At 40.8% G+C, this 144,179-nt stretch overlaps 2 protein-coding genes across 5 annotated transcripts; one reads left to right on the top strand and one right to left on the bottom strand.

Annotated features, from left to right (window-relative positions):
• Positions 1-38,512: 38,512 nt before the first annotated feature.
• NDRG1 (N-myc downstream regulated 1) lies at positions 38,513-97,513 on the top strand. Of its 3 annotated transcripts, XM_089517992.1 has the most exons (16): positions 38,513-38,669; positions 65,460-65,538; positions 66,614-66,649; positions 79,232-79,337; positions 79,783-79,903; positions 81,395-81,457; positions 82,301-82,361; positions 83,044-83,130; positions 83,844-83,900; positions 84,561-84,664; positions 85,270-85,326; positions 89,032-89,083; positions 90,196-90,243; positions 93,579-93,614; positions 94,877-94,928; positions 95,820-97,513. In XM_089517992.1, exons 2-16 carry the CDS (start codon positions 65,476-65,478, stop codon positions 96,050-96,052), a joined length of 1,176 nt encoding a protein of 391 aa, XP_089374118.1. In that variant the 5' UTR covers positions 38,513-38,669; positions 65,460-65,475; the 3' UTR covers positions 96,053-97,513. The 3 variants fall into 3 exon arrangements, with proteins under 3 accessions (XP_089374118.1, XP_089374116.1, XP_089374119.1); XM_089517990.1 differs by lacking the exons at positions 38,513-38,669; positions 65,460-65,538; positions 66,614-66,649 and adding an exon at positions 77,305-77,447; XM_089517993.1 differs by lacking the exons at positions 38,513-38,669; positions 65,460-65,538; positions 66,614-66,649 and adding an exon at positions 77,401-77,488.
• Positions 97,514-104,588: 7,075 nt separating this feature from the next.
• CCN4 (cellular communication network factor 4) lies at positions 104,589-143,870 on the bottom strand. Of its 2 annotated transcripts, XM_089518957.1 has the most exons (5): positions 143,704-143,870; positions 115,690-115,987; positions 111,137-111,394; positions 108,870-109,063; positions 104,589-105,325 (listed from the first exon to the last, which is right to left on the bottom strand). In XM_089518957.1, exons 1-5 carry the CDS (start codon positions 143,749-143,751, stop codon positions 105,026-105,028), a joined length of 1,098 nt encoding a protein of 365 aa, XP_089375083.1. In that variant the 5' UTR covers positions 143,752-143,870; the 3' UTR covers positions 104,589-105,025. The 2 variants fall into 2 exon arrangements, with proteins under 2 accessions (XP_089375083.1, XP_089375084.1); XM_089518958.1 differs by lacking the exon at positions 143,704-143,870 and having other exon boundaries at positions 115,713-115,921.
• Positions 143,871-144,179: the final 309 nt, after the last annotated feature.

Here is a 144,179-nt window from a genome sequence, read left to right as displayed (position 1 = left end):
AAACTATTAGTGGAGATCTAGAATTGCATAAATAACTAGATCAAAGGAATCTCCAGTCCCAGGCTTGGCAATCATTTCTAATTAACCGCTAATTAGTCCATTAATTAGCTCCTTCTACAGCATGCTAAGCAGGAGCTGTCTAGACTGAATTTATTCTGCTCTGTTTGCATATCTTATCTGCTGCTCAGCTTTAAAGAACACTTTGGAGCACCATCTTTTTCTAGTACATTTTTCAAAACATCAGATCTTTGTGACAGCCGGGCATTCAGGAGGCAAAACGTTCCTTTGAAAGAAGCCCTAGCTTATTGAATTTATTCCTCTCTCAGGCAGTGACTGAAAAGCATAGGAGTTGTAACAAGAAAACAAGAGCATTGGAGTTGTAACAAGAAAAATAAAGAGGCAATCATGGATGCGGCAAAATGAAACTTTAGAAATGATTTTGCTTTTCCTGCCAATTTGGAATTGCCACTTCCTACCTCTCCAAAAAGATGTCCCTGTGTTTGTAATGCATAAGTGAGAAGCAGACATGCAGCTGAAGAGGTTTCCTCAACTAATATCCAAAGCAGAAAGAAGAAGAGCTTCATCTGTTGGTTTTCTGCCTGTTGGATTGCTTAAAAGGCAGCAATAAAAGAAGGGAGAAGCTCTTCTGTTACATTTATAGTGTATCTGTCAGTCTGCCATCCTACCAAAGGAAACATCGGCAATTGTGTAATTATGCTTAATGGTGGTTTGATCAATAGGAAAGTTGAAGGTTTTAGGTAAAAAAAAAGCTAATCATTTCCTCGGCTGATGCCTGTGGATTGAATCACCCCAGGATGCAAAACGAAAGGAATCAGTCAAAAGACTACTCAGTCTAGCAAAACATTGTGCTGAAGTGAAGTTTTTTTCCTAACAAATTTGAGTGAAGAAAAGGTTGAGAGGACATTTGGAGAATCATTGGGGGTGAGAAAGAGAGATTCTTGAAAGGGAGAACAGAAGGACGTTTGTGAGTATCACAAGTCACTGCTTCCTTTAAAATGTTTTCTTTTAATTTTTAAGTTTCGTTTCAACATGTTTAGTTTATGCTTGCATTTGTCCCACCACTGTAACAGTTCTGCAGGCATTTTTTTGTTTGGCACAGTATCTACTGGTCCAAAGTCTCCTGTGAGACTGTGAATAAAGTATATTGTACACTGGAGCCTTGGAGCAAATTGCAAGCCTTTAAGATTGCACAGTATCGGCGCTTTATAAATAAAGGTTAATAATAATAATAATAATAATTCTGCCACTTTTGATGCCCTGGCTTCAGGGCCAGTCCTCTCATTAACTGAAGTCAGGTGCCCAGCTCAGGTGGCAGAATATGGTGCCAATCCAGGATCATCCCAAGGCCTTAGGGCAGGGCAGGGCAGGGCAGAGCAGAGCAGAGCAGAGGGTGAGTCCTGATGCCACAATGGCTGGCAGGGAAAAGGCTTACTAAGGGCCCGAAGAGACATGCCAAAATAAAGTTGCTTCGAAGGTATGCTGTTTAAATGATGCATGTGTCCTAAGAGGCCGGAAGCCTCTAAGGACAAGCACAGCTTTGGCACAGCTTCTGGCCTCTTAAGATGTGTGTGTCATTTAAACAGCATACCTCCAAAGTGACCTGAAACAGCTTTATTTTGGCCAGTCTGTTTGGGCCCTATGTAAATACAGTGGGTCCTCCACATTCACTGAGGTTAGGGATGCAGGACCCCTGTGAAAGTGGGAAAAACTGCCAATAAAAAAGTCACTTTTTTTTTCTACTTGAGAGAACACGTCTCTAGAAATCTCTAGATCCTCCAGTGCACCTCTGTGACCAATATTCACTGGAAGCTGACCATAGAATTGTGCTGGAAGACCTACAAATGCCTTGAGAAGTGCTCTTTTTAGTAATTTCTAGGTCATCCAGTGCAACCTTTGGAGAAAGTTAGCCTTGCCTTGCTACTAGGAATCCTATCCCATTGTGACATCACCCCAGATATGAGCAGCAAGACAAGAACAATGTCTCATGGCACCAAGACACTAGAATGCTGTCTTGAGAGTTGCCCATCTAGCTCCTTCTCCCCCTAGTTGTTAAGTGTATTGTGAAGGCAGACCTATTTCTATTGCCTTTAGTAATTCTTACTGAATATGTTTAACTGTCCTGATTTTGATTTATTGGTTTTTATTGCTTGAATTGTGTGTTTTCAAAGTGTGAAAGCTAGTGAGCGTCTTAAGGTAGAAAAGTATGGTCAGAATACTTAGGAATTAATAAAGAATACTAGAGAAACTATTCCTAGAACAGGGATTATGAAACTTGGGTACTCCAGATGTTTTGAATTTCACCTCCCAGAATTGCTGACTGTTGGCCAGGTCTGGGAGTTGAAGTCCAAAACACCTGGAGGACCAATATTTGAGAATCACTGTCCTGGAGTCTGACATAAACAGTGGAGGCTGGTAGACTTATATTTACATCTGTGTAACTTCAAACTTTTGCTCATTGGCAAAAGATGGGATGGATGGAGGTGTATTTGTTTTAAACTGCTAGCTTATTCTTCCAGTTCTGACAGACAAAAGAATGCTAGTTGTCAGAAGAAAGTCCCAGTGAGTTCTATGGGGCTTTCATCCCATCTGCAGAAGGGAAGCCAAATGCCTTCCTTTCCAAACTGATGTTTGTATTAGCCATTGGCAACACTGGCTGGAGGGTTGTGGTGTGGGGATATTGTGGCCTGCAAAAGCAATTTTGCCAAGCTCTGCTTCTAGCTGTAGGTCATGTTAATCAATGACTGTGCAGAACTTCAATAGGGAATGTCTTTTATGTGTTTTCGAACAAGCATGATATTTGAACCGCATAATTAATCCTTGGCAACTACAGTACATAAACAGAAGTGTAGTGTTTAGTTTGATACAGTGATCTGTGCTATGTAACCGGAGCAGCAGAGTGCCTTGACCTTTTTATACAAACACCTTTATTGTGGCAGAATAGAACTTCTTACTTAAGAAACAAAGGAGAGAAAAAGAGAGTTGAAGGAGAGAGGAATTCGCCCCTTCTTTTTGTCTGTCCCGTGTCCTCATTTCCAGGTCATGTTCTCCTTTGCCAGATCCAGTTAATGATTTTGTTTGAATCATGTCATAGACAATTTGGAGGGTTAGCCAAGACTCAGTGTCGAGGGAAGGGGTGGGCAAAGTGTAGCCTTTCAGAGGTTTCAAGCTGCATTTCTTAGCATTCCTCACCATCCTGGTTAAGGCTGCTGGGCAATGCAATACTGTGAGTGCGATAAAGTTCAGTAACATCTGGAGGACCACATTCTGCCCAGTTTGCATGCATGAAGAACAAGTGGCCCCTTAGCTGTTGGATTACAATGCTCATGAGCCCTGACTAGCACAGCAAATAGTAGGGGGAAACTTCTGGTTGGCTACAAGTTGCCTGACCTTGTTGAGGGCCAAGTTATGTCTAGGAGCTCAGCCAACTGTCTGCTCCATTGCTGAAATCTTTGCATGTCACCACATAAAGGGAGCAAAATTACATTTTGGAAAGCTACAATTTAAATTCTTTCCCCCCTCACCTTCATCTCTTTTGCAGTGTTGTGAGACGTAAGCAGAAGGTAACCCCAAGTGGAAGTTGAGTGTCACGTTGGGAAGCAAAGACTGTAAAGGATAAAAGTATGCAAAGGGATCTTGTGGGATCTTTGAAACTAACTTTGAGACTGTGAAAGAAGTTGTAGCATAAGCTTTTGTAAACTTGGTCTACTTCTTTATATGCACAGAGTCAACAGAGTCAATTGGTGCCCAGGAAGGACTTTTATAATCAGACTGTATGAATAGCCATAGAAATGCAAAACATGTGGGTATGGTGATGAGGTGACAAGTTCAGAACTTCAGAATGAGTGAATACAGAGGTGTCAAAACACAGCAAAACTCAAAGAGCCATGTGAAGTCAAAGGCTTCAAGGAGCTATGTTGGAACATATCTTATTTGGAACAATTTGAAAGATCCTTACATCTTAAGGACCTAAATACACTGAAGGCACCAGAACCCATCTAATCTTGGAAACTAAGCATGGTCAGCCCTGGTTAGTACTTGAATGTGAGATCAGAAAGTGGTACCAGGTGCTGTAAGCTATATTTCAGAGGAAGGAATTGGCAAAACCATCTTTGAGTATTCCTTGCCTAAGAAAACCCTAGGAAATTCATGGGGTCACCATTAGTCAACAGGTGACTGAAGGCACATGCACATATCTATCAGATCTGGACAAAATTAGTTTATAAATATGCATTCTAGACCCCACAGCTGCAAAGAATATGAAGTGCGTGTTTGGAGGGAGTTGGGAGTAATTGGTGGATTAGGTCAAAAACCTTATTATGGTCTCCAGTTTTGTCTCATTAGATAAAAGTCAAAATATGGTGAAACTGGGATCAAGCATAGAATCATAACATTGGAAGGGGCCATCTTGCCCATGCCATTCTGTAACATATAACTACAGCACTCCTGGAAGAAGCCTATGTAGCCTCTATTTAAAGATCTCTAAAGAAAGAAATTGTGGTAGTGGTTTGAGTGTTTGACTATGACTTGGTAGATCAGGGTTTCAGCCACAGAAACTCACTGGGTGAATTCGGGCAAGTCACACACTCTCAGTCCCAGAAAACCCCACAATAAGTTCACCTTAAGGTCGCAATGAGTTGGAAATTACATAAAGGCACATGACAACAAGAAAAAGGAAGAGTTCATCACCCTTGGAGGCCATCTGTTCCTGAGATATGTATGTTTGTTTACTCTAAACAGAAACCATTTTAGATTATAATATAGATGTGTTTTGGGGATCTATGATCAAAGTTTAAGGTAAGACATAACCAAAGGCCATGCAGCCCTCCATGTAGTTCAGCTCCTTGTATATCTCTCCTGTGGCTCTGCTGGTTAAAGCTCCTTGGTCTTACAGTCCAAGAAATTTCAAGGGTCATGAAATTCCCTTGCTTTAACTCTTCAGTTCTTTTAGACTTAAGCCTTCAGTAGCCCCAGCCAGCATAACCATACTTCTGCAGGGCTAAGCAATCCATCTAACACTGGGCTATAAGAACACCTTATACAATTATCACAGTGCAAACACAACCCACGCCTTATCCTCGCCACTGGTTGTCTGCTACTAGAGCCTGGCCTTTCTGCAGTGGTGGATAGGATTGCAAGGTTAGGACTAACCCAGTTCCTGAGATTTTAGGATCAAAACTTGAAATCTACCGATGGTCCCTTGTAATTGTCACAACTAGTGGGCCTTGGCTATGCTACAAGTGTGGTGGTACGAGAGGCAGCCCCTGATCATTAAGCAACAATCACAGTTGCTATACCTTCCAAATGTTCCAGCAAGAGAGGAACAGCCATGACTAATCCTGCCATTCCACTTTTTCAGATGCTTTAAAAAATGTCCCAGTTTCTCTTTTCTCCTCCTGCTTCCCATCCCCTTTGTCCTCAGTTACTTCAATTGGTGCAAATGGAGTTCAAAGCATAAAAGTAGTTTGTATTAAATTAATTCAGCAGACAGGAAGGGAAAGGATGGATTTTTTCCCTTATCAATAGACTTGGGCAAAATCCAGGGGCTGCTGCCTCTCCTAACTTATATGTTCTTGCTCATTAATAACTTCTGACATTGTGGCTACACCCTGACGTTGTTTGAATGCATGTGTCCCAATTTTCATCTGTCAAATATTGGAGTGTATGAGTTGGGGAATGCACCATTCTGATTTTAAAAATTCTTTTAAATTGACCAAAATATATGCATACACAGTGTTCAAGACTGTACTCTCGCCCTGAGATTCCTCCCCATCCTCCTGAAGACTGGAGAAGAAAAGACCTGGGAAACCTGGGTTGTGGACACTGATGGTCTCTGTATGGCCATTTATGGAATAGGGCTCTCCCAAGCTTGCAGCATCTGGTTTGGAGCTCTTCCAACTATTCCAAGCAGTACCAGCAACTCTTACTAGTTCTTGCAGTTGTGTGGAAAGAGGTTACAGTGCCCCTCTTGGGTTTGACTAGGGAATTTATCACACAGGGAAATCAGGGGGAAATTGGGGGTTTAAACAGTGATTTTCCCATGGAAATCATGCAATCGCAATTAACATTTTCACATGACATCATGATTAAAGCATCATCATCCTGGGAATAACCAGAGAATAAGCAGAAACATATCATTCACATGGAAATCCCGTGAATGATGTGTTGCTGGTTATTCCATGATTATTCCCTGAATAATGATGCTTTAATCATGACATATGTGAAAATCTTAATAGTGATTACATGATTTTCACAGGGTAATTACTGTTTTAAACCTCCATTTTTCCTCAGATTTCCCCCCATGTAATAAAGTTCAAAGCTTGTCTATCTATGTTGATATGGTAGATACCATATGGTCTCCTTGTTGGCATATCTGCATTGGAGAGATCACAAAAGCATACTCCCAAGGTTTGCAGATCCTGTACTGTTAATTGATTAATTGTATGGGCTGTCTCATTAAAGCTTCAGTAAGAGTCAGAGTGGTGTAGTGATTTGAGCATTGGACAATGACTCTGGAGACCCTGGTTCTAATCCTTGCTCAGCTTTGGAAACCCATTAGGTGACATTGGGCAAATTACACTCTCAGCCTCAGAGGAAGGCAAAGGCAAGCCCTCTCTGAACAAATCTTGCCAAGAAAACCCCGTGATAGGTTTGCCTATGGGTCAAATCGGAAATGACTGGAAGGCACACAACAACATTTGCAGCTGACTCTTTCACTTATGCAAGCTTGCAAAAAATGGGGTGAATGCTTGACCCACTGCAATCAATAACTCTCATGGACCTCACCGGGGTTGGAATGCCACCTCGGCCATGAAAGTAGTTGAAATCTGTACCAGATAAGCCTGAGACAAAGTAAACATGGCCTAGAAATGATTAGCTAGCTTAATCCCATTTTTCAACCACAACAATGTCTTTTATTTGGAAATTGTTCCAACACCCCTAGACCTTCAAGTGTGTGACTGCAATTAACTTTTATTGTATGACACTTTGATCCCTGCTTCCCTCTCCTATGCACCTTTTCTAAAGGCATCTAAAGGAAAAGGCTCACTATAAAATGTGGTTACTCTTTAAGCTTTGTGACTCAATTACCAAATGAAGGCTTGTTGCAACCCAACCAATGAGAAAAGATTGCTTGCAATTCTTTCCCTTCTTTACCCAGCCATAAGTCTCATTACATTCATAGAATCAAAGAATTGGAAAAGTCCACAAGGGCCATCCAATCCAGCCCCCTGCCATGCAGGAAGACACAATCAAAGCTTCCCTGACAGATGGCCATCCAGCCTCTGTTTAAAAAACTCCAAAGAAGGAGACTCCACCACACTCCAAGACAGCATAGTCCTCTGTCAAACAGCTCTTACCATCAAGAAGTTCTTCCTAATATTTAAGTGGGATCTCTTTTCCTGTCCTTTGCATCCATTGCTCCAGATCCTAATCTCTGGAGCAGCAGAGAACAAGCTTGCTCCATCTTCAATATGACATCCCTTCAAATATTTAAACAGGGCTATCATGTCACCTCTTAACTATCTGTTCAATGGAATTTAACTCAGCATTTGATTCTCCAGGGTTTGACTGAGAATGGAACAAGTTTATTTTTTTTGTGCTCCAAGAACCAGTGTGGTATAGTGGTTTAACTATTGGGCCACAACTCTGAAACCAAGGTTCAATTCCCACTGAGCCATGAAACCCGTTGGGTGATCTTGGGCAAGTTACAGTCTCTCAGTCTCAGGAGAATGCAATGACAAACCTCTTCTGAACAAATTTTGTGAAGAAGACTTCATGATAGGTTCATCTTAGGGTTACCATAAATCAGAAATGACTTGAAGGCAACAACAAGCAGCCTAAATACCCTGAAGGCAGCAGATCCCAAGTGATCTTGGAAACTAAGCAGGGTCAGATTTAGTTAGATTTTGGATAGGAGACTGCAAAGAAACACCCGGTGCTGTAGGCTATAATTTAGAGGAAAGAAATGGCAAATCACCACAGCAAACTATACTATGCCACTCCCAGGATTCCACAGGTGACAGCCATAACAGTCAACATAGAATAATAGTGCTATAACAATGTAGAGCGGTATTGTATTCCTTGCTTAAGAAAGCCATATGGAATTCAAGAGGCAGCCATGAGTTCACAGGCAACTTGAAGACATGCACACTCACCCACAGAAGTTATAGGTTGCTGTTGTTAAAGGTTCCATTGATTTGAATGAGAGGGAGTTATGCATGTAGTTGCAATGAGGTTACTTGAGTTTTGACTAGATTATGGCCCCTAACATCATAAAATAAGTTTGTTCAGAATTAGGTTCTACTGAGTTCAATAGTAAGGCCGATTGTTGTCGGTAGGCCTCAGGATTGATCTGTAACTGCCAAAAAAATGTACTATGAATAAAGCCTGATTCAAACCACACATTGAGAAATCAATGAATTCATCCCTTAAGCATACAGAGAGACATTAAAGGCCTTTTGGAATCCAATGGGGTTGGTCCTACCTTTAGGCAGAGTAGGGCAGCAACCTCAGGTGGCAGCTATGAAGGACTGGAAGTGATATCTAGGTGTTGGGGAACAACATTATATGGGGCCCATGACTTGTTTTCTGTCCTCTGAATGAATCAGCTAAACTTAAAAGGAGGATCCTTTATGGCAAAAAAAGAAAGAAATTCAACTGCCAGCCTAGTCTGTACACGGAATTTTGGAGAAGCATCTTATATTCAGGCAGCAAAGCATCTTGGGCCAGCTTGAAAATCAGGCTGTTAAAGAGACCATTCTTCTTCCCAGACCAGTTCAATTTTTTTCACCCCCCAAAATAATATTTATGATCCTAATTTTGTGTCTTCTTGCAGGATCTGGGTTTCATAACACAGAACAGCATGAACCTCCCCCCGTCCATGGTTTGAGGGCAATATCAGGGCAGAGGTGGCTATAGTCTTATAAACATTTAGGCGCGTTACAGACCGCCTAAAAGCGGCGATCTGCCGGCGCTGCTGGTTGCTCCGTGAGGGAGCTGCAGCAGCCAAACCATGTGGCTCCCACGCGAAGCAAAAAAGAAGCCCCAAAATGGCGCTTCTTCCTGCAGTGCGGTTATGCCACTGCAAGGCGCCAATGGCGCACTCGCAACATCATAAGCGCCACGCGACATGCGGATGCTATGCGTCCGGAATGTAATAATGGTGGTGCCTGTGTGTATAGGGCGCTGCCATTATTACACCCCCGTCACGTGCTAGGGGTGAGGCCAGTGTGGACGCTAGGTCCCCGGCCAACCCCTAGCATGTGATGGGAGCACCACAAGAGCCCGTCTGTAACGGGCCTTACTTATAACCGAATTGAAGGCTTGTGTCAATATTTCATGTTTTTGTGTTTTGTGGAAATTCTGTCAGAAATCCTGAGTGCTTGCAAGAGTCTCTTCTCCCCATTTGATCACTGGTATGCATGCATGGGTAAATAAGTGTTGCTTTTGCTTAGGCTTCTGTCTTTCTGAAATGCCTTTGGATGTTTGCATTTCTGAAGTAACCTTACTGTCTAACAGAGGTTTGGTAAAACTACTTTTCCCTTCCATTTTTGCTCAGCCATTCTGGGAATCTTGAGCCTTGTTTACATGCTGGCGGGTTCTTGTAAAGCTGAGTAAAGAACTAAAGGGAAAAGTTTTGCATTTGTCCTTGTCAGCTGAATGCAAAATATTTAACTAAATGGTCTCTCTTCACTATAGTAGTATTCATATTTCAGAATGCTCTCTTCATACATTCATATTAGGGTATTCTTTCTGGGATTTCAGCTTTACAAAAGCTTGCACCAGAAGAAATTAATTATCCTTTATTATTATTACTATTATTTATCATAATTTATTTTAAACCTTCCAACATTCTTGATTTTTTAAGAAGAGTGCTGATTAATTCTTGGTAGTCCCACTTATTAAGCTGCTTTTGAAATGTATAAGTTTTTCTCTCCTCCCTGCTCTTTTCCCCTTTTCCCTCAGTTTACTTCAGTTACTGCAAACTGCATTCATACTGCAAGGCTGCATCTGCACTGCAGAAATAATCCATTTTGACATGGCTCAATGCTATGGAATTCTGGGAACTGTAGTTTTGACAGGCTTTGACAGGATCACTGCCAAGGGAATAGAAAACCTGGACAAAATTGAAAAATTCAGGGAAAACAAACATTATTTTACTATTTTCTCCCCATATCCTATTAAAAATGTTTATAAATGATTATAGAATATTTCATTTCAGAATGATGAATAAAGTGTTTAAAATGTATTCACACATTTTCTGCACTAAACAATGTTGTTTTCTGTGCAAAACAACCACATGACAATTTTGTACAGAATAAGACCCAAATGTTGAAGATTCTCATCAGTTTGTGATTTTTTCTTGTCAGGGTTTCTCAAAGCTTGACCAACCTGTTTTCTATTTTATTTCCAATATTTTCACATATTCTTCCTGTCCTGAGTCTCCTTTTCTTTCAGTTTTGAGTCAATGTATTGTTTGATCTGGATTGAAAAATGTCAGGAAATTCCTGGCTTTACAAAATGATCATATTCTTTGAAGCATTGCAGTGCCGGGGAGTTTGTTCTTGCCAGTTCTGGGCTTTTGAGTGGACTTTGGCTCACAGTGTATTTTGCACCTAACCATCCTCTTTCAGTCTAACTCCTTGTGCACACAATAGTCTTGATTTGACTTTGAAGGAAAGAAAATAGCCCTTTACCAATGGTAAATGTGGACAATGTCACTTGCTTTAGGGTCTAACAGGTGTGGAGCTTTGCTCAGGTTTGTTTCCTTCTTGTTTGAAAAGCTGACCCAGCAAACCTGAAACTGGATAGTGATGTTTCAGTTCCTCTGAAAGAGAGGAGTCTTGTGATAGATGATAAATGGAAACATTATTGCAGGGAAAATAAACAGTGCTTCCTTTGGAAATGCTAGTGAGACAGTCAAGCTCTACAGTTGCTGTTTAGGGATAATTTGAGACAAGGAGCCTTATCCCATGAGAAAACAAAGTGGAAACAGAGCTGGAGAGTAGCAGCTTTCTCTGTGTATGACGTCGTAGTGCTTCACTTGTCTTCCTGCAGGAGATAGTTTTATAAGTGTTGGCCTTATCAGATGAGTGGTTTTGCAGCTCAGATCTGAAGTCACTGCAGGTCTAGCCATGCGTATTCACATTATAACATGATGTATCATCAGACATGATTACTTTCTATGGGGGGTCATTCCAAGGCGGATCCACAGTCCATTCGGAGTGACTCCTCATTTTTGTGAATTCGGTAACAAGTGAATTCACAATAATTGTTTCCAAGCTCACTTCGATTTCACTTTGAATTGGTCTGGTGTAGAAGATCACCCCGATCTCGCCGCCAGTGACCCCCTGCGACCTGTCCCATCATCCCCTGCCTGCTCCTTCACCCCGATCTCTGCCCGTGACCCCCTGCCACCTGTCCCATCATCCCCTGCCTCCTCTTTCACCCCAATCTCACCCTCAGTGCCCACTTCCACCTGTCCCATCAGCCCCTGCCTGCTCATTCACCCCATCTCGGCCCCAGTGACCCTCTGCCACCTGTCCCATCATCCCCTGCCTGCTCATTCACCCCAATCTTGCCCCCAGTGACCCCCCTGCCACCTGTTCCATCATCCCCTGCCTGCTCCTTCACCGTGATCTCACCCCCAGTGACCCCCTGCCACCTGTCCCATCATCCCCTGCCTGCTCTTTCACCCCAATGAAGGATGACAGCTAAGGAGGGAGCAGGGAAGGATGACAGCATCCAGAGCCCCACTGAGCATGTGCAAGGGTGCCAATTCGAATCGTTGAATCCCTCTGGTGTGGTAATACAATGTGTATTCACTCCGCTTTGCCCAAGTTCCTCAGGTATGATAATACATCACATGAATTACCTTGGATCCGTACCCCCTCACTTCGAACTGGAGCTCCTGTTTCACATGTGATATGGCCCACTGTCTTTCTTCTAGTTGGACAAATCTGTTCTATGAAAGGCACTGCTTGTCATGCTGGCTGGTGCTAAGAGTAATTATAGACCATCAATATTCTCCAGCCCTGCTCTTCTGGATCACATCAAGGCTTTTTTCAGGGCAGACAATGCAGATGTTATTGAATGATAAATTCTAGCACTTCCAGCCATCATAGCTAATGATGAAGTATGCTGGGAGTTGCAATCCAATATCATTTGTAAAGCCACATGATAGGGATGGCCACAAAATTCTCAAGATAGAGTTTGATGACAGGCCCCCTCTTCTATGGTTGCTCTTCAGCAGGCCTGTGGCTATAGGGAGGGGATGAATGACGGTTTTACTCTCCCCCTCCAATAAATACCCCACTGTGAACATTTCCTTTAGTCCCCAAATTTCTATCATTGCAGTAACTTAAAATTTCAGATGAGCTCTTAAGGCATCCAAAGAAAAGAGGCAGACAAAGTGACCAAGAGAATGTGAACAGAACAAATACAAGAGTACGGTCAACCTTCCGTGTCCATGGATTCTGCATCCACTGATTAAACCATCCAGGGCTTGACAATTTTCCAAAACATTCTAACTCCAAAAAAGCAAGACTTCATTTTGCCATTTTATGTAAGGGACACCATTTTTTTCCTGCTGCTCCAGAGAACAGGACCAGGAACAATGGATCCAAGCTGCAGGAAAAGATATTCCACCTCAACATTAGGAGGAACTTCCTGATAGTAAGAGATGTTCGACAGTGGAACAAACTCCCTCAGAGTGTAGTGGAGTCTCCTTCTTTGGAGGTGTTTAAGCAGAGGCTGGATGGCCATCTGTCGGGGATGCTTTGATTTGGATTTCCTGTATGGCAGGGGGTTGGACTGGATGGCCCTTGTGGTCTCTTCCAACTCTATGATTCTATGATTTCACTACACCATTGTATATAATGGGACTTGAACATCCACGAATTTTGATTTTCACAGTGGTTCTGGAACCAAACTCCAGGGATACCAAGGGCTCGCTAGGTGAGAGTAATCTTCAGTGTCTCACTCTCTGCAATGCTAGAAATTTGGGGACTGAAGGAAAATTTCACAGGGCTGCAGACTTGATCATTTCAGAGCAATTCTTTCATTTTGCTCCCTCTGTACCTACTGCCCTGTAAATCACAGCATTTGCATGATGCTTTTCTCTATAACTGAAAAAGGAAATCACTGGTCTATGTCCCATTTTTCCCCTCAGTATTGGGAACCAAGGTTGTTAAAACAGGATGTAAATACAGTACAACTAAAAGCACAGATTATTATCCTAGTAATTATATAATTAAATATAATTCAATAGATTGTCATATTTTAAAATCTTTTTCAAAAAAAATTATAACCCATCAGGGTACAAAAATATAGAGCAGCCAACCATTAAAAGCCCTTTTCTCATCAGCCAGTCAGTTGCTAAACCATTTGGATAAAAAGATATTTGGCTGCTAGGGGAAAGATAAGAGGGAGGAGGCCATCTTGGCCTAACATAACCTGGGAGCAGTCATCAAGAAAACCTTGTCTCATGTCCTTAACAAATGACCTATGGTAGGACCAACAGAAGGGCCTCTTGTTATGGATTTAAAACCCAGCCAGGCCCATATTTTCTCCTTCAGATAGCCCAGACCAAAGTTGTATTGAGTTTTATAGGTCATAACCAGCATATTGAATTGTGCCTGCAAACAAACCAGTACGTAGTGAAGAATTCAAAGATATAGCCACTTTAATCTATAAAATTAGTATGGAAAGAGATCTTGCAGCACTGCTGAGACTAACTAAAAGAAAGAAGTTGGTAGCATAAGCTTTCGTAGACTTACGCCTACAAAAGTCTGAGGTCTACGAAAGCTCATGCTGCCAACTTCTTTTTTTCAGTTAGTCTCAGAGGTGCTACAATTTCTCTTTGCAGTAGATAGTGAAGCTGCTGTAACTAGAAACTTGGATGATCTCCTAGGAATGCTGGACAAGGTTACTTGCTTATGTTGTTGGGGAGAAAGAAATGGAACATTCCACCTTTTCAGAACCATATTATGTCCATTGGACTTTTAAAAAATAGGGCTCTTGAGAGTTTGATCTTGAAATCTTTTATGCGTATCAGCTGGGGTGGCTGACTACTCCTGGCCAAAACCAACAGGAATTGCATGACCACCGAAAAAAGAGGTCCAAAGAGTACACAGCTTCACATGCTATTTTATAGACAGGCAGTGACTTGAAAGCACATACATGCAGACACAGACAGGTAAGAGATACAGGCATACCTCAATTAATGTAGTAAATGTGTTCCTGGACATTATTATCCAACATAAAATCTGGTACCCAAAGCAGAAATAACATGGAAAAATATTTTTCTACAAAGAAAAAGAAGAACAGTTCAAGCAGTTTCCCCTCCCCCCCCCCCAAAAAAAAATGTCAATACACACATCTGAAATGAAGGAACCAGGCCAAGTAAGCCTTGCATAAGGGAACAAAAACATTTTGAGCATTCCTAGGGACCACTTAAAAGTTTCTTCCAAAATTCATCATAATGATATTTTTCCCCTTTCATTAGCCTCCAGTTTTCTTACAATTTCCATTTTGGAGGCCAAATTTAAAGAACTACGCCTTTTAACATGGTGGGGGAAGTGGATCTGGCAGGCATATATGCTGTCCTCTTTTCTCTGTTTTGCTGTTCACACATGCTCAGTAAGGGACTTTGGAGGCAACTGCTGTTTGATTGTGTATTCCTGCATGGCAGCAAGTTGGACTGGATGTGCCTTAGGGTCTCTTTAAACTCTATGGTTATATGATTCTTCCTTGCCTGTTGTAGGCGGGCACATTGTGGTAATGGTTGTATTTGCTAGAGCAGAATCCCATTGTTTCTCTGTTCAAGCTTTATTGCATTGTTTACAGCAGACATGCTGCTGCAACCTGGCAGTAAAAATATGTATTTCTCCAGCCTGCCCCCCTGAGCTGGTGCTGCTAAAAACAACAAAAACACTTCCAGCTAGACAGAGGACAAGGAGAAGTGGGGCTAGGCAGGCATATAAAGACTTCATAAAAAGGATCTTCTTTGTCAGAGGCTTTGTTACTTGATATTTTCCTGTAACTTCTCCAAGGGCCAGAACAGACCGGCTGAAAGGAGTGGCTGAAGCCACCCCTGCTGAAAACGGATTTGAGCTGCAGCAAACACATGCAGTGGCCCCAGTCAGCCTTGGATCCAGCCCAAATAGGAGCAGAAAAGATCCGCTCTTATTTGGGCTGGGGAAGAGCTGGCTTTCTTTGCCCACCTGCAGCCCCAGCCCCAGGGTGGCTTCAAGATGCTTCAGTGATGTGCACCATCTAAATGCCATGCCACCAGAGTGTCTTGAAGCTGCCCATGTCTGGGCAGCCTCCCAGCTATCAAGCAGCTTCCAGGTGTCATTAGACTAGAGTGTGTGGTGTGTAAACTCCACGCTCCAATGATGCCTGGATGTGGGCTTTTTTCGGCTGTCTGTTTCAGCCCTATGTTAAATAGAAATACAGCATATTTTATCGTAGGGAAGACTGTGGCTGTGTGATCTATGGTCATATTCATTTGCTAACTTGATGGGCAAATGGAAGGCCCTTCCTTCCCATCTTATGTTTTTTCATTGAAAAACCCTTGACTTAATTTAAACTAGAGAAACCTTAACTTTGAGGCAATGGTGAATGGTGGATTCCATGTTTGTAAGGTAGTAAATCCACCCTGAAGTTTAGTTCAAACTTTAAAGTATGCTAAATCCTACCTCCAGATTAGGTTGAGCAGTTTAAGTAGTTTCGTTCTTGTTGTTGTTGTTGTTGTTGTTGTTGTGTGCCTTCAAGTCATGTCCAATTTATGGTGACCCTAAGGAGAATCTATCACAAGGTTTTTTGTAGCATAAACCTGTTTGAACATTTTGTTGTAGTTGTTCATTTAATGTTCTTTATGGAATTTAAATACATAAGTTTATAATTTAAAAAAAAAACCAGATTAAACCCTGAATCTGTTTCAGCACCCCACTCACATGGAATCCACCATCCACTACTGAACAGAGAGGGTGCCTTCAGATTTAGGGCTGCCCTCTCACAGCCATTCACATAGAGAACCATCCTATGTAAAGTAGGACACATGGTCACCTGTTCTTCCTAGGGGTTGGTTTTTTGTTTGTTTGTTTTTGAGAAACATGAAAAATTATCAGATTTATTTCTGTTTTACCTACCAACTTTCTCTTAAAAAGATGTTTTTTTCTTCCCTAGTGTGTGGTCCTGATATTTGAGAAGGAATTTCTATAAAAGTCCTATTAAGGTGTTTTGGGTCAGAAATCATGAACTGTTTATTTCCTGCAAATTCTCTCCCAGGCCCTGTTTTTGGATCAGATATGCACTGCAAATTACTCACAGTAACTTGGCTTCTAGTGCAACAAGGATGAGTCAGTCCCTCATTACAGATATCCCCATGAAGTGTCTATTGTCCGTGTACTGCTTCCAGACTTTTTAGAGCCCTTTTATGGTACTCATTAAAAACCCTACAAGTGCACCTGAAATAATACCTCTTATTTGAAAAAAAAATAATGAAAGACTTTTTTGAGACTGGCAACACTGTTAAAATAGTTGAAAAAAGAATAATAACTTTAAGATTTTTCATCAATCTAACTGATTTACCAGGGAGATTGGGTGGTCTTAATAGTAGTCATCCTTCTGGAAGCAAATACAAGTGTCCATTGCCAACAGAAATGGACACAAGTGGAATCTCTCACCAACAAGAAGGAAATACAATTGACCCTCCATATTTGCAGCTTTGACTTTTGCATATTTGATTATTCATGGGTTTGATTAATATGTCATTTCTAGGACATTCTGGGTCCTCCAGTGGGACTCAGTGGTTAACTTTTGCCAGAGGTTGCACTGGTGGACCTAAATATTCCTAGACACTCTTCTAGGCACAATTCTATGGTCAAAATTTGGCTTTTGTTTACCACACAGTTGTGCTGGAGGACGTAGAGATATAGACTTTGTGCATACTAGCCTAAAAGGCTGAGTTGGAGGCGAAGCTGGGGTGTAGTATCCATATGACACATGCCCGGACTCCACAGTGCTCCTCTGGTGCTGCGTCCACACAATGCAGCGCCAAAGGAGTGCCATAAAGCCACGGTGCTGTGGCTATCATGTCCTTTCCAGGGCACAAAAAGGAGCCACATTTTGCAGCTCCTTTTCATGCCCTGGAAAGGCCAGATCAGGGCCATGACTTGCGGTTGTTGCAGCTTTGATATAACTGTAAAAGGGGCGGCTGGAGGCCACCCATTCAGGGCTATCTGCACAGCCCCATATAGAGTGCCTATAGAGTGCCTATATTGGGGAAAAGGTGGGATATAAGATGATGATGATGATGATGATGATGATGATGATGATGATGATGATAGAGATTCCTAGATAGGTGCTCTCTCAGGTTAAAAAAAAGAGTAGTGTTTTGTTTGTTTGTTTGTTTTGTGGTCTTTTTGCGGGTTTTCCACTATCATGGAAAGCCCCAGTGAATATGAATGTGGAGAGCCCACTCTACTATAGAAGAATTCAGAAGATCTGTAGTGATGACAAATTGGGGGGGGGGGGGGGATAAATAAAAAAATAGCTAATAAGCATTCTGTGTTGAGAATCTTGAGAATGAGCTCAGAAAAAATATATAGACAACCGAGAGGAAGCGAGGATAACTCTGCAGTTAGTCCTTTAGGGGTGCATCTACAATGTATAACTGCCATAGCTTCATCTTACAGAATCCTGGTATCTGTAGGTTTGTAAGGCACCCAGACTCTGTGGTACCCATACTCTTTGGCAGAGAAGTCTGAAGACCTTATAAAACTACAAACTCTATGATACCATAGGATGCAGCTACTGTACATCACTTAAAGTGGTGGCAAAATGTAGTACAGTGCGCCCATGTTATACACGGTCTTGAGTTTATGTGGTCAAGCTGCATGGGAGCGCGCAGGGCATAATGGGCAGCATGTGTGTGCTGCCGCACTGCCACACGCACAAGCCCCATTTGCTTGAATGGGCTCCAGCATAGGCGGAATTCGCCTAATGCGGGGGGTCCGGAGCGGATCCCCTCTGTAAGGCAAGGTTCAACTGTATTTCTACAATGTAGTTGCAACCTAAGAGAAGAATGTTCCGCAATCAGCTCAGTGTGGGAGAATATGGGAGAGGGTCTGCCATATCTTCCATACCCTCCAATCCAAGTCTCAATCTGGCAGGGTCAGTCTTGATGAATCCTCTGTTATCCCACTTTTTTGGCTGCTTTTATAACATCCGTTTCTCTCTCTTCCTCCCACCTTCCCCCTTTGTTCTTGGCTTACTTCACTGAATGCAAAGTAAGTTCAAAGAGCAAAAGTAGTTTGCACTTAACCCAGTAAAAGGGAAAAGAGGTGAGGTTATCTTGTCCTTCCCAAGAGACTTGGGCAAAAGGCAACTCCTGCAGTATCCCCTAGCTTGTATGACAGGAAGGATGCACAGTGGAAAAAGTGTTACATCCAGTAGACTGCATCTTGGCTTCAGGATGGTCAAGGATGACTGGGGATTACTTTCCCCCAAGGGAAGTAATAATACCAATCTATTCTACTTTGGTCAGTCCTCATCTGGAATATTGTGTCCAGTTCTGGGTGCCACAATTCATGAAGAATGTTAACAAGCTAGAGCCTGTCCAGAGGAGGGCCACCAAAATGGCAAAAGGTCTGGAAACTATGCCCTATGAGAGACGGCTTAGGGAGCTGGGTATATTTAGCCTGGAGAAGAGGAGTTTAAGTTCAACCTGTAGTAGTGTGGTAGAATTTAGAGATATAGCTGTGTTAGTCTGAAATATCCATATGCAAAGGGAATACTGTGTCCAGTTCTGGGCACCACAATTCAAAAAGGACATTGAGAAACTAGAGTGTGTCCAAAGGAGGGTGACTAAAATGGTGAAGGGTCTGGATACCATTCCTTATCAGAAAAGACTTAAGGAGTTGGGTATATTTAGCCTGGAGAAGAGGAGTTTAAGGGGTGACATGATAGCCATGTCTAAATATTTGAAGGGATGTCATATTGAGGATGGAGCAAGCTTGTTTTCTGCTGCTCCAGAGACTAGGACATGGAGGAATGGTTTTAAACTACAGGAAAAGAGATTCCACCTCAACATTCAGAAGAATTTCCTAATGATAAGAGCTGTTCAGTGGCATACGCTGTCTTAGAATACGATAGACTCTCCTTCTTTATAGGTTTTTAAACAGAGGTGGATGGCCATTTGTTGGTGTGTTTTGACTGGATATTCCTGCATGGCAGGGGGTTGGACTGGATAACTCTTGAGGTATCTTTGAACTCTATGATTCCATGATTCTAACAGGTGCAGGGAGGCACCAGACTAATGAAACCTGAATTATGGTGTCTCAATTAGGGATATAATTCTTCACAAATTTAAATGAAGAAAATGTTATTTCAGCCATTTCCATCTCTAAGAAAGTTTTCAAAAACTTTGCTATTTTCAGACTATTTGCAGTTCAATTCTGCAAAAAATTCACATGTGATTGTTCTGGGCAGAAAACAACCATTTTCAGGGTAGAAGTATTATTTTTCTGTGCAGGAATTGCTGCTTTCTGTGCACAATAACCATGTAGGAACTTTGCATAGGACAAGTCCCAAACTGTGAAAATTCTTGCCTGTTCAGAAGTCTGCTCAATCAGGATTCTCATCTCTTGAGAAACACTGTTAAAAAGAAATATTGATTATTTTTGGAATATCCTTCCATTCCTAGTCTGAACAGGGTGCAGTTTCCAATTAGCTGTTTACCAACCTTGGCCTAGGTTTTCTTTCCTTCTCTTTCTCCTTTCTCTCTTTCTGCCTTACCAGCATGTTATGAAGATAAAATAGAGGGAGAAAGCCATGCCCACACTGAGTTCCTTGAGAGAATAGTTGCAATCTATCATAAGATAATGGATCATATGCTTGTGAGAGTCCAGTGCCAAAGGTTGCATATTTTCCCCACCCTTTTTGTTTTTCATCTGTTAGATTATAGAATGGAGGGAGAGGGCTTGAATAACTGAATTTGGTCCAGAAGACCTGTACAAAGTGAAAAACACATGTTCTGGGCTAGAGTTCCCAAAAGCTTATTTTTGAAAAGATGAGTTAGACAAAATACCCAGGAACTTTGAAAAGACCATGCTGCAGTGTACAGGTGTGGGCTTTCAGGATGGTTTTGCTTCCTGAAATAAAACCCAGCCCTTGGGAAGTGAATTCTCACAACCCTACACAACTGTTCAGTAGCTGAAATAATGACGAGGCTTTTACAATGCTGGATTTTACAGCTCACTAGCTTCCTTGTTTGTACACAGCTGGAGTAATGTATTGATCTCCTTTTCCTTATATTTAACTGCGAGTAGGCATTAAATTAGATGGCAAACATAACTGAGAAAGCCAAGGCCCCAATGAGTCTTTGAGACACAAATAAAGAGGCCATTATCTAAAAGCATATAATAAAATGATTGAAAATAGGTATTTCTATGAATAAAGCATAATCCTTTGGTGATGGTGGTTAGAAAGGGAGTGATAAACAACATCCAGTGGCATTTACACAGTTCCCAGGGTCAAAGCATGGAATACAGGGGATGGTGCTGGAAATGTTTTTCCCCTTTCTGTATTGCCTATGCAGCAGTCAGTGTCAAGGTACTGTGTTCTCCCCTTTTTTCAAGCATTATTGGATTATACAGTTTCTTCATAGGAAACCATAAACGTTGTTAGATGAGTTGAAGCAGTCGAAGAGAATCAGTATAGTATAGTGTTTTGAGTGCTGGACTATGACTCTGGTGATCAGGGTTCGATTCCCTGCTTGACCATAAAAATCCACTGGGTGTCCTTGGGCAAGTCATGCTCTCTCAGCCTCAGAGGATCACAATGGCAAACCCTCTCTGAAGAAACTTGTCAAGAAAGCCCCTACTTAGGGTCACCATAAGTAAAAAATGACTTTGAGGCTCACAACAACAACAGCAGGAGTTGAAACAGTTGTCATTCTACTTTTTCAACTGATTTTAAAAAATCTTAGGCGCGTTACACACCGCCATTTACTACGTGCTCCATGCGTCCTAGGGTTAGGAAGGGGCGTGCTAGGGTTAGGAAGGGTCTCATCTTCCTAACCGGCCCTGTTCCTAGGACGCGCGGAGCACATAGTAAATGGTGGCGCCCATCCACACGGGCACCACCATATTTATGTCTCGGATGCATAGCATCTGGACGTGGCGCGGTGGAAGTGACGCTGCAAGTGCACGCCTTGCGCCTCGTGGCGCCACTTCAGGGGGCCAAAAAGGAGCGCCATTTTGGCGCTCCTTTTTGGTTGTGCCGGGAAGCCTCATGGTCTGGCTGCCGGGGCTTCTTGGCGTAGCTAATGACAGCGGCAGCAGACCGTCCACTTTAGGGCGGTCTGTAACGTGCCTCAGTTTCTCTCTCCTCCTCCCATTTTCCCCTTTGGCTTTAGCTTATATCAGTTGCTCCAAACTGGGTTCTAACTACAAAAGTAGCTTGCACTCAGTTGGGTCAGTGTGGAGAGAGGATTGTTGGGAGCAGTGCCTTACTCTTCACAGTAGACTCAGGCAAAACCAGAGTGCTGCATCCTCTCCTAGCTTGCTTGTTCTTCCTCATTTACAACTTTTGCCATCTTGATTTTATTCTGATGTTGCTGGTTTTCCTCTGTGAAATGTTGGAGGGTATGTAAAGCACTGCTGCTGAGAAATGTACTAAAAATACAGCAATTTCCATACAGATTGAGGTGCAAGGGGCCACCATTAGCAGCTTTGCTAAGGCAAAATTCAGAGAACTCTTCCCCTGCCATTAAAGGCAAACAGGAAAGTGCGAGTTACACAAAAGGCCATGGCCTGTAGCTGTACTGCGGAGTTGTAGCAGTTTGATAATACTTTAATGATCATGACTCCATGCTACTGAATCCTGGGATTTGTAGTTTGGGAAGAAAGCTCTAGTCCACTCCCTTGAAGTAAACCAAACAACAAAATTCAGGATTCCACAGGGTAGCGCTATGACAGTTAAAATGCCCTGAAATTGCTATACCGATTTCATGTGAATACCTCTGAGTTTTTTGTGCAAAAACTTGATCTTTGTTCCCTACAAACACATTTACAGATGTTTTCTCCACAAAAAACACTCCCCTGCTCAGGAAAAGTTTCTTTTCTCTGCAGAAAATAGTTTTTGCACAAAAGTCACCCTTGTTTTTCTGCACTGAGCAATCCCTTCAAAGTACTTTGGAACATATTAAAACAGCAAGAATGTTTTTTCTCCTCCACTGGGTGCGGGGAGGGAAGACTACTTTAATTATTAATTTGTGCATGTTGATGATTTATATTCCTATTATAGACTAGAGATGGGAAACTCCAGGGGATCCATAGGTTAATTCCCTACCCTTGGGACCTTCTGGGAGCTTCATGGACTGGCAAGAATGCCACCATCACCACCCCAATGAAAATGACTAGATGTCCAGTCCTGGTTTGGGAGGGGGGGAGAATGTTAACTGGTGGAAAATGTGCAGGGGGTTTCATACTATTTTAAAAATAATATGCAATTTTTAGGAGCTTCCTGAAGAAATTTTTTACCTCCCCCACTTTTTTTGCCCCCAGAAAAGGGGCAGACGGGGAATCTACAAAAGTCAAGGGCCACAAAAACAGGAGATTCTCCATATTTGGCAGGCACCAATTCATATTATACCTCTACTATCCTAATTTTTCAGCTGCATTTTAAAATATCCCAGTTTCTCTCCCCATTTCCCACATTCTCTCTTTGTCCTGAGCTCACTTCAATTGCTGTAAAATGATTTAAAACTGAAAGAAAAAATAGTTTGTACTCTGTTAACTGAGCACAGGAGAAATGAGAGGAGTGGGCAGAATCTTGCCCTCTCCAGTAGGCAAAAGCAAACTTGCTGCAGCCTCTCCTGGTTTGTGTGTTCTTTTTCATTATTAAATTTTGTCACACACTGATGTTATTTGGACATACATATCCCAATTTTCACCTGTGAAATGTTGGAGAGTGCGAAATAGCTCTGGGGGCTGGAACTATGCACACATCCATCATAAACCAAACTAATGACATCAAATAAAAAATTCCCAAGGGGCAAGTGATTTGATTTCTTTAAAGTGTTGAACTTCATTGCTTATTCCTTTTCATTGGGGACTTTTCTAGTTATGAAGATATAAAGAAAAGAGCCTCTCCATTGTTGACTAGAAAGAAACACTACTTCTGGCTAGCTTTGCATACCTTTGCTCAACATTGCTTAGAATAAGAATGAATCATGAAAATTTGCAAGTCTTAACATTGTGTTTGTAAGGCAGGAACTCCTTGAAAGATGAGGCAGTCCTGCGAAATGTAATGACTTGACTCAACACCCCATGATTGCCTTTGACATCACAAAAAAAGGGTGTTACCTATGCTGAACTTAAGAGTACAGGTCACAAGAATCCAAGTCACATCTACAAACATCAGGCCTCAAACTGTGTCTAGACTTCTGATCACGATAGGCCAGACTAGCCTAACCTTGTATACTCCAAATATGTTAAAGTACAGTTCCCCTCATGTCAAGTCAACATCCATCAATGACCGGAGTTGTAGTTCAGTATAGCTGAAGAGCAACCAGCTGGGGGAAGCCTGTATGCAATCATTATTGTCTTCTACACTAAGCACACTTTTGTGTGTATGTGTGGAGAGGGGATATTTTTAGACTACAAAATCCCCAGCCAACATGTTGGCCAGGGATTCTGAGAGTTGTTCTGAAACTGGCAACTTTCCTAAGCAGTAATGGCCCATTACAGACGGGCTAAAAAGTACGCGTGGAGCGCGTACTAGGGTTAAGATGGGGTGGTGCTTCTGTACCGCCCTAACCCTAGTGCGAGCTCTGCGCACACAAAATGGTGGCGGCCGTTCCACACGGCCGCCGCCATCGATACGTGATGACCGCGCCGCCTCCAAACGAGACGGCATGGTTGTGACGTATTGGGGTCGCGGCAGGGCGCCTAGGGCGCCCTTTCTGCGACCCCAGAAGGAGCTCCCTTTCAGAGCTCCTTCCTGGTTTGGTCCGCTGGGCGCAGCCTTCAAACGGCTGCACCCAGCGGACCAAAGGAGAAAGGGGCCAAACGGCCCCTTTCTCCTTCTCCCCGCCGCCACGGGGTGTCCTTGGGGCTTGAAGCCCCAAGGACACCCCTTTCCAGGCTGCAGGGAAGGGGTCTTTTTCTGCTTCCCCGCAGCCTGGAAAGCGGCGGATCAGGGCTTCAGCGGCTGCCGCTCTGGCCGCTGAGGCCCCGATCCGTCAGGGAAAGGTGCGCCTACAGGCCGCCCCAAAGGGGTGGTCTGTAACGCGCCAATGTTTCCCTTGCAAGCACTTCCCAGCCCTCTCCAGAGATGCTGGTGCCTCCAACCTTCTGCATGCAAAGCATATAACCTTTCCCAAAGCAGTGCAGCCCTTTCTAATACCACATGATATGCCTTTTTCATTCATGATGATTCTCCTTCATATTAGGGCTTTTATGGCTGTTTTTCGATAAGGGAATCTTAATTTTAGGATTCATATATACACCTAAGTAATATCTAGTTCAATCTATGCTCACAAGGATGCAATTATTTTTGGAGCAAACATGAGACTGTAACAAATTTCTGTAACTATGATTTTTATAAAATTTATTTACTCATTCCTTTATATTTTGCCTTTTGCCCAAAAGTGGTACTTGTGAAGACACACCCAACTAAAGGTGGTGGCAGGTTTGGGTGTGCAACGCCGGTACCCTGGTGAGATCAAACTCTTTACCCCAAAAGGCTCTGAAGCTGAATGTAAAGTTCAAAAGGGGGGAAATTTAATTTAAAGGACAAAAATAAAGAGTTTTCTCCTCCCCAACTCTAAACAAAAGATACTTTACAGTTTCAGCAATCTTCTGGATGTCATCTTTCTGGGTCTGATGTTGGTTTGCTCTGATGTTGGTTTGCTCTCCTCACTCAATGGAGCTGGTGCAGGGTCTTTCAGCTCCTGAATTCCTTTACTCACTTGCTGATGGTAACTAATTTGGCAAAATTGGTAACTAAAATGGCTAAATTGGTAACTAAAATGGCTAAACTGGTAACTAAAATGGCTAAAGTGTAAGAAATGCCCTTTCCAACTGTCTGGGCCTGTTTGCCACCAAAAGACAGCTCTCCGCCTGCTCACAGCAAAGACTGCTCCAAAACTAAAAACCTCTAGCTACAACAGAGCATGCTGGGAAAGGGCAAACCAAACCTGGAAATAATGCAAGGGAATCCTACAGCTCCTCCCACAACTAATACAAAGAACTTTTCTACACTAAACATACTATGGCCTGAACCAATGTGAGAGAAAATGCAGCGGGAGATTCAAACAGTCCTGGCAGGACATCACAGTACTAATAATCACATTTCCCCTCCATATTAGTGAAAGGAAGAAAGTTAAATATTGCAATATTGTTACATGTTGAGCAATGTTCCTTTATTATTATAAAATCAACACCCACAAATCTTTGTGTTTCCTGGGAAGAGTTAATTTTTTGTTCAGTTCATGAGCCACTAATGCTGCAAGTAGAAAATAATATGTATACATATGTGTTAGTTTTCAAAGAGATAGCCATGTTAGTCCCTTGCAGCATAAAAGAGAGGGAGAAAAAGAGATGTGGCTACATCTTTTACTAGCTTTTATTTTTACATGAGCTTTTATGGATATAAACCCACTTCTTCAGATGTAGTACTGAGTGCATTTCTTCTACCACCATTTCTCTTACCAGAAAAATGAGTTAAGAATGAAAAGACGGAAAAGGTCCAGAGTGTGTTTTGCTTTGTTAGGCTCCTTTGAGGAAAACTCTAAGAACACTTGAAACCAGATAGAAGGCAAAATGACTAAAAGCATAATTAATCAGTATTAAATGCAGTGGTATCAGTCAGAATCAGAATCATAGAATTGTAGAGTTGGAGGAGACCGCCAGGGCCATCCAGTCCAATGCCATTCTGCCATGCAGGAACTCTCAATCAAAGCATCCCCGACAGATGGCCATCAAGCCTCTGTTTAAAGACCTCCAGGGAAGCAGACTCCACTACACTCTGAGGGAGTTTTGTTCCACTGTCAAACAGCCCTTACTCTCATAAAGTGCAGGCGCCCATGCCTACATCCTAAAGGTAAATCCAAAAATCCAGCTGTGTTGAACCATATTCATAAACCCATTTTAGCAGTGCTTATTCCCATCAGAAGTAGATCTTTTGTAAAGCTAATGAGTCTTGAATGCCTATTCAAGATGAAGGATGCATCTGCACTCCAGAAATAATGCCGTTCAACACAGCTTGAGTTGTCATGGCTAAATGCTATGGAATCCTGGGATCTGTAGTTTGTTGTGGCACCAGAGCTCTCTGAGAAGGATAAGTAACTCACAAAATTACAAATCCCTGAATTCCATAGTATTGAGCCATGGCAGTTGAAGCAATGTCAAATTACACTATTTCTGCAGTGCAGATAGGCCAAGTCATGCCAAAATGCATTGCATTACAACAGAGATGCCTCACAACAATATCTTCCTCAAGGGGAAATCCTCCACATACACCCCCCTGCATACACATTACTATAAACTCTGCAGTTAAGCTTAGAGGAAACAGGGGAGCCTGAACAAAGTGGAAGACGATATAAACATCCCTGCCAATCAAATTAATAAAATGACTTCTTTGTTCCCCCATAATGAAAAGAGAAGTCTCCATTCATCTAGCCACACATCCCTCTTTCTAAATGCAGATCATATAAGCACATTAACTACATTGAAGCAGTATGTCTTCATCACTGTGTATGGGTTGTTTATATTTTGACCCAAGTAAAAAGGCATGGATTCTGAATCCAGGGCATGTGATTGTAGCCCTTGTTTAGGAGGATCCAGGGGATGGGCAATACAGTTATCTGTTTTGTGTTTATGTGTATGCAGCTACTAAAACAGCATGCTCAGCACTGATGCAATGCAACCTGGTCATCAGGATTGCATTTCATTTGGAAGCAGAGTTTTCTCCCTCATCCGTGCACCTAAAGAATCAAAGAGGCAGAGTTAGAAGCCCTGTCCAAAAATTGACTAAACGCCTTGGTCCCGTTCTTTGCCATCCCGTATGCCACCTCGGTATGGAAGCAGGAAAGTCCAGGATGCCTCCCTGCTGTAAATTCTTTCTGAGACGAAGCTGGAAAACTTGGCAGAAGCGCTTGGGTTTCCAGTCCTTCCCCAGAGACGTGAGTAACTGCAGGTGAGCAAAAGCAAGGTTTCTGAGTCCAACTAGTCAGCAGCAGCTTGCCCAGCAGTTTTGATTCAGTGATGAAATATAGCTTTGATTCTAGGAATTGAGGTCAGCCTCTTTCCTGCAGATCTGCCATGGATGTTTGCTAGAAGGACAATTGATCCCATAAGTACATGTTAGTTTCCCTAGAGGGCAAAACAAGAGGTGGTGCATGTACAGCATATGCCAAAGTGCACATTGCCTAGGATTAGGGTTGCCAGATCTCAGGGCCTAATCCCAAGTCTACACATGTCATAGATCATCTCCAGGTATGAGATGAAGGTGTAAATTCTCCAGGTTTTTTTTTTTTTTGGGGGGGGGGGAAGGGGGCAGTTAGATCCAGAAAAGAGGAAAAGGCTGTGTGCAAATCTCCAACTCAGTAGAGTAGCAGCATGCAACAATCGACAACAAGGATTTACCATAGGTAGCTGGACAGGTTTAGCCTTGAGGTGACATGATAGATATGTTTAAATATTTGAAAGGGTGTCCTATTGAAGATGGAGCAAACTTGCTTTCTGTTGCTTCAGACAATAGGACCTGGAGCAATGGATTCAAGCTACAGGAAAAGAGATTCCACCAAAACATCAGGAAGAACCTCCTGACAGTAAAAGCTGTTTGACAGTGGAACACACTCCCTCAGAGAGTGGTGGAATCTCCTTCTTTGGAGGTTTTTAAAAGGAGTCTGGATGGCCATCTGTTTGGGGTGCTTTCATTGTGAGTTCCTGCATGGCAGTGGGTTGGACTGGATGGCCCTTGCTGTCTTTATGCATGCAACTACAGTGTAGAAATATTGCAGCATGCATTTTAACTCCCATGGTGAAATCTTATAGAATCCTGGGATTTGAAGTTTTGTGAGTCATCTTCACTCTTTGGCAGAGATGGCTAAAGAACATAGAATCATAGAATTGGAAGAGACCACAAGGACCATGCAGTCCAACCCCCTGCCATGCAGGAACCCAAAATTGCAAATCTCAGGATTCCATAGAGCTACGGCACTTAAGTGGTATCAAACTGCATTATTTCTACAGTGCAGATATGGAGGATGTTCCATAATCAGGACACTGTGAGATGACATGGATGAGAGTCTTCTTTGCAGAAAAGAAAGGCATGGATAGAGAAGGCTAAAGACCTTCTGAAACTACAAATCCCGGGATTCCATAGGACAGAACTACAGCACTTAAAGTGATGTCAAACTGCATTATTTCTACCGTGTAGATGCACTCTCTGTTTCTGTGTTGTTGCAACTTGCAAAAACTCTCAGAGACCGAGAGTCTATATATTTACTGAATTAGCTTCCTCCTTCCCTTCCAATTACTGGGGGTCCAGGACTCACCATCTGATCTGCATCTGCTTTCTCACTTACAGCATGTAGACTAGACTAAGGAGCGTATTGCACACACATTTGCCCCTGGTCTGAGCACGGGCAGGGAACGCACATGGATGAATAAAAATGCATTTTATCGCACACTGCACTGTCTTCAAGGCGGCTCCATACCATTGCCTGGCGCCAAGTCACCTCCAATCAGGCCTCAGCCACATGATTTTGCTCTGCCAGAAAGCTTCTGCCTATCAAAATTCACATGCCTGAGCCCTGATTGGAGATGGCTTGGTGCTGGACGATGGCATGGGGCCACCTTGAGGACAGTGTGGCATGCGATAAAATGCGTTTTCACTCAGCCATAGAATCATAGAATCATAGAATCATAGAGTTGGAAGAGACCACTAGGGCCATCCAGTCCAACCCCCTGCCATGCAGGAAATCCAATTCAAAGCATCCCTGACAGATGGCCATCCAGCCTCTGTTTAAAGACCTCCAAGGAAGGAGACTCTATCACCCTCCGAGGGAGTGCATTCCACTGTCGAACAGCCCTTACTGTCAGGAAGTTCCTCCTAATGTTCAGGTGGAATCTCTTTTCCTGTAGCTTGCATCCATTGTTCCGGGTCCTGTTCTCTGGAGCAGCAGAGAACAAGCTTGCTCCCTCTTCAATATGACATCCTTTCAAATATTTAAACAGGGCTATCATATCACCTCTTAACCTTCTTTTCTCCATGCTAAACATCCCCAGCTCCCTAAGTCGTTCCTCATAGGGCATGGTTTCCAGACCCTTCACCATTTTAGTCGCCCTCCTTTGGACACACTCCAGTTTCTCAATGTCCTTTCTGAATTGTGGTGCCCAGAACTGGACACAATATTCTAGGTGGGGCCTGACCAGAGCAGAATACAGTGGCACTATTACTTCTCTTGATCTAGACACTATACTTCTATTGATGCAGCCTAAAATAGCATTGGCCTTTTTAGCTGCCGCATCACACTGTTCACTCATGTTCAACTTGTGGTCTACTTGGACTCCTAGATCCCTTTCACACGTAGTTTCATTCAGCCAGGTGTCACCCATCCTATATCTGTGCATTTTATTTTTCCGCCCTAAGTGCAATACCTTACATTTCTCTGTGTTGAATTTCATTTTGTTAGCTTTGGCCCAGCTTTCTAGTCTATTCAGGTCATTTTGAATCTTGATCCTGTCCTCTGGGGTATTAGCTATTCCTCCTAATTTGGTGTCATCTGCAAATTTGATAAGTATGCTCCCAATTCTGTCATCCAGGTCATTGATAAAGATGTTGAATAGCACTGGGCCCAGGACAGAGCCCTGTGGGACCCCACTGGTCACTTCTCTCCAGGATGAAAAGGAGCCATTGTTGAGCACCCTTTGGGTTCGGCCGGTCAACCAATTACAGATCCACTTAACAGTTCCTTTGTCTAGCCCACATTTTACAAGCTTGTTTGCAAGAATGTCATGGGAAACCTTGTCAAAGGCCTTACTGAAATCAAGATATACTATATCCACAGCATTCCCTTCATCTACCAAGCTGGTAATTTTATCAAAGAAAGAGATTAGGTTTGTCTGGCATGACTTGTTTCTCTGAAACCCATGTTGAGTTTTTGTGACTATGGCATTGCCTTCTAGATGTTCACAGACTCTCTGTTTAATGATCTGCTTTCCTGGTATTGATGTCAGACTAACTGGACGATAATTGTTGGGATCCTCTTTTTTCCCCTTTTTGAAGATGGGGACAACGTTTGCCCTTCGCCAGTCTGCTGGGATCTCTCCTGTTCTCCAGGAGTTTTCCAATATGATTGCCAATGGCTCCGATATTACTTTTTCCAGTTCTTTTAATACCCTTGGATGGAGTTCATCTGGTCCCGGAGACTTAAATTCATTTAGATTAATAAGGTGTTCCTCTACTATCTCTTTACTTATTCTGTGCTGAAATTCCCCTATTCTGTCCTCTGCTCCATTATCCTCAGGTTGAGCACCCTTTGCCTTTTCTGAGAAGACTGAGGCAAAGAAGGTGTTGAGTAATTCTGCCTTTTCTCTGTCTTCTGTTAGCATTTTGCCATCTTCTCCACGCAGTGACCCTACCGTTTCCTTCTTCTTCCTTTTGCTGCGGACATATCCAAAAAAGCCCTTTTTATTGTTCTTAACCTCTCTAGCAAGCCTGAGTTCATTCTGCGCTTTAGCTTTTCTGACTTTACCCCTACACATGCCTGCTATTTCTTTGAATTCCTTTTTTGTGATTTCCCCCTTTTTCCATTTCTTATACATGTTCCGTTTCAAACTTAGCTCAGTTGAAAGTTCCTTAGTCATCCATCCTGGTTTCTTGAGACACCTCCCGTTTTTCTTTCTCACTGGAACTGTTTGAAATTGTGCCTTCAGTATCTCTCTTTTGAGAAACTCCCATCCATCCTGAACTCCATGCACGTTCCCACAACCGTGCTCAGATTGAGGGCAAAAGTGTGTACAATAAACTCCTAAATGTTCCTTCTCCTTTCTCCGTAAGTGGGAAGGAATTATCCCCTCATTTCCCCTTGATCTGAGAACATCCCCATTAGTTAAGATTTTTGCCTTAATTTCTAAACAGGGGGATAGATTTGTTTTCTCTCCCTCTCTCCATGTATATATGTTTGAATGAGAAGCTGTGAAAAACAATGATAGGTGCTTAATGCATAACACTTTGCCATGCATCCTTCTATATTGATACTTGGCCTGGAAAGCTACAGGGCTTGGGGATAATCCTGAACCTGACAACAGATGGCCTCCTGGCACCTGATTTGGGCTTCAGTTCCCAGGATCCCTCACCCTTGTCCATGTTAGCTGGAGCTTAATGGAGCTGTAGTCCAAAAAGCACCAGGTTGGGGAGAGGCAATGGCTGATACAGGACAGCTACAGTGTTTTGTTTTTAAATGGCCATAATGGGAAAGACTGGGATTTGGATCAGGATCAAATCTGATTGGGATGCTTAATGCTGTTGAATGATATATTACAGTTATGTTGGCCATGTAACAAAGCACAGCATTTCTTTGCCTGATAAAGAAGCCTGTGGAGCTTTGAAGGCTTGCAACAAGTATTTTTTGCATTTGAGTTGGCCCCCCAAAAGTGTCACTGGTTTGTGGATTTTGGATGTGATTGTACTTTGCTGTTAAGTGATGGAACTCATCATTTTCCTGTTAAAGTCCCACGGATCCGAAGATTCCATTCCCCTTTTTCTCCCCAGCTGAGTCAACTGGCTGCAAACTACTTTTGCACTCTGAACTCCATTTGTAAACTACAAAAGGGTAAAGTGGGAGGAAGAGAAAGAAATCAGGGCATTTAAAAAGTAATTGAAAAAGTGGGAGGACAGAGGATCGATTACTGCCAAATTGGGACTGTTGAAGAGTATGTTATAAATGGTGGCAAGATATGTAAACAGTAGGGTCCCCCCACAAAAGGTTTGTGCTTCCCTCTGACATGGCTGAGCACACATTTCATCTAGCTTTTCAGAAGCTGCATAAAAGAACAACAACTACTATGCTATGAATACATGGAAAACTCCAGTGACTTGCAGAGAGGCTCATCTCGTTGCCAGCCTTTCAGTGTAAACAGTGTACAGTTATAGGTTGATATTAAAAAAGAGAAAAAACGTCTCTCTGTGCAACCAATTTTTATAGAATACTAGTTACTGCTTTGTGCGTTGTGTTACGGCCTTGTTTTACAGCTGAGATTAAAGTACTACTGACCTTTTCTGCTTGAAAAATTCACTAACAGTACAACTATGTTTACCAGCAAAACAAAAGTTCAGCAAAACTGTTCCCTAAGCAGTAAAACAGACCACGACCACAATGTACAAAGAAGCAAAAAATATTCTCTAGAAACAGAAAAACAGAGCTTCTCTTTTATTCATTATTAATTTCCAGCAGGTATTAGCCACATTTTAATTAAATATCTAATTCACAATGCTAGTATCCTATTGGTTTGTCGCACCTAGTCGAGTTGGTGAGACAACACATAGGTAAATCTCATCAACTGAATAGGTCTACTCAGTTAGGGCTAACTACAGGGTGTGGGGCAATATGTTATTGCACAGCAACTACCAGCATTCCTTGACGTTGGCAATGTTGGCCAAGGCTGCTAGGACTTGCAGTCCAACATCGGATTCCCACCCCTGCCCTAAAAGCAGTGGCATCACTAGAGAGTGCAGCCTTTTGGTCACTGCTGATTCCCAGCAGCTCCCTCCCATACTGAGTGACACCAAGGGGTAGGGGTATGGCTGCCTATGAGCCTGTTGCCACAACTTTGTTGTTATTGTTATTGTTGATGTTGTGTATCTTCAAGTTGTTGTCAACTTATGGCGACCCTAAGGCAAACCTATCTCAGGGTTTTCTCGGCAAGTTTCTTCAGAGGGGGTTTGCCATTGCCATCCTCTGAGACTGAGAGAATGTGACTTGCCCATGGTCACCCAGTGGGTTTCATGGCCAAGCAGAGATTCAAACCCTGGTCTCTTGAATCATAGTTCACAACTCAAACCACTACACCAAGCTACTTGCAAGTTAATTTACTCAACGATTTATCATGATATCTCTCATTAGCAGTAACACCGCAACCAAGATTATCTGGTTTTCAGTGCAGATGTTTTCATCCCAGGTGTAGCTTTACACATCTTTCCAGCCAAAGTTCCCAGCTCCTGGAATAGAGCAGAGAAACCAAGACCAAAGAAGGAGGATGATAGACCTGTTAGTAATACTCCTGTGCAACCACAACCATCACCTATTTTGCTATTTGCACTCTTCCAGAAAGGCTTAAATATAACAGAGGCAGAACACATCAGCTGAAATAGGGATAGGGAATACTGGCAAATTTTACAATTCCAATTAAAAAAAAAAAGACTGTCTACACACAGCAGGGGAAATAGCCAAACTGCTGCATTTAAATAATAATAATTTGGGATATTTTTGTGAAAATGTTGTTTGTGCAAAAAAACCAAACAGAACCCTAGTTGTTAGTGTAACACCCCCCCAATTTGAACAGAAAACTTTTTTTAATCTAGGCATAATAATAATAATAATAATAATAATAATAATAATAATAAATTTTATCTGTATACCGCTTTTTCCATATTTTGCACTGCCTCCCCAAACTTTTCAAAAAAGTTTGAAAAATGTTTTTAAAAGTTGTAGAATCTCACCCAGCAAGGAGAAAACTTCTGAGTTGTTTTTGTTGTTTGTGCAAGAACAACATAAATGAATATTTATATCCCTAGCTGTAAGTGTTTTAAAGTTAAAGCAGCAGGTCACTTGACTGCAAATAGCTGTCTTATCATTCATTTGATCACAGAAAAGAGTTACTTTTCTGAATTATAACTTCCAGAATCCTTCAGCTACAAACCATGTTACCTGGAGGCTTCTGGGATCTGTGTTTGAAACAACTAACTTCTCCAAGCTCTGCTGATAACATTTTGCTATATGGATCTGCCCTGCCATTTATTTTCACACTAGTGTTCATCTTTCCCTCTCTGGATATTCATTGAATCTGTGTCCTGAGAACAATAACTGTACAAACTGATTTTACTTTGTGGTGGCCATCATTAATGCTACTGGGACAGTAAAATCAAATACGGATACATTTCATTTCTGAAAGTACTGGGTTAATTTAAACCAACCTGGGGAATGGGAACAAAAAGGCTTTGGTAATGCTGGGACATCCCAGGAAATATCATGGAATGAGAAAAATGTCATATGGATCTCCAAAATAAAATCAGTTTGTACAGAAACAAAACTGGCACTTCCAGATGTGCCCTGCGTCTGTATAGTCATATACTGTTTTTCTTCATTGCGTTTAATATCCATGTTGCCAACAACTGTTTATCAACATCTGACTTGTTGCAACTCAGTTGGGCTTCATCTGAGCAATTTTGCATTCCTTCTCTCCCCTCCGCCCCCACAACACTCAAAATACACAAAGAATTTACAGATCCCCAAAATTAAGAATACTGTAGACAATGCGTCCAAAAGAATCATGCTAAACTTCTTGAGTTCTTCCAAATTCTATTAAGTTTATAGTTATTATTTGATATCATTGCAGTGCTCTTGGTGCCTCACTATAATGAGAATCAAATGACTTAGGGAATTATGTGCTGAAATGGATAAATATAATTGGATTAGAACTCAATCTCCAAAGATGAAGAAAACAATGGGCTCACTCTATGCCAGCTTTGTGCCCATTTCCATTAGGTTGTAGCATATATGTTGGACAAATCTGTGTTCTATCTAAATACCAAATAAAAATATTGATTTCAGTTAATCTAGCCATGTATTCTTCTGTACAATTAACCTATTGCCCGCTTTCATAAACTACACGATGCACATATTTCTCTCTCTATGAAGCACCCAGATGCCAAAAATACAGCATTTTTGGCCTCTGATTCAATCTGCATAAAAGAAAAAAACATTCCAACCATCAAGTAGGGAATATCCCTTAAAATAAGGAACACCTGCCTATAAGGGATGGGCTTTCCAGCCCTCAAATGGAGGGCATCCTTTATAATAAAGGATTCCTTGCAATCCTTCTGCCACAAGTTACTCCTTTCCTCCTTTATACGGTGCTGCTATTACTTTCCTGATAGCCTCTAGAACCAATTTTGATCATTTCTGTGATATGTAAAGGAATGCAACTCATGATTTTCTTCTTTTGACTGCTTCTCCTTGCATGGGTTGGAAACTGCTGCACCTGTTGAACCTCTGCCAATAAGCAGAGATTTAAAAAAGCACATTTAGCATGGCGAAAAGCCACTCTTCACCTGGCCACCCACATGTAAGGATTACACAAAAAGCAGTGTCAAAGGTTCAATGTGGACTTGAGAAATCAGTTTTGCCTGCTTAATCCAATTCTTGAACAGGCTAGCAATTTATAAACAAGGCCGTAAGCTGAGTAGTAACTATTTGCAATTAAACATTTTTCATGGGTGGCTGAGATAGTGACACCTTTGTTTTCTGGCGATTCACAAACTTTGGCCTGTTACAAATGGGCCTAAAATGCGTGCTCCGGGCGTGCTAGGGTTAGAAAGGGGCATCCTTTCTGGAGCGCGCATAAAATGGCAGCAGCCGTTCTACACGGCCGCCACAATTATGTCATCACACCGCGCCAGGGCACATAGTGCGCCCCTTCCCCAGCTGCAAAAGGAGCTTTGAAATGGAGCACCTTTTGCCATTTGCGTCGCTGGGCGCAGCCTTCAGACGGCTGTGCCCAGCGACGCAGAAGAGAAAGGGGCCAAGTGCCCCGTTCTCCTCCTCCCCGCCGCCGCAGGGTGTCCTTGGGGTGTCCTTGGGGCCTTTTGCTGCTTCCCTGCAGCCTGGAAAGTGGCGGATTGGGGCCTCAGCGGCTGCCGGCTAAAAAAGAGGCGGGTGCAGGCCGCCGCTTTTCGGTAGTCTGTAACCCGCCTGTGTTTCATGCACAAACTTATTTTAAAAAATATTGCTTAAAATTGCCTTCAGGCTACATGTATAAGGTATATATGAAACATAAATGAATTTTGAGTTCAGACTTGGGTCTCATCTCCAAGATTTATCATTATGTGCATACAGTATATGCAAATGCAGGTATTCCAAAATCCAAATATATCTAAAGTCTAAAACACTTCTGGCTTCGAGCATTTTGGATAAGGAAGACTCAACCTGCACAGGTGTCTGTGGCTCACTTGTTGCTCTTTAGGAAAGGAAGAAGCAATGAAAGTTACAATTTAGAAAGTATGGGGGAAAATAACACCAAAGAGACTTCATTGATACAAAGAGGAACAGTTCTTTTCTAACTCTTTTCAAAAGTTACTTTTGAGAACATTAGAAGAAGCATTTTGACAGGATTTTTCAAGCTCTATGCCATTTTTTCATCTAAAGAGTGATGTAACATCTGTGGCTGGCATCTTCAGAGAATGCTTGCCTGGAAAAAAGTGTGTGTGTGTGTGTGTGTGTGTGCATACACTGTGTGAGCCTGGGAATGCAGGGGTGATTTGCATGTGTATTGTTCTGTGCTGATGGCAGGCCTCAGGCTGGGAGGCTAATGCAAAAGAGGATTAATGTCTGCTAATTGGTGATCAGCCTGAGGCCTGCCATCAGCACAGAACAATACACATGCAAATCACTCCTGCATTCCCAGGCTCACACAGTGTATATATACCCACTTTTTTCCAGGCAAGCATTCTCTGGAGATGCCAGCCACAGATGCTGGCGAAACGTCAGGAAGAAACTCTTCTAGAACATGGCCACATAGCCCGAAACACCCGCAAAAAAACTATCTAAACCTGCTCTTTGTATGATATTTTCTGCATACAAATTGAACAGGCAGGGTAATAAAATACATCTTCGCCTAACCCCTTTCCCAATTGGGAACCATTCTGTTTCTCCATGTTCTGTTCTGACAGTAGCCTCTTGTCCTGAGTACAGATTCCTCCTCAGGACTGTCAGATGTGTTGGCATTTCCATGTCTTTAAAGGTGTTCCATAGTGGAGTTGAAGGCTTTCACAGCTGGCATCCATAGTTTTTTGTGGGTTTTTCAGGCTATGAGGCCGTGTTCTCAAAGAGTTTATTCCTGTCATTTTGCCAGCAGCTGTGACTGGCATCCTCTGAAGATGCCAGCTACGGCTGCTGGCAAAATGACAGGAATAAACTCTTTGAGAACACGGCCTCATAGCCTGAAAGACCCAGGAAAAACTATGGCGTTCCATAGCTTTTTGTGATCTCTGCAGTCAAAGGCTTTGCTGTGGTCTCTGAAGCACATATTTAGACTTTGGGGACTGTCTGAATAATCTGAAGAATCTGAATAATGAGTAATCTTTTAGTAGCCCCAATCCTTTGCATGCCTCCTATTAAAAGGGGGGAAATTAAAATTGAAAGGGGAAAATTTTAAATGGAGAATTAATACCCGCCAAAGCCCATTCCAGGCGCCTGGGAAGCCAACCAGCAGTTTCCAGCAAACTGGGTGACCAGATGTCCCAACACCAAAGGAGGACAAGGTGCCACACAATATAGGACATTCCAAAAAGAACTGTAGGACACCACACAACTAAAGCTAAAAACACTCCCTCAAACATAAATCCATGCTCCTTAGTCATGCTCAAAATGGAGGACATTTTGGAATTCCTCCTGGGCAGAAGGCTGAAATGTAGGATGTGTCCTGGGAAAGGAGGACATCTGGTCCGGGGTGACGAGACATCCTTAACCACAAAGGAGGACAAGGCACCATAAAATGTAAGGCATTCAGGAAAAATGTAGGACAAGATGGAAAAAATAAATACCTAAATAAAAACAAAAAGCTAAAAAAAGCACTCATATAAATATAAATGCCTGCTTCTTAGTCATGCACAGAATGGAGGGGATTGTGGGGTTCCTCCTGGGCAGAAGGCTGAAATGTAGGACGCGCCCTGGAAAAGGAGGACGCCTGGTCAGGGCGACCAGATGTCCTAAGTGCAAAGGAAGGCACTACAAAAATGTTGGGCAGTCAAGAAAAATGTAGGACATTGCCAAATTTCCTGCAGGGAATGGAGGATATTTGGGAAGCCTTCCTGGACAGAAGGCTGAAATGTAGGACGCGCCCTGGAAAAGGAGGACGTCCAGTTTCCTTCCCAGCAAACCCAACAAATGCCCTGGAACCATAGATTGCTTTGGCAAGAAACACAAAGTGGGCGTGGCAGGGCAGAGAAGGGGCGGGGTCAAGCGGGAGAGGGGCGGGGTAACATAGCCACCCAGCTGCGGGAGAAAGGGCAAGATCGCTGGGGGCGGGGCGAACGAGCAGAGGGGCGGGGCTTGGTGTGGGCGTGTTTAGAACCCTGGGGAGGGGGCGTGGACGTTTGGCAGCGGCAGCCTATAAAAGCACCGACCGCGGGCGCCTCACGCTCAGAGAGAGAGAGAGAGAGAGCAAGAGCAAGCGCAAGCGCAAGCGCAAGCGCAAGCAATAGAGCGCTTGAGACGGTGGTTGGTTTCTTGAGGGTTCCTCTGTTTTGGACGCTGGCAAGGAACCGTTTGAAAGCCCCCTCTTTATTTGCCTCTCAGAGCCCCACGTTTGAGGAGGGGCGGGTGGGTTTGGAGGCTGGACGCTTCTTCCCAGGTAAGCAACGACCACAACTCCCATTATCCCCCACCTCCCGACTGGTAGTGTAGTCCCAGGACTCAGGCTCGAATCCTGGTCCAGCCCTTTAAGGTTGGCTTTGGGGGCTCTCCATCCCTCTCAGTTAGCCTGCTCTGGGTTAGTGATGGAGGAGGATTGGAAAAACATCATCATCATCATCATATTATTATTATATTTTAATTTAATTTTTAATGTATATTTCCTATTATTATTATTATTATTATTATATATAGTTATAGTTATTATTTTATTTTTATCTATCTATCTATTTATTTATTTTATTTATATTTCTTCTTATATTTTATGTTTATTTTTATTTATATTATTATTATACTTTTCATTTCTTTATTTAAATTTATATTATTATTTTATTTATATTTATTTATATTTATATTTTTATATTTTGTTTTTATTTATTTTTATTTATTATTATATTTATACTTGTTTATTTATAGTTATATATATTATATTTTATTTATTAATATTTATTATTATTACAATTCATTATTATTATTGTATAATTATATTGATACATTTTATTATTTAACTCCGATCTGTATTAACGCATATTATGTTAATTTTTTTTAATAGAATGTATTGTACACCAGAGGCAGGTTTATTTTATTTTATTTCATTTTGTTTTTAACTGATTGTATGTATAAATATAAATAATGATAATGATAATATTGGGGTTGTTTATATCCTGCCTTTCCAGGAGGATCAAGGTGGGTTGCAGTAGAATGCATAATTAAATACACAACGCATACATAACTACAAATTGCATATGTCCTTATCCTTTACTTTCAAACTAAAATGCCAACACTATAAATACAAATTAAAATCAATTTAAAATAGGCAAGATTGGGGAGAGACATTTGGGCAAACAAAGGGCATTCGACATCAGTGTAACAGTGTATTATTAAGGCCTGCTTAATAATAATAAAGCTTAATAATAATAACAATAACAATAATGATTAGTGGATTCTGGAATTATTAATCTATTAATAGGGACTCAAATTTGTTACAATCTCAGGCAGTGCAATGCCATTAAAATGTGAAAATATAAGCAACAGGTAAACAATTTAAAAAGTAAAAAAACAACAACCCACAATTATGCATTAAAGTTTAAAATGTACTCTATTTTTATATCGAGGTACGTAGGTTTTAAAGTATGAATCTTAAATGGATGTATTTTTTAACTTTTAATTTGAATGTGTAACACTTGTCTTAGCCTTATTCCTTCCTGCCTTTAGTTATATTTGTTGTTCTGTGTTTTCAAGTCATTTCTGACTTATGGCAATCCTAAGGTAACTATCATGAGGTTTGCTTGGCATGTTTCATCAGAAGGGGTTTGCCATTGCCATCCTCTGAGGCTGAGAGAGTGTGACTTGCCCAAGGATACCCACTGAGTTCCCATGGCTGAGCTGGGATTCGAACCCTGGTCTCCAGAGTCGTAGTCCAACACTCAAACCACTGTGCCACACTGTCTCTCTTTTAGTTATATACTGTAGTTATATATTGTATTTTAATCTGTGCCATTCCCTGCCTCAATCCTTGGGAAGAGGAGGGTCACCGTTAGTAAGGCAATACTCCCCATCTTCTGGGATGGTTCTTGAATAGACATTTTTCACAAAGTGATGTATAGGAGTGATGATTTAAAACCCTCTCTCGTATTTTTAAACCAGCTTGCATAGTGGTTTCAGTGTTGGACTACGACTCTCTGGGGACCAGGGTTCCCAGCTCGGCCATGAAACCTTGGGCAAGCCACGCTCTCTCAGCCTCCGGGGGAAGGAATAGAAAGCTTCCTATGAATAAATCTTGCCAAGAAAACTCTGTGATAGCTGCGCCTTAAGGTAGCTGTAAGTCAAAAATGACTTAGGTCCAAAACACAGTGCAGAAATAATCTAGTTTGAGACTGCTTTAACTGCCCTGGGTCAGTGTTAGGGAGTCCTGGGAATTGTAGTTTATTGTGGCACCAGAGCTCTCTGATAAAGAAGGCTAAATGTGTCAGAAAACTGCAGTTCCCAGAATTCCCTAGCATTGAGCCAGGGCAGTTAAAGCGGTCTCAAACTGGGTTATTTCTGCAGTGTGTTTGGGACTTTGGGACCTTAGAGGCACACAACAACCATACTTGATCTAATGTGGCCCCAAAAAGCACCAGGCAAACTATACTACAGAAACCCATTGGGAGACCTTGGGCAAGACACACACTCTCAGCCTCAGAAGATGGCAATGGCAAATGCCCCTCTGAAGAAACTTGCCAAGAAAACTCCATGATAGCTTTGCCTTAGGGTTGTCGTAAGTTGGAAACAACTTGAAGGCACACAACAACAATAACAGCAACAATGTACAGCTGGCCCTTTGGCTCAGTTCAGGTTCACACGATTCTGTTCTTAAAAATGGATATTATTTATGGATCTGAGACTCCTTCCTCAAGATTCCTGTGTTGTGTTTCCCAGCCTTCTTCCACATCCCCTTGTAGTTTGTCACTTTCTGGACCTTCTCACTCTCCTCTTTTCCTTCCTTCCTTCCCTTTTTTCTTTTCTAACTCCGTCCACACCCCAATCCCATTGCAAAAGTGACAGGTTTGGGAACGCTTGTATTTAGCTGGCCTGTGAAATAATCTTTTGTTGTTGTTACAGCTGGCAAAGGATAGAGGACACTTTCACTAATCTCTATGCTCAGTGGGGCTCAAGACTGTTCTTCTTAATCCTCTGTTGTGCATAATAGAAGAAGAGCATATATGACTATGACATGAGTTTTGTGGCACGTTGAAGGCTAGCCATTTTCTTTTAACCTAAACTCTTGTGGATTGCAATTCACTTTCTCAGATGCATTAGAGTACAATCTGGAAAGCTTCCACTATATATAAAGTTTCAAGTACATGTATATGGTCAAAATGGAGTAGGATGCAAAAAATGACATTTACAGATCATGTTGGATTGCACTGTGAAGCAAGGGGACTTTTTTCCCCACCCAGTAATGGGATTAGTTTCCTTCTATCCCTTTGAGGCATATAAAGTAGGTAGGTTCATTCCTTTGCTCACATGTGGAGAGTTGTGTATTCTGTTGCATCTTTACTGGTTGATTTTTTTAGGCATATTTGGAAAGGAAGTGTTGCAACTTTGAAACATGAGATTCTTCCTTCTTCTTCAGTTAAGATGAAGGAAATGGAGTAAACACTCCAGCTTCTAAATTCTGGAAGTGTCGCCTCGTAATCTGCTAGAAGAAGACCCAAAACAGACCTATGGCACATTGAAAGGCAAACTGCTTTGTTCTGGCCTATGCTTCTATAGACATCAGCCCATCGCCTCGCCGGTGATTTCTTACTAAATGCATGTGTGATTTCCCACATCAAAAGTGACCTCAGTGCAGTAGTACAACTAACTTTCATAACCAACAAAACAAAGGACACATAGAAATATGAACTGTAGCTAAAACGCAGTCTGTAGAAGTTTATGCTACAATAAGTCTGCTAAAGTGCAACAAGATACTTGTAAGCAGGGGAAACAACTTGTTAAACACTTGAACCACATTTATCCTTCTCTTGGGCTCTTCTTTTTCTTCAATTAAATAAGACTGTTTGTGCTGCTGACACACTCTCAACCTCAGAAGAAGGCAAAGACACACCCCCTCTGAACCAATCTTGCCAAGAAAACCCCTGATAGGGTTGCCATGTCAGAAATGACTTGAAAGTGCACAACAACAACAACAAGAACAATTTCTGCTGCAGCAGAACAGTATAGCAAATGTTGGTCCCTCTGGGAATTTTCTAGATAACTTGATTTGATTATTTTTTTAAATCAGTATGGGGATCAGAGCAATAGTTGTCTGAAGTAGACGAATGCTCTTGCTGGCTATAAAGGTAAACCAAATTCCAGAAACAGTTGCCAGCTTGGTTAATCTTGCTAAGGTGTGATCACATGAGATGTTTGGGTGGCTATAACTAACAGAGCAAAAGACATTGTAGCATATGAAAGCTTATGCTACAACATCTTTTTGCTCACACTCAAAAATTACTACAAAATCCCTTTGTATGCTATCCAAACTAGTCTCTGGTCACAGACTGGTTTGCAGTCTTCTCAAGTCTGTTTCCAGGAATGAATGTAGCTAAAAGAGCCCATAACCAATCCTGAACGGATTTTGGAATAGTTCCTTTTTGGACTGCAGCTCCCAGCAGTATATAGCAACCATAGAGTTGAAACCCCTCAAATTTTCCCAACTCTGAGATTGTGTTTTCAAAAGAGCATCTAATGACCCTCTGAATATTGTTGGACTGCAGTTCCCATCAGACTTTGTCAGTATAACCAATATTGAGGAATAGTAGGAGTTGCACTCACACAAACATGTTGCTTAGCTGCTAACATAGGACCTTTTTGATTCAAGATTTACATGCACAGTTAAGAGCAAAACTTGCTGGTTTGCTAATTTGTACATTTTTGGTGCTGTAGGCTATGTTTCAGAGGAAGGAACTGGGAAAACAACCTCGAGTATTCCTCACCTAAGGAAATGCTATGAAATTCATGAATTGTCTTAAGTCAACAGGTGACTTGGGTGCGCGCGCGCACACACACACATTTCTGCCCCACTCTGTATCATTCCAGGGCAATGTATAGAAAAAGGCAATTACAATCATGTAAAACAGTAAAGAGCAATTTAAAACAATATAAATGAATTTTGCCAGAGAGAAATGTAAAATATTCCATTTAGGCAGACAAAATTAAAATTCACAAGTATAGGCTGAGTGACACTTGCCTTGGCAACAGTATGTATAAAAGGGATCTAGGAGTCCTAGTAAATCACGAGTTTTACATAAATCAACAGTGTGATGTGGCAGCTAAAGAAGCCAATAGGATTCTAGGCTGCATCAATAGAAGTACAGTATAGTGTCTAGATTGGGGGAAGTAATAGTGCCACTCTTCTGCTTTGGTCTGGCCTCACCTGGAATATTGTGTCCAGTTCTGGGCACCACAATTCAAAAAGGATGTTGACAAATTGGAGTGTGTCAAAAAGAGAGATACTAAAATGGCAAAAGGTCTTGAAGTCATGACCTATGAGGAGTGGTCTGTGAAGCTGTGGATATTTAACTGGGAAGAAAGAAGGTTAAAAGGTGACATGATAGCCATAGTTAAATATTTCATATGGAGGATAGAGCAAGTTTGTTTTTTGCTGCTCCAGAGACTAGGACACAGATCAGTGAATTCAAACTAAAGGAAAAGAGAGTCCACCTAAACATTAGGAAGAACATACTGAGGGTAAGATATGGAATGTGGTGCCTGGAGTGTGGTGGAGCCTCCTTTGGAGGTTTTTAAACAGAAGCTGGATGACCATGTGTTGGGAGTGCTTTGATTATGGCTTTCTGCAAGGCGGGGGATGAACTGGATGGCCTTTGTGGTCTCTTCTAACTCTATTATTCTAATTACAATTGGTTTAAAATATATGGCACAATTTAAGGAATGTAAAACCATACACTTTTACAGATTCAAACTGCGGGTGCATCTGCACTGCAGAAATAATAGTTTGACAGTGCTTTAACTGCCATTACTCAGTGCTGTGAAATTCTGGGATTTGTAGTTTGTTGTAGCACCAGAGCTCTCTGGCAGAGAAAGTTTAATATTTCACAGAACTACAAACCCCAGAATTCCATAGCATTGAGCTGTGACAGTTAAAGCATGGTCAGACTGCATTATTTCTACAATTCAGATGCACCCTAAGTTAGAAAGCCAAAATGCAGGAATGGAAATATTAGCAGTTCTTGTTTGGACAGCAGATGCTCCAGATCACCTCCTTTTACCTTTTGGAAAAAAGAAGGTAGAAACAGCTAGAACCTTCTAGACATTAGCCAAGCTGGGCTGAGTTTGCAACGGAGAATTTGGTTCTCTCTGTGGGTAGGTGGCGGCAGACACCGAAATTACTCCTGGCAAGTTATGAACGTTTCTGCACAGAGCCACTTCCTGTGATTGTGACAAATTGGAGCAGACTGTTGCATCTCGGTTATTGTGGGCTCTTTTGCTTCTGTTGTAGTTAGCAGAGGTTGCCTTCTGTAGAAATTATGCCCAGATGTGTCTAGGATGAAAGAGAGCACAATAAACAAGTGCACCCTTCTAGTATTCCTGTAGTTTGAATTGTGTGCCATTTGTTAGCCTACTTTTCTAAGTTCTTGGAATTGTCAAAAAAGCTGTAAGGAGGGAAGAATTCACACATATCATCATAAAAAGTCTGCAACTGTAAATCTATAGTATGGGGTTTTTATATTTCTGGGGATCTCAGTGTTGGTATATACAGTGGACCCTCCACATTCTCTGTTGTTTAGGGGCACCAGACCCCCCGTGAAAATGGAAAAACTGCAGACAAAAAATAGTCCATAGAGAGATCTGGTAACACCTTTGAAACTAACTGAAAGAAAGAAAGAAAAAGATTATATATATATATAATTTTTTTAAACTTGAGAGACTACTTCCCTAGGTGCTCCAGTGTGACTTTTGATGGAGCTTGACTATAGAGTCATGCTGGAGGATCTAGAGATTCCTAGATAAAACATATTAACCAAATCCGTGAATAATCAGATTTGCAAAAGGCAAAGCTGCCAATGTGGAGGGCTGACTATAGTATAGCTTCTACTATGTAGACTTTGTTTAATAACAGTTTGTGGGATGAGGTTGTTATCAGTTGACATAGTCTTATGTAAGTAAGCCTTTGCAAATGCTGATCTCAACCAAGGGTAAAGTGGTCGGTCACAGAAAGCAGGGCCTGTGGTTGTGGTAGCATTCAGATTTTCAAAATGTCTACTTGAGATCATAAGTGTCTACATAATTATGTTTTCTATGCCAGTTATAAATCTTTGCTGAGAGTTCTTGTAGAATTAGATTTGGCTGTTTGCTGTATTTACTCATTTGTACTTTACTAGAATCAGAGTTGGAAGGGAATCTTGAGGTCTTCTCCTCCAGGCATTTTAGACTTCAGATTTTAGAATCCTCAGTTGTAGGCTAAGCTAATTGGGGCTTCTGGGATTTGAAGTCCCAAACGCCTAGCAGGCCAGAGTTTGATAACTATTCATGATCCTCCTCCCCCAGTCTATTGCAGGGTCTGTATGAGGAATGCAATGGGTTTTTACTTTTTTAAGTATTTGGACTTCTGTCTCTGCAACCCAGTTAGCCATTGGGAAGAACTGTTTTGATTAGAATGGTGGAGTATAAATACTTTGAAAATATACACAAACTACAGACAGACCTCAACCTTCATGATGGCAAGGGCTCAGCAGGATATCCAGAAAAGTGGAGAAATTGTGAATATGGGACACTTTTTATTTTCTTTTTTTACTTAAAATAACATTTCTCTAAGCATTTTTAGGTTCTCCGGCATGCTTCTGTGGTCATCTTCCAGCATATTTTCTCCCTATATTAGGAGAAATGCGGGATGTAAAATAATAATAATAATAATAATAATAATAATAATAATAATAATAATTTTCAGTCATGTATAAGGCAGCAGCCGAGGTGGTGGCAAATAAACAGTAATCCATGAACAATCAAATCCATGAATGCTTAACCCACAAATATTGAGGGATGATTGTATATATGGCTATGCTGAATACTTACCGGTAGTCATGATGTTTAAATAGAACTGTTATCTGCTATAGCTCTGAATATTAAGCACATGGGAGAAATGGAAGGGAGGAGCTATTCAATTTTATGCCTTACGCCTGAACTCTTAGACATCTGTCTGATGTATACAGAATACAAGACTAAAAGGGTCTTTGTCTAGTCTATCAACACACTTCTTTAATTAGTTTTTTTGTTATGTACAGAAAACAAGCAACTTGAAGGCACACAAATATAGAAGAAATACTCCCAAACCAAATGGAAGTCACTTTAATTTGGAGGAAGGTCTTCTGAAATGTCTTCATTTGCAATAGGTCTTGTGTACAGTGGTGAGCAGTTCATCTGTATGAAATGGATTTTATCCATATACTTTTTTGATGTCTTCCACAATGTGTATGACTTCATGTGTGTGCAGCTTTTAAGTTTCTTCTTGACTTATAGAGACTCCATGAATTTCATAGGGTTTCCTTAGTCAAGGAATGCTCAGGCATGGTTTTGCTAGTCCTTTCTCTGAAATATAGGAGACTTCAGTTTAAAATCTTACTATTTGTTTAAAAATTCAAGGGTCTGATGAAGTAGGCAGGCAAGAAGCTTGAAGTTCAGTGGACAGCGATTCTGTAATCCTCTAAATGCTGCACCAGCCCTCATCTTTAGCACTGGACAAACTGGCTGAGATTGATGAAGATGGGAGAGCAACAACATCTGAAGGACTGCTTTAGCTGAATGTTATATTTTCAAGGAAGAATAGCAGAAATACTGTTAGCCCAAGAGGCCTGGTGAAATATGTTTGCCCTAGACCTGGAGAAATCCCAAGCTTGTAACCACTGCATCTGATTCTTAAGCTTGAACAAGTGAAAAGAATCTCTGAAAAGGAGAGCATACTCTGCAAAATAGTGCAGAGAGGAGCATGAGTGAAAACAATGAGATGTGCCATACAAAATAAGTAAACAACATGAGCAGTGGTGGACCTTGGCCAAGCTTGTGGTGAGCACTGTCTGAATAGCAATCCACACTTGGCTGGCTTGCTTACTTACTTTCATCTTACTTCATGGCAAGTTGGCTTGAACAATTTAATAACCGGAGAGACAATTCTTTCACAATACGGTTCATTTGATGAGTTTGTCACTTTTCAGTTTCCTTCAGAGCGTCTCTGACTTAGCAGATAACAAACTCATGCTTGTAAAAAATATGAACTAGCAGTTAATGTTTTCAAGTCAATGAAATGTAAACGCAAATTCATTAGAGTCTGGACCTTTCTTTCTTTCTTTCTTTCTTTCTTTCTTTCTTTCTTTCTTTTTAAAAAAGATCCAGATTAATTTCTTGTACCAGATTGCTAATGTGTTAGATAAACTTGAATACAGTAATTTACAGATTCAGATTTTCACATATACCTGGGACACAGTATTGCCATAGCTTCCCTTTTATGAAATAGTTGCTGATGTAGTTATTATGTGAGTATTTCGGGTTAGAGCCATTGTTAGCAAATCATGACACTAGTAGCCCTAATGGCTGGCAGAGGCCAGTGCTTCCCTGACTCACCTAACAGATGTAGGAATCTTGCCCTTCCCATTTAATTTCTTTCTCAGCTGAGGCACAACAGCTTCATTCAGTATCAACACTGATTTGACCAGTGTGCAAGATTACATTTAGAACATGTGGTAAGACTTGTACTTTGGTGCAAAATTGTCAGTGCTCTGTGATGGGTTGGAATTTAGGAGTCTCATTACTTGCTGGAGCCAGCATGGTGGTGCGGTTTGGGTGTTGGACTAAGCCACTGGTGACCTTGAGCAAGTCACACTCTCTCAGCCTCAGAGGAAGGCAAAGACCAATCCCCCTTAAATCTCCCTAAACATTCACATGTTTCTTTCCCCTGGAGATCTCTTCACTAACTACCAGTTTGGGCAGGGCCTCTTTTAAATGTTTGGTTCTTGTATTTAGGGCTCTGTACTTTAATCATCAGTTGAATGCAACATCTTACACTCCTGTATGTACTAAGGTATATATTGTGCAACTTTGGGTAATAATATTCTCAGCGTTTGAAACCATGCATGATTTTTCTATGTTTTAACAAGATAGTTGATGCCCATAAACTAGAGATGGGCAATGTGTGACACTCCAGATTTTAAGTTCCATTGTTTCTCACCATTGGTTATGCTGGCTAGGACTGATGGGAGTTGCAGTCATTCAATATCTGAAGTGCTACATGTCTTCTCTGACTTTAATTCTGTATATGTGCAGTTGTTGCTTCTTTATGGAGATCCATCTTCCTGAATTATGACAACTGTTCCCTGGAACTGAGTTGTCCTGATACTTTTGGTGATGAAACTCTGTTACTTGCTCATAACCATAAATAACAAATGTTTAGAGAGGACAAATCAAAACAAGATGTGGACCTTTTCCTTTTCTGGATCCTTGAGGCTTTGGTTTTGTAAGATTAGGATATCCTAACCTTTCCCAATAATGCATGCTGATAATAACTTTCAAGATTACTACAGCCATAGAAGCTGGTATGAGCTTTCATAGACTCTGAGCCTACTTCCTCAGATGTTATGTAAAGCATAGTATGCCTTTATTTGCCTTTTTCAGATTGTCACATTGCAAAAAATGCAAGGTTGCCTCTTGGGAAATTTATACACAGCAGAGCTAAAATCCATATAGCAGAACAGAAATCCATATAATGCTTACAGCAAAAAGGGATGCTCTTCTCTAACAGTGAATTGTGCCAGTGCCGATAAAACTAAAATCTGGGTTAATCTGCTTTGGAATCAATGGCTTGCAGTACCATTCACTTAGAATTAGTATCAGAGGCATTCTCTCTGTTTTGAGAATATGTGAGAAGTCAAGCTTACATTTCCATAATGGACTCGTGGTAGATCAGGGTTCCCAGTAGGCTGAGAACTGTTAGTTTTTCAAGTGATTTGTCATATTCCTGTACGGGTTACTTACTTCCATTTGATATTATTATTTCCCCCAAACTGGAACTCAAGGTGGTGTATAAAATTAAGGCAGATACTGTGGCATTAATAAGGGCAGTTACAATGCTATTGTGTGCCTTCAAGTTGTTTCCCACTTGTGGCAGCCCACAGTGGAACCTATAATGGAATTTTCTTGGCAGGATTTGTTTTGAGGGGCTTTGCCTTTCATTGAATCATAGAATCATAGAGTTGGAAGAGACCACAAGGGCCATCCAGTCCAATCCCCTGCCATGCAGTGAAAGTGAAAGCATCCCCAACAGAAGGTCATCCAGCCTCTGTGTAGAGACCTCCAAGGAAGGAGACTCCACCACACTCAGAGGGAGTGTGTTCCACTGTTGAACAACCCTTACTGTTAGGAAGTTCTGCCTAATGTTGAGGTGGAATCTCTTTTCCTGTCATTTGCATCCATTGTTCCAGGTCATATTCCCTGGAGCAGCAGAAAACAAGCTTGCTCCATCCTCAATATGACATCCCTTCAGATATTTAAACAGTGCTATCATATCACCTCTTAACCATCCCTTCTCCAGGCTAAACATACCCAGCTCCCTAAGTTGCTCCTCATAGGGCATGGTTTCCTGACACTTCACCGTTTTAGTCACCCTCCTTTGGACATTCTCCAGGCTGAGAGAGAGTGCGATTGCTCAAGGTCACTCCGTGGTTTTCCATAGCTGAACAGGGATTTGAACCTCAATCTCCAGAGCTGTAGTCCAGTGTCCAAACCAGTACCCCACATTGGCTCTCTTTGTGATGCTGAAAAGTTTTTTCCCCTTGTAAATGAGGCTTGAAATCAAGGTGTGTGTATGTGTGTTGGGGAACATCAGATGATTAGTGTGTGAAAGGATCTGTGCAATCTTCAATCCTGGTTGTGAAAATAAAGTCACACTCTCTCAGCCTGAGTGGAAGGCAATGACACACCACTTCTGAACCAATCTTGCCAAGAAAACTCCCTGATAGGTTCCGCTTGGGGTTGCAGTAATTTGGAAATGACTTGAAGGCACAAAACAAAAACAACTGGGCACATGCTCAAAATGCAGTTTGTTCATAATACTCTTACCTGGCTTCCCGAGCAGCACATGACCTTGCTGAATGACTTCTGATTTCTAGAGACAAATATATAATAGATCCTGCAAACTTAAAGTCAGCCCTGCTCTGAATATGTACCACTGAATATGTTATCTCTATTCATAGCCTCTTGTGAGAAAATAGCAATGAAGAGAAGTGTGCCCAGAACATAGATTAGTTTTGATTCTGCATTGCCTTGTACAAAGGATAGGGTCCTCTGTATTCAGGGACTCCAGATCCACAAATTCAACTGATCACAGATTGTCATGACATATATCATTAAGTGTTGGCAACATGAGCGTGGGCATGCTGATCATCTGTGGTTTTTGGCATCCACCCAGGAGCTTAAAACTAAAGCTCAAGGGATCTGAAGGGCCCGCCGTACTGCTGTGGAATCAAAACCCCATCATCATCATTTGGTATGTGATGTGATATGTGTCCTGGATTGGGAAAGCATAAACAATCCACTGTCAGTGGAACAGTGACAGGGACTCACCATGTCAGTCATCAAAAACATTCCCTTATCTCAAGTCAAGAAATACAGGTAACTCTGATAATCCATATCTAGATATATGTACACATTTATACAAAGGATATTACTTTGTAGCATGATAGTGAGTTTATTAGGATCATCTAACAATCATAAAGAGCGAGTTTACAAAAAGCAGCGTAAAGATTAGCTTTTTGTACTTTGGCTGGAGAATCTTGGGTTCACAATTGTTTATCTATCGCTGTTGCTGCTGACCATGGGCCAATCCCTGTCTGTGGGCCTAGCTTGATTTTCAAGCATATTGTGCACATAAAGTCACCCATGTATGCCATGCTAAGTACAGTGGAGGAAAGTATGCCTAAGATACTTTTATAAGGAACATTAAAACAAAAGTTGCAGAGGAGGTCCACTGAACTGAATGTAACAAGATTATGGAAGTAACATACCTTTTAAGATGTAAAGAACGGACAATGTTGCATATCCCACAAGAAACAAGGAAAATAGATTGGGACCCAACCAGTCAGAGGAAGGTGTGAGGCATCTCTCTCCTTTAGTAGAGGAAAATTTCATGAAAAAGGGAAGCACATATGCCCAAATAGTGCAAAATTTCTATCTTAAGGTTTTCTGGGAGTTGCTTTTCCCAACTCCAGTGATAAACGTTTTATCAAAAAGTCAACAGATCAGTTCTAGCAGTTTTGATCTCCATTAGCAACAGGTATTTTATAAAGCTAATAGGTCTTAATTGCCTGTTTATGACTGAGCACTCTCACAGTGATAGCTCACAGCAATATATTTTCATCCCAGCTAGTGTGAAGATTGAAGGTAAAACTCAGAGGCAATAGGGAAGCCAGAGGCAGCAGCCTCACTGGAGAAATAAACTTTGTCCTAGTGCCACAACAAACTACAATTTCCAGAATTCCAAAGCATTGAGCCATGTCCATTAAAGTGGGATCAAACCAGATTATTTCTGCAGTGCAGATGCCATCTGAGGGTGGGATAGAAGAAGATGGCATTTCAGCTAATCAAAATTGTGGTTGTTTTGACCCTTCAAGTTCTGACTCACTATTATTATAACGTGTCAATGACATATATTTCTTTGCTAAGGATCACAAGTGATTGTTTCACATTATTTATCTTTATCATCTTACCAAGGTAGTCATGCTCCACTCAGTTGCATATAAAATGCTGAAGTTCTTATTCTTAGTGTCTTTATGTACTTTGTACAAGCATGCTGATAAAGTTATCAATAGCAGGAATTGCTTGGCATGCTGGATATACTTGAGCATGTTAAATATTGTAGCATACATCTAGGTCATGTTTACAAAGGGAGGGAAGAGATATTAGAAAACATTCTCCCAGAAAAGAGCTTGTAGTAGATAAATGTGAACTCCTGATGTCATACAGTTGGTAAGAGGATTTGAACGTTTCAGCTGGGAAATGCCAATCTTCTAAAAATGGTAGAGTTGGAGAGGAAACATTCAGACTGCTAAATGTACTCCTTTGGATTATTTCATAGAGATTTCATCCAAGATGACTTCTGAATGCCGCTTGCAGAAGCAGTTACCAGTTTGGAGAAAATGCTGGTTGGTTGTAGTTCACACATGCCGATGTATAAAATACTACCTGCCAGGACATTGTTTAATATGAAAGTACTGAAATTCTGCATCTTCAAACATTTCTGGTTTTTTTTTTGGGGGGGGGGGGAGTGGTTCTGCTTTTCAAAACAAGACTTTCTCGTGGCGGTTTGGAAAGTAGAAAACAAAAATGTAAAAAAAAAAACCCCGACTAATTAAAATAACATATTGTTTTGTTTCACCTGAAAAGAGGCAGCAGGATCTGGTAAGACTACAGTTTATAAAATGTAGACCAGCACCAATATTTACTTAAAAAGTGGACTGAACCATTGAGGTCCCTAGTGTCTATCTAAAAGTAGTCAGATGCATCAGAAGTGCCTTCAGTAGATGGCTTCCATAAGGATGGGACACTACAGAAAGGGTTCTAGCTGTAGCTTTTCCAGCTTAAACTTCAATGCATTTGCCCTTATATGTTCTAAAGCTATCTCTAGGCAACCGTTTGCATAAGTCAAGAGGCACCTCAATCAAAGCTAAGTAATAACTAAATTGATAAGAATATTGATTTTATGGAAGAACGCGTATGGTACAACATCTGCATTATGCTTTCAGATTCAGCACCTCAAAATTCATTAAAAACAGCTACAATAATGAAAAAAGGGTTTTTAAATCCCAGACCTGTGTTATTTGTCCAGTGCTTGCCTAAGACTGAATTTTGAAATTTAGATGAAATTGAAATTGATTGTAACAAAAACTATTCTAGTGTGATATTGGGTGGCATGCCTTTAATGATGGAATAGCTGATGAAAATTTTAAAAGTGACAAAGATCTGTAGATAAAGTGGTATGCTTGGATGTGAGAGTGGAGAAGGAGACATGATTTAATTTTTGCAGAAATTATATGCTTTTTTTCATGAAGTCTATTGTGGTGAACCTGGCTTGGCCATGTAAATCCAATGGGTGGCCTTGGGCAAGTCACACTCTCTCAGCCTCAGAAGATGACAGTGGCAAACCCCCTTTGAGGAAACTTGTCAAGTAAACCTCATGATAGGTTTGCCTTAGAGTTGCCCCAATTTGGAAACTACTTGAAGGCACACCACAACAGCAACTGTGGTGGTCACTTTTAACATTTATCAAAATAGGCTTTGGATTTACCTATCTTACATGATTCCACAGATTTGGCATGTTTTTAACAGCACTAATATCTATTTATTGTGTTGAGGGGAAAAAGTTATATGATAGATTTTATACATCATTATAAGCGGAGACACCACCGCTTATCTGACAAGACACGCCATGAGGCCTTCCTTCGCTCTTATGGAGTGGCAATTGATGCAGCAAAGAACTCGTTCTATGCTGCTCGAATTGCATCAGCAGAGTCTCGTCCAGCAGAGCTGTTCAGGGTGGTTAAAGAGCTAACTCAACAACCTCCCACCCTGAACCCACTTTTAGAATCCACCAAGGCCTGCTGTGACTTATTCAATGACTTTTTTGCAGATAAAATCTCTCAGATAAGGGCTGATCTCAATGCCAATATTACAACAGAAACTATAAGAGAGGTGTCCAGTGAGTCCGTGGACGGTGTTAGACTTGATCACTTTGAGCTTGTGAATACTGATGAAGTGGACAAGCTGCTTGGAAGTGTAAGGAAGACGACTTGCCCTCTAGATCCCTGCCCATCTTGGCTGACCGCCCAGGGAGGAGATGCAGTAGTAACCTCACTTCAAATCATCATTAATGCATCTCTTAGGGAGGGGATATTTCCATCTAAACTTAAACAAGCAGTGGTTAAACCACTCTTGAAAAAACCCTCCCTTGATCCCCTGATTAGAAACAACTACAGGCCAATCTCTTTGTTACCATTTTTGGGCAAGGTGATTGAGAGGGCAGTTGCCTTTTAACTCCAGGCAGTCTTGGATGAAGCCGAATATCTAGACCCATTTCAAACTGGCTTCAGGGCAGGTTACGGAGTTGAGACTGCCATGATCGCCTTGGTTGATGATCTCCGTCTGGGCATCGATGGGAAAAGTTGGTGCTCTTGGACATTTCAGTGGCCTTCGATACCATAGACCATGGTATCCTTCTGGAACGCCTGAGGGATTTAGGTATCAGGGGCACTGCACTCCAGTGGTTCAGATCCTATCTCTCGGGCAGATTCCAGATGGTGATGCTGGGAGACAGTTGCTCTCGTAAGCGGGAGTTGACATCGGGCGTCCCTCAAGGCGCCATTCTGTCTCCCATGCTGTTTAATATTTACATGAAGCCACTGGGAGAGATCATCCGGAGACACGGGGCATGGTGTTATCAGTACGCTGATGACACCCAACTCCATCTCTCCGTGTCCCCGACTGCTGAAGTGACCAAGGGTGGCATCTCTCCTCTAAATGCCTGTCTTGAGTCGGTAATGGGTTGGATGAGGAAGAACAAGCTCAGGTTGAATCCAGAGAAAATGGAGGTACTTGCGATAGGAACCCCTGGGCTAGGTGGAGAGATTTGTCAACCTGTCCTGGATGGGGTCACACTTCCCCTAAAGGATGAAGTCCGCAGTTTGGGAGTGCTCCTGGACTCGTCTCTACAGTTAACATTGCATGTGGAGGCGGTAGCCAGGAGTGCTTGGTACCAACTTCGGTTGATACGCCAGCTGCGCCTCTACCTGGCTTGGAGAGACCTTGAAGCAGCGGTGCATGCACTGGTAACCTCTCGTTTAGATTTCTGTAATGCGCTCTACATGGGGCTACCTTTGTACCAAGTTCGGAAGCTTCAGTTAATTCAAAATGCTGCAGCCAGATTGGTCACGAGAACATCAAGATCGGACCATATTACACCAATACTAAAATCTCTACACTGGCTACCAATTAGCTTCCGGGCACAATACAAAGTGTTGGTCGTCACCTTTACAGCCCTACATGGCTCGGGCCCGAGTTACTTAAGGGAACGCCTCTCCCTACACAATCCGCCCCGCACACTCAGAACTTCAGGGAAGAAACTGCTGGAATACAAAAAAAACCAGATTGGTCACTACTTCCCAAAAAGCATTTACAGCTGTGGTCCCAAAATTATGGAACAACTTGCCAGAAGAGATCTGTCTCATTACATCAGAAGCCTTTAAGAAGGCATTAAAGACGGATCTCTTCCAGTGGGCATATCCACCCGACCTGCTATAGTTGAAGATTTCCACCCCATTTAGATTATTTGGAAAAACAGATGAATCAGATGCGTTGTTTCCTCTACTGTAATATTGCTGGCTGACTAGCATTGACTAGTATTGTATTGTACTGTATTTTACTGTATATTGTGGTTATATGATGATGTTTTTAATCTGTTATGTATTTTGTAGACTATATTGCTGATGTTGTTGGGATCCCGCCTCGAGAAATATTATTATTATTATTATTATTATTATTATTATACATGCATACACACCCCCAAAATATGTTTGGAATAAAGGTAGCTGTGGGTGTATGTACAGCGTGCATGCCTTCAAGTCTCCTGTCAGCCTATGTCAATCTGATGAATTTTACAGAGTCTTCATAGACAAGAAACAATTAGTTTTGATTTTAATTCAGAAACAAAGTGGTTTGTAAGATGTGGTACTGATCAAAGAAACAGTTTCCTTTTTATGGCATAAATATTTTTATGCAGTTGTTGCTTCTGGTTGGGGATATTCTTGTATTGTTTCAGCAGTGAAAGTGGATGAATGTGCAGATTATAAGAAGTAAGCACTGGATCCAGATCTAGCATAAAATGGTCCTGTGGAAGTTAGTGGGACAAGTTAGTCAGGATAAGGTGTATTTTGATTTTAGCAGGCATACTCTCAATGCTACACAAATTATTGCCCTTAAGTCTAAATCTAACCCCTTGTTTTCAGACAATATTTGCTCTCAACCCTGTACCCAAGCAGCCAGTTCAGAACAATAGGCCTTGTATTATAATGTCCTGATACTCTGTGGGACATGGAAAAATATCAAAACAACACTCTCACACACTCTTACCTAATTGTCAGATATTGTGTGTGACGCTGTCTTGAAATTAATATAAATGCAACATTAAAATGCAAGGGCTGTTCAGTGATCTTTGAAGGTTGCATCTGTACCGAAGAACTAGTAATTTGTGGTAGGCACTGCTTTAACTGCCATTGCTCGGTGCTGTGGAATTCTGGGAATCAGTTAATTGTGTCATCAGAGCTCTCTGACAGAGAAAGCTAAATGTCTCATAAAACTACAAATCCCAGAATTCCACAACATTGAGCCATGTCAGTTAAAGCAGTGTCAAACTGCATTATTTCTGCAGCGTGGACACAGCCAAAGAGACAGCTTAGAGCATTGTAGATAGGAAATTAAATTCAAATAAAGATGCCCCTTGTAAATATGCTCTGAGCTTATTAATAAACTGGCAAGGAAGGAGTTGAAGGGGTTAGCGATCAGAACAGGGGCAACGTAACTCAAGATTAAGGACTGTAAAGGTATTTACTTAGACTAACCAAAGATACCAGTGCAGTATGCCCATATTGAGGTTACAGAACGTCTTAGAAGGCTTTCAGAATGAAATTAAAGGAAGAGGATATTTCTGGACAGGGCAATAACTCTGGAAGAGCTAATATGGGATTTGTTGATGGAAGTTATTCTTCCAAACGGAAGATTCTTAAGAGTTCTGTGGTGATGGTTGCTAATGACCACAGAGACTTACTCAAACCCGTAATGATGATTATTTGCATTTTAAAAGTTTTGGCAAGTTACTCATATAATACGTATGTGATGTCTAGAGGAAATTGCATGGGCAGTTTCTGATATGGTCCACCAATCAGTTTAGAACAGCATAAACATAGGAGTGAAAGGGAAATATCTCAGTTTCCTAAACACAGAAGTAACCTACCTATCTAGATATACCTTGTTCAGTGGGGGAACCATTCTTAGCCATTTTGCTACTTTATTGCCTGATTATTCACCATTGAAAAAAAATTGCAGGTGAATTTAAGCAGAGATGTCTCATCCATAGGGTCACCGTGAGTTAAGATCAGCTTGAGGGCAGTTAACAACAACAAATTGATAACCCCCACTGCTTTGTTACAGAAAGCCAATACAAAAAAAATGCCAGTGATTTATCCAGATAGTCACAGATATTGTGACTTGTTAAAAATGTATGAATATGAGAGAAGGCTGAAGTTCTGAATCCAAGATTATTTCCATATAAACTTTAGAGTAAGTGATTCACCTGACCTTACAAAGAAAGTCGAGCTATGGTTGGACAGGAATGGACCTGTGTTTGCCATAAGCTGAATAAGTGTCAACCATCCCTTGGACTTCTCATAACATTTTGGTTCTCTCTTTAAAGTTATTTGCTAAAACAATCACCAGTGTCAAGCAAGTTATTTATTGACTGGTATTGTGGTTTCATTGACCTGTCATAATAGAAATGAATAGTACTGTAGTTACAAGTCTCATTAAAAACAGTGGCTCCTTGAAGAAAGGGAATATTTGAATGTTGTATTTAAAATATTTTACATATAGAAAACAAGTATGTTACTGTAGCCTCGCTTGCCTTCTGACTGGCGTCTCTCAATCCTCATTTGGAATACAAAAAATGTTACATTCTTTAAATGGAAAATGCCTGACTGATGTCTTCTTGTGGGTGGATTGAAACAAAGATGTTTTTTCTTGTTGCTATAAAGATACGTGCCTTTGTGAGTGTCCAGTCTAGTGGTGAAATTGTTTGTTGCCGTGTGTAACGGTGTGGTAAATATAAGCCTATGCAAGAACAAGGAAATAATGTTTTATCTGAGATAACACTGGCTTGCAGCTTCTGTTGTATGGGCAGAATTAAAATTACTTTTTAAAACTTATTTTGGGCTTGTCACAAGACTGACAAGGATATGCGAACAGTGCGTTGATGTATAAAAATACATATTCCCTCCCCATGTGATAATGTGCAATGTGGTGGTGTAGTGGACGTTCTTTAAGAGAGAGAAAAAAGGTGTACTTTGAAACTGGTTTGCTTATACAAGGGCCCATCAGTTTGAATCAGGAAAATTAAAGTTTCCTGTATTGTGGCTGAAAAGAGTTTGGTACAGATAGCTGCCTCTGTAAACTTTGTATACTGTGATTAAAATATAGATACAGCTGAGAGACTGGAACAGAGAGTGCAAGAACAGTGAGTGTTTATAATTCACTATAACATGAGAACCCATGTTCTGAAAGACTTATTCAGGATGTACAATTCTTTTTAAAAAAAGATGTAAGGATTTTTTAACCATGAGATGTTTTTGGCTTATTATTCATAATTTCCTTTTATGTGTCTTGCTCTTTCAGTGCAACAAACGTACCGACTTTTTGGAAGTGGATTGCATTAGCCAAATAAAAATAAGTTCAAAGGGTTGCATCATGATTCTTAATGAGTCAGTTTCAGCTAATGTAAAATTGACACTGGTCATGTTGAATCACTTCTTATGAGCTACCAAAATGGTAAAAACTACTTCATAAGCTAAGTTAAAATGAAATGGCCACATCTTTGGGTGGGGGGAGGGGAATCTAAATTACTAACCTATTTGATCACCTAGATTTTGAGCTTGCTGGGATATTATCAGTCATGAAGTTTGCACAAAAGTGGTGAGCAGGATTGGGAAGAAGAAATTTTGAGAGGGTTTTTCTGGGCAGATATTGTTGAACTCCAGTTTTCAATGGATCAGCCTGGGCAGTGGTGAGGGACGATGAGAGTATTTTTTCATCAAAGTCTGGCAGCCCATAGGTTGGCCACCAATTGCTTAGCAACTGAAGACAGGTGTAATACATTTGTGCCCTGATTTTTAGTACAGGTTGAGTATCCCCTATTTGAAGTGCTTCGGAACAGAAGTGTTTTGGATTTTTATTTAATTTTATTTTAGAATATTTGCATATACATAATGAGATACCTTCGAGATGGGACCCAAGTCTAAACATGAAATTCATTTATGTTTCATATGCACCTTATAAACATAGCCTGAAGGTGATTTTAGACAATATTTGAAATAATTTTGTGCATGAAACTAAGCACAAAAATGTGTACACTGAATCATCAGAAAGCAAATGTGTCACTATCTCTGCCACCTATTAAAATAGTTTTGGTTTTTGAAGTATTCTGGATTTTGGAATTCTATATAAAAAAGATTTAACCTGTACCACATTTAATGAAAGTATACCTATAGTTTCACAGGTTAACAAGCTTTGCCTCTTCCTTCTCTAGAACTTTGTGTCCCTTCCTTGTTCTATGTGACTCATCCCAGTGATATATTTTCTGTTTAATGTTTCAATACACAAGCAGGCAAGCCTCTTCTGCAAAAGTGTTTGGGATTCTGGAATATTTCAGATTTTGGCATTCTGGATAAGGGACACTCAACCTGTACTTTGGCTGCAGGGGACTAGTGGCATGACATTACTCAGGTGGCTACCTCCTCTCCTAGTTCTCTTGCTAGTGGAGAAGGAAGGAGAGTGAAACTTTGCACATATGGACATCTACCAGTTTCGGTTCCCTAACCACTGTGGAATGATTTTAGTGCAGTGATGCACCCAGGACCAACGATGTATGATCTTGTGACACGGTGGTGTAGTCACAATGGATAGTCATGTATTTGGGGCCCAACTTTGTCTTTTTTTTTTTTTTTTTTTTTTTTGCCAATTTGGCAGGCTTATTTGATTCTTTTGGGAAAAGTTTGCGACATAATTAAAGCCCATTATTTCAAACAAATGTGACAGCGTTGAGCTTTAATCCTTAACTAAATTGGCAGGAATTAGAGTTAATGAGACTGAAGTTGAGGGGAACCTGCTAGGACTGCGTCAGCAAACTATTCTGTTACAAGACCTTGTGACCTCTCAGTTTGTGAAAGGCGGGGAAGCCAGCAGGATGGAGCCTTGTTTCATGCTCAGCTGTATGTTTGCCAGCATGAAAGACTACAGAGATAACATAGGCTTTGTATTTTGACCTTTCAAACATAAGAATAGTTCTGTCTCTGCATGTGTTGTGTGGATATGTATGTAAACACACACACACACTGTTATTGATGCACACTTATGCTAAGCAAACATTGCTTCTTGTTGTTGTGTCCTTTTCATTGTTTCTGACGTATGGTGACCCTGAGCCTTATGGGGTTTTCTGGGCAAGATTTGTTCAAAGGAGGTTTGCCTTTGCCTTCATATGAAGCTCATGCAGTGTGACTTCTCCTGGATCACCCAGTTGGTTTCCAAGGCTGAGCAGGGATTTGAACCGTGGTCTCCAGAGTTGTACTCTAGCTCTCAAAACACTACAACACACTGGCTCTAACGCTATGTAAAAAAAAATCATGTAAAGCAGCAGGGTAGGGAACCCATGGCCCTCCAGATGATTCTGGACTAAAACTCCCATACTAGCTTACCATTGGCTATGTTAGCCAGGGTTGATGGAAGTTGCAGGCCAAAACACCTGGAAGGCCACACACACACACACACCAGCCTAGTGTCTTTTGATTTACACATGGGGTTGCTAAAGCTTCTCATAGTGAGATTTATTGGAAGTGGCAAGATAAGCTAGCGATTTGTCCATGCTGACCCATATTAACAGCCAGGGGTGCTGAATTAGAGCTAGAGGTCTCAACCTCATGCCCTCTAACCAGTTCAGAAATAACTTGCACCTCCTTAGCAGTATTGACCTGTTGTCTCTGTAAAGCTATTATGTTTTCTATCACTTTCCTCAGGGAGGCAACTTGTTGCATTCTTATGTTTATCTTCTTGAAGGACTCACAGCCTTTATGTGTGCAGGGTATTAGACACAACTTGCTCATGCTGTATGCACTATTTGAAATGGACTATGCGAAGCTGTGTGAAGCAGCTAGCTGTTTGCTCTTGTGAATGTGCTGTAGTACTGCATTCATGAATCTTTGAATTTGCCTGCTGTGCAGAATTAGGTCATTTGACTCTCTGAGATCTCTGTCTGCTGCCTCCCCTCCTTTAGTTGGACGGTCAGCTGGGAGCTCACAACGTGTAAAGGGCATGCTTTGCTGGTGTTCTGTGGTCCCTCCCCTGTCAACCAAAGATTAGTATTGATGGAAATAAAGACTACATGGGAAATATTTTAATGAAATAGTCTGTCCCATGAAATAGCTTCCACATGATTAAGCCTCAAACATCCTCCAACCTGCCTCTGTATATCTGGGCCTCAGCTACAGAAGTGTGAACCAGGAAAAGAAGGAGCATGATGGATAGGTAGTAGGCCACAGGTGGAGGATGTGTTACATATACAAAAGATCCTATACACTCTCCCAGATGTCTCCAGGTAGGATAAGGAAGGAAATCCTCTTTGAGAATCACTAACAGTCATTGTTAGAATAGATATAATGGAGCTAGGTAGTGCAGAGTAATGGTTTGAGCAATGAACTATGATATTTGGAAGACCAGGATTTGAATCCTGACTCAGCCGTGGAAACGCACTGGATGAGCTTGGGCAGGTCACATTCTCTCAGCTTTAAAGGATGGTAATGGCAACTCCCCCTCTGAAGAAACTTGCCAAGAGAACCCTATGATAGGTTTGCCTTAGAGTCGCCATAAGTCAGAAACGAAGGCAAACAACAACAACATAGTTGGACCTACTGTTAGGAAGATGCTGGGGATCAGTTGTGGCAGCTCCTAGACATGCTTTCTGTCCCCTCTCACCACCACCGCCAGCTATTTTGCTGTGGCAAAGCTAGCTTCTTGCATCAGAGTTAGTGAAGGAAATTGGCAGTACTAAGGTAAAGTTGCCTGACCATTCTGTACTTGGAGATGGGGCCACAAATTCATCCTTTGCCTAAGGCAGCAAGATATCTTGAGCATTCCTGCCTTTAAGACTCTAATGCTCAAGTGAGCTTGTTTGCTCCATTGTTTTAAAAGCATGAGGATTTTATTTATTTATTTATTTAATCATGGGGAGTGAGCCTACAAGGCTTTCTGTGATTTACACAGCATAAAGTACTCCTCTTATTTTTGCTATAGGATGCATTTACCAAAGCATTCATATGATGTCAACTTATAATTCAGGAAGAGGCCCTTTGAAAATTCATTCCTTGGTTTCTGTCAATGAATCAAAACTCAAGCAAAGTTTGTCCATATGTTCATAACTCCCTCTAGAGGCAAAAGTTGGTAGGCAGTAATTGGTGTTTGATAGCCCTCTGTTTCTCTGATAACAACCAGGATCAGGTGCTGATGAAGCTTTTGCAGTCCACAGTTTCTGGCAGTATCCCATTTGTTCTTCATTCAAAGATGCCCCAGTTTTTGTCAGGTTAACATTATGGAAATCTCTAATTCCAAAACAAATAGCTATATAAAAACTTAATTTAAAAGACTTTGTTTCATCACTTAACACTTCAGTTCTTAATCATATTGCACTATTGTTGGAGGATTGCTTTTCTGTTTAAAGGACAGCTAAGACTCTGCAGTTGACTCAAAACCACTGTGTATAAGCCTTATTCTGTTCTGTGAACTGCCCACTGCTGGAAAACAGCAAGGCGCCTTTCTTCAGCTTCCTCTCCTGCAGTTTCTGTCATTATTTTTATGATGTTTACTTGAAAGAAATAGATTGGTATGTTCCTTTCAGTGAAGTACCAGAAAACTAATAGGCCGTGGTGTTCTAATACATTGTCCTGGCCTAACTTCTATTCATTTGCTCAAATTAGGTTGAAGATGTTCCATTAGCTTTGTTTGTGGTCTAAGTATACCATTATTTATGAATCTGCAGTTGTGGGAACTCTGTTTTTTGTATTCATGGGCTGCAGAAACCCTGATGTGTCAACTAGGAGACATACTTTCACAAATACTAACCAATCCTGATTTTGATGTTTGATAGGATTCTTAACAGCACTATCATTTGTAATAGATAGCCATGTAAAAGTTTCTCATTCCTGGTAAAATAAATAGAGAAGATAAGGTAGCTTCTCCTAAGAATTTCACAAGATGACCATGTGATTTAGTAATTCCTTTGTTGATATAACCATAATTCCAGCATGCTTGGTTAGTAGTCAGGAATAATGAGAATGGCAGTCCAATACTACATGGGGATCAAAGATTGGCAGAGACTGAGCTAGGAGATTAAATGAATTCCCACCTGATGTATCTCATAATGAGTCTTATCATTGAAAGGAAGAGAACTGTCCTGTGCTTCTGTTGGTTACTCAGTCCCTTATGCTTTGTTCTACAAGTCCAGCTTAAGGAAAATGGTCAAGAAGAGCTTTATTGAAATATCTTTATTACATTGATAAGAGGAGTGGTGACATCTGTAAGACTAACAGATCCATTATGGCATCATCTCTCATGGACAGTAGTCTATTTTTTATCAGATGCCTGTAATTTTGTCCTGAGCTACAGAAGTAGAAGGACATGGATAAGGAACATTGTCATAGTATACAAAGTTCAAAAAATATAGACAATAAACAAATGCATTATTAACTCTGGCTATTCGCATTTAAGTTGACCCATCCTGGACAAAGTAACATCCACACGAGTGGCATGGAATGGCAGTGCACCAACCGACTTATGCATGTTTATAGTATTAATGTATATTCTACTTTTCCTCCAGCTTAGAAAATTAAAATTAAAACAGATAAATATGTAGATAAAATCTCAGAAAAGGTTATTGTTAAACTACCTACAGAATTTAAAACAATGCATAACACACCTATTAAAAAGAAAGAAATACAAGCGTACAACACATTTTCAGTAGCCCTTGTTAAAAATGTATCAATTCTCCAAAGCCTGCTAATGTGTGTGTGTTTTTAAAACTTGACCTGATAACAAGAACAATAATGACAGGTTAGTCTAGCTTCCCTGGGTAGGGAGTTTCAGAGTTAAGGAACAGCCACCAAGAACTTCCTCTTTGCCATCACCACCCAGACATGGCTGAGGGTAGGGGACAGTGGGATTAAGGGAGAAGGGGCATCCTTGAGGATCCCATAGCCTAGTCAGGTTTGTATTGTAGAATACAATCCGTTGTTGTTGTACCTTCAATACATTTCCAACAGGTTAGTATGGCGGCCCTAAGGTGGACCTGTCACAGGATTTTATGGGGCTGAGAGTGTGTACTTTATCCAAGGTCACCCAGTGGGTTTCCATAGCTGAGTGGGAAATTGAACCCTGATCCCTAGAATCATGGTCCAGTGCTCAAACTACTACACCATACAGGCTCTTGAGTCTATTTTCAAGTTATGTAAGACTTTAGTGGTCATATATAACTATTTGCATTGTGCAGGAACAAGCTGTAAAGCTATTGTATCAAGGAAAATAATATGCTTCAGAAACTAGTCCTCATCAGATGCTGTTTGGACCACATGAAGTTTCTGAACACTTTTCAAAGGCATGCCGTGATAACCCAAACAGGATAGGACAAAAGCATCAGTTAAGGTCTCAAAAATTGTATTGTAGTGCTAATGGCTTGACTAGATAGAAGAGTTTTTGTTTTTAAATAGCATGTACTGTGTTGCAGTTTAGGTTTATCTTAAATAGAAAGTATTTTGCATCTTTTACCCAGCATCATCCCTAATAAATTCATGTTAATTTTTTTGCAGAAACACTGTAGAGTACTGGTAAATAGGGAACATTCTTCTGATTTTGTAGGATGGAGTTACAAATCCTCATTTTATCTTGTCTTTGAAACAAGCAGATGATTCGACCCTTGCTTTATCTAGCCATTATTGTCATGGAAATGAAAAGCAGTGAAGTTGGAAATTACTATACAGACTTATCGATTTGCCATTTTTGCACATCCTCAGCTGATACTGTGGATTTAAACTAGTTAGATTTTAACACCACTGAAAGTACAAGAATTGAAAGGAGCCCAATTTGCATTGGAAGTTAAGCATTCATATTAAGGAATGCTGGAATTGGGGTTAATCTTTTCCATGTAACATTTGATTGCATTATCTTTTCTGTGCCAACTGTTGTATTTTATCTTGGCTGTGTTTTATGCAGCTTTACATCCCTCAAAGTTAAGAAATTTCTTAATTTCATAGCCTTAACATTGTAGGACATGGGTTATCTTCAAAATAAATATTGGAGGCAATCAAACTGATCTTTTCCCCCACCCTATTTTTCTTTTTTTAAGGTACCAGCTATTGACAATGTCAGCGGAAGGCCCTGACTCTCATATTATGGAGGTGAAACCATTAGTGGACAGAGAAGAGGTAAGCTTAAATTACTGTACTGAAGGACCATCAGTTTTCATGTGAACCTGCCTGAAGGGTTAGTTAGATCATTATCTAAGGCTCTCCTTCAGAGGTTAGTTGGGTGGGCACCAGAAAAAGGGCCTTTTAAAAAAAAATCTGGGGGCATCATCTGTGGATTACTTTTATCATTGTGCTCATTTGTTGCAAAATCTCATGTGTTTACTTCAGCAGTGTTGTTGCTTTGAAAAGTACATATCCTGATATTGTCCCTATACCTGTACAGTGGGCCCTTGGGGTTTGGTTCCAGGATCCTCCATGGATACCAAAATCCATGGATGCTCAAGTCCATTACAGACAATGGCATAGTGAAATAGTGTCCCTTATTTCTTTAAAAATGGCAAAAGCAAGGCTTGCTTTTTCGAATTTGCATATTTTTGGAACATTTTCAAGCCATGGATGCTTGAATCCATGGATAAAGTATCTGTAGATACGGCGAGTCAACTGTGCTTCTCAATCACTTCTGCTCTGGTTTAAGAATGAAATAGATGGAGGGGAAAGGATCTGCTGTATGACATTTGGGAATCATGCATGCTGATCAGAACATCAAACAAACTTCAACAGGGGACAAGGAGCATGGAGGATACCTTTGCCAAGACAACTCTTACTCTTACCTTTCTGAATCATTGGGTTGGATCCAGACTCAGTTATTATTAAGTCACAATAATTTCAGTAGATCTGCTGAGAAGAATGACTTGCTTGTCTCAGCTGAAGTAGATCCCAATAGTAAGTTAGCACTCATGTAAATTCCATTGATCCAAGGCCTACTTAAATGTGGAATGCTGTATTTAGGCCTAAAGCTGCAATCCTATACTAGCTTAGCTAAACATTAAACTCAGCAGGGCATAAATTTAGTATTCTTGCATAGGATTGTACTGCAAGCCTGGATCCAAATCACGGTTTGCAAGTTTCACAAAAATTAATTCTAAAAAGTATATTTTTGATCCACTATGAACTGCCCACAGGGCATACATTTTAGAACTGAAATTAAACCACCTGGCTTCATTTCCCTAATACTATTGTACACCTTTTGTAGGCGATCACACGTCTCCTGCCTGATGTTAATGTGCAGGTAAGTGTGTTTTCACTTGATCAAACAAACTTCAGAAGTGTTAAATCCATGCATTTCCAATCATATTGTAGATGCCTAACCATCAGCATTTTGCATGGCAGAACTAAGAATATTCCATATGAGTACTTCATAAAGTTTTGTAGAAACACATAAGGAAAATACTATTGCAGGAGAATGAAGACAAAATTTGCCAGAAATATGCTAGCAGTTAGTTTTCAAGTTTGTCTTGTGCGTCATAGTATCATTGCTCTTACCATTGTTTCCATATGAATTATGAGTAGGCAGCTTTCAGAGAGCCTCCTGTGAGCCCTGGTGGATCTGAGCTTGAGAATATCTTTACATGTTTGAGAAGCTCCAAAATAAAAAAAAAGCCAGGATAACGTTTGGCCCATGTGCTGCACTTTCTCCGCCCTTATCTCAATGGCTAGGTGCCTGCAGGGGGATGTGAGATGCTCCTCTGACTGACTGTTTTATTGTCATGATGTCAAGGGGAACCATTATGTGCCCATATTTCAGGGGGTCTGATTGATACCTCTGCCACACAACTATATGTTACACAGAGCTCTTATGGTGTGTGTTTGGTTAACTACAATGCTTTTATCATACTTTTACAAGATGAGTGCATTCTCTACTTGAACTTAAGTTTGCTGTTTGAAGGTGGGAAGGAGAAAAATGTTCATACTTTAAAAAAAAAAGCTTGAGATAAAAATTGCACAATGTACCTGAAGCTTCACACCAGGTAGAAATTATACACAAATGAGCACCTAATGTTTGTTTATGTGCTCTGCTCTGAGCGCATAAGAGCACTAAAATGTCCAGATAGAGTACTTTGGAAGACAGTGTGTGCTTTACAATTTGCGATGTGTATTTATCTGCCTCAGTCTGGTTTCTTTAGTCCGTCTTGTTACTGTGGTGGTCAACCAGGGCCTTGTCTGTAGGTGTAAGCTAGAATGATTGAAATGACCTTTCATGTCAAAGAATTGCCTTTACATTAAAGGCAAAAGAAAAACCAACCAGAAGAGGAAAATACTTGCTGACCCATTTTCTTGATACTTAAGTGTGTGTCTGTACGGTGTAGTTAACTTTAACTCTCTAGTGCCATTTTATGCAATCTAGAGTATTGTAGATTGTTGAGAGGCTTAGAATTCTCTGCTTAAATGCTTCAAAAATGAGCTTTTAAACTGTGTAGCAGAGAATTCTTAATACAGGTTTCCATCTACTTGCTCTTTCAATGCTTGCAAATTACAGACAGGTTCCATTAATTTGACGGGTTATTCTCTCATCAGTTCTTCTTGCCTATGAAGATCTCTTGGGACTGCTTGCACACACTTGTGTATATGTGTGTGTGTATAATACGTTAATTTAGCTTTTGCACAAATTCAAAAGTGATATATAATATGTTGTTTATGTTTTCAGAGGCCAAATTGGATTTGCAAACTCAAAAAAAAATTTCCCCACTTTTCAACCAATTAGACTTTCTGACTATCCTCTGGTCCTTAAACTACACACCCCAGGATTCCACAGGGTAGAGACATAGCTGTTAAAGTAGTATGAAACAGCTACAACAATCTTCTTTATCATAATTTAGAGTAATCCAAATGAGATGTAGCTAGGGCATGTTTGAGCAAGGCAAGATCTGACACCTCTAGGAACAGGAACAGTTGGCATACAAGCCTTAACTGTGAAAAGGCACTCCTAGTCACTGAAATATGACTCTGGAGATCGGAGTATGAATTCCCACTCAGCTATGGAAGCCCACCTTGAGCAAGTCTCAGCCTCAGAGGAAGGCAAAGGAAAACCTCTCTAAACAAACCTTGCCAAGAAAATCCCATGGCAGGTTCACTTTAGGATCACCATAAACTGGAAATGATTTGAAGTCACACAACAACAACCATGCTATACAGATATGCCTCAGAGTCATATATAGATATGACACTCAGGTATCTCAGATATATTGGTAATAAATTTGCAGGCCAAATTGAATAGCATGACAAGACACTTAAGACTTAGGGGAGTGCTGAATATTTAAGCGTCTTGTCATGGTATCCAATTTGCCCTACAAATTTATTACCAGCATATCTGAGTTACCTGAAAGTAATATGTATATGTGACTCTGAGGCATATCTGTATAGCATGGTTGTTGTTGTGTGACTTCAAATCATTTTCTTCTTATGGCGACCCTAAAGTGAACCTGCCATGGGATTTTCTTGGCAAGATTTGTTTAGAGGGGTTTTCCTTTGCCATCTTCTGAGGCTGTGACTTGCCCAAGGTGTGCTTCCATAGCTGAGTGGGAATTCAAACCCTGGTCTCCAGAGTCATAGTTCAGTACACAAACCACTAAACCATGCTGGCTTTCTCTGTATAGTATACTGATAGTAAATTTCCATGTCAAATTTGATAACTTGACAAAACACCTGAGACAGGCAAGTGCCAAATGCTTAACCCAGGTAAAGTTTCTCAACACAATACTATTTTTTAAGAAGTATCTTTTAGTACTTGGGTGGGAGACAGCCAAGGAATATGCAGTGTGACTTGAAGGCACACACACATGAATCTGAGGCACCTGAAAAGGACTAGCTGCTACTTTCACCTGCGGCTTGTCTTCTCCCATGTATATATACAGTGTATTAAGGAAGGGAGGAATTCAATGTGATAAGAAATGAAGTATATTTTGTTCCCAATGCTAAACATCTGACAGATTGGGAAGGTATTCTGCTTGAGTTATTATTATTATTATTATTATTATTATTATTATTATTATTATTATTTTAAATCCCACTTTCCTCCCAAATTGTGACTCAAAATGGCTTACAGTTGAGTTGATTTGGGTGATATGGAATGTTTTCCTCTAGCATTCAACTGTTACGGTTTCACATGTCCCATGTTTGCTGCAGTCAAGTGGTGAATTTTTATGACTGAACTACTGTATATACTCATGTATAAGTCTAGAAATTTTAGTAAAAAAAAATTGACCCCTAAAATCTGAGCTGACATATCCATGGGCCAATGTTAGTCCTGTACTTTAACTCTCATAAAAATAGAAACCATCCCCTGGTGAAATGCAAGAGTATAATCTATCCTGGAAGGACTGACCCATTCATCCATCCTTCAGTGTGAACAGAAACAGTTATGCCTCCTGAAATTTTGTAAGTTCTTTGGTATTGTTTTCCTTGGCTTCATCCTTTAGATATTTTGTTACAAGAGACTTATCCATGGCTCATATCAAAATCCATAATTTTGGCCCCAAAATCTGTCCTTGACTTATACATGAGATTGCCTTATAGTCGAGTATATATGGTATATGTGATCAGTCTCATAATAGCAGGAAGGATTTGCACAGCTACAGCATGCTAATTATAGTAGTATGTTGGGAGATATTGCTTAGTGGCTATCGATTTCTCTTCAAAAGAAAGGACAACCTCTAAAATTTCCATAGCTCTTAATGAATTTATGTTTTTAACAACATTGCTCATTTGGAATTTGGCATACAGGTGTCTCTTTTGAGGAAATCATTTGTCCATCAAACTAACTTCTGTAGTCTGTGATGGCACCCCTTCGATATATGTTTATCTACCCGTCACGTGCAATTGTTTAGCCTACTGAGCAGGAATCTGTCTTTTTGAAGGCGAGAGATGCATGAGCAGATGGCACATTTGTCTTTAGCCTTCTATCGGATTAGTGTACCTTGGATTTTTTTCCCAAGACAGTGTTTTAATACAAATCGGTCAGTAAAGAGCCTCTTACTATAACACTGATGTTGATTAGGATGTGCTGCCATCTGTTTTCAGTGTGCTACATCTTTACAGGAGAAAATCTTTCTGAAATCACTCCCCACAGATCTCTAGGTCAATTTTGCTATGAAGCTTTTCATTGTGGAGCCTATTTTGATTTGGCTGTTTGCTTAGTGCTGTCTTGTATTTCTTTGTTAGTAGATTCATGCTCTTTCATACAGAATTGACATACTCTCTGACCTTGGGTTCTCAGACTCTGTTCTTGACTGGTTTAGATCTTACCTGTCTGGCAGATCTTTTGCAGTAGTTGCAGGGGGCCAGACTTCTTCTCCTGTTCCCTTATCTGTTGGAGTTCCCCAGGGCTCTGTTCTGGGTCCCCTTCCGTTTTCTCTCTACACACTGTCCTTAGGAAAACTCATCAGCTCTTTTGGCTTTTCCTACCATCTGTATGCCGATGACACCCAGCTGTATCTTTCCACCCCTGACCTTTCTCCAAGGCTTGAACAGCAAGTTTCATCTTGTCTCGCAGCTGTCTCGCAGTGGATGCGCCATCGGCGCTTGAAGCTCAACATGTCCAAGACAGAGCTTCTTGTCTTTCCTCCTAAGCCCACCCTTCAACACTCCTTTTCTGTCTCTGTGGACAACATTTCTATTCAACCAGTCCAGCAAGCCCGCAGTCTTGGTTTTATCTTTGACTCTTCTCTGTCATGTATCCCTCAGATCCAGACCACAGCCAAGGCTTGTAGATTCTTTTTATACAATATTGCCAAAATCCGACCATATCTCTCCGCCTCTACTGCCAAGATCCTGGTTCATGCCCTAGTGGTCTCATGACTCGATTACTGCAACATCCTCCTGGCTGGGCTTCCTCTCTCTCACCTCCATCCTTTAATTTCGGTCCAGCATTCAGCTGCACGCATTATCACATCCACCCACCGCTATGACCACATCTCTCCTGTGTTGGCATCCCTTCACTGGCTCCCCCTCCCTTTCCGTATTCAGTACAAGCTCCTGCTGTCGATGTTTAAAGCTCTCCATGGACTGGCCCCTCCTTACTTATCAGACCTTCTTTCTCCTCACCTTCCCACTAGGGCCCTCCGTTCTGGTAGTCAAGGTCTGCTGTCTCAGCCCAGGATTTCCTCTGCCCCATCCCGGATTCATCCCTTTTCACTTGCTGCCCCTCACTCCTGGAACCTTCTTCCCCCACAAGCAAGAGCCATCACTTCTTTAACCAGCTTCAAAACGGAGTTGAAAACCATCCTGTTCAGAGTAGCCTTCCCAGGCATTGCATAATTGTCGCTTACTATTTGATGTTCTTTTGTTGTCTGTATATCAAACCATTTCCTGTATTGCTATGTACTGTATATGCGTTATCCTACTTGAGAGTATGTATTTTCCCTGGAAGAAGATTAACCATCCATTATGAAGCCAAGCCCTCCCTCGAGTCCATCTACCTTGGTCCAGGCCTCGGAGGTAGAGAGGAATTGCTGGACCTCTTACCCTTTCCCTCCACCACTCCCTTCTCCTTCTGTGTCATGTCTTTTTAGATTGTAAGCCTGAGGGCAGGGAACCGTCTAACTAAAAAGATTGTATGTACAGCGCTGTGTAAATTTACAGCGCTTCATAAATAAAGGATAATAATAATAATAATAATAATAATAATGTCTTCCATATCCCTCTCAATCTCGCAACATTATGTTAAAATACACAACCAAGGTGCTCAGTCAGGGTAAAAGAAGGCAGCAGTTAAAATTTACAACTGTGGTTAGCTGATGGAACAAAAATTGAGAGTCATGTTCATGGGGAGATAATTATGCCACAACAATGGCGGCTTTACTTTGTAGATGTTTGCTGTAGCAAGCACAGTGTGTGAAGTGAGATCTGTGCCTCCAGACCCACTGAGAAATGCACCAAGTACTTGAATTTTCTTTCCTTGTTTATTTATTTACGGTATTTATACTCTGCCCGCTAGCCCTAAAGAGCTCTCAGGGTGAATTGGCTATGGCTGTTAGTACTTGGGAGGCCACCAACAAATACCAGGTGCTGTAGGCTATATTTCAGAGGAAAGAACTGGGAAAAGCACCTCTGAGTACAACTTGCCTAAAAAAAACCTATGAAATTCATGGGGTCAGCATAAGTCAATAGGCAGTTTGAAGGCACATGCACGCGCACACACACACACACTTGGGCTTTATCCATTGTGGGAGAGGGATTTTTTTTAATGTAGCTTTCTTTCTCAGTAGTAATGTGAATACATTATTTGCTTCATACATGTTTTCCAGCAGACACAATTGTATGGTTATCCAACTAAGAATTGTTGTTGTTGAGTGCCTTCAAATCATTTCCAGCTTATGGAGACCCCAAGGTGAACCTATCATGGGGTTTTCATGGCAAGATTTGTTCAGAGGAGGTTTGTCATGGTCCTCCCCCTGAGGCTGAGAGCATGTGACCTGCCCAAGGTCACCTAGCGAGTTTCATGGCCGAGCTGGGAATCAAATCCTGGTCTCCAGCATCATAGTCCAGTGCTGAAACCACAAATTACTTCACATCGTATGGAATTTTGTAGAGAGAGCATGGAGATCTTTAATAGTTTCTTGCCCACGTGATTTTGCTATAATAGTTCACAGGAACTGGGTATAGTGCTTGACTGTCTCCCCATCACTGCATTATTGTGAAAATGCAATTGTTGACATTGGATTATGCTTCAGAGATATTAAGCTTGAGCCTTTGTTAAAGACATTCACAAACATTATCCAGTGATTCCTTGGGGTCTTTCCTGCTCAGTCATTACCCCATTATATCATTTCAAAGTGTCATGCAATTTGATTTTTCTGTAGGCTTACTGTATATACTAAAAATGCTAATAATATTATAATGACCTGGTTTACACTTAGACCTTAGGGTACATTGCAGCTAACAGTAGATTTAGGCATATCCCATTGTCCAAAAATTGGTACAAAAACAAACAAAAATGCTGGTACAAAACAACTTCTGGGCACAAGCTATTACAAATCAATCTTCATGATAGCTGTGTTCATGTGGCAAGCAATTCTGCATGCTGATTTTGCTACATGAATCAGACAAATATCTATATTGTATTTTTCGCTCATAAATATCTATGCCACTTTAACAAAATACTGGTGACACTTACAAATACTTTGTAATGTCATCTATGTCTGTATGGTTTTTCCTACACCTCTGAAGCACTAATCTACTCAAATCCTCCCCCTTTTTTTGTAGTATCAATCTGCTTTAGAGACCCAGTAAATAATAATAAATAATAAAAGCTTTATTTATATACCGCCCTTCTAAAAAATCAGGGCGGTGTACAACATTTCACAATACAATACAATAATACAAACAATAAAATAAAAAAGCTTTTTAAATTCCTATCCAAATATTAGAAACAATTGGTTTGAAATGTTTTACAATGAAATGATGTTGACATTCAAATACATCCATCCTTCCATGGAACTGGGGTGAGGGAGCAATTTCTCTTCTCCAGGCGCACCCTCAAAACCTGCTTCAGAGGTCTCCAAACCCATCTGAAGCAAACAATTGGATGGCACAGAAAGCTGTGGGTAGAGGGTGGGAGATTTTAATCTGCAGTCTTAATACACACACACACACACACACACACACACACACAGATTTTCATTGTTATTCACATTGTTAAAACTGTCCGCCTTCCTGAAGCTTGAATTTTGCAACTGCTGTAATCCTGTACATGGCACCCTGGATGAGAGAACAGAATTTAAAACAAAACAAAACAGAATCCTAAAAGCTAAATACAATTGTTAGCCCCAACCAGAGTAAACTTACTGAAGCAGTGGGATTTACATAAGCAATAGATTCCATAAATCAACATTTTGGGGCATGAGTAAATGGATTTAGGGAGCCAGCATGGTGTAATAGTAATAGGGTTGCATTAGGGTCACCATAAGTCAGAAATGACATGAAGACACACAACAGGAATGAATAACAACAAATAGATTTAAGCTAAAATATTTAATAAATAATGGAAGTGGTGCACTGAAGCCATTTGAGTTACACTCTCCCAGTACAGATAAGAAAGCAGTGTTGCAAGTTTGCAGTATAGGAGTGCTACCTGTTGTATAAAGATAAAGCCAACCCGCAGTAGAGGCATTTGCCTAGAACAGGTGTAGACAACTACCTCAAGTCCTGGGGCCACACATACAACCTGGCCACTATATTTCCCCATGTCCCTATCTCTTGCCTTTTTTGGGGCGTTGACCTATTGTACCAGCTAGAGTCCATGGAGACATTTTTGTCATATTGTGATGTAGCTCATGCCTGTTTTAGGGCAGAAGATGACTAGAGGTCATTTCCAGTTTGGGCAAAAGAGCCTTCAGCCTAAAAGGGTCAACCTACTTCATGGCAAAAGTGACCCCCATGCCTTCTAGTAAGTCTGGATGGAGTTGTGAATTTGTTGTTGTTGTTAACTGCCCTTGACTCAGCCTTGATCTATGGTGACGCTGTGGATGAGACATCTCCAAGACACCCTGTCCTCCACTGTTCTGCTAAAGTCCAGCAGACTCATGCCTATGTCCTCCCTAGTTGAGTCCAGCATCTGGTCTGCAGTCTTCCTCTTTTTCTTCTACCTGCAACCTTTCCCAGCATTATTGTCTTTTCTAATGAATCTTGCCTTCTCATGATGTGGCCAAAGTATGAGTAGCTCAATTTAATCATCCTGACTTCTAGGGGTATTTCTGGCTTGAACTATTTGAGGACTCATTTGTTTGTCGTTTTGGCTGTCCAGGGTATTTTCAGCACTTTTTCTCCAGCACCACATCTCAAATGAGCTTTCTTTTATAGGGTTTTTTTTTTTTTTTTTTTTTTTGGTGTGTTTTTCGGGCTATGTGGCTGTGTTCTAGAAGAGTTTCTTCCTCACATTTCGCCAGCATCTGTGGCTGGCATCTTCAGAGAAGCTTTCTTTTAATCCGCTTTTTCCACCATCCAGCTCTCACTTCCGTACATAGTGTCAGTAGTTATTTTTAAACTTTCAAAACTATTTGGGCATACATAGGCCCTCTGGTGGATGATCTGTGGTCCATGCACTGAACTTTGTCTTTCTTAGACTAAAATATACTCTTGGAGATCAGTGTACCCATGCAGTGCTTTGTAATATGTGTACTGTTGCTGTTTTTGTTGGTTTTGGAAGATACAGTCATGCGCAGGCAAAATATACCAATAGGAAGATCTTTGTTGATTTTTTTAAAAAATTCACTGGAATTGAATTTTTAAAAAGTCAGATGCCCAGTTATTTTTTCTAATCCTATTTTGCAAAGTTGTCCATGATAGAATGAACCCCAGTTAGTTTAGGTATTTGGTAGTTTTACTTCTCTATTAGTAGCATGCACTACGAAAGATCAAGCAAGAAAGGGTGCAAGACAGAGAATCTTGGATATTGCATCCCAAGAAGATATAGCCACCCTCAGCAGGGTAGGCAATTTAAAATGGTTGAGCCGATAAAAATGGTCCTTTCAAATGCCACCTTACCTAAAAATACAGATCCCAAAACATCTCAGAGAGGCATTCACCCGAGCTAGGTTTGACCAACTTGATACCATGGTAAGACATAGGAGATTCCAGGGTATCCCTTATAATGAACGAACTTGTATTTGTGGTGACCATGAAATTGAGGATCTAGCACACAATTTGTTTTGATGTAATCTGTGCCAACAGAAAAGGGACCAATACCTTGAGCCCTATATTAAACGAACAATATTCTGGGATACTCACATCAGAATATCATACTTTATGAGTGGACAAGATTCAAAAATATCTATTGCCACAGCTCGGTTCCTTCATAAAGCATCACTGTTGAGATCTAGATATGTGGGGATGATTGGTGTTAACTGTAAGGGTGATGAAGAGATTTGACATATGATGACAGATGTTTTATGTTATTTCTACCTCCCATTTTAATTCTGTTTTACTTCCCATGGTAACTATGTTACACATTACTGTTCAATTGTGTAAACATATTATTCTTACCTGTTTATTTGTATATCTTTTAGTACATACTATATATTTTTAGATTTGTGTAGTCTGTATATAAGCTGTGCATGTTCAGGCTATTCATACGTATCTATATTGTATTGTGGTTTATTGCCCTTAGTGCACTATAATAACATTTTGTGTGTGTGTGTGTGTGTGTGTGTGGCATTGCTTGTATTACTATGTTTTGAGTATTTTGAAACGGCCCTCGGGCTATTCAATAAACTTGTTTGTTTATTTATTTATTTATTTATTTCTCTATTAGTTTTGACAAGGGCTAAATCAAGGCTCCTTGCAGCATAGTAAGTTAAAATGTAAAGAGAGCAGAAGAAATGGAATGAAACACCATAGGACAAGTGACCTCCATAATTGTTGCATAGTGCGTAGTGTTCTTGGCTCAGGGTTGCTTTTAAAATGTGCTAAATGGATTTGAACAGCCCCTGTGGTGAACAGCAAGGTCAGTAGTTTTAGGGGGATTAAAGCCAAAATCATCCCTACTGCCCCACCCAAGCCATTTATGAAACTAGGTGACATTGACAAATGGAGAGCTTTTGCAGTGAGGGGTGGGTTTGTAGTCTTTTCACTTGTGTCCAAAATAATCTAGTGTGTTCTTGTTGCCAAATAAATAGGCTATTCTCAATCCAATTTATCTGGGGACACATTAAGGTGCTGCATCTAGCATGGCTATGATGCTATTTGTAAGGGCACTTCCAGACAGTAACCCCCTATATGGCCTCCTTCCTTCCCTGCCCCCATGGTTGATGTCTGAGCTGCATGGTGTAGACCCTTGCGGTCAGACCTGTCTTAAATCCTTCTTAAGGATGACGTCCTTCTGAACTGGTTTGTGTGAGTTTTTTGAACGGGGCATCATGGGAGTTGTGGGCTTAGGCAGAGCAACAGCTTGGCTATATAACCCAGCTTACCACCGAGTCCAAGTAAAATCTGATCCTTATTTTCTCCCTGGGCTCCTTGAGATTAATATCAAGCTGCACTGTCTAAAAATGGTGCTGGATGTGGAAGATACTGCCTATTTATTACATAATGCTGTGAGTACTTCAGCAAGGGAAGGGAAAGCCAGAATCAAAAGGTCTACTTGTATTTTACTTTTAGTTTACCTTTGATGATGCAATAGTTTTTGGATTAATTATGTATTTGAACTATTAATGTAATAAGTGATAGGGCAGGTTGATTTGTTTTGAGAGTACTGAATATTGGATGCAGAAGGATGCACTCTTAATGGAAGTTTATGAGTAGCAGGAAATAGATGCACAGTAGACTCATTGGTGCTGTTGGATGTTCTTTATGTGAATTGTTTTGGGCACTATGTTTTGGTGGGCTTGACTCTTCAAGGAGGATTTGAGATGCTTAGGATATTGTAGTTGTTCTCTTCATTTTCCTTAATACTGTAATTTGGAGAGAGATCAGAACTACTGACAGCAGTACTCACACTAATACGAGTTGCAGGAAGAAACAGATTACTAGAAAATAGCAGTAATTTGGCCAAGGATAATTCCTCTTGTATGAACAACTTCTTTCTTTTCATAATATTTGATACAGTATTACCTCCAAAAGGCAGCAATCAGCAGTAGAGACAACATCTTTGCAAATTAGTGTATGTGAATTTCAGATAACAATGAGAGCCAGTGTAGTGTAATGGTTGAGCATTGGACCAGAGTGGGTTCGAATCCCTGCTTGGCTATGGAAACCCATTGCCTTGGTTAGAATCGCATTCTCTCAACTTCACAGGAAGACAATGGCAACCCCCCGCTGAACAAGTCTTGCCAAGAAAACCCCATGCTAGACTCACCTTAGATTTGCCATAAGTCAGAAATGACCTGAAGACACATAACAACAAGATGTACAGTAATATTACTGATTCTGTAACTAGTATCTACAACTAGAATTTGAGTTTCCATTTTAATAAGAGCACCTTTAAATTTCCTAAACCAGTATGTGAAACAAAGGCTATCTTTCAATATTTGCATTTCTTCAGCTTTTTCTCTGTAGTTCTTCACAAGAAAGATGAGTGCAAAATGTGTGCATTAAGATAGGTGTCCCAAAAAAATGTAGTGGTGAAAAATGTACAGGGAAGCATTATACAAAGAATGAATTTATTGACAAAAGTGAATACAAAGTAAGGAAATATAAAAAGTTCTGTCAGACTAAGTTGTGAATTGTTGCAGAAATGGGAGAGAACAAATGGAAGACTGGAAAACAAGAAACTGAGAAAAACTAAATTTCATCAGTTTGTCTATCTCTACACAGACAAGACCCACTTAGTTTCACCAAGCACCTTCAGACCACACCTGAGGCCTTAATTAGAATAAGAAAAATTACAATTGCTAAATATTTTCAGTGCAATGACACCTTGTTGATATCCCACACTTTTTTTTTGTGGTGGTGGGTGGTTGTGTCTTTTATTTTGCTTCAGTTTCCAATAAGAACTTAGATGCGAGTTGGATAGTAGAATCTGATATAAAATGACAGTGCAGATTACTTCATGATATCTGTGCAGTAAATTGTAAGAAATTGAAAACCGAACTATGTTTTTCTCCTCCTTTGGAGGAATTATACATTACTTGCAACTGCTAATTATAAGCCAGTGGGTGAGAATTTGAGGCTTTATTAGTGTATGTGACAGTTCCTGTAATAGATTCCAGTTCAGTTGTTGAAACCGTTTTAGTGTTATCTGATGATGAAGGAATTCACATTTCTAGAACATGGCCACATAGTCCGAAAAATCCACAAAAGTAATTCACATGAGCTTTGTTTGGTCTTTTTCTTGGATGTTGGATGGAATGGACAAATAATATTGCCTTCTGTCCTGCAGGAACAAGATGTTGAGACAGTACATGGCTCTGTTCATGTAACCATGTGTGGAACCCCACGAGGAAATAGGCCTGCCATCCTGACATACCATGATATTGGACTGAACCGTAAGTATGAAAATTAGGTGGCTCAGCTGGGATGTCTTTTGGTCATTGTCATTAACTTTTGTGGAATGAACAGCTTCTTCTCTCTCAACCTCTTTGCATTCTGCTTTAGTACAAGTAAACTATGTTAATAATGCAAGCGACCCACCCAGTAGTTCAGGATGGGCAAGATTTTCTTACCTGCTGATGATAATATATAAAGAAGGAATCCAAAACTACTTTCGAGTGAAGGTTCACATTCAAATACAACATGATATTCAAAAAAACGAATGTAGGAAAAAATGTGTTTGAGCTTGTAACTCATCTCAAGTATCATTTTCACTCCTAAGTACTGTAGAGTGAAATATTCCAGATATTGTCATGCCAAGACTTTTATTGCGTTATTCCTAATTCATGTTGACAAAAATATTAATTTTGATCCCCTATTTTCTGCTCTTCTCCTGTTAAGACAAAACTTGCTTCAATCCCCTCTTCAATTATGAGGATATGCAGGAAATCACCCAACATTTTGCAGTCTGCCATGTGGATGCCCCTGGGCAGCAAGATGGAGCAGCCTCTTTTCCACCGGGGTAAGGTTTTTCTTCTTCTGCAATCTGTATTTATTCTAAAAATATTTGTGGCATCTTCTGCTCCCTGTTTGTGTACAAAGTATTCAAGATTACGTATAACCATACTATTGCAGACTAATTGATAAATCATGCACTGAGATGATGAATAGGTGGATAATTACTTTATTGAATATTGTTAACATGAAAAAACATGATATAGCATAACAACATACTGACACAGAAGTAGTTTGTGTTTGAAGTGAAGAAACATGGGAAGGACATACAGAAAGAGCACATGCATCCTTACACAATTTTTAGCCTTGTTTTTCTGCACCCTGATGACAATCCGTGCTGGTGAAGTGAACTTGTATGATAAACCAGAAGTTTAGACTTCTGTAGCATAGCTAAAGAGATTCCAAAATATTTCAAATTTCACCTGCCTCCAAGGAGCATTATGTTTCTTTCTTCAGCAAAGAACATGCTCCTTATTGTCTTGTGGCATCTGAAATATTTTTGAACTTTTTAATGAGAGTTTATCTGAGAGAAAAGTGGGGAGAATCAGCAATAAACTAAAAGGAGACTAGTTTATATAAAAAGAAAAAGACACATTTATATGAGAACACATAAAGAGAATCGATATAAGAAAATAGGTGTGGTAAATGTGTTAAATTACAGGTAAAAACTTACAACCTGATATGAAGAAAAGTGTTGGGGAGGTAAAATAGCAATGAAGGATGTAAATAAAAAGAAGAAACAAGGAATAGAATAAGGTGGATAAATTTAGGCCTATGTGGAATAGGAAAAAGGTGGTGAAATTTGAATGTATGGAAATGAAAAGACCAAAACTGTCTAGTAGGATAATAAATGAAACAATGAGTATATAAATTTGTTTTTTCTGTTTAAAATATTTTTTAACCTTTTGAGTTGTGTTATAGAATATTGTCTGTGTCAGTGTATGTCTCTTACTCTTAGAAATATATTCACTTTGTGGTAGCTTCACACACTATGAGGTGAATCCTTCAAACACTAGGTGGTGAATCCTATCTCCCTGCCTATAAAAAGCACCCGTCTGAAAACTAGACTTCTTGTGTTCATGCTATATTCAGGGAGCATAGCATTTTGTTCACAGTGTCCTTTTGTATGTATTCTTTCCTTCTGCAATGCTTGGACACAAATCTTTCCAAATAGATTTCTATGACAGCCTTGTAACATGGACCTTTACTTGTATTCAGCCTCTAAATTGTTCCAACATTTGTGAGTAATTCACCTATTAAACAAATACAGGCAGGTTCCCCCCCCCCCCCCATTTTTTTTATCAAGAAAGGTTATTTTATAGGTTATAGTTTCAGCCTAGGTAAACTGGTGAATTTGATTCACCACCAGTGACACCAAATGAGTTAAATGAAGTCTGAAGTCTGGCCTTTGGATTTCCTAGTTAAGAGTAGCATCCTATCTATTAACAGTTACCAAAACTTGTTTAAGTTGTGCCTCTTCAATAATTGTGTTTTGTAGGTACATGTACCCTTCTATGGATCAACTGGCTGAAATGCTTCCTGGAATTTTAAAACAGTTTGGGTGAGTAGAGTCATTCATATACATTGGTGTCATTTGAGACAAGCCATTTTCTGGCTGCAGAGCAATATCACAAGTGTGCCCTGAAAAAACTTAACATCTCATGGACTTAGTTAACACTCGTTTCTTGTTGAACTTTCTGATGCTTACTTGAAGTAGCCCTTTTTTGTTGGTTCACAGAGTTACAAGCTGGTTTTACAAATAGAGATCAACACTTTGGGTATTGAAGTTACAGTCCAGTGAGAAAAAATAATGGTGTATGAATACAGATGACAGCTAACCTATTCAGTAAACAAGAGTCAGCTTTTCTTATCTAGTGTATATTTATTTGCCAGTACAATAAGCAACTCTGACTTTTTATTGCTTTCCCTCTGGATATTTACTTGGTCAAGAAATGATACTGATTTAAAGGTATACAGTAATTAGTGAACAGGAAATTAATGGCTTGTGTCCTTCACTTTGTGACAACAGATGCTGTTTACACCAATCTGTGTTGTCATGAGTGTAGCCTTTTCCACAGTTTTACTCCTTGGCTACTTTTAAATTAACCAGCATAATAAATGAGACTATCTGTTTAAACAAATTATACTCTGTTAGAGACTATGGTGACTTGTTTTTAGTATGCTTTGTTATTGAAAAATAAATGCCTATAGAAGTGATAAGGTGATAACAGGATTGATACTCTATGGGGCAATTGTGCCTTCCAACTTCTCCCATAGTGGTATGAAGAGATACTACTGAGTGCACCTGAATTTGAAATGGATGTATCAGGAAGTTTGGGAGAAGAGACTGTTAGAAATCAGAGCGTGTACCCAAGAATTAATTGTTCATAATTTGCTTCTACAGACTGAAAAGTGTGATTGGAATGGGAACTGGAGCTGGTGCCTACATCTTAACCAGATTTGCTGTAAGTATTAGGCTTCCCTCAGAGTTACTGGATAACTAATGTGTTTCTGGCCTGCAGAATTCTAATTTGTTAAGATGTGTCTAGTTTTAAAAACTGAAGTCCTTAACATCCTTGCTGAATGTTTGCAAATATGATTTGTATAGAAGGAGCATAGAGTAAAAATACTTTACATTTATTTTTTCTCAATGAGAAAGTAAACTAGAGATCCAGTGTGGTGTAGTAGTTTGGGTGTAGGACTAGGACTTTGGAGATTGGGGTTCAGCCATAGAAACCTGCTGGGTAACCTTGGACAAGTCATATTCTCTCAGCCCTGGAAAACTCCGTGATGGGTGCACCTTATGGTTGCCATAGGTTGGAAATGACTTGAAAGTGCACAATAACAAGAGACCTCCTTTGGAGTCTTTCCTGTAGCAATACTGAGAATGTTGTTGAGTGTTACAAATCCAGAGTGTGTGTTAGCCAGTCTTAATCTGTCTTTGAGATTTGAATTAAATGCCATTTCTTCCACTGGAACAAAGTGGCTGCTCACTTTCACAAAGGCAAAATCTCCTTCAAAGAACTAAAAATTCACTTTTCACAGGCCTTCTCACAAACATTTTAAATGTCCTCCTAAAACAGAAGTTCCCATGTTGTATTTTGCTTCTCCAGTGCATCTGGATTCATATAACATTTCATTCTGCAGCTTAATTATCCTGATATGGTGGAAGGACTTGTGCTTATTAATGTCAACCCATGTGCTGAGGGATGGATGGACTGGGCAGCAACCAAGGTAAATATTACATTTAGGGAGGAAAGCCTATTTTTTGTATCTGTAAGTGACTATTGCATGCATACAACTTGAACTGTTTTGAAAAGGGTCATGGAGTAAATAAGAGCTGTTGTTCTCCCATCCCCAGATGTAGCAGTGATACACAGGAAATGCACTACAATCTGATATTAATGTTGAAAAACTCAGTTTGGATTTTAAAAACAGTAAACAGATGGTATAGCCGAAATATGGTACATACTTGTATAAATCCATGAAATGGCAATTGTAATTGATGTCAGGAAAATTTAAAAGTTGGCACAGATAATGTTACACATATGAACAAGCCCTGAAATGTAGTCACTATAGTATCTTGTTTAGAATGAAATAGATAATCTCTCTTTTTCATAATCCTGCTATATATTATTAAATTGGATTTATTTTTTTTACTGAATTTTGTAGCTTGGAGATTTTCAGTAAAATACTTTTACCTTCAAAGTTTTATTGATCATATGTAACTCATTACAATTGGGCTATAAATCTAATGGGCTACAAAAATGTTATTCATCTAATTAATTACATCATTCAGTGCTTAAAATAGGGAGTTTTCCAGCATGGTGTGATGATAGAGAGGGGCAAGGATCTGTGACAAGCTGAACTGTACACTTTACCACTGGCTCTTGTGGAACCATATAAAATGTTTGAGTTGTGCTAATGTGTGTGTTTCATCTCTCTAGATTTCTGGATGGGCTCATGCTCTACCAGACATGGTCATTTCACATCTTTTTAGCAAGGTAAGTGTATTCTATAACACCTGAATTAAGGTCTAGCCTTCCATATTAATGATGCCATACTTGTATGCGGCAAAAGAGCTAGTAATCAACTTAACTACAATTTGTTGTGCATTGAGTCTAATATTCAAGGACTATTTACATAAGATCTGTTTTTCTACTCATTTGACTGCAACTGCCATGGGTTCATAGAGACTTCTTGTTTCAAACAGTCTCTGCCTTTCCTCTTTTTTTCCTGATGGGTTCTCAATCAGAGTTGAAGAATACTTGGACTGAAAATATAGAGAAATCTATTAATTTTTGTATTTCTATAACTTTGCACTGTGATTATTTTAGTATTTTTGGCTCTTGGAAAACCTGTTGATTAAAAAGTCATGATAATTTTATTCTGTATATCTTTAAATTGAACAATTTGCCTTTTTGGAGCAAAGTTCTATATTGCATATTTTGCTGTCAGTTTTTGAACATCTGCACTCTGTTTGCAGGGTGTAGAAAAAGGAAGCATACTTTTACACTGCATGGCGTTCATTGCATTGCTGAAAGGATTTACACAAATTTGTAGCTTAAGGAACACCATTGCTATTAAAGGACAGTGTTTATATTGCCTGACATTAGGTGCTCTATACTCTACTATTGTTTATCAAAAGCTTTTCTTAAATTTAGGAAGACATTCACGATAGTCACGATTTGATCAACACTTACCGCCAGCACATCATCAGTGATATGAATCAAAACAATCTGCATCTCTTTGTCAACTCCTACAACAGGTAATCTACTAGTAGATTATCCAGTTTGCCTAGGAAAACATGTTTTGTACCCATTTGCAGAAAACCAACACAGGCTACCTTTGAGATCGTCTAGATAGCTGTTATAGCACAAGCTTAGTTTGACTTGTATTTTTCCTTCTTGATACATCTATGTAGAGATCTTTTGAAAAGACTGATAACTGAAGCTGTAAACTTGTATTGTGAATTATATTAATCATTCTGCATTTTGCATTATGTCTCCTCTTGATTGATACTCTGCATAGTCAAACTCACATTATAGCTCCTTGAAGGACAATTGTGAAGAGAGGCAGGAAGATAGAAAATTGTGGGATTTAAGATCATGCATACGAAACAGTAAAAAGCAAGTCCTTTGTGCCAAATAAGTTTTTCAAGCATCTACCTTGTATTCTCAAGCTTCTCAACAGTCTTCAAATGAAAACTTAGAGGTTAAAGTTGGTGAAGATCCTTGATCTGCCATAGGGGTTCCATGTAGCCTAAATCATGTGTTGCAAACTGTGCATCATGATGACTTCCTCCTATTTTTTATGGAAGCCATGTTTGGAAGTTGCGCAAAAGTCCTTATTTGTCCACTTCCTGTTTTTCAGCCGAAGAGACCTAGACATTGAGCGTCCTATGCCTGGAACAACTGTTGTTACTCTACAGTAAGTAGTTATCATAATCTGTTTGATCTCCATGGGCTGCAGAAGGAGAAGAATGAATTTTCTCAGATTCTTATGTATCAGTCATAAAAATTATGCTATGGAATGAAAACATCAGTTCAAGCAAGTTTATTTAGTCCATTAAGATACGGGTTATACAAGCATTCACAAGCATAAGTAACACCATCTGCATCAGGATGGGAAATGGCTTTGGATGTTGGACTGAAATTCCCATCATCCATAGCCAATTATGAAGAATGATGGGAGATACAGTCTAACAATTCTTGAAAGGCTACATGTTTCATACTGCTGATGTGCATGATAGACTTATGTTAGTCCAATGGAAGCAATTTGCAATATGTAATATGTGTAAATATATAGTGCTAAATAAATAAATAATATAGGAACTGGCTGGTAGTGAGACCTTGGAGTACATCACTTTAGACTGGCTTTTCAGTATTTCAATATGCACTATTGAATAATAATGATTAAAATAATTTTATCATTTAAGCACATAGAAATAGTGTGATATAACCTGAGATTTTATAGTACAGGTTGATTATCCCTTACCTGAAAAGCTTGGGACCAGAAGTGTTTGGGATTTTGGATTTTTCTCAGATTTTGGAATATTTGCATATACATAAAGAAATACCTTAGAGATAGGGCCCAAGTCTAAACATGAAATTGGTTGTATGATGAAAATAAAAAAATAATGCTAAAAATAATAAACCAATACATAACACAAAACTCGTTCTTGTTTCATATACAACCTTATACTTATAGCCCGAAGATAATATTTTTTGTGCATGAAACAAAGTTTGTGTATGTCAAACCATCAGAAAGCAAAGGTGCCACTATCTCAGCCACCCATATAGACAATTTGTGGTAATTTGGGGTTTTGGAGGATTTGGGATTTCTGAATAAGGGATACTCAACCTGTAGTAATGTGGTAGAATTTAGAGACGTAACCATGTTAGTCTGAAATATCCGTATGCAAAGGGATCTTGTAGCACCTTTGACACTAACTGGAATAGAGAAGTGGTAGCATAAGCGTTCATAGACTTGGTCTATTTCCACAGATGCATCGTAGTTAAGTCAGATGCATATGAGGAAGTAGACCAAGTCTACAAAAGATTGTTACTTCTGGACAGTTAGCCTCAAAGGCGCTACAAGATCTCTCTTCATACTTTATTAATGTGTGTTACACAAAAAGTAGGAGTTGGCATTCTCAGGAAGTGTCAGGCCTGAAGGTTGCAGCCTAGAATAGTGGAAAGATCCCCTGTTGTCATCCTGAAGTGAGATGAGACAAAGTGTAAAGCTGGTAGCCACAGGGTAAGGCTAATGGCTCTGGAGGGGATTCTATATGGGATCCCTTTAGCCTCTTGTCTTTTTCCATGTTAAATCCCAGGAATCTTGGCTACTGCTTTCAGTTTTCACCACGCCAAAAAATAAAAAAAAATAAGCCCCAGTGACTCAAAAGTTCTCTTAAAACTCCAGGAATGGTTATTTTTAATCAGTTGAACTGATAGCAACAGAGGATTCCAGTAGAGCCAGGAGGCACAGTGTCCTAGTTGATGAACAGACATGCTAGCCATAAGTAGAGCATTATCTGAAAAAGAATCCCCATGACTCTGTGCCCTGCCCTCTTCCTAGAATACTCTCTTGTCATCTGAGTTAGTTCCTTCTCTACCCACCTGAGATAGTTCTTCCTTGATCTTTAAAGCGCTAGCTTGAACAGTAAACGTGAGAAGGTTATATGTTCATGGTGACACCAAGCTGCTCTTTAATCTCATCTATGAAAAAGGTGACGTAGATGCGTCTTAGTGTCTTACCTTTTTGTGGCTCATCAGGCTGGAGCTTACAGACTTAGGTACACAGAAAATCAAGAGGTTAACTGGATTACTCTTCAGCTGTCCTGATTACCAAGAGATACAAAAGTGTGCAGTGACTTTTCCTATTTTGTTGACAATCTGGCAACCTGATGGCAGAGTGTGAAGGGAGCCACACCATGCCCTACTGCTATATCAGAGAGGTTGTTATTGTGCGCCTTCAAGTCGTTTCTGACTTATGGCGACTCTATCATGGAATTTTCTGGGGCTGAGAGTTTGTGACTCACCCAGGGTCACCCAGTGGGTTTCCATGATAGAATGTGGAGTCAGACCCTGGTCTTTACAGAGTTGTAGTCCAGTGCTCAAACCACTACACCACTCTGGTACTCAAAAAGAAAAGGAAAAAAAGGCTTCCTTGAAAAGTAAAAAAAAGAAGACTTTTCCTGTTAGGACATTTGATTATCAAATTGGGGAGGAGGCACCTTTAAAACCTTATTCTACTAGTTGTAAATTGGTAAGTAACAATGTGGTTGTAGTGTTTGCCTTCTAGTCTTTTATGACTTACGGTTGACCCTAAGATGAACCCTATCACAGATTTTTCTTGGCAAGATTCTTTAGAGTTTGCCATTGACAGCCTCTGAGGCTGAGAGAATGTGACCCAGTGGGTTTTCATGGCCGAACCAGGATCTGAACCCTTCTCTCCAGAATCATAGTCCAGTGCCAAAATCACTATGCCATACTGGCTCTAACTAGAGACTGTTATTTTAATCTTAAAATAAATTAAACATACATCAATTTAAAAGGACAAATAATAAAACAACCCACATTTAAAATTCATCATTCAAAATTCACAATTGATATTTCACAATGATAGTATAGAGGTTAGATGTTTGTTCATTCATACCATGGCTGGCCTGCCTGTCTATTCACTTGGTGTATATATGTTTGCAATGTTTGTAACACTGGTAATACTGTTGAAGTACCTTCTTTGTACCTGTTGCGTATATATTGTGTGGGCTGGATTTTTGAACTTGCTGATTCAAAAATCAGGTCAAGTACAATCTGAACTGGGTGCTGTCTTCTATTCTGGATAGCTGTGTGTGCCTTTTAGTGTCTATCAGCTTTGTTCCTCTCGAGGTTCTGTGTTGTCTTTTTAGCTTGGCTTTGTGTAGAAACTGTGTGATTGTTCTATCTCTGAGATGTCATGAGGACTGAATGAATGTAGTTATAACCTAGTAGAAATGCCTACAGTGAGACAGAGTTTTTCTTACCATGACAAGAAAGACAGCATCATGTAAATTAGGGGATGGACAAAGTGTAGGTTTCCAAATGTTGTGGAATTGCAACTCCCAGCATTTCTCATCATTAGCATTGCCAGCTAGGGCTGATGTGACTTGTAGTCCAGCAGCATCTGGAAGGTCTGAATCATAGTATGTTCTCCATTAGACTCAATCCAGTGATGTTTCTGTGGACTGGCCTGAAAAGCATCTTTTTTACAGTTTTTTGTGGGGTTTTCGGGCTATGTGGCCATGTTCTGGAAGAGTTTTCTTCCTGCATTTTGCCAGCATCTATGAAGATGTCAGCCAAAGATGCTGGTGAAACGTCAGGATGAAAACTCTTCTGGAACATGGCCACATAGCCCGAAAACCCCACAAAAAACTATGGATGCCAGCCATGAAAGCCTTCAACTCCACATTTTTTTTACTTCAGTAAAACAGTTTAGATGAACCAGACAGATGAAGCAGGCAGTTCATTTTCTTAGAGACACTTCAAGTTTATCTTTGGGTTGTTCAAGTGACAGCCTTAACATCTGCAATGATAGTTTAAATCACTTCCTGAAAAGCTTGAAGCCCATAAGGACTTCATTGATTTCTTTCAGGTGCCCTGCTCTCTTGGTGGTTGGAGACAGCTCTCCTGCAGTTGATGCTGTGGTAAGTACAGATAAAACATGCATTTTCATACTGGTTTCTCCACAAACCCAACTCTAGGAAGTAATTCTACTCCATACTACTTCCATCCTGCTTGTTTTGAACATCTCATGTTCCATCTAACCTAATGCTCACAGCAGTTTACTGGTGCTGTTATCTGCAACCCTGTGAGGTAGGCCATAATTCCACTGTTGCAGAGGAGCTTTTTTCCAGTAGTGAGTCACATGAAAGTTAATTTATAGTTCACTTTTTATTGCAAAAAGGTTTTCCTGGGCCTAAAATGTCATGAGAAAACCTAAAAACATGGTAAATTGTTTCCCAGTCTCTGTAGAAGTTATTTGGGGACCAACCCCCCCCCCCCCCACACACACACACACCAATTATTAGGGAATACGGCACAGTTGTGTGGCTCCCAGCTGTTGCCTATGCCCAAACCTACTCCCTATTTTTTACTTCCTACCCAATGTGTATACTGAGAAGATTTCCAGGTTGAAAAAAGGATCATATGAAACAGGCCACAGGAACATGAGAGGATAAACTCTCAAGTAAAATGGTTTAAAAATATTATGTGTAGTATCTCTTTTTTGACTGATATGGGAAAAGGCACCAGGCAGTGTGTCTGACTTCAGTTGTAAAGGGGCTAATCTTGGGGACAAGATACCTGTGGTACCATTCTTTTCCATGCAAATATGGGCTTTTGCAAATGTGGATACACTCAGGAGGCAGATGATCAGAATCAAGATCCTGGCATGTGGGGAAGGAGTTCATCTTTCTTCCCATGGCACAGTCCCTGCTATTGTTTGTCTTGGGAGAGAACCTCCCATGAGCACTTTTTGGAGCTTCCCTCCAAAGACAAAACAGTAACCTGGGTTTGATACCAAAAGAGCTGTCTATTGGAAGCAATTAACTTCTTTTGCATCATAGGACCAGAAGCCTGCTTTTTCTGTTATTACAATGTAGCTTCACTTGACAGGTATAGTATTATGTGCAGCTTGACCCATAGTTCCATTGTTTCCAGGTTTAACCTAACTTCAGGAAGTCTGCACCAAATAATAATTGTTACTCAGTGTAAAGGGAAAACCCAACTTTTCTTCTTCTTTCCCTTTTCTAAACAGGTTGACTGCAATGCTAAACTTGACCCAACAAAGACAACACTCTTAAAGGTAACAAATAATAATAATAATAATAATAATAATAATAATAAGATGATGATGATGATGATGTATAAAGCACTGTAGATTTACACGGCAGTGCACATACAATCAATTAAAATGAAATAAAATGAAATAAAGACCTGCCAGTGGGTAAATTCTACAAAGAACAATGGAGGTTAATGCATACATTAAATTAAAAGCAATAAAATAAACAACACAGGTTAAAAAGAATAATGTTGAAAAGCAGAATTCTTCAGCTTTCATAAGACTTAAACTGTCATTAAAGAAATGAACTTCCCAGTTTAGAGTATTTGAACCCCAGCAACTAGTTCATGATGAGAAAGTTTTTTTGTTTTTTTAGGGGACTTAAACTAGCTAATAATTGTTACACTAGCTATTAGTTCCCCAGAATGGGGACTTCAGTTAATAAATCAGAAGAAGACTAAGAATGGGGAGGACAGCTAAGCAAGAACTAGGAAAGATCCTAAAATGCAAAGATATACAACTGAACATGAAAGTTAGAATCATACAAGCCATTGTATTCCATATTACAATGGATGAATATGAGAGCCTGGACAGTTAAGGAGGCAGATAGGAAGAAAATCAGTTCATTTGAGACATGGTGCTGGAGGAGAGTACTAAGGATTCTGTAGGCAGACAGATGGGCCCTAGAACAGATCAAGCCTGAAATCTCCCTGGAAGGCAAGATTACTAAACTGAGACGGTCATACTTTGGTCGCATCATGAGAAGGCACAATTCACTGGAAAAAGCAATGCTGGGAAAGGTGGGGGGAAGTAGAAAGAGAGAAAGGCTGCATGCTAGATGGATGGGACTCTGTTAAAGAGGTCATAGGCATGAATTTACAGGAACTAAGCAGAGCAGTAGAGGATAGAGAATCTTGGAGATGTCTCATCTAGAGGGTTGCCATGGGTCGAGATTGACTTGAAGGCAGCTAACAATAACAGAGTTGTTAAATCAGTGTGAGGCACAGAGAAAGAGAAAGGAATGAGAAAGCCAGAACTTGTGGAGCTAGTCCAGCTTTTCCCGAGTGTTCAAAGAGGCCAACCTATATTCTTGAACATGCATTAGGACTCAAAGCAATGATAGAGGTCAAAAGATAATGCTTCTAGTACTGCATTTAGAAACTCATTCCATAATGGATTTTAATCCTTCTGAGAGTTATTTCCAGAAGGTCATATAACAAAGGGCACCAGTTCATCTCCTCCCATCTTTGCCACCTAGTTGATGAGAAATTACACACATACAGCAAAAATATATTAAGCAAAATCTAATACAGCAAAACCTATTAAGTTATTGGCCTTTAATTCAGTTTGTCCAGCATTTGACAGTCGGTTCATGTTAGTTTCCAGTGGCTCGTACCATTTATTTTTCAGCCTCTTTCATTAAAAGCTGTGTTTGTTTTTATCTTAATTTAATATAGATAAATTAGTCTGAAATCTGAAATGGTTGAAGGGCACCCCCTTACATTCCTAGCCATAATACAGGATGATTCAAAAAATGGTGCAAAACCAAGTAAGAATGGCTTTACTTTTTCACCATTCTTTTTAATCACCCTGTATACAAGCCATCAGTTTACCTATAGATTCGTGGTATTTTTCCCCTCACAAGTAGAATGTGAGAAATAAAGCAGGAATAAAAATGATAACCGAGAGACACCAGCCATGTCTCCAGTACCCTTGGCAGCACCACTACCCTAGCCTACTAAATCCCAGAACATGGTAGAGGCAGTTTCTATACACTACACACAAGGGCCTGTTCAGTAATAATACAGTGTATATAATAAAAGGAGCCAATGTGTACTGGCTGAATTTGGGACATGGGTACAATTATGCATACATAGCATGAGTGCCCAGTGGCACAGGCAGCAATTGTACACCTTCAGTCTTGCATGCTGGGGACAGTTCACCCTAGCTCACCTCAAGAACAGGGTACAACATTCATGACTACAGCCTTCCTTCTCTTGAGAACCCACAAAACTAATATGTACACTTCCCCACACATTGATTTAACAATCTTCCTGGCTAGTTGCCCTGCACTCAGTTCATCTCACTCATTGCTGGCCACCTTCTTATAACCCTAGTAGCAGTTCTGTCCTTTTTGTGCACACACAGGAAAGGCAAAAAGTGGATGAGACCAGGTAATATAAAGTTCCTTCCTTCCTAGGCAAGATTCCTGTGATGGGGAATGGAGTATTATCTACTGACTTCCCCTTGAATCATCATAGATAGAGTGCATCTTGCAGAGATTAGGATTCCTTGCTGCACTTTCCACCTCAAAGTGTCCAAGACAGAGATGACAGTTAGTGGAGTTGAGGGTTCCTTACTGATAAACCTCATCCCAAAATTACGTTTTTAATGCAGAGATTAAAACATTTCTTTTTCTCCAAGGCAGATGGATTGTTCATCAAGAAACTTTCAGTGTTATTTTTTTGGGGGGTGGGGGGGGGGGTTGGAAATACCATGTAGTTTCTGTGGGCATTGGAAGTTCAGTGGCATGGATAGTAAAAGGATGTATTCTTTACAAGGAACAAATGCTTCCACAAGGAGATGACATTTTCCACCACCACCACCACCCCAAAGTCACAGATTAATGTTAAATCCCTTCACTGTCCTGGGAACATGGCATGCATGTAACTAATCTACAAGAAAACAGTGGGTCTTCACTCACCATAGTAGAATGCTGTCCTAGCTTTAAAAAACAACAACATTTTAATGTGGGCAGGGGGATGGCTGATTCCAATTAAAGTGGTGACACCGGTTTGCAAAAGTGTTTTTTCCCCCTGATTTGCAGGCATGAGACACAGTCTTTCATGAATATTATCCCAAGAGTGATGCAATATTTGTCTCAGAACAGTAGTCTGTTGCCCAGAATTAGAGCCAGGCTTTTCTTATTAGGGATGGAAAGAATTCTGCTCAACGCTCGCATGCAGTTGTTTTTTGTAGAACATAGAATTTTCTGTTCAAAATGTTGCTTTTTCTATGCAAAAAATGCTGTTTTCTGTGAGAAATAACCCTGTGAGAATTTTTTGCAGAATAAATTCCAAATTGTGAATAGGCTTTAAAAACTTGTGGAGATTTTGTTGCAGTAGGAAGAAAGTTGCTAAAATGATTCCTTCTTTTCCTCAAGAAAAAAAATTAGTGAAGAATTACAGTACATATTTGTTCCTTATGTAAGACCTGCTTTTCACATTGCAATAAAATGCCTGTTCAGTAATAATGCAGTGTATATAACAAAATAAGGATTCTTTAAAGAGTAGCTCTTAAGCATAAAAGGACCTTCCCATGCCCATTTAACCAAAAAGATCTTCCTTTTTTTTAAATAGATGGCTGACTGTGGTGGTCTTCCTCAAGTTTCTCAGGTAAGATCTGAGCAAAGAACCCACTGAGGGATGCTGTTTTTTCTTATTGTATATGTTGGAGGAAGGTATATAACAGTAAATTCACTTTGTTTTAACCAAAGTCTAGGGTGAATGGTTTGAACCTGGATATTAAAATACTACTGTAGTAGCTCCCTTTTCCCTATAAGAGAATATCAACTTAGATGCAGTGTAATAATAAACTGCTGTTAAGAACTTGTGGTTGGTTGAGGAGTTTGAAGTTTACACAAAAACAGTGTGGTCCAACCCAAAATACCCTGGATTGATACATGCATGTTTCTAGCATCATTTCTAGCAGCTAAGTCCACATCTGTGGAAAGGCGGGGTAGAAATAAAAATTATTATTATTATTATTATTATTATAATATATTGTCTTTTCCCGATTTTCATGATGTCTTTTAAGGTTAACATATTTGGCTTATTCCTTGTCCAGCAGAGTGTAGCTGAATGACAGTCTGAATAGAACAGAATCTCACTTAGTCTTTTTGGACATTAGCCATAGCATCAGTGCTGCTGATATTTTTAAGGCAAGGGTGGCCTTTTCCCCTTCCAGTTGTTTGGGACTAAAGCTCCCACTGGCCATGCTTATGGGAACATCTGATAGTTGAACTTCATCTAGAAGGACAGTAGTTTCTCACTCAGGTTTTAAAGCTTTTCAGCCTTTTATGAGCACACCTTTCTCCAAGGGCATATGGGCTGTAGTAATGAGGATTGATGCTGAACTTGAGCCATTACCAGCTCACCCTGGGTGGCAATAACTCTCAGTTGGTTTATCAGTTGTTTGCATTGGTTTTGCTTTTAGGCAGAGGCTCTGGGAGACCTAACTGGGAGACCAAATTGTGGTCCTCCAGATGTTATTAAACTGCCTTTCTTCTCAACTTTAATCACTATGTCCCATAGTGAAATTGCAGTCCCAGCATCTGGAGTGCCATATTTTCCCCAACCTGGTGGTAGATGAACCTTGTAGACACATTTGGAACATATTTAGAAAGGAAGGCAGTGATGAGGAGAATTGGAGAATATTTCTTGAACCAAAAGTGTGATCGATGTACTTAGATTGATATCCTGCTACTACCTAGAGATAGATCTCCTTGACTTCAGTAGGGCAGCTGCATCTTTGGTGTATCTTTTGTATGAGGATATCAGAAATACCAAGGTGGCAATTCTCATTTATCTACAGAAACACACCATAGACCTCAAATCCTTGTGTTAGTCTCTTCAAATGTTATGCTTTCTTTTTACAGCCTGCAAAACTTGCTGAAGCTTTCAAATACTTTATCCAAGGAATGGGATACAGTAAGTATATCATGTATGAAAATAACACTTGCTGTGCTGTGATCTTGTTGCCAAGTTACAAAAATGGGTCTTTTATTGGCCAGAGTTACAAAAGAAAAAATGCAACATTAAGTTCTTTGTTTTGGAATTCATGAGTATGTGATATATCAATGGGGTGTATAATAGATATACACTTGTCCCTCCCTTTTCACAGACCTAGAGTCCACAGTCTTGTTCTTAATGATACAGATAAGCAGGAAGAGATAAAATGGTGGCACATGCCCACATGTGCCATTATTTTCAATGGGATTTGAACATTTGCGAGTTGCCATTTACACAGGAGGGTCTGGAATGGTTCCCCCACGAATTGGGAGGGGCCAGTGTAATTGAAAAGGTGGCTTTGTCCATTTGGATTCAGAGTAGATTTTGTTGAAGAAATGGAAGTTACCCATTTGTCCCAGATATTTGTAGCCTGCTTCTGTAGGGACATGCAAGGACTTGAATGAAATAGTTGTATGAGTTACTTGTATGAAGGGGCAAAATGGGTTCAGACCAGTGATGGAGATGTCACACGTTTAGCCATACCCCCATGCTTTGTAAAAAAAATCACAACCCCATTGTCTGCATGGTTATGTGATTGTCTGAGAAGGCAAGCAATTGAATGTAGACTTTTAAGTGCAAAGCTTCCTTGTATTGTATGCTGACACAAGGTTCCAGAAGTGGACAAAGCTACCTCCCTTAGGTTTGCCAGTAAAACCATCTTCACCCACTTTCTATTTAATCTTCTCAAAACCTGTAGATTTTTCTGTTTTATGTTGCATACTTTGATCACTCTTCTCCATAATTTACTTTCTTTTTTTAATGGCCTCCTGAATTAATGACACTGGGTGTATGGTTTTTTTTTCTTCGTAGTGCCTTCTGCAAGCATGACCAGATTAATGAGATCTCGCACAGCATCTGGTTCCAGCGTCTCTTCCCTTGAAGGTGGCAGGAACAGATCCCACACTGGGGAAGGATCCCGGAGCAGATCTCACACTGGAGAGGGTGTCCGGAGTCGTTCTCACACAGACACCCACATTGAGCTCACTCCTAATTCCGCAAACAACAAGCAACCAAGCCCCAAGTCAATGGAAGTTTCCTGTTAAATGGGCATGAGTTGGAAGCAAGATGTGACAGCCACCCACAGTGTATCATAATATTTAACCTAAAGTGTTTTCTGTAACACATGGCTTTCTCCTCTACCCAGAATTCAACAGGGACCAATAAAGCAGACATCTCCATGGCTCTGTTCCCCTAACAGAGATCACTGCAGTTTTTTTCCTCCAACGAATTCTAGATTGCTTTAAAACATGTCCAGAGGTAAAGCTAACAACATTTGTAAACAAAATAGACACCTAAACTGCCTGAGGTCTGCTAAGAAACAAAAATTTTGAAGCAGATAGTTCACCTCCTTCCCTTATTTTACAGTTCATTAAAAATTGTCCCATTTGACTGGAAAGGTTCGCTTTAAGGAGAAAAGCATGATGGAAGGCTTGTTAGCCTCAGGTTGAAGCTGGAGTTACTTAAATCTGTACATATTAATCACATGGTAACATGTATCTGGCCTTTTGAGTAGTGTTCCAGGCCATTTTCCCTACATGAACATGTGATAATTACAATAGGGAACTTGATGCAACTTTCAGGTGAGTGAGCAAAATGTAAGCCTTTATGTCATATTACCTAAGTTTTAGTTGCAGTCTTTCCCCTTTTAGAACTTAATCTCCTTACCCAAGTGAAGTTAATGTTCAAAATCCTCTCAAAGGAATGTATAAAGTTTGGTTTTTGGTTTTGCATCTCAAAGAACATTAGGAGACAGCTAAGCTAGTTGGCATAGTTTCACTATTTAGGGCAATTGCATGTGGTTTTGGAAGATCTTGCATTTTCGCCATGAGTTGATGTTTAATTTTTTTTTTTTTGTTTGCTGGCTTGAGGCATTTTGGCAGTTCCAACTCCAGCAATAAGTTGTAGAACTGTGGAAATGTTATATAATGATTATACTGTAGAGGTAACTGCCACATTGCTGGAGTTCTAAAACTTCAGGCTTAGAACTGGTGCTTTATAAATGTATCTCGCCATGTTTATGAGGGTTGGGAGAAGCAAGGATGTAATGGAGATTAATTTGAATGACTGTAAATGTAAAAATACATTGATTCTGCAACTTAATGCTCTCCTCCCCGTATTTGCAGAGCTGCATTTTGGGATGCTAAGGGTAACTCAGCAGATTTCAAGCATAGATGGGAATAGTAGATTTTACAGATTTTTTTTCCACTGGCTTTCGATTTGCTGTATCACAACTCTTAATATAGCTAATGAATGATGGATATCAAGCATTTAAAGCATCAAGCATCTCAACAGCTAAATAACTTGGGTAGTTCAAGAGAGCTGCTCTTTAGTCTAGATTAAGCACCTCTTTTATGAAAGACAACTTCAGAGGTATACTGGGTGTTTTATATGGAGCAGCAGTGGGCTATAATCGAGAGGCTAAACTTGTCTATTTGGGGAAAGTTTTTATTAATGAATTATTTGTATTTATTTCAAAAATATATAAATTTGTAACTTTGCAGTGATTTGCCTCTGTTCTGTGTCCTGAGTGTGCTGGGGATCTTTGGGGTAAGGTTTTTTTTTTTTTTTTTTTTAAACTTATTTATTAAAAATGGCTTTCTGCCATCTGATAGAATTTATACAAATATAATCTGATCAGAGATTGAAGATACATTTCAATATTCATGGGAGGAATTGAAGCTCATATAGTTGGGAACCTGCAGCATTGCAGTTCAGTATACTTAGTTATTTGTCCAGTCATCATCAATGAAAAATTAATAGACCAAAAGATTCTTATGAGCATCTATCAGTGGCTTTCTTTTGGTAGAATGGCAGTACAGTCTGCATTTGCCCCATTCTGGACCCTTCCCCCCTTTTAAGGCAAAAAACACGGGGCCTCAAGTCCCATTTGTATGAATGGGGTGTGCTCCCACACGCAGCACAGGTGCTCACTCCATTCATTCTATGGGGGCTTGCCGTCTGTGTGACCTTGAATCCACATTTGGTGCTCCCGCATATGGCGCAGGTGCGCTGTATCCAGTAACATTGGAAAAAGGCACTGCTCACTCATTTCTGGACCTGAGATTCCTAGAGTGGATCTGCTGGTCTAGGAAGGACACACATTAGAGCTAATTTTGGGGTGGAACAGAGGGTTAAATGGGCATAAAACTTAAAGAAAATTCTCCTGCACTACATAACCATAGCACTATGGTTCCACTTTACTGTGTAATCTGGAATTTGTAGTTTTGTGAAGCATCTTTAGCTGCGCCCGATCCCTAAACTGCAGATCCCAGGATTCCATAAAGTGCAGCGACAGCATTCAAGTGGAATCCATAGTGCTATAATTTTGTAGTGTAAAAAGACCCTGGGACTTTAGTCCTTTGTCCATACTTGCATCTTCCTCCCTAGAATATGTGAACCTAACCATGTACTATATCCCAACTAGAACAAACCAACTGAATCAACCACAGAATGGAAAGTTAACACATACATCCCATACGTTCCTCTGCCAACTATGAAATCCCTCGTGTGGCAGCAGCCACAGAAATGCAGCACTACTAGCTCCAGTTCAGTACAATTCCCTACCAGCTTTCTTTTTGAAGAAATCAAAAAGCCACAGGATAGGAATTAATGTACAGTCTTCACAATGAAAGGAAATAAGTGTTCAGATGTTCTAGAGATATAATAATAAAAATGTTATCCCACTTCTTCCAAGGATTGAGGCGGCATACAATAAAAAACATACAACATAGTAAAATACATCCCATTGCCTTCCTTCATAAATAAACACAAAACTATGATACAATTAAAATCATTAAATATTAAAACTCATCCTCTGGCCCGTGAGGGAATTGACCAGGCAGGCCCAGCTCCATCAGGGTTAGCCTGGAAGAAAGAGGCTCCTCCCTCCATAACTGTCATCTTCTGGCCTATGATGGAGAGAATAGGCTGGCCCAGCTCCATCAGGGCTAGCCTAAAGAAAGAGGCTCCTCCCTCCATAACTGCCATCCTTCGGCCTGTGAGGGAGAGAATAGGCTGGCCCAGCTCCATCAGGGCTAGCCTGAAGAAGAAGAGCCCTCCCTCCGGTCCATCTGCCTTGGTCCAGGCCTCAGAGGGAGAGAAGAATTCTGGACCTGATCCCCTCCCCCCCCCACCATTCCCTTCTCCTTTTGTGTCGTGTCTTTTTAGATTGTAAGCCTGAGGGCAGGGAACGTCTATTATCCCCTCTCTTGTAAGCTGCCCAGATTCCCAGTGATTGGGCGGCATATAAATAAATCCTATTATTATTATTATTATTATTATTATTATTATTAAAATGATCATAAATCATAAAACCATAACAAGAGTAAGACATCATGGATAATCATGGGTTAATCAGGGAAGGCCGGTCGGAAAAAATCCGTCTTGACAGCCTTTTTAAAGCTGTCAAGGTGGGTGATATGTCAGATCTCTTCTGACAAGCCATTCCATAGTTTAGGAGCTACAGATGAAAAGGTGCTCTTGGTAAACACCATTAGCCTGGTCTGCATTGGCTGTAATAAGTTTTTCCCAGTGGACCTAAGCATGTGGGGCAGATTATACAGAAGAAGGCATTCCCACGAGTGCCATGGACCCAAGCCATGTAGGGTATTAACGGTCATTACCAACACCTTGTACTGTGCCTGGAAACTAATAGGTAGCCAGTGGAGAGATTTTAGTTACATGGTGTTGTATGTTGTTATATGGTCACCTTAATTCTGGTTGGGCTTTCCAAGTTGAGACAATGTGGTAAGTTGTCTTCCTACAAGCTTGATGGTAATCTGTCGTTTAATAGGTGGCCAGAAATCCTATACATGGAAGTACTTAACTTGTAATCATCAGCCATTTTCCTTCTTTTAGATTAGGAGTGGATGAAGTGTGACCCTCTGGATGTTGTCAACTTTATCCTAACATCATTCCTCCCTGTTGGCTATGAGCTTGAGCTGCTGGGAGCTGTACATCTGCCATCTTGAGGACCACATCTTCACCATTGCTATGAGAATACTTTTTGAGGAAAGGCAATCAAGATGGGATACAGTTCTGCATCAGGCTTTGCATTGGAGGCACCCAAGTTAAATTTTAAAAAAAATCAAGTGGGGCCTTGGACCTTACTATATGTGTCATGGGGAAAACCTGTGAGGGTCATGGCATCTGTGACACCATAATAGGGACACTTCTCTATGCTACCTAGCAGCAAGTCTCCAAGGTTTGAGACAGGTTTCTGTCAACACAACAGGATTAAATTTAGGACCACCTGCATAGTAAAAACTGCAATCCTTTTTATCCTCCACCACAGGAGATTGAAGTAAGAAATGGAATCCAGTTTAGCTGTAGCACTGGAGGTGCTTCTGGATAAACATAACACATAACTTCTTAATTTACCTGTGGAATGGGAATAAAATTCTTTGCAAAATTAGTTCTTGGAGGAAGCAATGAATAATTTCTTCCTCTCATGAGAAAGTTTAAAAACTGTGCAGCTTACAAATACTACATTTCAGGGCTTATTCTGTCGAGACAATCGTGTTTTCATTGTTTTGTTTTGCACAGAAAACAAAATGCTGCTGTTCAGAAGCTTATTCTGAACAAAATTCACATGTGCAGGAATTAACATTTTCTTCACAGGCCCATCCCCAGAATAATGCTTAATAATGCCCAGAATAATAATGTATTTGCTAATAAGTCATGAATTGGGGAAATTTTCATTTATCCAGTATTATTTTCATCAGGTCTTCTGGACACTGGAGAGACAAGGTGTTTTGGCTTTTAAAAAAATCCTTTTTGAAATATTTTCTATGTTCCTTCCATCACTACTACTGTAGAGAAGAGATTTCATGAAAACTGATTTTTAGCTTTTTTTTCTGTGATAAAGGAGGGTTATTCAATCCCTCAGTATATTTTGAAAAACAACACATCTTAGTAATAGAGAACTGAGCTTGTCCAGGTCGCTGGCAATGGTAGAGACAAAAACAGGAACAAGCTAATATCTCGAGTCACTACTGAAATGTGACCTTTGTTTTGAAAACAAGCATAATGCTATTTCTGAGCCTTGCAACAGAAATGGGTAGTTGTCCTACACAGGAGGGACATTGGTCTGGCTAGTAGCATAAGCTGCTTAACTCGAAGGCAGGGAGGAAGCAATGAAATCCTCCTTGAGAGATCCCAGTGCACACCTCCTGCTGTGAAAAGAACTTGGCTGATCTTTGCAATAAATGGATAATGTTGGGCCATTGGTGGAAGACTCATACTTAGTGCCAGTCAAATCCCATTGCTCTTGATGCAAAAGAGGCTAGCCTGCTTGTGTAGTGAAATACTACATAGAACTGGAGTGAGTCACACGGAACAGGAAAAGGGAATGAGAAAGATCTCAAGAATGGAGAAGCAAAGTTTGTTAATTCGCGAGAGCTACTTTCTAAATGCATAAGTGACTTTAGATACCATTTCCTTAAATGTGGTATGAATTGAGTTTTCCTTATCCAAATTATTCCAAAATCCAAAATTGTCCACATTGATAGCAACACCTTTGTTTTCTGATGGTTCGATGTACACAAACATTTCATGCAGAAAATTATGTTAAAATATTGTGTATAAAATTACCTTCAGCCTCTGTGTATAGGGCACATGCAAAACATAAGTGAATTTTGTGTTTCAACTTGAAAAAATCTGAAATCCAAAACACTTTGGGTCCCAAATATTTTGAATAAGAAGTTACGGTAGTTGTGGGTCTTCAAGTTGTTTCCAACTTTTGGTGAGTGTGAGGCAAACCTATCACAGAGTTTTCTGGGGCTGAGAGTGTGTAACTCACCTAAGGTCACACTGTAGGCTTCCATGGCAAAGCAGGGAATCCAATCCTCATCTTTGATGTCATGGTCCAACATTTAAACCACTACACCATGCTGGCTGTCCAGATAAGGGATAATCTGCATTATGTTTAACAAGATTGGGGGGGGGGGTGTATATGGATGTGTGTTGCAAAGTCTGGAAAAATTAGTCTCTTGGACTCTTCAAAAAGAAGCTCAAATCTTTTCTCCACGGTGGCCTCTCAATGACCCTCTGCGAGGCTATTTGCTATCAGGCATAAGCTTATGTTGCTGTAAATAGTAGCTCATTAACTGGCCTAGTAAACAGCCATTTTAATCAGGTCAGTGGTGTGGCAGAAAAGGGCTGGCCCCCCACACCACAACCACATACTGCAATCCTGATTCTCATTAGGATAATTGGTATACAGTAGTTGAAGAAATATTAAGTGCAATCGTACATGTAATATCGACATGCAGCTTAGCCCAGAGGTGATGGTGACAGAAGAACAATCACTACTGAACACTCCCCATTTCTTGTGTCTAATGAGCAGCTTTTGCCATTTTTCTTTAAAATCATCTATTTTCAGTCTTCAAGAAATGAGTACATTTCTTACAAAGCCACAACCACTGGAACAGGTAATGGAATGGACTGTCAGGAATCCTGAACAGTCACATCCCAGTTTGCAAAAAAGTTCAAGGTCCCATTTGCTGCTGTTTCCCAAACCTCAGAAATAACAAGAGGTATAACTGCACCAGCTAACTAAAGCATTTTAATATCCCTTTAACCATCATAGCTCCATGCTATGGAATCCTGAGATTCATCATTTCATGAAGTACTTAGAGTTTCCTGCTACAAAGCTTGATTATTGTAATTCAGGGGAGCAAACTAGAGAATTCCGGGTACACACTGCAAAAGAGAGGATTCCAGAGAATGAAACCCTGGCAATTAAAACAGCATCAAATTGCTGGAATTATACAGGGTAGATATACTCAAGAGGACTAAAAGAACTTGTGGCAGGGTGCTTTTTGTTCTCCACACTTACAGTCAGCCCAAATGGTTAGCCCTGTCTCCAGCCTCACTTTAAGGAAGGTATTTCACCCTGAACAATGGCAGTCTTCCATGACATTTTGCTTTCCAGTTCTTCTTGTACCATCTCACCTTGGGTGTATTGTTTGGAGGGAAGAATTCTGAAACAAGCCTTTGTCTTTGGGATGTTCATTGAACATTGCATAAGTCAATGTCATGTGCCCCTTCACAATAGTGACTTTCAGGACCTGATGAATGGGGACTGTACCCTGCCTAGCCAGTTTTCCGTTACAATGCCTGCACATTGTCATAGCCATGATGTCCCTTCTGCCAGCAGATATTTGTTATGCATAGCAGGCAATTCCATATCATGAGCTGAAAAGCTACACACCACATTTCAGCCATCACACCTAAAGCAGTGCAGAACCTCCATGTAGTTCAGGACTGGCTCTCTGCCATCATTGTTGGAGTGTATGGTTGTGTTTAAGCATTTCTGGGAGCAAGTATGGAGTGGTGGTTTGAGTGTTGGGATTGTTAGCATACCCTAAACCTCTCTTGCTGAATATGGGGTTTCATATTTGATATCTCATGTCTGGCATGTTTTTAAGAGGTCACAATGACATTTGGAACAATAAGAAGTTACATGTGTGAGAAGGCACACTGGCTCAAGAACATATGGGAGACCTAGATGTTACTAAATTAAAAGTTCATAGTTTGCCCACAGACTCTGAGTACACAGAGGGTTTGACTCACTGAGTCAACCTCAAACACTGTCTGAGCCCCACTCCATTTTCCATGAACTTGTCTTCAGAACTGGTAATTATAACCCCCTCTAATTCCTGACTTCTCACAATACCACCTTTCATCCTTTCCTTTCTGCTAGCCTTGTATGCTTCTTAAAGTTGCTTGGATTTTGTGTGTTTGCATGCACATTTGAACATCTCTAAATCAAACTCTCTTACACATTAAGAGAGTCTCTCTGCAGTAAGTACTGGTACACAAAGGTGGAAAGACCTCTGATGTTACCCTCCTCTCTCATGCCTCCTTCTGAGATAATAATGTCTCACAAATACCAAGGAGATGCTGACTGTTGGTAGGGACCCCAAGTCCCCTCTACTTTTTAGAGTAACAGTATATTGTTATAGCTGAGCAAGGATTTGAACCTTGGGCAAGCAAAAGAGCACTCTATGCCTCCTATGTCCAGTACAGAAACCAGGTGGAATGCCACAGGAGAAAAAAACATCTTTTTACACCCATCACAGAAATACAGTGGAGCCATTGCAGGTGAAACAGAGCTAGGTAGAATTACGGGCCTCAGATTTTGAAAAATCTATTTTTAAGGTTGGGTGACACTAAAAATGGGTTGCAGACAAGCCCTTGGAAACATGGGTGATGGCCTACAAGGCATTGTTAGTCCTTTGTATATGTTCAAGGATAATTTTGTTATGTTTTGCATGTACTGTAGCCCTGAATCCTGCTAGTAAAAAATAGATTGGCGTCTTATGCATACAATTTTATGTCACTTGAAGTGGTATGCTGGTAGGCGGAGTGGTAGAGGTCTAGATCTACTTCATCAGTACATGCAAAATTGGTCTTCCCAGCATGTGCTATACATGGGAATCTATTCCTGTCAGTAGTTTTACACAGGAAATGTTCTGGGTGGGTCCAAATAACACCAATCTAGTGGTGGCTGCCATGTCAGTGGGGGCAATGAGTCCATTCCAGACTTTAGTTTAAAGAGACTAGCCAGATACAGGATCCTATTACCAAACTGTTTCCTTTATTTGGACAGCACATTAAAATGTGTAGTAAAACATGGAGCAGGTTCCACTGACTGACCTGTAAGCCACCAGCTGCCCCTGGGCTAATCTGTTCTTGCATATATGTGTGTATTTTTGTGAAATAGAAAATATTTGAGAACTGTAGAAAATCCAGCTTTTGTGGAAAAAATCTAAAAGCAGTGAGTTGAACTGAAAGCAGCTTAGAGCATGTGGATTTGCTTCACAGTCAGCTTTTCAAAGTTAAATCAACAAACTCCAAATAGCTACTTTCTCACTGGAGGGGATGAATGAAAAGATTATCCTTCTCTTTTAAAAAAAAAAAAACCTCTGTAAAATCAGAGTAATAATATGTAAGATCTGGGAGGTTAATCCATTTCTCCCATTCCTTTCCATGCTTTTCAGCATTCAGCCATCTCAATTTGCAATTTCTGAATAATCATGATAATGAGCCAAATCAGCAAAGATGTCGTTGGGATTTTTGCAGCTAAGGTTGCAAAAGCATGCATTGATCCACATGATTTTCCTGGTGAATCTAGTCCCATCTGGACATTGAAAGTTCACTTCAATTGTCTTGGATTTGTATGGAGTGCAACAGCGATTGTCTGTGCAGACGCCACAGTACTTGGGCCTGTAGATGGTCTCACTGGTGCAGCCAGAGAGTGTATAGTTCATTGGCTCATCCCTCTTGTACACTGCTAAGCACTTCTTCCCAGGCTACAAAGGAGAGTACAAACACAGAAGGCAGCAATTACATTATCTCACTAATCAACATCATTCTTATTTTCAATAAAGTAAAAGGGATATATCTTATCTGAACATAAAAGCTGAACATGGAAAGATGAACATGAACATGGATCCAGAAACAGAAGCCATTAGCAACTACTGAGCATAGGCATAAGATAAATGTGAACTATTATACAATATACTGAAGTTAAATTTTGTAATGGTTTTTCCTTGTGATCTTTTTGCCCCACAGAGATACATATGGAAGGTTCCAGAGCTGAATAGTTATTGGTGGGAACCCCATCTCCCTCGTGCGCACAGCTATGGTTATGGTTGTGTGCCTTCAAGTTGTTTCTGACTTTACAGCAATGTAACATGGGTTTTCTTGGCAAGATTTATTCAGAGGGGAGTTGACTTTGCTTTCCACTAAGACTGAGGAGTTTATCGCACTGGCCCTAAAACCGGCCCAGTGTGTTCTAAAACGTGCACGCGGGGGGGGGGGGGCACACGGAATGGGATGGGGCCAAGAAACCCATTTTATCACACGCTGGAATGCCACCTTTGCCACCGGGTGTTCCAATTGAGTCCCTGTTCAGTTCCAGAGGGTGCCATTTCTGAGAATGCTTTAGAACAGTTCTCAGAAATGGCGCCCTCTGGAACTGAACGGGGACGCAATTGGAATGCCCAGTGGCAAAAGTGGTGTTCCAGTGTGTGATAAAATGGGTTTCTTGACCCCATCCCATTCCGTGCACGCCTGCGTGCATGCACATTTTAGAATGCACTGGGCCTATTTTAGGGCCAGTGCAATAAACTCCTGAGAGAGAGAGAGAGGTCATCCAGTGGGTTTCTGTGGCTGTGGGGATTTGAACCCTGGTCTCCAGAGTCATAGTCCAAAGCTCAAACCATTACACCACATTAGCCCTTGCACATAGCTATACTTGCCACCAAAAGCCACTCTCTCTTTATGTCCTTTTCATCAGTCAAAGGGATCATATCTCTGATAATTGTTCAGTGTTGAGTTTCCTCTGATTCCTCCTTTCTTCCTTACCCTTATCCCTCGCTCTTTTTCTCTCTCTTTTACCTCTCATTTTTACCTCCCTTTTTCTTTCTCTTCCCTTTCTATTTTTTTCCTTTACAGGATGAGGCCCATATTTTAATACTTGTTTATGACCTTAGGCACGTTTCTGAAAATTCATTGCATTTCAGTGATTTCAGTCATTTCTTGCGGGGTGTAAAATTTTGACTTCAGATGGCTAGTCCCAGCATCTCCCAGTTTTGAAATACATATATGTTTTTTAGTATGCTAGATCATAAGCCACTTAACAGACCTCTCAGGGCCTTACAGTGCAATTCTATACATTTGATTTAGAAATAAGTTCCACTGAGTTGAGTGGAGCTTACTCATGGATAAATGAATATTCTTGCTGTAAGAGAGGTGTGATCCCATATTAAAGGGCTAACATGAAAATACTTTTTGTGTGTCTGTGGAGACACAATCACTTGTGTTTATGTCCAGTACAACGCCAGCACTACTATTTCGTAGAGTGAGACCTTGTCTGCATGGGGCAAAAGGCCTGATGTCTCCCCACACTCCCATTCTGTCCAGACAATGCACATCCCGAAACCTGGTTCTGGTGCAAACAGTTCAGATGATGGCTGGCATGTTCAGCTGCCAAACCAAGGTATAACTATCTTAAACACATTTTGAAAAGTTACCTGCTCTGTTCCCATACTGTGGTGGCTGTCTGCAGGTCATCTCACTGGGCCATCCAGTGCATCCGCTTCCGCTGCTGGTCACTTATTCTGAAGTCAGAACGAGGTGCCCAGCCATTTGCTTGTTACTGGATCCCTTGGTCTGATCTCAGAAGTGAGTAACCTATGGTGGTGGCAGATACACAGGGTGGGTCTGTAGGATGCTGTGCAGACAGTTGTCCTGGCACAAAAACGGAGGCATGTTGGTGCAGCTGCAGGGCCAAGATACTCTGGGATGTCCCGGCATATCATGTCCAGTGCAAACAAGGCCTGAGGCAACTTGTTTCAGGTGCTATGTATGGGGGCCTCACCAGACATTTCTGTTGTGCTCCTTATCTAGGTATCAAGTAGGTGTGCCACATATCCCAAGCTGCACCATCAAAACTTTCCTACTGTCAAAACCTATGGAGAATGACAGAGCTTGGAATCAATTCATGAAAAATTGTTGTTGTCGTCATGTGCCTTCAAGTCATTTCTGACTCATGGCAACTTTAAGGTGAACCTATCATGAGGTTTTCTTGGCATGTTTCTTCAGAGCAGGTTTGCCATTGCCATCCTCTAAGACTGAGGGAGTGCGACTTGCCTAAGGTCACCCAGTGGGTTTTTCTGCTTGAGTGGGGGTTTGAACCCTGGCCTCCAGAGTTGTAGACCAATACTCAAACAACTATGCCACGCTGGCCCTATATGAACAATTAAATTGCCCATAGTTCCTTAACAGTTATATTAGAATGACTAAAATAATGATGTTTAAATATAAAGAATTATGAAAATTGTTACTCATAACTTTTTATAATTTTAATAACAATTTTAAACATCATTATTTTAGTCATTCTAATATCAACATGTTCAGTTAGTTTCAATAACATCAATAACAATTAACTGTTCATATTTTATTAAAAATAATACTTTAGGGGTAATTTGGGAGAGAGTAACTATTTTTCATCATCCTATTTTTTTAAATGGTAAATGACATGCAACTAACAGGTTATTGATGTAATGTTCACTACATGATTGATGCTAAGAAATTAATTTACAGATTAAGAGTAATACATTCATGGATGTGTAAATTTGTTAACACTAATCATTTAGTGAACATTATAAAATTAATTTGCAATTTTGATTAATGTGAACAAAGTTATAAATTAGTGTGATACTGATAATTCCTAGATTTATAATTTAACTAATTAACTTATGAATTAGTGAATTTAATTCATACACCTCCACCTCTGTTCCATCATCAGTGTAGAAGAATAAGTCAGCTAAAACTTAAAATTTGTCTTTATGCAAGGGTTGCATCTGCACAGCAGAAATAATCTGGTTTGAAAGCACTTTAATTGCCATGGCTCAATGCTAAGGAATTCTGGGGAGTGGAGCTCTGGCGCCAAAACAAACTACAATCCCCAGAACTCCACAGCATTGAGCCATGGCAATTAACGTGCCGTCAAACCAGATTATTTCTTGCCGTGTGGATGCACTCATAAATTTGGAAATGGGACACCATATTGACTAGTGGTGACTAGTGACTACCTTGTCAGTAGGGGAGTGAATCTGCTCTGGATTTTAGTCTGAACTTTACAGGAGAATTAAATCTGTTCTGGCTTTTAGTCAAAATTTGAAAGGAGCCATGTGAGGTGCTCAGCCTATTTTGGCAATTGGATTCAATAGCTTGGGCTATTGATTCATTGTGCACTCTTATGGAATGCACCATGCTTCCATGATCCCAAATGGGATCGTGTTCTTTGACTCAGCCACAAAATGTCTTGGGGTGGCCCTGATTCCATACCTTAATGTGTTTGATTATATCCTCCTCACATGGCCTCAGGTTACAGAGCCGACTCTCTTTCATCATGCGACACTGGTCATTATCATTAGAGATCCTTGTGGAGATTCCCAGACCACAAGTCTTTGAACAGGGACTCCAGGAAGAGGTGTGAAGGATGCAGTTTTTCTGCCATGACTCGATTTCTCCTTCATAAACTGCAAGACAGAGAAATACATAGAATCCAGTAAGTTTCCACATCTTTTGCAAGGATGGACTTATACATTTGCTGGCAGGACGCATTCTGGAGGAAGGAGGTACAGGTTGTGTCTCCCTTGTCTGAACAGCTTGGGACCAGAAGTGTTTTGGATTTTGGATTTTTTGGGATTTTGGAATATCTGTATTCATATATACATACATGATGATATCTTGGAGATGGGAGTCAAATCTAAACACGAAATTCCTTCATGTTTCATAGTCTGAAGGTAATTTTATATAATATTTTTAAATTAATTTTGTGCATGAAACAAAACCATCAGGAAGCAAAGGTGTCACTATCTCATCTACCTATAAAATAGGTTTGGGTCTTTGGAATATATTGGGTTTTGAAATTCCAGATAAGGGAGTCTCAAGCTGTATTCTGTTTCTCCTTCCCATCACTTTCATTGGGCCCTTTTCAAAAGCAAGGGAAAACATGAGTCTTTTCTAATTATTTTAAAAATATGGTCATGATGCTGCATTGGGAGATGTCCATGTGTCATGTCGCTATGGGAGCATCTAAACTGTAGAAATAATGCAGTTTGACACCACTTTAACGGCCATAGCTCCATCCTACAAAACTGTGTGATGTCTAGTTTTGTTAGGCACTAGCATGCTTTAGCAATGAAGGCAAAAGAACTTGTAAAACTACAAATCCCAGCATTCCATAGGATAGAGCAACAACACTTAAAGTGCTGTCATAGTACATTATTTCAAATGTAGATGCACCCTCAGTCTCTGCAGCTCCCTCCACCAATGCTACCCCACAAATCCACCTTGCAAGCAGTGCATCCTCCTCCCAACATGGCCATTGTTGGAGAGTGTCCAGGGATTTACCCAGGAATTTTTCTGTATTTCTCCAAGGGTACTTGGGAAGTACCCACAGATGATACCTTTGTATCACATCTAGCTACAGGAATAGAGCTGAGGGTGTCCCTGCTCCTCCTCCCGCTTTCTTACAACATAGAAATGGCCATGTTGCGGATGTCTGTGCACTGTTTATAAGGTGAATTGGGGGGGGGGGGGGGCATTCTGGTCATTACACAGTCTGAACAGAATTCCAACCTCCACAATGACCAAATGACCATTGTAATTCACCAACAGGATGCAGTCATTTCATTTGTAATCAGAATGTCGCCACCTTCCTCTTGTTTCATAGGAGCCCTGTTTCCCCTCCAGTCCTGTTGGCACTCAACCATCTGAGTTTGCTATTAGAAGGAAAGATAATGGCATCTTGAATTAACAGTTATTCTATGGAGTATCTAGGTATAGGGAGCCAACATGGCATAGTGTTGGATTATGACTCTGGAGACCAGGGCTTGATTCCCAGCTCAATCATGAAACTCATTGAGTGATCTTGGCCAAGTCACATGCTCTCAGCCTCAGGGGAAGGCAATGGAAAAGCTTCTCTGAACAACTTCCCAAGAAAACCCCATGGCAGGTTCATCTTAGGGTCTCCATAGGTAGGAAACAATTTGAAGGTATACAACAGCATCAACAACAACATCCAGATATATATTACAGCTGCAGAGAAGGACAGAACTGGGCTGTTGATATTGGAGCAAGAGAATTTTTAATTCTTTCTGCTACATTTGTCTTGCAGCAGGGAAAGCGTGATGGTAAGAAAGAAGCAGAGCAGAAAGATGGCCAGCTGGGAAGACAATGTAAGTATGTTTTTCCCATCTGCCACCCACTGCTCTTCACTTGTCTCTCCAAAGACTGGGTTGTTGTTGTTGTTCTTAAAGAAAATAAGGAAGTTACTTGGAATTCCATGCAGTTTGGCATGATGTCTTCATTCTCCTCTTATCTTTCTGTCTGTTGTCCAGTGGTCTTTAGTGAGGTGACAATGTGTTCTGTGCTTTGGTCCAAACTTTAAACAATCTAGCCAATGTGCTGTCAATAGGACCACCAACTTGGACAGCAATTTCAAGTTTAGAACAAAACTCAAAGTGGATTTTCTGCCCCCACTGATACTAGAGCCATGGTCTCACATTTCTGTTGTCTCTCCTCACTGCATTGTCCCAACCCCATACCTGCAGAAGAGATGTGCCGTGGAGAGGTCTTCCTGATTTTCTTTGTGTCATCGCAAACCCACTGTTCACAGCACTGGCCTGTCATCTTAATCTGCCGAGGATGGGGACACCAGACAAGGGGCGGCTTGGAGTCTGTACATAGTGGGATGCAGCCCACTGCACCATTGATGCAAGTGCAGTTGTATTTGCAATTGGGCTGGAACGATTCACCATTCTTGTACCTGATGCCATTGAGGACACAGCCCACACCGACAATTTCTACAGAAGGGGTAGGAAAAGATGGATATGAAAGGGCACAAAGATTTGGCTGGTGTTCAGTGAAAGCTCAAGCTGATAACATGCCCACTTAACCAAGGGCAGACCAAAGAAATCTTGCTCGCTAAGGAAAAGGATAAGGTGACATCTCTCCTGAAAGGACTGGCAGCTGACTGTTCCATAAACATCTTGGAAATGTTCCTTGCTTATACTACATCTTCCAGAATCCCCAAGTCCCAGCATACTCATTATTGTTGTGGTAGTGACAATACTATTTTTGTTTTTATTTATTTATTGGATTGATATCCAGTCTTCCTCCCAAAATGGGATTCAAGGTAGTTATTTACATTCTGTCTTTTCTCAAATAATGGGACCTGAGATGGCTTACAAAATCTTAAAACCAGGAAATGGGAATTAGATAAATAATAAAAAAGATCCATAGTTGGTGGAAGCCTGTGTTTCCTGTTTAGTGTGTCAGCCCTCTACATTTGCGGCTTGACTTTTGCTTATTCGAGGATTTGATTGTGTTTTCTCTAGGAATCTCTAGGTCCTACGCATGATTCTGTAGCCAACTGCCATTGGAAGTTCTGCTGGAGGACCTAGGGCCTCCTAGAGAGAGAACACTTCTCTAGGCATTTGTAGGTCTTCTGACACAATTCTATAGTCAACTTCCAGTGGATTTATGCTGGAGGACATAGAGATTCCTAGAGATGTGTTCATTCAGGTAATAAATAAATAGTGGGTTTTTATTTGCATTTTCCCCACTTTCATGGGGGTCCTGTGTCCCTAACCTCAGCAAATGTGTAAGGCCTACTGTATGTTCTTTTTTTGATACGTAGCTGTGTTAGTCTGGAATATCAGTATGCAAGGGGATTTTGTAGCACTTTTGGGACTAACTATATAGAAGAAGCAGGTAAATAACTAAGGGACTTGACAGACCGCCCTGAAAGGGCAGGCCGGAGGCACCTATTTTTGCTCCTGAGGGACGCCGCAGCAGCCAAACCATGTTGCCTCCCTCCACACCAAAAAGAACCCGCTAAAAGCCCCTTAGTTATTTACCTGCTTTTTCTATATAGTTAGTCCCAAAAGTGCTACAAGCGGGTTCTTTTTGGTGCATGCACAGATGCCATGAGTGCACTGTCTTGCACTGTTGTGCATCGATGATGCAAGTATGGTGCCATGACATGCAGACGCTGTGCTGTGCTTGCTCCATGATAGCAGCCCCCATGTGGATGGGGCCATGCCATGATGGCGCCTGTAGGTAGGGCTCAGGAGCGTGCGGTCACTCCACAATCCTGAGCCCTAAAATCGGCCCTAGACTGACGCTTTCCGGCAGTCTGCATTGGGCCTAACTAAATAAATTATTACACATGGAGTAAAATGATGCCCAGGAAGGACTTTTATAATTAGACTGTATGAATAATTATGGAAATGCAAAAGATGTGGGTATAGTGATGAGCTAAGTTTGGCTTTAGCAACGGTCATTGGGGGACAAATGCAAAGAAGCATTTCTTAGGTACTGGAGATCAGAGTGCTGGGAAATGATGTCCACACTGTGCTCCTAGATTGGGGGTGCCTTGAAACAAACAGTTGTGGCAGGACCCCAAGGCATCCTCAACTAGGAGAGGGCTGCAGAGCACCCCCGTGCTCTGATCCCTGGTGCCTTAGAAATGCTTTGGTCAAGGCAATGTCACCCCTTGAAGGTAGATTTTGGTGGAACATTATCAGCCATAACAATGGAGCTCCATCATTATAGTCATGATGACATTAGAATATTTTAAATGTTAAATTAATTTTTATTAAAGTTTAATTATTACAGAAAAAAATAATAGAAGTTACCACAAGGAGAGTAGAAAGAAAGAAAAAAGAAAAGAAAGAAAAATACACAGGAAAAAACACTAAAACACAACTAAAGTATCCCTCTCACCACCCTCCCCAATCAACTTCTTGAATGTTAAATTATAAGTATATTATCAATCAGCTCTGATGACTATTGTTTCCTTTAATTGTTTGATTCATGTTATAATTTTAGTGGTTTTATTGTCCACTCAGTATTAAATTTGCTTTCAATCTGTTTTTAATTCATTTTAAATGTGTGGGGTTATAAAATAAATTATCATTAGCCACCTTGAGTGCTGTTTTGTTCACAGGAAGCTGGAGTGTAAATATAATTGATATTAGTCAATCAGTTTCTTAGAAATAGTCAAACACAGGAAAAAAGCAAGCAAAATAACTGCGCAATTTAATACATATTTGAAACAAGGGAACAATTTTCATGAGAAATTAGAAACCTCGACAAACACAAGTTGCTAAAAAGTAATCAAAGGCTACATCTGCACAACAGAATTAATGCAGTTGCATGTGTTGTGTGCTTTCAAGTTGTTTCCAACATATGGCAACCCTAAGGGAAGCTATCATGGGGTTTTCTTGGCAAGATTTGTTAAGAGGATATTTGTTATTGCCTTCCCTTGAGGATGAGAGCATGTGACTCATCCATGTAGGTTTCATGGCCAAGCAGGGGGTCGTACCCTGGTCTCCAGAGTCACAGTCCAATGCTCACTATGCCACGCTGGCTCTCCACTTAGTATAGTTGGAAATGACTTGAAGGAACACAACAAAGTCAACATTGGGTAGAATTTCCCCTTGCTACTTAAGCATGCATATGTTCCCTTACAGAAGTGGTTGGACATTTTATCTAGTGCAGAACCTGTGCATTCAGTTTTAGGTTGCAGAAGTGGAGTTATGTATGTTGTACCACTGCACATGCTTGCACACTGATTCTCATTAGGCTGTGAGATAGTCATTCACCAACATGAAAGTGTTGCAAAATGGTTGGGTGACTCCACGAGCATAAAGTTTTTCTCTACCTCCTCAATGTAAGATCTCAACCATCACCTAATATTGCCTGGAGCTGCAAAGCCATCACCTGTTTGAGCATCTTATCCTGTTTTAACAGTCTTCCAGATTTGTAGAGGTCTTTTTTGTTTTCAGAAGGAATATCAAAAATTATCTCCTTCACAGCTGTTAGAACTACTTCACCTTTTGCTAACTCCTGGAAAGAACTGATCTGTGTTCAGTTTCCATCAGAAAAGATCATAGACATACACATGGTTTCCCATCTTCCTCTATCTAACACTTGCTTTTAATGGTTCACAGTAGCACTAGGCTGTATGTTATTAGTAAGCCCATATCTTAACATAATATTGAACAACTTCCCTAACTACCTCTGCCTTGTAATTTTAATAATTGTTTTAATAATTGCTTAATAATTTAATTGTATTTTATTGTGGGTGGGAGGGTTAGGGAGGGTTTGGAATACAATGGTAGCAAGCGATTGTTGTATTTTAGAGATGCTTTTAGTGTTAGCCACTTCCATCTTCTGGAGAAGCGGGATACAAATTTGTTGTTGTTGTTTCATTCTTGAATTCTCATTAGATCTCCTGGAGGGCCAAGTGGAAGAATCACCCAAACAGCTGAAAGGCCTCCAGTAAAGGCACTTTAAGAGCATCCATGGCTTTCCCTGCTACTATGCTAGTAGGGCTGAATGGTTAGAGCTCTGCTAATGTCATATGTCCTACTCTGCATTCTCTAAGCAGAATCTGTTCCCCCAGATGCAGACAGCACTGTCCTGTCACCTGTGTTTCCAGAAGATTCAACTGACATTCTTAGCAGCCTTGGTACATGACATTGGTAATGTTAGCAATCAATTACCTTCTGGAACCACTCTTCAGAATATCTGAAGATGGGAATATATTTTTTCTTCTATCTCTAAAACCAACCAACCCCTTAAAAACTGAAAACATTGGCCCTCAAATGTTCCCCAATATCGCACTGGATGACCTGTAATATTCTACTCCTGGACCATTTCCTATTTTTTAAAATGTCATCTTTTGGGCCTAAATGTGGTAAAATTACTCCCTTATGATTATTGGAGCATTTTGAAGCAAAAATATTATTTTTGGATTAATATGACCAGGCAGGGGCAAAAAAACAGTCATGGAGTTGCATGTTCCTCACCCTCCAACATAGAACTTGGTCAAGTTTCTTGCTTGCATGACATTTTCCAGAATCTCCAAGCCAGCACACCTATTGTTCTGGCTCCTCAGCCTTGCTGCATGGTGTCATTCTTGTTGTGGTGGTGATCATATCTATTTATCTTGATTCCAATAATCGGAATGAAGGCAATTTACAAAATATTAAAACTAGCACAGATTAAAAACATATAGAAGCCCACGGTCAGAGAGATGGAAGTTTCCAATGTTCTGTATCTAGGTCAAAAATATAGGTACTTCACTTACGTGCACACACTCCTATTTCGTACCTAGGTCTGTCCCTGCTGTAGTCACAGTACAGCCCCCTGTGGACATCACAGATGTCAGCTTCAGTGCAGTTTTCCCTGATTTGCTTGGCACACATTTTACAGCATTCACAACCATCGGTGAGCAGGCTGATTCCAGCTGGGCACAGAGGGTCTGTCTTTGGGCACTCACATGGCCACTTACAGTACTGTGTTCGTGTGTAGGCTTCCGTCACAGAAGAGATTGAAGAGGGGGACATGGTGGTAGTCATGTTGGTGGCAGAATTCTGGGGAAAAGCCTTTAAATGATAAAGAAGAAAAAAACACATCAGAAGCCTTCAAAGATTGTTCAGACTATGCCATGTGGAACACATCCAACCCCACTGGAGTTTGGAAGCAAGGTGGGGTTGGGCCCGGTTACTGGTTGGAAGTCCATCAAGGAATATCAGGCATCTCCAGGCAGAGCTAGAAAAGAGTCCTGCCTGAAACATTGGAAGCACTGTCAATCAGGACCAGAGGCTGATTCAGTATAAAGCAGGTTCTTATGCTGTAGAAATAATTCAGTTTGACACCACTTTAAGTGCTATAGCTCCACCCTATGGAATCCTGGGATTTGTAGTTTTAGAAGGCCTTTAGCCTTTCCTGCAGAGTATGCTGGTGCCTCAGAAAAGTACAAATCCCAGGATTCTGTAGGATGGAGCCATGGTAGTTAAAACAATGTGAAGATGCATTAATTCTGCGGTGTGGCATCAGCCAGAGAAAGCTATTAGGCTAGCAGAGCCTTTCAGTGGTAATTAGATAGGAGAATCCCCAGAGCCATCAACCACAATATTTGCCCAAATTTTCATTCCTGCCAGAGCAAAAAGTGAAACTATGTAAATTACCAATATTCAGTAAAAAGAGCTGACCACAGTACAGAGTTATCAGGACTGAAGATATTTTTCCCCCAGTTAAACTATGTATTTAGAGCCCAAACAATTCACCTATTACAAAAGTCTTCATTCCGTTTGTCAGCAATTCAAATCATGCTGTCTTCCTGGGTCTTACTCCTCATCCTGCCCCCCCCCCCCCATACTGAGGTACAGCTTTCCACAAGGAAAACCTTGTATTTGCAGCACATACTTCCTTCTCCACAAATCTGCTCATCAGCCCAAGCCACTTCTGATGTATCATTTTTTTTCTTTTCCCAGCTTCACCAATAGGATAGTGCAGGGGTAGGCAACCTTTTTGAGCCAGGGGCCGGGTTGCTGTCCCTCAGACAACTGGGGGGCCGAAGCCAAAAAATAAATAATTAAATAATTTTAAAAAGAATAAGTAAATAAATAAACCGGGACAAATGTAGGACAAAATTTTCAAATGGAGGACACTTTTTTAAATAAAAAATGGAGGACACGCAAAAAAAATTGCTGATTTTTTAAAAAATGTTAAGATAAATGCATGTTTCTGAGGCTTCTATAGACAATTGCCCTACCATGCCCCTCGTGCGAGAGGCCAAAGGCCCCGGCGGCAATCAGCAGCAGGACTGGGCTGGGGCCGGTCACAAGGCCTCACCGGGCCGCATCCGGCCCGCGGGCCGCAGGTTGCCTACCCCTGGGATAGTGCAACGCCTCATTCTGCATTAACACACATATGCCCAAGCACAGCAATTAGCATGGCAGGACCATGTCTGGACCATGATCCTGACATCAGGTCACCCTTGTAACATCATGGGGCAGGTCATCCCTAGGTCTCACATTCTGGTCACAAAATCTCAGAGTCTGGGAAAATCTGCACTTGGCAACCTCAGGTGGTGGTATTCTCGTTCAGTTATCCCTTTCCCATTCCTGATCCTTTCTTAGCTGCACCGTGCCTCAGAGTACAGTGATATGGAAGAGAACAGGAAGGCAGGAAACCATTTAATGAATTCCTGGCTATGTTCTGATATCTGGTGCATGATAATGTAGGAATTCTCCAGGACATCTTAGGAGATCCCAGAGGATGTCTATTAATGTCATGCACTTTCTAATGGAACACCCCAGTGATGATCAACTTGTTTGGCTCTGCTTCAAAAACTGTGTTGGAGGGACAGAAAAAATTGTGAAGTTGAGCCAAGAGGGTAGGAGTAGCCTTTGACTCTTTCTCAAGGCTCAGGGAGGGGGTGAAAAAGGGGCTTCAAGAGGAGTCTCCTCAACAAAGGAGATTATCACATGGGGGATAAGATATGGGAGAAAAGTGCTATGGTCTCATCATGTTTGAGTGATCAGAGGAAGATTTTCACATGACATCATGCACATACCGTACTTGTCCCATCATCGAATTGTCATGCTAGTGCAATTTCTAATTTCAAATTAATTTGTTTATTCTGCCTACTTTATGTAACCACTTCCTCTACTAGAAAATTGCTGTCATTTGAACAGGTTTAATTTTTAAACTATATTGTATTTAATCTTGTTTCAAAGGGGGGGGGGGTCGATTTATGTATTGAAAGTATGTATTATTCCAACTTATTCTAGTCATGTAAGCTGCCTTGATTGATGCTGCAGAAAGGCTGGGTATAAGAATAAAGTTTATTTATTTTATTTATTAACTTCTCATTGATGCCAAAAAAAGTGTTAATGGATTGCCAATAGTGCTTCCTTAGTGCTATAGTGAATGTATGAAAAGCAATCATGTTTCTATAGCACCACTGATAATCCATCATTAAACCTTCCATAAATAAATTCAATCTCCCAGTCCCCCAGGGTGCCATTCAGCAGAATCACTTCCTGTGTCACTTGTGAGTCACAGGAGAGTCCCTTAGCAGTAAGAGATTACTCTTTTTTCTCTCTGATCACAACCCTTTCTTTCAATGTGCAGAATGTAAAAGCGCTATTTTACCATTCGTGAATTATTAATGCCCTGTTATTGCAATGCGTGTGAAAATAAGTGTTGCAATTTTGCCATTGTATCATTCTTGCTAAATAACGTTAGAATACTGTTATTAAAGTGTAAATAGCCCTTGTGTGATAATCTCGAGAGTTTCCATATGCTCAAGAATCCCCTTATTATTATTTTTTCTCTCTATTAGATCTTCAAATATTCTTTCCACTACTTGTTCAAGGCAACCATGACCTGAACTCTGTAGCAGTGACTCGGGGTCTGATTTCTCCTCTATATATATTAGACAGATGAGAAACATGGGGGAGAAATGGTACCCAAATATCTTCTGAAGAGTACTTTTGCCCAGAGGAACAAAGAAGTCAAGGTGGTTCACGAAGAGTTTGACTAAGAGTAAAGTCATTTGATTTGATCTGCATAATCCTGCACTCCGGGAATTCATCATCTTGCAGGCTGAAGGGTGGGAAATGCCACAATCACTTGCTATTGGATAAATTGTTCTAACCGCTTATGTCTCAGGTCACTGGCATCTTCACAAGGGATCAGTCCTTGACCTGACCAGTTCCAGCTGCTTATGCCTTTGAGTAGCTTACTCTTGACCCAGTGATCGGCTGATTTTCCAGAGGACTAATGTCTCATACCTCTTGAGAAGAAGCAAGATAGCTTCCCAAAACTAGGGATGGAAAGAGCATCCACTGTAATGGCTTCCCTGCCAAAAAAATGAGTTACCCAGAAAACTCAGTTGGGAAGAATAGAACAATGCTGACCCTTCTGTGCAAGTTGTTTTTATTGCCTAACGTTTGCACATCCAGAAGTATTTTGGAAAAATTATTCCTTCCATAAGTACTGTACATTTTGTATGAAAATAGTGTTATGCAAACACACACATTTTGCATGGCAAAAAAGCACTGTTCCCAAATAGTCATGTCTCTCTGTTTTATGAAAACATTCTGGTTTTGTACAGGAAAAAGTGCAATGTTGCAAAAAAAAAATGTGGATTTCTGGGAAGGAGCAGAGATTGCATGAAAGGGGGTTTCTTAACCAACAGTCAAATTTTTAATGTAAAAAAAAAAAAAAACCCCACTCCCAACAACATTGCTTCATTTAGTGTTCATTTTTGTTCAAAACCACCACCAAAACAAAAAAACCCTCTCATTTTGCATTTAAGAAAACCACATGACTTTCTGGAAAGCATTTTTCATTTTTAAAAAACCAGTTTACTTTACAGAAGCCTCTCTTGGGTATTGTATAAATTTTTTTGTACAGGATGTTTGTGCAAAACTCAGCACAAAATTAATATGCACATGGCTGTCTGGAAACAGCATGAGCATGAAAAATGTGTTTTTCTACAAAACATATTTTCACACACACACACTTTTGTATTTATGCTGAGAATACTTCAGGATGTGTAAATAGCAATACAGAACTATACAGAAATATGAGGTTTCTCCTCCTTTAGGAAGCTAAAAAGGCAGAAATTGTTCATTCTCTCATGCCATGACAACATAGCCAAAGATTTGCATCCCTACTTAAAACAATAGTTTCCTACTTTCTGTGAATTGCAGAGGTGGCCATGTTGTAGCCTGTGAGCCCCATGAGCCCTGTGGGCGTCATTTTTGTGGCGCATGAAGCACCCAAAGCCCTCCAACCTTCCAATTATTTTAAAAATAATAAACAGTGTGATTTTCAGGCCGCTTTCCCCAGCCATCCAGAACCCCACCCCCAAACCATGAAAATATGTGAAAACAGCTCTGTTCCATCCTCAAAAGCACACCAGAAACTCACTTGACCCATAAAAAGCTGCAATTTTCTTCTGCAGTCCCCCTCAAAATGGTGGCATGAAGCATCACTTCCAGTTGCCATTTTGAGAGGGACTGCAGAGAAAAAGAGAGGTATTTGAGCTAACTGTGAGGGGTGGTGACTTATGAGGAGAACTGGGGGGCCCTGACCGCTCATTCTGGTGTAGTGGGACCCCAGGACTTAGATGTTTAGAGATACAACTGTTTGACCAGAATCACAGGGTGAAGACTAGCCAATGTTCTTTTGGACAATGTTCAAGCAAATCCATCCATTCAGTAGTGCACCTTGCCTAATAGATGTTGTATTTATTTGGTTTCCTGAGATCCACAGTTACCATGGGTTTGTTTTCCCATTTCTTTTCTCTTGTTTCTCACCTTTCAAAGGTCTCAGCTTCAATGCCAAAATTATCATAAAAGCTTGAGTTTCAAGGAAGGAGAAGAGTTCATTGTTTTACTTTCAGACAGAATCTAAAAAAAAACCCTTCATCCTGGTTGCCTTAGAGGCAAAAGTTCCCAGCACCAGGGCAATGGAATCTCTCTCTTTCCTTTGTGGATGGCATTTAACACTGAGTTACAGTAGTTTGTACATTCTCCCAGAGCTTTGCATTCAGTGCTTTGAAGGCCACTAAGTGAAGCCAAGGTCATTGGAGATTACAGTGCCATTCATTTCCATTCTTTCTGATCACCCAAGGCTACTATTAGGTTGTAGTTCCTTCTTGCTTTTATTTAAGGAAAAGTATTTGCAAGAAACTCAGGTGATCTGAGGATAGGAGTGTGAACTACTGCAAAGTCTGTGTTTGCAGACAAGCTCCCTTCCTTACTTTCCTCTGTCCATGTAAAGTTTTATTGTTTTGTTCTGTCTTAAAATGGAATTAAATACATAGTTTTCTTTGGTTGCTTTTTCCCAGTTGAAAAGACAAGGTCGTTGATGATTGGGATTCATGGAGGTCTCTCAATCATAAGATCATCATAGGTCAAAGCTGACATGATGTCAAATAACACCAGACATAAACTTGTAACCACACATATTTTAAGGTAGATGGCAGGATTCCCTACTGACCACTTGGAAGCCCCAAGCTTCCTATGTAGTCAGTGGGAAAAGGAACTAAGGCGGGATACATACCGCCATTTAGTACGTATAGGATACGTACTAGGGTTAGGAAGGGGCGGTGCTTCCGCACCCCCCTAACCCTAGTACGTATTCAATATGTACAAGATGGCGGTGCCCCTTCTACATGGGCACCGCCATCTTGACGTATCGGACGCTGAGCGTCCGTACGCGTCGCGGGCGTTGTGACGTAGCGAGTGCGCCCCTGGCATCTCGCTACGTCGCAAACGCAACTCAAGAAGAAGCTCCATTTTGGAGCTTCTTTTTCAGTCTGCACGGGAGCCGTGCCGTGTGGAGGCTCCGGCTCCCCCGCAGACTAACCGGCGGCGGCGGCAGACCGCCGCAAAGCGGCGGTTTGTATCCCGCCTAAATGTACTATAGCCAGTAAGATGGTCAATATCATGTATTTGAAAACATCCTAGTTTGATTCAAATGGTCACTCAAACAGTGGTTTCTATGACTCAGGGCAAGCCATGGTGAGTCTCAGGATCCTCTTTTAATGGTGGGGGTGGAAATCACAATTTTGCATTACATCCAAACTCAGAGAACAAATTTATAACCAAAATTATAAATAAGGCAAGAGTGTATGAGCTCCTGCATGATAGTGGGTTGGACTGGATGGCTCTTGTGGTCTCTTCCAACTCTACGATTCTATGACCTATGGGTCAAACTATAGTTTGAGCATGATTTGTTATAACTAATTTTGATTGGAACCAATTGTGATCCAAGTTTGTATATAACATGGAACTGCAGTTTGCTCAAGAGTGAAAATAGAAGCCTTTGCCTGTATCTCCTCTCAAGAAAAGAAGAAGGAAAATGAATTTTGGAGAAAAAAAAAAAAAAAGCAGGCTTGCTTATATCCTCCCTGAGGCAGGTGTTGAGGCAAGGGAGGAAGCTTTATGGTTCATTCCCAATAACCTACACAAAAGTTATGGGGCAGAAATGGAGAATCTGTGGCCATTCAGATGTTGCTGAAGTCTCTCAGCCCCAACCAGCATGGCCAATGATAAAAAAAAAATGGCAAGTGCTGTACATCAGTCACATAGGAGACTATCAGAATTGAAATTTTGTGGGAATGATGTTCAGGACAGCCCTATGCATGCCAACACACACTCAATTTGTGTGCTGAATTTGAATAGACTAGACTGCCAAAGAATTGATAGTAAGATCAATTGATAGCTGTTACTGAAGGATAATCATTCCATCAGACTGCAGAGTACAAGACAGAAGGAAAGCAAAATATTACTGCTCTTTAAGCAACAACCACTTTTTTGAGGCTACCTGAATAGTTTGCAGCTCATCCTTTCTTTTTGTGAGTCATGTTTTCCCATTTCCAGGCCTTACAGTATGGACACATGAATTTATCCATTTGCTTCCCCCCATTTTAAAATTCTTTTCCATCTATTTTCACTCCAGTTAGTAAATAAACATATAGTTTTACAAAACGCTTATCAAAAAATGGACCAAAAATAATTTTCACCTTTTCCATACCTGAGGGCAAGGATTTTCTCCATATTTATCACTGCAAAATTGCTCTTGGGAGCCCTTATTGATAAAAACCAGGGGGGAAATGCTTTAGATAAAAATGTTTTCCATAGAAAATAGTAAAATAATAAACCCATCTTCAGCAGCAAGCTTCTTTTCTCAACAGCTTTCCCTTTTCTCATGGCTCCACCTAGTGGTACATTTCCCCCCTACTAAACTGTCAGTTCCCATTCACACAGTCCATCTAAGCAGACTTCTTTCCGCATTCAAGGAAATCAAGATTGTAACCTAACAGATAGCAAAACATAACACAATTGAAGTGTTGCAGCCCTCTTTGAGCCTCAGAGGTTAGCAATGGCAAACCTCCTAGCAATAGCAAACCATGATAGCCCTGTTTAAATATTTGAAGGGATGTCATATTGAGGAGGGAGCATGCTTGTTTTCTGCTGCTCCAAGGAACAGGACCTGGAGCGATGGACAAGCTACAGGAAAAGAGATTCCACCTCAACATTAGGAGGAACATCCTGACAGTAAGGGCTGCTCGACAGTAGAACACACTTCTTTGGAGGTCTTTAAACAGAGGCTGGATGGCCATCTGTTGGGGATGCTTTGAATGAGGGTTCCTGCATGGCAGGGGGTTGGACTGGATGGCCCTTGTGGTCTCTTCCAACTCTATGATTCTATGATTCTTCTCTGAACAAATCTTGCCAAGGAAACTCCATTATAGGTTCGCCTCAGGGTCGCCATAAGTCAGAAATGACTTGAAGGCACACAACAACAATATCAACAAGCACCAAAAAACAAACTGAAACATTAAGTAAGAGCCCTGGTGGCACAGTGGTTAAATGCCTGTACTGTAGCCACTCACAAACCACAAGGTTGTGAGTTCAATACCAACCAGGGGCTCGGGCTCAGCTCAGGCTTGCATCCTTCCAAGGTCGCTAAAATGAGTACCCAGCTTGTTGGAGGCAATTGGCTTACACATTGTAAAGTGCACAGGGTGTGCTTAAGTGCACTGATATGTGGTATAGAAATGTACTTGCTATTGATATTGCTATATACTCTCCAAGTTAAAATTAGGATTAAAAATTACAGTACTGCATGCATAAGTCAGAATAATTCCATATGGCCATTCATAGACCCCTGGATGTATCCTAGAGCCATTGCGAACACCTCACTACCATCACCACTATTCTGTGTCTGGTAAAGAGCTGTAGGAGATTAGAGAAACATTTGGCTACATCCCCATAGTCAGATGCAAAATGATTACATGCTCCACAGAAGTCTTAGTGGATGATGTAATCATTTTGCATCTGGCAACAAGGACATAGCCAGATGTTTATTTGATTTTCCCCAGCTCTCTATCAGGAATGGAATGACTGGGGGTGGGCAAGCAACAGCCTCTCTATGGTAGATCTGTGCAGAGGGAAGAAAGGAATATCATCTTCTGCATCAACCCCAAAACAGACATACACAGGCATAAAGTTGATTTATGCCTGCATGTGCCACTAATCAAGAGTCCAGTTATTGCATCCAGAGAGAAAATGAAAATTGCACAAAAAGATATCAACTCTGAGTCTGCTATAGCTTTTGGGCACCTTCAGATGTTTTCATTAAACCATCTCTCAGCCAAGTGGGAGGTGTCATCCAAAACATTTGAAAGGCACCAGATTGGGGGAAAGGTGGTTTTCTTGATTCACTCCTTCCACAAGGCCTACCTCAAGGGAACATATTCTGCTGAGAAGCTTATCTGTGCTTGTATGTGGACAAGCTCTAAACCCTGTTACAAAAAGCAACAGCATTTGGATCTTTGGGAATTAGAAAAAAAAGATAAGTTAGTGTGTGTGTGTAGACTTGTATAACATGGTGCATGAGGTGGAGAATATACAATTATAATTATTATTTGACTACAACATATTAGAACATACAAAGAGTTAGTCAATGAAGCTGAATGATTGAAACCTAAATCATGGAAAGGCCTTCCTATAGAACATAGGAAAACTCTGGAATTTGCTTCCAAAAATATAACACAAGTCCCCATCGAAGGTAGCTTCTGGTGAAGATGAAACAAATCAATCAAGGATCAGTGGTTTCTTATTGTCAATCATGACTAGAGCAGAGCCATTGAATCAATAAGTTTTAACTATGTGTTGTTTTATTTGATTCAATAGGTCAATACTGGCTGACATTGACCAAAAAGGATTCCAGCCACAGTCTCCAGTATCAGAGACAGAAGCACCAATTGTTGGGGAATACAAATGTCAGACTATTATAGCATTCACATCCTGCTCCTGGGCATTAGAAATCTTATCAAAAGAATGACATTTTAAATGATGTGGCATGATGACAAGCCACCTTTAAATATATGAAGAACTTTCATGTGGCAAATGAAGTGAGCATGTTTTCTGGGGCTCCAGAGTACTGGAACTGAACTAACAGACTCATATGTAGAGATATCTTGTAGCACCTTTGTGACTAACTGAAAGAAATTGGCAACACGAGCTTTCATAGACTTCAGATGCTTTTGCTCATAGACTCATAGTACAAGAAAAAACATTCCAACCAGTGGCATCACTAGGCTTTGTGTGAGCCCAGTGAGGCTCATTGTGTCACCCTCATGGTTATACATCTTGCCAGCCAGAAGGGAGGCAGTTGTTATGGGAACTGGGAAAATAACACGCATGTGTGTGATGCCTTGCAACCCCCACCAATGCTCAGCTTTTCCATGCACAAGATGCTCCCCCCTGCAAAAAGTTAAAAAAAATATCCCTTCCCTCAAATTCCTGGGTTGTTGAGTTGTCATTACTTACTAAGTGGCATCCATGGGAATACAAGGCTGGTTTGGCCAGGGCAAGAAAGGCAGGTGTGGCAGATTCTCCTCCTCTTCTTTTTCCTCTTTCTCCTCTTCCTAAGCAAGAACAGCTGGGAGCCACTAGGACAAAACCAGTGGAGGCCAACACAGAGCTGCCTCAGCCCTTGCCTGTGTGTGTGCGCACACACACACAAAAAAACATGTATATACACAATATGATATATATTACTAAAATAAACTGAAAAACTTGATGCAGTTTGTGGATTGTCCAAAAGGGACGCTTAGACTGAATTTTTATTTTTAACTGAGATGCAAGACTGATTTCCAGTTGCATCATGTAATGTCTGCAGGAAGTATGTGGATGAGACATTTTTGGGCTGCAGATTCCCATATATATCAAATTAAAATGAGAAATAAAGGACCACATACATTCCTTTCGGTCCCACATACATTCCTCTTGGCCTCAAAGTTGCTTGGATTGGCATCAGCCCTTCGAGCTTCAACATTCTTGGACATTTTCCCAGAAGAGGCACTAAAGGTTTTTTTCTCCCTCCTGTTTGGTCAGGCAAAAAGAATTCACTATTACAAAATAAAGAGGGAGAATTACTGCTCCCACTTGAACCTTCTTCACCAGCTGGGTTTGTTTAAACGTGTGAATTCTACTGGGTTAATACTTTGAAATGCAACTACAGTCGGCCCTCCTTATACACAGATTTTTTTATACACAGATTCAAGCATCCACAATTTGAAAATGTTCAAAAAAAGTATAAATTTCTAATATCAAACCTTGATTTTCCATTTTTTATAAGGGACACCATTTTTCTATGTCATTATATTTAATGGGACGTGAGCATACACAGATTTTGTTACCCACAGGGGATCTTGGAACCAAACCCCAGCATATAACAAGTGTCCTCTGTATAATGGCCTGACTCTTATTGTTAGTCTCACGCAGAGTAGACCTGTTGAATCAATGGGATTTACCTGTGTACGCCAAGGTACTCCAAGAGGACGATGTGAAGGACAATGTGGAGGAGGAGGAAGAGGGTTAGGAGGAGGAGGAAGAAGAGGGTGAGGAGGAGGAAGAAGAGTAAGAGGAGGAGGACAAAGATGACAACAAGGACTGAGAGGAAGAGGAGGAGGAGGAAAGCAGCAGTGGTGCCAGCTGCAACAGCACCAAATGGGACTTTATTGGGGACAACGGGTCCTCTGGGAGGAATTTGCTGCAGCCTCAAAGATCTAGGCTTTCGGCTACCTCCCAGAGGGCGTTTTCTGTTGTCGCCCCCAGATTATGGAACAACCTGCCGCATGAGATCCGTCAACTGACATCTTTAGACAGCTTTAAAAAGGTTGTCAAGACGGATCTCTTCCGGCAGGCCTTTCCCGGATAGATAATCCTACCCTCAGGAACCCTCTTCTCATGAGAGTCCCTAAGGCCCTCTCTGGAAATTTGAGTGGATTGCTGCCACAGTTTGCTGTTTTGTTTTTGTCTGTTTTGTAATGGTGTGTATTTGTTATGTTGTTTTAATTTGTTGGTTTTAATTATAATTGATTTAATAACTTTTTAAGGGGGGGAGGGAAGTAGATTTTGATATATATTGTATTGTATTTTATTATTGTTAGCCGCCCCGATTGACCTCAAAGGGGCGGGATATAAATAAAAATTTTATTTATTTATTTATTTATTATAACAGGGGGCTTGCCATCCATGGATGCGGTGATCTGTGGATGGCAAATCCGCAGATAAGGAGGGCCCACTATATGTTCATAAGGAACAAGGAAGCCAGAGAGAAGAAATAAATGTCATTTCGGTGCCTGCCAAATAAAACATGTCAGTGTTTTGACCACTACAGCACTGGATACAACCTGACTAATGAGATAATGCAAAGATATGACTGTTCCACACAATGCTTTTAGAAGGTTCTCTTACTCAAAAAGGTGGGGGGGGGACTTGAGGAGTCCCCACCAACAGTCACAGTGCCTCTTTGATATTTGAGGGAATTATTAGCTCAACAGGAGGCCTGCAAGAGTCTGGGTAACTTAAAGGATTGTTCCACCTGTGTAAACCAGTACTAACTGCAGGAGGACACCAAGTTCGGTGACTAAAGAGGGTTTCATTTAGAAATATACAAGAGTGCAACCAAACACACAGCAGCAATTCCATCAGAAACACCATACAAGGTTAACTGAAATAAGGATATGGGAAATTGGATAGCAGAGGCTTAGGGCTGTAAAGAGGTTAATATTTATCAATCTTAAAGAGGAATCCATAGGAAGTGGGATGTGACTCATAAAGTGTCTGAGGGTGATACTGGAAGAAGCAGCTCTGGACAGATGGACAGAGGTCCAGTAGGTGGCAGCTGTAAGACAATGGCTGCTATATGTGCAAAGTGATCATATGTAGGTTGGATACTTGTACTCTGTTAGGTACCCTCAAGGGGTGTTAATGTTCCCCCATGAAGTACAAAGTGTTTGATCCCATAGAAGTGACAAAAAGGGCAATTTCAGTAGATGGCAACTCCAGATTAACAAAACAGTGTTTGGATGTAGGACAACCCCAATATAGATGATAGGGATGTTGGCTTGGAACATGGCAAGGGATACGTAAGAGATATCATCTTATTTGCCTTGGGATCATCCTTTTCTCCAGTGCAAGAGGATATGTGGAAAGCCTGGGGGAGAATGAAGTGATCAGCTAACCCATTTAGACTTTATTTTGGTATTACCTAGATCCTCTACATGTCTTTGGGACAATGTGCCTTTCCCATGGGAAATTTACTAGTGTTCCAAGGGTCATTGTGACCTCTTAAAACATGACTGCCTCTAGATATGAAAATATGAAACCTCGCTGACAGGCTGATCCAATCCATTGGTTCCCTAGTTGTGTGTGTGCGCGTGCGTGTGCATGTGTGTGTGTGAGATAATGAAATCCTGTGAGTCCCAGATGACCTCTTCACACCTTGAGGCAACACAGAGGCTATTACCAGGAAACCTCTGAGACCCGAGTAGGACTGCTGATGACAGGAGTCTTGGAGAACTCTCATTTAGAGCTCATCCATAGGGTCACCATAAATTAAAGCCAACTTCAAGGCAAAGAACCAGAACAAGAACAGCAATAGCAATAATAGATTTACACTTCAAAGCTAAAGAGATTAACCTTCCCCATCTATTATTTAATGGTCAGAAGATATTACTGCTTTAGCTATGCAAGAACATATATCTTGTAGATGTTAACTGCATTTTTGGACATCAGGGCAGATAACAATGATATATAAATTCAAGCCTTATGAAAAACATCTTAAGGAGTTGGATATGTTGAGCTTGGAGACAAGAAGACTTAGAGGTGACATGATAGCTGTCTTTAAACATCTGAAACAGTGTCACGTTTCTGCTGCTCTAGAGATTGAAATATGAACCAATGGATTCAAATTACAAGAAAAGAGATTACACCTAAACAGAATTTTATTAACTATAAGAACTGTTTGACAGTGGAATAGAGTGCCTCAGATGGAAGTGGATTTTCCACATTTGAATTTGAGGTGTTTAAACAGAGCTTGAATTGGCATCTTTCAGGAGTACTTCATTTGTATATTTCTGCAAGGCAGGGGATTGAACTAGAAGGCCCATGTGGTTCTTTCCAACTCTAAGATTCTATGATTTTATGGTAAGCATAACCTTTGTTGATATCTTGTGTATGTCATCTTTTCCCCTCATTTTTCCCCTATCACCACCAACATGGAGGCACATGGGAATGAAGATAAGAGTTTTAGAAATCTTCCACTGATGGTCTGTGTGTGTGTGTGTGTGTGTGTGTGTGTGTGTGTGTGTTCCTGTGTGAGTGTAGTGTCTTCAGGTTGGCTGTTGACTTATAGGCCTGGTCCGGCACTTTGTGTTTGGATGCGGCGCGTGCGTGATGTCATCATGATGGCCCCCATGTGAATGGGAGGCCACCATGATGACGCCGCTGCCGTGAGGCAGAGCATTCACACGTGGTGCAACCCTAGTACATCGCGGTGGCATCATCATGGCAGTCTCCCATCCACATGGGGCTGCCATGATGATGTCACGCATGCACCACATCCAAATGGTGTCGTATGGGCGTGATGTCTCCGTGCCACCCCAGGCCACTTATGGCAGCTTGGGCATGGTGTGAGAAAGAGCTCTGAAACAGAGCTCCTTTTGGGCACCACATCATTCTCACAGCAACCAAATGGCTGCGGGAACAATGTCAGGGAGAAAGGGGCTGAGCGGCCCCTTTCTCCCATGGCTGCGGCTCCCAGGGTATCCAGGGGCATGAAGCCCCAAAGACACCCCTTTTCCACTCCATGGAGAAGCAGCATTTTGCCGCTTCTCTGTAGCCTAGAAAAACTCTGGATTGGGGCCACAGAGCTGCTGGTGAGGCTGCCCTGCCCCCAACCCGGAAATAAAAGGGGCACCACAGTCTTGCCCCTTTGCCCCTGAATTTCACAGGGTTTTCTTAGACAAGGAATCCTCAGAGGGGGTTTTGCCAGTTCCTTCCTCTGAAAAGTAGTCTACAAAACCCAGTATTCATTGCTGATCTGAGTACTAACCAGAGCTGACCCTGCCTAGCTTCCCAGATCTAACAGTATCAGGTGCCTTTGGAGCATTTACACACATTTACCCCTTTTAAAAACAATTAAAAAGTGGTATTTAGGGTTCTGATCCCTATCCCTAAAATTGACTCAGAACCTTGTTTGGAGCCAAACCTAGAACATGGATATGGAAGCCACGAAGCCATCTCTGGTGGTCCTCCCATTGTTGTTGGACTGCAAGTCCTATTAGCTTGAGACAGCAGAGCCAGTGGCGAGGAATGCTAGGAGATGCAGCCTGACACTCTCCAGAGGACTGTGCTTTGCCAATCCCTAATTTTGAACAACTGCAAACAGGCAGAATAGCCCATGTTGGTGTGGAGGGTAAAGTGACAGGTTGCCATTTAAAAAGCTTTGCCAGCAAAGTGAATCATAGCATTCTGTAGGTGTGTGCCCAGAACCTTATAAGTTTGGCATATTCAATTGTGGTATGCTTACAGAAAAATGGAGATCTAATGAGTTTCTCCTATAACCCTGGTCATAAGAATCATAACTCTGACTGCTTTCAACAAGTCTACTTTAAACATGACTAAGTCTGGACCCAGTCCAGGGAGTATATAAGGATTGTGACATAATCTGGAAAAAGAAGATCTCAGGAACAAACACCAGGCTTAGATTGCTCCCATATCGAAATCTATGGACAAAAAATATTTTATTTTTGCTGGATCTCACTTCATATGAGTTCACCATGCAAAACAGATGGAAAACCAAAGGGTTTAAGAATGGTTCGCTGTGGTGGATCTGTTCTTTGTTAAATGCAGTGTAGGTGGAACATGTACAGCTGTATCAACAAGAACATATATCTTGAAATCAAACAACACATTCTTATAATTGTTCTCTTCCTCACCTTGAGAAGAACATAAAATATCAGATGAGAGTGGAGATATCCACTGCAGCTGGAAATTCAACAACTGGACTGGCTTTCTTGAGATTGCTCTCAGGAAACTATTGAAAGGGTTCAGAATTGTGGTTTTAGAGTTCTGCCTGTTAGGAATGGATTTGAAATAGAAAGAGTGGGAAGAGTCCTGCAATACTTTCAGAGCTGAAGCATAAGATGAAGTGACCAGCAAAGGAGGACGAGGCACCACAAAATGTAAGACATTCAAAAAAAAAAAAAATGTAGGGCATTACCAAATAAAAGCGAAAAACACTAATATAAACATAAATGCCTGCTTCTTAGTCAGGCTCAAAATGGGGGGACATTTTGGAATTCCTCCTGGACAGAAGGTGGAAATGTAGGACATGTCCTGGAAAAAGAGGATGTCTGGTCACCCTGATAAGATGGTTTTGTTTTAGGCCAGGTCCTGCAAACACAACATGGGGAGTCACTTCCTAGTCATTACACAAACAGAGCAAAACTGAAAATAAATAAAGCAACAGACATGGAGTCAGCCTAGTTTGGAATAACAAATTTAGGGGGAGAGAGGAGGAGAATCCGGCCCCCTCATGGCACTGACTTCTATAATGCCAGAATTGGAGCAAAGGGACTTAATACACTAAGGGGGTGCAATGGGTTTGGACTGCACCGGGTGACACACTAAAATGGGGTAATACCACTGCTCCCCAAAAATGCACCTTTTGGCAGAAACAGGCTGCAGCACTCACCTGCATCCCTTTAAAACATGAGTCTCAGTGGTAAGAGAAAGGAGAGGCCACAGACTTTTAGAATTTAAAAAAAAAATATGAACAAATTTTAAAAATTATTGTTTACTTTTTCATCAAAAACATCACATCTTGCCAAATTCTCATTTTAACCACATGAAACTATGTACAAGTAAATGCATTCAGGCTGTGCATGTGAGACTGTAAATGAAAGGTATAATTTTATTTCTCCTAGTTGTTTCTGTCACAACTGTTACTATTACATTCTGTGGTACACTGACTGTTAGGAGTAACATTAGTACAAAGACATTGCTAAGGATTCTGTATGGTGTGGTATGAGTGGAGTCCAATGAGGGGTGACACCATGAGTTACTACACTGGGTGTCACTGCTTGGAAGGGGTTCAAAGTAGTGCATTTGTGTGAAAGAAGAGTGGCGTGATAAGAGAGGTGTGTTCCTGTTTCCTTTCATAATGCAATTGCTGCAAGACACAAGGCTGATGTGATAATGTCCGTAGGTTGCATCCACACTGCAGAAACAATCCGATTTGACACCACTGTAACTGCCATGGCTCAATGCTTTGTTGTACTGTAGTGCCACAACAAACTATCCTTCCCAGAATTCCATAGCATTGAGTCATGGCAGTTGTCAAACTGGATTATTTCTGCAGTGCCTTAGTGTCAAATCTTCTAATTTTTTAGATGACACTCAAGCAAAGAGAGTAACAAAAATGAAGACCACATTATCTATCTGCCTTTTATTTAAAGAACCTGAGAGTTGTGTGTTGTTTATCCTCCAGAAACTCTTCAGACTTGCATGCAAGCAGAGGCAATACAATTGTATAAAAACCATCCAAGAGGATTGGCAAAGGTAAAACCAGAGAGAGCAACAAAGAAAGAGTTTCAACTCTTGGCTTGAGATATTGGAACAAACCCATTTCAAATCTTAATGTGCTGAAAGCATTGCCACTTCCAACATTAATTCATAAAACCTGGGGAAAGAGTTGTTATTGTTGGAAAATCACTCACAGCTCTGGCAGCACTGATTTTTTGTGTGTGTGGTAAGGGAACATTTTCAACCTGCAGAAGAAGCATCTGAGGAGCTTGAAATGTTATCTGAAAGTGCCCCAACCCTCAAAGTAGGGTTTCTACACAAGCTGGTTTCTATTCATTTGGTCGAATCCTTGGCTGTATCCACACTGCAAAAATAATCCAGTTTGATACCACTTTGCCATAGGTTAATTCTGTGGAATCCTTGGAACTGTGTTGTGGCACCAGAGCTTTCTGACAGAGAAGGCTAAATATCTCACTAAATTACAATTCCCAGAATTCCACTGCATTGAGCCATGACAGTAAAAGTGGTGTCATGCTGGATCATTTCTGCAGTGTGGATGCAGCCCAAGGGTATTCGTACTGTGCATAGACTTAGTGAAGTTAATGGGATTTTAGTTAGGACTAGCATGAGGCCCAAACATTGGCCTTCCACAGCAGAACCTCAAACACTAACAGAAACAAAAGGAAATTATCTCTGTCTCCTAGTGAAACCCTATCACATTTGCTTCAAAAATTTGCTTTGCTGGGCCAGAAAATCCTCTGGAACCAGTTTTTGGGCAGCTCTGAAAGCTGCAGTGAAGACTAGAAATGAGAGAAGTTCTGTGATGCTGGTATGGATACTATCACTATATTGGGTACAGAGTAACTAGTAACAAACATTATGTACTGCTGAGTAGTGTAGACGGATGTATGGATACATAGGAGTGCCAGTGTGGAGTATTGGTCTAAGCACTGGACTACAAGTCTGGAGACCAGAGTTTGAATCTGTGCTTGGCCATGAAATCCTACTGGGTGACCTTGGACACCTCACACTCTCTCAGCCACAGAGGATGGCAATGGCATTCGCCTCTGAACAAATCTTGCCAAGGTAACACCAAGATAGGGTTGCCTTAGGGTTGCCATAAGTTAGTAATGACCTGAGGGCACATAACAACAACAGCAAATGGATACATAAATATATTATCTACAGGTGATTCAATTTGATAATGTGTGGCTGTATTTGATAATGTGCAACTGTCAAATGGGGAAATATCCTAAAGCAGGGTCAGAGTGACTGCCATTCTTCCTACCCTCATTCTGAACAGTCAAATGTTTTAACCCCTGTTCACAGCCCTTCTAAAAATTAAGAGCTTAAAAGATGTGAGTTGGTCATATTGAGTGGGGGATTCTGGATGTTGTAGTCCTACAAATAACTTTCCTATTCTCATATGTCAAGCAAGCATTTGCTCTGGAAAAATCTCTGGCATAGGCAGCAGCTGAGAAAGTTCATGCTTTGCATTAAGATATTGTAAGCAGATGTTGATAAGAAAACATTGTGTTGCATGCACTCAGATTGCATGTTAAAAAGTCAGGGACTCAGGCAATATGTGCCAACAGGATTTGAATCCCCTCCTCCCTCACACATACACACAACTTGAAAAAGAAATAGCGTTGGTCTTTCAGAGTACCTCATCTGGTACCTCATCAAACTACAGATCCCAGGATTCTATAGGATAAAGTCATGGCAGTTAAACTGGTGCCAAACTACTTTATTTCTGCAGTGTGGAGACAGTCTGAGAAGTGGCAAATGAATCAGATTAATCTCTGCTTATCCAGAAATGCAAAACTGCTTTGTGGAGCCATCTACTTAAAAGGTAGGTTTAAACGGTTCTAGTTTGAATGGAGGCAGAAATACTAGAATCATAACGAAGAGCCACCCATAGCTGAATTTTATTTGAAGAGCACAAAACAAAACAAATGTTTGTGCTTTTTTTGTTTTTGCTGTGTTCCTCCTCTTGACTGATAACCTAACATCTTAACAGAAGGGGGCAGCATTGAATCAAGAACCAGGACACACTTTACTAGGGATGGTCCATGGTAGAATGAAGGTCAAGAGGGGAAAAACACTTTATGCTGAGGAATTCAGTGTATTTAGCTTGGCTATTAAATCAGATGCTTGCTTTACAAGTAAGAGAATAGTTGGATAAGATGGTGGCACTCCATATAGAATGTTTGTAATCTGCCAGCTCTTGCCTGTAGAAATTATCAAGAGAGCTAAGAACTATGACCCCAGAGATCATGGAAACCATGACAAATATTCACAAAGTCACTGTGGCAAAACTCAGTTACTATTTCAGGGTGTTTCCACACTGCACAGTTACAGCAATTTTGAGCCATTTTAACTGCCATGGCTCAATATTATGGCTTCATGGGATTTGTTGTTTTTTGAGTTACCCAGAATTGTCTAGTGTACTTTCCCGAACAGCGTCTTTAGAGCTCTATAGCAGACAGCACTAAGTACCAGGGCAATTTTTGGCTGTATCAGCAGGAATATAATGCCCAGATCTGTTTTGTTGTTGTTAATTTCCCTTGAGTTGACCTCGACTCATGGCGACCCTGTGGATGAGAAACTTCCCAAAAACCCTGTTCTCCATTGCTCTAATTTGTAGATTCATGCTTGTGATCTCACTAACTGAATTTATCCATCTGACATAGTGACTTCCTATCTTTCTACTACCCTCAACCTTTCCTAGCATTATTGTCTTTTCCAACGACTCATGACTTCTCATGATGTGACCAGAGTCCAACAGCCTCAGTTTGATCATCTTGGCTTCTAGGGGTATTTCAGGGTTGATCTGTTCAAGGACTCATTTGTTTATCTAATTACTAGTACCACTCTATTCTGCTTTGGTCCAGACAGACCTCACCTAGAATACAGTGTCCTGTTCTGGCCACCACAGTTCAAGGATATTGACAAATTGGAACTCACACAGAGAATGGCCACCAAGATGACCAAAGGTCTAGAAACTAAGTTTTATGAGGAACAACTAAGGGAACTGAGTATTTCTAGCTTGGAGAAGAGAAGACTGAGAGGTGACATGATAGCCATCTTTTAATATCTAAAGGAATGTCATGTAGAAGGTAGCACAAGGTTGTTTTCTGCTGTTCTAAAGACTAGAACATGAATTCAATTCAAAGGGTGCTCAGCAATGGCTCTTCTTCTTCTTCCTGGAGAGAAGTGACCAGTGGGGTGCCACAGGGTTCTGTCCTGGGCCAATGCTGTTCAACATCTTTATAAATGACTTTGATGAAATAATAGGGGGCATGGTTATCAAATTTGCTGATGATACCAAATAAGGACAAGTAGCTAATTCCCTAGAGGAGAGGATCAAAATACAAAAGAATAGATTAGAAAGCTAACAAAGGCCCTTTACAAATGGCTCACTGTGGCAGCTGAGGCCCCGATCCATCGGGGAAAGGGGCGGGTACAGGCTGCCCCAAAGGGGTGGTCTGTAAGCCGCCAAAATTAATTTCAGTATGGAGAGGTGTAGGGCAAAAAATGAAATGCATAGATATAGGATGGGGAACATCTGGCTTAATGAGACTACATGTGAAAAGGATCTAGGAGTCCTAGGGGATTATCAGATGGAGGCTTACCATGCTTAAATCGTTGGCAAAACACTCCAGAAGTGCATAGATATGATAGCCGGTCATCCTTCTGAAGCTTCAGTGAGCCGTCCCATTCCTCTCCCATTTAAAGTCTTCATAGAGCAGCCATTTCTTCAGTAATGGAAACTTGCATTATTGAAAAAATGGCTGCTCCGCAAATGCTTTGTCGATGGGAGAGGAGAGGGACACCTCAATGGAGCTTCAGAAGTGTGACCGGCTATCATATCTAAGTGCTTCTGCTGTGTTTTGCCAACGATTTAGGCAAGATAAAACCTCCATGTGATAATCCCCCTAGTAGTTGAACAAGCTGAACATCAGTCAACAGTATGCTGCAGCAGCAAAAAGGCCAATGCTATTCTAGGCTACATCAATAGAAATATAGTGTCTAGATCAAGGGAAGTAATAGTGCCACTCTATTCTGCTTTGGTCAGGCCTCACCTGGATCACTGTGTCCAGTTCTGGGCACCACAATTGAAAAAGGATGTTGAGGAGCTGGAATGTGTCCAGAGGAGGACAACCAAAATGGTGAAAGGTTTGGAAACCATGCCCTGTGAGGAGATACTTAGGGAGCTGGGTATGCATAGCCTAGAGAAGAGAAGGTTAAGAGATGATATAATAGCCCTATTTAAGTATTTCAAGGGATGTCATATTGAGGATGGAACAAGCTTGTTTTCTGCTGTTCTGGAGAATAGGATCTGCAACAATGGATGCAAGCTACAGGAAAAGAGATTCCACCTTAACATTAGGAGGAACTTCCTGACAAAACAATAATACGAGGAAAAGCTGAAGGCAGTAGAAGGAGAGGAAGACTGTATGCTCCATGGTTGAACTCTATCAAGGAGATCGTGGGTATGAATTTACAGGACCTAAGCAGAGCAGTGGATGACAGAGGGTCTTGGAGATGTCTCATCCACAGGGTTTCCATGAGTTGAGATTGATTCAAAAGTGGTTAACAACAACAAATCTGATGCTTATTGGGATTGAAGCACAATGGTACCAATGAACTTTGGGATACTCTTGCTGGTGCCCTGATGTCATCTTTACAATTCACTAGGGTGGTACCTTAGAACCTTTGTTATATAGCTAAGAATGCATAACATTACATAAGAGACTGTGATAGATAATCCTAGACATCATTGTATAAAAAGCACATGCAGTTGGCCCATTGTATTTAATGGGACTTCAGCTTCCATGGATTTTGGTACTCATGAGCAGTCCTGGAACCAAACCTCAGCAGAAACCAAGGGCCCACTGTACAGTTTAGTGCAAAAATGGGACTGGGTGGATTTAAGAATGAATATATGAAAAATTCACAGGAGTTAAAAATAGACAAATTTCCCCACACTTTGTGTGCTGTAGAATCTAAGATTCCACAGCCAGCCAAGTTCACTTATATATCTCTGATGGCTTCTCTATTTTCTCTGCATTTTTCAAAACTTTGCACTGATGATTACTCATCACACCACAGTCTGAGTGTAGTGAAGGGAGGATCCCTTTCTTTTGTTCTGCAACACATCTGTCTGTTGGGAGATGGGGGTGGAATCATATCTCCAAGGAAAAACACCTTAACACCCAAAAATGAAACTGGCAAAGACTTCTCTCTGACACCCTGGAGAGAGACACCACCAGTCAACATAAACGTTGCTCAGCTCCAGCCCACAGATTTCATTTGGAAAGGCTGTAGGTCAGTTGTATGGAATCTGTTTTAAGAACGTATGCATAGAATCACAGAATTGGAAGCGCCATCAAGTGCATCCACTGCCATACAGCAATCCACAAGTGGATTGTGATAATGTTCAGTGTCCCTACTACTGCTCCTCAATGGTGGGAAGGGGCTGGTTTTGTCATCCTTCAGCTCACCAGCACAACATAACTCCATTGTTTGGGATGGTTGCCTATCTTTTAAGGTGACGATATTGAAGCTACACCTCTGGTGCAGAATCCCTCTTTATACCCTACCCTTGCCCCCAAATTGGGACTTAAGGTGGCTTACAAATTAAAATGCAATACAGTTAAAACACACAAAAGATCGGCATCAAAATGGAATACAACTACCAACAACATTTGAAAACAATTTGAAACACAGCTAAAAATGATACAAAACAGCTTAGGAAAACAGTACAGTTAAACCAATAAAAACAATACCACACTTAAAAACAAACAAACCTTCAATTCTCCAACTCCTGTTGGAATAAAAAATGTCTTTGCCCACAGACAGAAAGACAGCAAGGTCTGGGAATAAAGTTCCAGAGCTTGGGGCAGCTACCAAATGGGCCTATTTTACATCCCTATGAGATGTGCATGTGAAGGTGGTAGGACTGAGAAATGGGTTCCTTCTGAGGATACCGGGCCTGGGAAGGTTGAGATGTAGAGATATAGTTTGTCAGACAGCTGGGATACAAGCTGTATTGTGCTTAATAGGTACTAACCACAGAGGAGTCACTAGGGTTGGTGTCACCCAGTGCGGTAACTCATGGGGTCACCTTCCCATTGATCTCTCCCCATACCACACTATACAGAATCCTTAATAATTGTTGGGTTTTTTTTTGTTTTGTTTTTTTTACTAATGTTAGTCATAAATCATAATTCCAATATATTGCTAAATGTAATGGCCATAGTTGTGACATAAACAACTAGCAGAATTAAAATTATACCTTTAAATTACAGTATCATATGCACAGCCTAAATGTATTTATGTGCCCATAGTTTCATGTCACTAAAGTGAACATTTGGTAAGATATTATGTTTTTAAAGAAAACTTTAAAATTATATATATATATATATTAAAAATGGCTCATCCTCTTTCTCCTCCCACTGAGCCTAACCCCACTCACACCATCTCTTCCTCTGAGCTCCCGTGTTTTAGAGAGATGCAGGCTAACACCACAACCTGTTTCTGCCAAAAGGCAAATGTTTGGGAAGCAATGGTGTCAACCCCTCACTTACAGTGTCACCTGGTGCTCCCTGAACCCCCCCCCCCAACTACCTAGTGACACCTCTGATAACCAACACTTGTATCAAGAAACAGATTGGCAGCCAAAAGAACTGTTGTAAAAGGGGAGTTTTATTGTCTCAGTTAACACTCTAGCTGCATCCATGGATGTTTCTGAACACTTTTAAAAGGAAGACCCACACAGAGAGTGTTTATCTAATTCCATTTTAAAGCCATCCAAAGTGACAGCTGTTGTACCATACAAGGGAGAAAGCTCATATATAACACCCTGAGTTCTTTGGGGAACAGAGGTGTTGTTTTTTTTATTGTTGCTGCTGCTTTTGTTGTTGATCCACTCTTAGCCTTGTTTGAACACAGGACATTTCAATAGGGTTATGTGCAGAGAAGCTGATAAGAGCTTCACAAAATTAAAATAAAAAATATCAAGAAGCCTATGTGAAATCCACAGAGGTGCAGTCATCTGCTTTTCTTAGAAACAAACAAAAAAGGAGCATATTTTAATAGATTCCCCGCCCACTCACTAAAACATCTAGAGTATTGTCTCTGGAAATTGTTTTGTCTGCTAGATCATGAAGGTCCCTCAGGCAAGGTGCATGCTATTCTGGGATGTTTTGATGCAAGAACCAGCATGCTTGGGTTGGCAGAAGGAATCATTTATAAGAGGTAATAAATACTGTGTACTTAATAGCGGTGTACATCTAAGCCCAGCTGAATTCCTGAGCTTCTTCTCCATGCTTTGTCAGTAAAAAAGATTATTTTTTTCTGTTTATTGGGGGGGGGGGGGCAGATTTTTGTGACAGATTTAGTCAGTGGGTGTGTATGTGCAAACGAGAGCACAAAAACGTACTTCTCCCACTCACACACAGGTGGTCTTAAAAATATGGCTGTGTTTTTATGTGTGTGTGTGTTTTGTTTTTGCCAGGTGTGTGTGTTTTGTTTTTGCCAGCAATAAGGGATAGCCTGCACTCATGGCATGCAAGGTTGATGATCCAGAAGTAGCTATTAACAATTTTGTGCTCCACCAAAGCACCAAATGAAAGTATTGATTTCACTTAACTTAGCCATGTCTCTGTAAACTTAACATATTGTCCACATTCATAAACTATGGCGGGTTATAGACCACCAAAAAATACATATTGAATACGTATTAGGGTTAGGAAGGGGCGGTGCTTCCACACACCCCTAACCCTAATACGTATTCAATACGTACAATATGGCAGCGGCCGTTCCACACGGCTGCCACCATACTGACGTAATGGACGCTCTGCATCCACACGTGGCGCACCAGAAGTGATGCCACGAGTGCGCCCTTTGGCACTTGCGGCGCCTCTTCCGGGGCCCGAGAAGGAGCGCGATTTCCGCGCTCCTTTCTCTGAGCGTCCGGGAGCCCCACTGTGTGGCAGCTGCGGCTCCCGGACGCCGCAAGCGGCGGTGGTGGAACAGCGCTGCTTCTTGGCGGTATGCAACCCGCCTTAATGATGCACACATTTGTATCTTTGTGAAGGGCCTACACTCCAAAATATGGGATTTTTTAGGGGGAGGGGGGCTCTTGTCCAGTCTATATAAAAGAAAGAGCTTTCCAATCCTCCAGTAGCGGACATTGTTCATCATAATAAGGGACACCTGTCAGTCTATACAGGACAAGCTTTTTAAGTTCTCAAATAAAGGGCACACCACAACCACTTACCAACTACCTTCAGACTATCTCTTCATTGGCCTCTCTTCAGCTTTGACCTTGATGTGAGTACACTGGGAAAGTTTTAAACGTTGCCAGCTTCAGACAAGATCTAAGTCAAAATCTACTGGCTACAACAGCTGCATTCCTCTGCCTAATGGTCCTGACACTGCCTCTATCCACAGGGCTGGTTCTGAAGGAGAGAGGCAAAGTGGAGAAACATTTGTTCAATGTGCCAATGCCCAAGGGAGGCAGCTTACATTTTTGGAGGTGGTGCTCAGATGCAGTTTAGAAGTTTGTCGGCTGGACTGATATCCCACACATTCTAGGAAACAATTCCATGAGCTACTTTCAAGTGCATTGAAACTGTATGTACAGATGCCATGCAGGTGGTGCAGTTTAGGACATGCAACAGCAGGGCCGGAACTGAGGTGTACCCATACTATACAATGATATTGCTTTGATACTGCTTTACCTGTCATGGCTCCAATCTGTGGTATGTGGGAAATTAGATACTGTGAGATACTTAGCGTTCTCTTCCACACAGCTCTAATGCCCTGTTTCATAAGATTTACAAGAGCTCGAACTCCAAATCCCAGTATTCCATAGGATGGAGATATCACATTTAAAATGGCATCAAATAGCTAGAAATGTACATTGTGGAGATTGCCCTGGTCAAGTCATATTCACTACACACTACACACACACACATATACATAGAAGAGACAAACATGAGCTGGTTTATGTACAGAGTCTACTGCTGTGCTACCTAAAACACAAGAACAAAGGAGGTAGGGTAACTTGAGAAGTTTTAATTTGCAACAAATTACCAATACACTTCAGATCAACCTTGTGGAGTAGAAACATGCATGTCCCCTTAAGGGTGATGGATTTTTTATTATTGGCATTAAAAGAGCAGGCACCTGCATCTTTAGGATGAGAAACTGAAACATTCTTCCAGAGCTGCTTTAGAAAATTCCTAGGTGTTCTTAAAAATCACAGCTTGAATTATCACTAGAGGGTGTAAAAGATCACACAAAGTGTGTATGAATCTTTTAAATAGGAATTGTCACGTCACTGAGAGGTTCAAACCAGTCTGTTACAGTAATACAGAGAGGTGGAGAAGAAAGAACGTCTCTTCCCATGTGTACTTGGGGCAATGCCACAGAACCATCCCCATTTCTATCATTCTACAAATTATTTCTTTATTTTTCTTCATTTAATTTAAATCCCACCTTTCTCCTGTAATGGGACCCATGGCAGCTCCAGCTTCTTAAAATTTTCAGGTGTTCACTCTGAATGGCCCATTGGAAGAATTGCTTTATTTTTTTTTAAGCAGTCCCTTGTAAAACAAATTATTGTTGCTGCTTGCTACTCTGCAATGAATTAGTCTAAGAAAGTGTTTGTTTTTAAATGATGGCCATTGCTGTACAGAAAGCAACAAGGAGCCCGGACCTTATCTTCTGTTCTCTCTTCCCTACCAGTGGTACTGAACAGCTAAATGTGTTTTGCTGTGTCAGAATATAGTGTTGCTAGCTAAACATCTCACCAAACTGATTCCTAGCTTTCACTCTGTATAATTTACTGTTATTTTATTGTCATTTTAATCATAGTCCACATATCAAATGGTCTTTTTTATGTCATTGTTCCAAATTTGATTTGCTTTGATACAGGCAAAGAGCTCCCACTTAAAAATTAGGCAAAACCTTTTTGATGGTCATTGCTATTGGACAGTGAAATGCACTGCCTTGGATAGTGGTGGAGTCTCCTTCTTTGGAGGTTTACAGCCAGAGGCTGGATGACCATCTGTTGGGAATGCTGTGATTGTGTATAGAGTTGAACTGAAGAGCCTTTATGCTGTCTTCCAACTCAATGATTCTATAATCATTCCCATCTCATCTATATTAGTGCCCTGGAATTGAAAAAGCAGGATGCCCTTATGCTTCTGGCTTGTGCTGCCGGCAGACACTATGTTATGATGAAGAAAAAGCAAGCTGTGCCTTTAAACATTTTTACACTATCTTGAAAATTCTTCACTTGGTCCTTTATTTGACGCTCCAGATGCAAAGCATCTGCAGTTTCTTCATCGATTGCCTGAATTCTCTGGACTGCATCCCCTTGCTTGCATTTTTGGACGGCATCCTAGAGAGAGCTACTGCCACGTGTGGTGTGTCCTGAGGCCACCGATTAACCCACTCAGCAACCTCTGCATATAATTCCCCATCACCTTCTCTCAATGCCTCCACATTTTCTCCCCCCTAAAAATGTCACATCTATAATACCCTCCCCAAGGTTCCATATCTGTCTCAAGATCAACAAATGAAGATACTCTAATGACAGAACCCCAGGTCTGATCCTTAACTCCAGTTCTAGAGAAGTTTGTTTGTCATAACACATACCTCGTATCAGCTGCCTAGCTAAACATACTTTCTCTAGGTTGAATAATGTGGGTTTTAATAACAGCACAACATGGTTTAGTTGCCCTCTAAACCAGACACCTTCCCCTCTTTGGTTGCCTCTGCAACTGAGTTTTCCATTTCCTATCTCCAGCCTGTAGAAATTTGTAATTTGCATTATTTTTTTCAAAACAAACAAAAAAGAAGTAGCAAAATAAGAAAATAAAAATTATACCCACCTGCAAGATGCCAAGTGTTGCTAGAATCCAGGGCAGAAGCCACCTCATCACTGGAAGCCAGGGTGAAATACATTGATTGAACCCAGATCTTTTATATTTAAAAAGGGGGAAAAACTAACTCCTGTGCAACAAATAATACACCAGTTTGAGGGAAGGCAGAAGAGCTGTTCTAGTTGACAGCAGCAGTGACTTTTTCCCTTTTTGGCTTCCAGGAGGCTTTATTAAAGACAGATCTGACGTCAGGTTAAAGGAAGAGCCCTGATTTCTTCTTCTTCTTCGGGAGTAAATTTTCCTGCCTTCACGTCATCTTCTTTTTTTTCTTCTTCCCTTCTTTTCATTTTTCCCCCTCCTTGTGGTGATTTCTTCCCCACCTCCTGCTTTTCAGTGTCTTGCTTTGAGCCAGAAGATTCTTAAAGGAAAATTCCCCATTGCTATACATCAGTGCAAGAAGGAGCTGTAATTTTAACACTATGCTC

Source organism: Sceloporus occidentalis, unplaced genomic scaffold (assembly GCF_023333645.1).
Source record: "Sceloporus occidentalis isolate IW3139 unplaced genomic scaffold, rSceOcc1.0.p SCAF_3, whole genome shotgun sequence".
In the NCBI taxonomy this organism is placed as follows: domain Eukaryota; kingdom Metazoa; phylum Chordata; class Lepidosauria; order Squamata; family Phrynosomatidae; genus Sceloporus; species Sceloporus occidentalis.
This window is presented reverse-complemented; position numbering and strand designations above follow the sequence as displayed.

Bases quoted from the DNA above. Each gene is read 5' to 3' on its own strand.
- NDRG1 (XM_089517992.1), top strand. From the start codon at position 65,476: ATGTCAGCGGAAGGCCCTGACTCTCATATTATGGAGGTGAAACCATTA. The intron at 65,539-66,613 runs GTAAGCTTAAAT...CACCTTTTGTAG, and splicing joins CATTAGTGGACAGAGAAGAG to GCGATCACACGTCTCCTGCC. The intron at 94,929-95,819 runs GTAAGTATATCA...TTTTCTTCGTAG, and splicing joins TATCCAAGGAATGGGATACA to TGCCTTCTGCAAGCATGACC.
- CCN4 (XM_089518957.1), bottom strand. From the start codon at position 143,751: ATGAGGTGGCTTCTGCCCTGGATTCTAGCAACACTTGGCATCTTGCAG. The intron at 109,064-111,136 runs GTATGGGGTTGG...TCTGTCTTGCAG, and splicing joins ACGGCACATCTCTTCTGCAG to TTTATGAAGGAGAAATCGAG. The intron at 105,326-108,869 runs GTATGGAATCAG...TCTCCTTTGTAG, and splicing joins ATATAATCAAACACATTAAG to CCTGGGAAGAAGTGCTTAGC.